This window comes from Oncorhynchus kisutch, linkage group LG28, assembly GCF_002021735.2.
Source record: "Oncorhynchus kisutch isolate 150728-3 linkage group LG28, Okis_V2, whole genome shotgun sequence".
Taxonomy (NCBI): domain Eukaryota; kingdom Metazoa; phylum Chordata; class Actinopteri; order Salmoniformes; family Salmonidae; genus Oncorhynchus; species Oncorhynchus kisutch.
In genome coordinates, this window is record NC_034201.2 from 17,259,710 (window position 1) to 17,391,364 (window position 131,655).

The 131,655-nt window shown below is 43.5% G+C and overlaps 6 protein-coding genes across 22 annotated transcripts; 3 read left to right on the forward strand and 3 right to left on the reverse strand.

Moving 5' to 3' along the window:
* The first annotated feature begins 3,193 nt into the window (after window positions 1–3,193).
* LOC116358118 (FH2 domain-containing protein 1) lies at window positions 3,194–9,637 on the forward strand. Of its 2 annotated transcripts, none has more exons than XM_031807972.1 (12): window positions 3,194–3,425; window positions 4,106–4,572; window positions 4,768–4,829; window positions 4,940–5,042; window positions 5,156–5,241; window positions 5,428–5,528; window positions 5,666–5,736; window positions 5,912–6,019; window positions 6,139–6,209; window positions 6,472–6,589; window positions 6,944–7,108; window positions 7,291–9,637. In XM_031807972.1, the coding sequence occupies exons 1-12, from the start codon at window positions 3,383–3,385 to the stop codon at window positions 8,983–8,985; spliced, it is 3,090 nt and encodes a 1,029-aa protein (XP_031663832.1). In that variant the 5' UTR covers window positions 3,194–3,382; the 3' UTR covers window positions 8,986–9,637. The 2 variants fall into 2 exon arrangements, with proteins under 2 accessions (XP_031663832.1, XP_031663833.1); XM_031807973.1 differs by having other exon boundaries at window positions 3,194–3,287.
* A 20-nt stretch (window positions 9,638–9,657) lies between these two features.
* LOC109875644 (rho-related GTP-binding protein RhoG) lies at window positions 9,658–14,196 on the forward strand. 3 transcript variants are annotated; one of them, XM_020468038.2, is made up of 2 exons: window positions 9,658–9,812; window positions 10,502–14,196. In XM_020468038.2, the coding sequence occupies exons 1-2, from the start codon at window positions 9,713–9,715 to the stop codon at window positions 11,107–11,109; spliced, it is 708 nt and encodes a 235-aa protein (XP_020323627.1). In that variant the 5' UTR covers window positions 9,658–9,712; the 3' UTR covers window positions 11,110–14,196. The 3 variants fall into 3 exon arrangements, with proteins under 3 accessions (XP_020323627.1, XP_020323628.1, XP_020323630.1); XM_020468039.2 differs by having other exon boundaries at window positions 9,661–9,891; XM_020468041.2 differs by lacking the exon at window positions 9,658–9,812 and adding an exon at window positions 9,995–10,141.
* A 2,453-nt stretch (window positions 14,197–16,649) lies between these two features.
* LOC109875657 (transcription initiation factor TFIID subunit 1) lies at window positions 16,650–83,113 on the forward strand. 6 transcript variants are annotated; one of them, XM_031808137.1, is made up of 47 exons: window positions 16,650–16,971; window positions 17,192–17,306; window positions 35,982–36,087; window positions 37,427–37,543; window positions 39,887–40,012; window positions 40,263–40,504; window positions 40,618–40,839; window positions 41,097–41,345; window positions 45,124–45,325; window positions 45,504–45,644; window positions 51,027–51,194; window positions 51,333–51,463; window positions 51,674–51,781; window positions 52,539–52,712; window positions 52,857–53,030; window positions 53,171–53,275; window positions 53,417–53,617; window positions 54,712–54,853; window positions 55,133–55,189; window positions 55,484–55,614; window positions 55,708–55,788; window positions 55,897–56,046; window positions 56,225–56,350; window positions 56,752–56,927; window positions 57,043–57,257; window positions 62,549–62,756; window positions 62,870–63,035; window positions 63,361–63,572; window positions 67,602–67,710; window positions 67,812–67,910; window positions 69,072–69,249; window positions 69,354–69,421; window positions 69,602–69,724; window positions 70,141–70,233; window positions 70,932–71,084; window positions 71,205–71,321; window positions 71,774–71,887; window positions 72,177–72,272; window positions 72,405–72,621; window positions 72,812–72,986; window positions 73,117–74,853; window positions 74,978–75,160; window positions 75,386–75,465; window positions 76,923–76,999; window positions 77,122–77,193; window positions 81,532–81,685; window positions 81,879–83,113. In XM_031808137.1, exons 2-41 carry the CDS (start codon window positions 17,193–17,195, stop codon window positions 73,337–73,339), a joined length of 6,009 nt encoding a protein of 2,002 aa, XP_031663997.1. In that variant the 5' UTR covers window positions 16,650–16,971; window position 17,192; the 3' UTR covers window positions 73,340–74,853; window positions 74,978–75,160; window positions 75,386–75,465; window positions 76,923–76,999; window positions 77,122–77,193; window positions 81,532–81,685; window positions 81,879–83,113. The 6 variants fall into 6 exon arrangements, with proteins under 6 accessions (XP_031663997.1, XP_031663998.1, XP_031664001.1 ...); XM_031808138.1 differs by lacking the exon at window positions 55,133–55,189 and having other exon boundaries at window positions 16,651–16,971; window positions 45,534–45,644; window positions 62,870–63,041; XM_020468062.2 differs by lacking the exon at window positions 55,133–55,189 and having other exon boundaries at window positions 16,676–16,971; window positions 45,534–45,644.
* Window positions 82,718–89,584, reverse strand: LOC109875658 (zinc finger protein 711-like). 5 transcript variants are annotated; one of them, XM_031808144.1, is made up of 8 exons: window positions 89,333–89,584; window positions 86,973–87,565; window positions 86,427–86,861; window positions 86,164–86,310; window positions 85,941–86,078; window positions 85,663–85,797; window positions 85,370–85,513; window positions 82,718–85,242 (listed from the first exon to the last, which is right to left on the reverse strand). In XM_031808144.1, exons 2-8 carry the CDS (start codon window positions 87,049–87,051, stop codon window positions 84,065–84,067), a joined length of 2,256 nt encoding a protein of 751 aa, XP_031664004.1. In that variant the 5' UTR covers window positions 87,052–87,565; window positions 89,333–89,584; the 3' UTR covers window positions 82,718–84,064. The 5 variants fall into 5 exon arrangements, with proteins under 5 accessions (XP_031664004.1, XP_020323654.1, XP_020323658.1 ...); XM_020468065.2 differs by having other exon boundaries at window positions 86,973–87,067; window positions 89,333–89,539; XM_020468069.2 differs by having other exon boundaries at window positions 86,427–86,816; window positions 86,973–87,070; window positions 89,333–89,539.
* A 533-nt stretch (window positions 89,585–90,117) lies between these two features.
* Window positions 90,118–109,549, reverse strand: LOC116358129 (SLAIN motif-containing protein-like). 3 transcript variants are annotated; one of them, XM_031808145.1, is made up of 8 exons: window positions 109,440–109,549; window positions 108,101–108,633; window positions 107,788–107,927; window positions 107,512–107,661; window positions 105,820–105,951; window positions 104,270–104,563; window positions 103,878–104,048; window positions 90,118–90,521 (listed from the first exon to the last, which is right to left on the reverse strand). In XM_031808145.1, the coding sequence occupies exons 1-8, from the start codon at window positions 109,464–109,466 to the stop codon at window positions 90,217–90,219; spliced, it is 1,752 nt and encodes a 583-aa protein (XP_031664005.1). In that variant the 5' UTR covers window positions 109,467–109,549; the 3' UTR covers window positions 90,118–90,216. The 3 variants fall into 3 exon arrangements, with proteins under 3 accessions (XP_031664005.1, XP_031664007.1, XP_031664006.1); XM_031808147.1 differs by having other exon boundaries at window positions 109,447–109,548; XM_031808146.1 differs by lacking the exon at window positions 109,440–109,549 and adding an exon at window positions 108,793–109,430.
* Window positions 109,550–109,647: 98 nt separating this feature from the next.
* LOC109875660 (ribose-phosphate pyrophosphokinase 1) lies at window positions 109,648–120,536 on the reverse strand. 3 transcript variants are annotated; one of them, XM_020468072.2, is made up of 7 exons: window positions 120,216–120,536; window positions 116,893–117,076; window positions 116,545–116,643; window positions 113,719–113,843; window positions 113,203–113,376; window positions 112,924–113,083; window positions 109,648–111,738 (listed from the first exon to the last, which is right to left on the reverse strand). In XM_020468072.2, the coding sequence occupies exons 1-7, from the start codon at window positions 120,335–120,337 to the stop codon at window positions 111,646–111,648; spliced, it is 957 nt and encodes a 318-aa protein (XP_020323661.1). In that variant the 5' UTR covers window positions 120,338–120,536; the 3' UTR covers window positions 109,648–111,645. The 3 variants fall into 3 exon arrangements, with proteins under 3 accessions (XP_020323661.1, XP_020323659.1, XP_031664008.1); XM_020468070.2 differs by having other exon boundaries at window positions 116,887–117,076; window positions 120,216–120,526; XM_031808148.1 differs by lacking the exon at window positions 120,216–120,536 and adding an exon at window positions 118,903–118,931.
* Between the last annotated feature and the right edge of the window lie 11,119 nt (window positions 120,537–131,655).

A 131,655-nucleotide genomic window follows, 5' to 3' on the forward strand; every position in this document is an offset into this window, starting at 1 on the left:
GCACAGAACGCCCTTCTCGCCTTGTCTCTTAGATTGTTCACAGCCTTGTGGAAGTTACCTGTGGTCTCTTTCTCTCTCTCTCTCTCTCTCTCTCTCTCTCTCTCTCTCTCTCTCTCTCTCTCGCTCTCTCTCGCTCTCTCGCTCTCTCTCTCTCTCTCTCTCTCTCTCTCGCTCTCTCTCTCTCTCTCTCTCTCTCTCTCTCTCTGCCAGGAGAAATAGCTTGTCAGACCAAACAGTCTCTGCTTAAGGAATCCTTCCCAATTTGTCCTACTCTTCATCCAGTCAAATAATCTATGCCAGGGCTTTTTCAGCAGTTGGGTCATCCACTGGTATTTCCCTGGCTATGTTACTTTTGGAGAGCAACATTAGGTTTTGAGTTTTAATACTTCATACCACTATTTGGGATTTTGATAGGGTTTCTCTGAATATGTTAATGTTCATAATTATAGTTCAATAGATTTGAACAATGCATCCTAATATCACCTGTATGTAGATCCGCCTTGCCATCGCTTTCAAATCTTTGCTCCTTAGTGGAAAACATCATTATCTACAGCCAATCTTTGCTCCTGTGATTCTATCAAAACCTTCTTGATACAGGAGATGCCACCTCCACCAAACCAAAACAACTGACATTCTTACCACCACAGTTCAATGTGTATCAAGTCTTTAATCTGATTACTGGGCAAGAGGTGTCTTTACCTATCACCTGAAAGGGTTAAGTTCAACTTTTTCTCAAGCATATCAGTATTGTCCTGCGCTCCACAGATACTTGAAGGTCTTATTGTGTTTATAATAAACCAATAGCTGACATTTGCCTCAAATGATTTGGAGATAGACCTGGAAGGATAAGGTACTGCTTTGATTTGGTTGAATCCCGATCCGTCATGTAGTCTGTCCTGAGTTCAACCTCAGTCATGAGTGATGCATTGTCACATGCATAACACATGACTTATCCTACAGAGAATGCTTTGGAGAAGGCAGGGAGCAAAGGCCAGGAGAGACTATCTATTTATCCCAGTCTCCTGTTTGTCTCTTGGTCATTGAGGGGGTATTTGGGAAGAATGTGTTCTATATCTTTTATGGACTTTAAGTACTTTTAGAAACCAGTCTTGTCCCTGTACAAAACAAATGGGGCAATTAGGTCAGAGATCATTCCAGAAATTACATCCTTTAATCAAGATGAAAGTTTCTCTGTACCGAATGTTTATATTATTTAGTGTATTTCATGTTTTCAAAAAAGCTCTCTTTCCTCATTTCTTTCCCTGCCATGATAAGTTACTGGGATGTTCCCAGGAACCTAAATAATAAGGGGTTACAGAGTATTGACTAATCAAAACTGTGCCATGTGGGCACGCCCCATTTGGGCACAATAAAACCCCTCCATCAGTCCCCCTTCACAACACAGCGTAGATCCCAGATCTCAGCAGGCTCTGGGTTATAAAGTCATGTCTCCTGGAGATTGTTTAGCCCTGCCCTTGTTTCTATTATACAGCACAGAGTCATTTCCTTGAATTCTGTGCCAGGAGTGCTAATGCCTAAGTATTTGAATTAAGAGGGTTGCTTCCTGAGCTGGTTTACTCTGGCTATGTGAAAGGAGGGGGTCTGAGGTATGGAAGGAGATTTCAATCATGGAGCTTTCTTATTTTGCTTTTGTAAATATCTGGCTAGAAGGAAGTCAGGGAGTGGGAAGCTGTGTATTATGTCTAGAACACTTTCACAGTGAGAAATCAGTCCAGTACATAGATTTCAAACATGACGTCCACAGAGTCATTTTCTTGTCCAGTCCAGCCCGGCCTTCATTTCAGCGTCCACAGACGTCCGGTCCAGACATGATTCGGTACCGTCCAGACCGGCCTTTTTTTTGCCAAAACATAGACGTCTATGTTTGGTTCAGATTTGGTCCGGACGGGCCTTCATTTGGTCCCCCAAAAAACGGCTATGATTGGTTCAGATTTGGTCGAAGTTTGGACAGCACAGTACAGTAGAGCACAGCATAGTACAGTACAGTTAAGTATAGTAAAGACAAGTAGAGTATAGTTCAATACAGTAGAGTGGGGTACAGTATAATGCTCTGTATTGTACTGTACTGTACCCTACTGTACTCTATAGTACTTTACTTGCCTAGCAAGTGTTCATTTTTAAAATGACATTTTGGTCATTTAGCAGATGCTGTTATCCAGAGCAAATGACAGTCAGTGCTAAACCACATCAAATCAAATCACATTTTATTTGTCACATTACAGTGAAATGCTAACTTACAAGCCCTTAACCAACAATGCAGTTTCAAGAAAAATAAGTGATAGGTAATAAATAGATTAGTAAAAAATAACAAATAACAAATAGTCAAAGAGCAGCAGTAAAATAAAGTAGTGAGGCTATATACAACGGTACAGAGTCAATGTGCACAGGTTAGTCGAGGTAATTGAGGCAATATGTACATGTAGGTAGAGTCACATGTATCACAGTCAAAGCAAGAAAAACGTGTCTGTAATTGTTACTGAGAATGTTATTATAGTTGAAGTGTTCTATTGTTTTTTTCTGTTGAACATGATCACTGCCAGTTTAAAGCTTTTGGAAAAGCTAACATAATGGCATGTGACAGATGGGAGTAATCATAAATGTTACACACTGCAATCTTCAGTTGGCTGCATTTTCCATTTTTGGAAGGTGATATAATGTTTTTTGCAGAAACAAGTGAATTCATGTACTGTTGAAATTCGGCCATAGAAACAATGACCAAAAAATATGTATTTTCAACGCTTTAAAATACTTTATCAGACTCTGGAAAAGATGACAATTGTAATTTTGCTCACTGGGCTGTCATGAAAGCTATCTTAGGTCAGCTCCATTTCAATGGTCTACTACACAGTATCAGGCCACTTGAAGGAATCCACTGCTCATTGCCTCATAACATTTATATAACAGGTGCTTAATATCGGAAATACCATTAATATTATGAGCAATGTATTTGTGTTATAAGATATACTGCCCAGTGCCTATCCATATCCGATTCCTTCTCCTTTGGCGACTGCACAGGCAAGAATATATTTACGTTAAAGTGTTTTACTGCTACTCGGGTGATTGATTTAAACTTTGAGAGGTTCAAGATAGTGCAATTGTCAGAAGTTGATTTGGTTTAGAAGATAAGAAGAACTCCAAGCTCAGCGGTGTGTCATACTCAGTGATGGGAAGGGGTAGCCTCATTTACGTCAGTGCGTCTGGTTCTGGCGCGTGGACAGTCCGAAAATGTTTAAGCTTTCCTGGAGCAACACCGCATATCTGCGCACGTATGTGAATGTAAATATGTTTACGATGGAGATATGTATTATTGGTCTAGAAACGAGCACTTCTAAAAGTAGTACACATCAAAGTATATAGTGGAATGACATCGCTGGAGGCAACACTGAACGGCAGCCCCAAAAAATGTAAATTGAATTGCTATATTACAAATTAGGCTATATATTCAATAATGTCGGTTAATGAAATGGGGGAATGATATCAGGTGCTTAGAGATATAGTGACAATGTATTTGTTATGGTGAGTGTTATGAGAATATATTAGCATGACATGTATTTTTAGCATGATAGGCTATTTTATTCTTGCGATATAATTCGTGACAACCAGTCTGAAAAGTTTCCATTTGCACTGTTATTCAAATAGTAGGCTAATATGTAGCCCAACCGGCCGGCAGATTGCACTATTATTAATTTCAGTCGTTTGTCATCGCTTCATCTGCCGGCCGTTTGGGCTAGCTAATATGCTTTGGCTCATAAACGTGTTATTTGAGAATGCTCTTGTGGCGAGAGTTGCTTGCAAGAGGAAAATGTTGAAAAATGGGACTGTTATGTTTCCTACAATTATATTCATCCTGCAAAGTGTGTCACTGACAAATGTAGTAATTTCAAGGAGATATTTAAGCTTTTATATGTTTATTGTCTCAACATTTTACAGATGATTGAGTAGCTAGTTTGAAAGTTGTAATGTTGTAATTATGGCATAGTATACCATTATTATTCTATGTAACTCCTCTCTCCATTTTATAGACAGTTGGGCTGGCAACAACAACATCTCCACTAACTACATTCTTGTTCTAACTTCCATACAGATCTCTGGCCCTTCAATGAAGCTCCACTGCCTAACTCTTGTGACCCTAGAATAGAAGTGACCTACATGGATCACCTGTCTGAGCTGACATCACTCTCTCCCCCCACATCCATGTCCTCTCCACCTCCTCCAAACATGTCTCACACACCACACCCAACCATGTCTCCCCCACCTCCCCCTGCCATCTCCCCACCACCCCCACCTCCTCCACTGCCCGGTGGCCTCCAGAACAGTCGGGATGTCCTGCAACGGTCCAAGTTACGCAACCTGAACTGGGACCTCATTCCGAAGGAGAAGGTAGAGGGCCGTCAGAGTGTCTGGAACAGTCCAGATGAGTTCCACTTCGACCTGAGCTCGTTGGACGAGCTGTTTGGACAACCGAAGAGGTCTCGGCCCCCCAAGAAGGATGGCAGTTTACGGCATTGCCTCAGACCCATTGGCTCCCCTCTACACAATGCACCGGAAAAGGTCAGTGGACTGGTTTCCATATGTAAATGCACAGTTTTAGGCATAATGTCTATTAGTCTTAATTGTAATGAAAAGTGTATTCCAGGTTGGTGCTATTACCATACTGTGAGTTGTTTCCTTAGAGAATGATTGGGGTGTCGCTGTATGTTGATTGTTGTTCTGACTGGTATTTTCTGTTTCTGTCTAACCCTGTAGGTATCACTTCTGGACGGGAAGCGCAGTATGAATGTGGGAATTTTCCTCCGGCAGTTCAAGAGGTGGGAGAGATATTTTAAGCCCACTTTAATCAGGTTTTCATAATAATGTCACTATCAGATAAATGTTTAATGTCATCCGTGGCAACTCATTATAACTCATGTCTTCACAGTGCAGTCAGGGAGATAGTGGAGGACATCAGGCAGGGTAATGGGCAGCACTATGGGAGTGAGATGCTCAGTGAACTGTGCAAAATGCTGCCTGAGACTGAGGAGGTACTGTGGAGTTCGGTCTGTCTCTCCATATCATCTGGCTCTATTTAGTGGTCTTTATATCTTCATTGTTTTTCCGTCCTACAGTGTACTAACTCATGTGTCCTGTTCTGTAGGAGAGGCGTCTGAGGGCATACCGGGGAGAGCGTAGCCATCTTGAAGACCCTGACCTCTTCATGCTCCTACTAGTGGAGGTGCCCAGGTGATTAAACATATTGTTGGTGTTTAGTCATCACCTTTCTCCTACCAAAAGACAATACTATCGAATCCTCCTTATCTAATTTCTCTTCTTGTCTTTTGCATCCCCTCAACTTGTCGCCATTTTCTCTCATTTAAGCTGTTTAAAATGTGGGTTTTCCGATACTCTCCTGTTATTTTTCTTGGTCAGTTATCGCTTGCGTCTGGATGCCATGATCCTGCAGCAGGAGTTTGACCCAGCCTTATCTTCTCTGTGTGTGTCAGCACGCTGCTTGGTGTCTGCAGCCACAGGTGAGAAAACAGCAGAGTGATTGAAATGTGTTTTTCCCAGATCCCTGAACTTTTTTTGTGAGATTTCTTCGACTTTTATGTTGATTTATCTTAGTGACATACTATAAATTACTATCCCATCTATCTCTATTTCTTAGAGCTTTTGAGCTGCCCAGAGTTGCACTCCATCCTACGGCTGGTCCTGAGGGCAGGAAATTACATGAATGCCGTGAGTCGCAGTCACCTGGCACCTAGACAGCCAGTGCAGCCAGACAGGCTGATTGGTTGATTTATTGACAACCAATATTCAAAAAAAAAATCCAAATGTGTTGAGTGCATGAGTAAGTTATCTGTGTATGAATAAGTTATCTGATCTTGTCACACCTTCTGACCTTCAACAACAGGGAGGTTACGCAGGCAATGCTGCTGGGTTCCGCATCGCCTCTCTGCTCAAGCTAGCTGACACCAAAGCCAACAAACCAGGCATGAACCTGCTGCATTATGTGGCCATGGTAAAAGTCTGATCAATATTTCACAAATGGATGTTAAATACTTTTTCCAACACTCCTACTACTAGTCCTACTTGGGTCTCACAGAAAGAAAATAATACAATATGTCTGTCCTCTCTCAGGAAGCCGTTAGGAAAGACCCAACCCTGCTGTCCTTTCCCCTCAAGTTGAGCCATGTGGGTCTCGCCTCCCGGTCAGTGACACACTTAGGATGTTATGAGTGCTTCATGACAAGTTGCTGACATAGTTCTCACATGCTTGAAAAAGAAAAGAAGCAGCATTATATACAATTTTGTTTTTGCATGTTTTGGGGGTTTACCCAAGTACTCAATGATGTTGATTGATTGATTGAGTCATTCGTCCATTCATTCATTAATTCAGTCCATTGTTAATAACAATGTTAGGTCCCTTTAAATCAGACTAATCTCACCTTACTGTTCTCTCTCACCCATCAGACTGTCTGTGGATGTGGTGCAAGGGGATCTGTCTCAGCTGTGCAGCAGACTAACTGGACTAGAGAGGAGAATTCAGACGGAACCTGTTCTCCAACAGCAAATCAAATACTTCCTCCAGGTAAGTGCTTCCTGTAAAATACGTGTCTGTGGGTTTTTGCTCCTCCCTTGTACTTGATTGATGAATTAAGGTCACTAATTAGTAAATAACTCCCCTCACCTGGTTGTCTAGGTCGTAATTAAAAGGATAAACCAAAAACATGCAGACACTAGGCCCTGCATGGAATGAGTTTGACACTCCTGCTATAAAATAATTAATAATATGTCAAAATAAGACCACAAGACTGCCCCTTAAATGTTTCATAAAGGACCTTACCATTGCAAGTCATTTGAAAGTACTTTTATGGTAATTTGGACTAACAATCATAAGTTGTGAAAGGTGGTTTGCAAGACTTTTGTTGTGGTCTGTTGTCAGAGTGCTGAGGGGAGGCTGGAGGAGGCAGAGGTGGAGGTGGAGGCTCTATTGCAGGCCCAACAGGACCTGTTGGACTTCTTCTGTGAGGATGATGTCACGTTCAAGCTGGAGGAGGCCTGCAGCATCTTTTACTCCTTCAACATTCGCTTTCAGAAAGCTGTAGAGGTCAGCACCTAAGTAGCATCTGTTGGTGTTCAACCATGTTTTCATTTCTCCCATTGATATGAATTAATATTTGTTTGCTACAATAATGTGTGCTGGTTGGCAAGACCTCCATTGATGCACTTTTATTTGCCCTAAATGATTCTGTTCATTTTAATTTGATAACTCTTCTGATTTTGTTTCAGGAGAATGCAAAGAGGGAGCTTCAGGAACAGAAGCGAGCAGAGAGAGAGAGGCTGGAGAGGGACCGGGATGGGACAGTGAGACGTCGCTCCATAGCCACCTGTTCAGCCCTGGAGGTGGGACTCAGGGACACCCAGCAAGAAGACCTGGAGAGCACTCTGGAGAGGAGCCTCTACCACACCTGGCAGAGCCGCCACAACGTGCGAAGCCCAGACAGCCGACTACGTGCCATGAGCCCAACCTTACACAACTTACTGGAGAACATCAATGATGATGATACTACTGAATCATGTGACACACCACCACCAACCCTTGCTCACTCACCACCCCCACCCAAGACAAAGCATCAGCAGACTGTGTCTGCTCCCCCCTCTAACCCCACAAACAGTATGTCAGCCAAGCCTGCCAAGGAGACCACCCCTCCAGTGGACAGCCCACAGTCACCTCTGGAGAGTGCCGATCTGCTGAAGCATGTAGCATCCAAAGTGGTGAACCAGCAGTGCAGTCTACAAGAAATGTCTGACCCAGAGAAACAGCATGACACAGCCTCTGCCCAACCCACCACCAAGGGACAGTCACAGAAGCCTGGGGAATGGGAGCGTCTGTATTCATGCATGGGAGACACAGTAGTGTGTCACACTCTTGTGACTGGCCTATGCTCCTATAAGAACCTGAGCCCAACACAGCCCTGGGAGGAGCCCACGGAAGGATCCCACTGCTTCTTACGGTTGAGGGACAAACAGTTCAGAGCGGCATCACCCCAGGTCCACAAAGCGGAAGCACCCCAGGTCCACAAAGCGGCAGCACCCCAGGTCCACAAAGCGGCAGCAGCCCAGGTCCACAAAGCGGCAGCACCCCAGGTCCAGGGGGACAACGTGCAGAACAAAAAGGTGCGCACACCAGCTTCTGGGCTGCAGAGAACTATACCCAGGAGTAGGGCTTCCACACCCTCCACAAGCCCCACTTCCACCCTTTCCTCTACTGCCTCTGCCATCCCCACTCCCACAGCCTCGGCCATTCCCAAAATGCAAGGCAGGTCAGAGGCAGCCTCCACATGGTCCTCACGTCTCCCTCTCAGGAACTCAGTGCGTTCCCCAACTCCAATCACCTCCAGAGATCATTCTGAGGTCAGACCGGAAGGGATTGTTAGGGAAAAAATGCAATCTCTGAATGAGCAGACCAAAAAAAAGCATCCTCTTCGTCGACTACTAGAAAAAGCCAAACCAAATGAGAAGGAGAGAGAGAAGATAAAGAAGGAAAGAGAGCTGGAGAGTGAAAGAGAGAGGGAGAGGGAGGGAGTGAGAAAGGAGAGGGAAAGTGAGAAGGAGAAGAAAAGAGTGAAAGAGAGGGAGAAGGTCAAGGAGAAAGAGAAGGAGAGGAAGATGGCGAAGGAGAAGGTGCAGATGAAAACTAAGCTAAAGGGGAAAGAGAAGGAAGTCAAAGTGGAGCCAGTGATGGAGTCAGCTCTGTGTGTGTCCAAGCAGCTGCCCCTGCACCCTGACTTTCATACCTCTCTGCCTCGCCGTGCCCTTCAGGCCTCGGTGACCACCAGTGCCAAGGTCATACGCTGTGCCCTCATGGCCGCTGCGGCTGTGAATAAGGACAGGAGCAGCCAGTCTGCAGTCTCAAAGACCACAGTTATAAAGCTGCCTGGCCCCAGGTCAAAGCTCCCAATTCCACTATCCATGTGGAAGTGAGTCTGCCCACACCCACCTAGACATACATAAAAAACCTCAGATCTGATATGGAGAGATGCCAATAGGGAATCAAGAATAGTACCTTTATTTTTGATATCACACCTCATTGGCTTTAGCTAGGTAATCAGGCATCTTTTTAGAAATTACTTTGTACTGAAAGTGTGATAAATGTTATAAGGTAGGTAATAAAATAACTCAATAACGTGGAATAACGAAAGTAGGCAAAGGAAAGGAAAAATAAGGTATGGATATGGTGGTATACAGAAAGTTGTACTTAGGGTTATTCAACAAGATACTTGAATATGGAGTGATAGAGAGGGAATGGGTGAAGAGGGGATCAACAGAGAAGGATCTGGTCAGGAATAAGACCCACTTTGATGAGTATTGAAGTTCTCCATATTTCAAATGAGAGATGGAGTGGTGGGGTGCTTGGAGGTGACTGCATCATTGAAGATGCATTGAGAGTGTATTTACATTTGTGTCCCAACTATACACAAAACAATAAAAACAGTGATCTTAGTTGTGTTTAAATTGTGTGGCTTTTGTTAAATAAGTGTGACCAACTCACTTCTCCACTACTGTAATTGTAGCAGCTAGCGACTACAACAACCAGAATAAAATACTATTTGGGCAAGAATCCCCGGATGAAATACCTGCTACAACGAAAGGAGGGTGCCCCCATTATTGTTTTTTGTGAACAAATGTGCAATGCACTTTCCAAACTGAGATGCAGCAATACCAAGCGTCGAGTCTGCCGGGAAACCACACGAAGAAGAAGAAGAAGGAGGAGGTGGAGGAGGAGGATGAGGGCGCGAGTCAAAGAAGCGGTGGGGCAATATATCAAGATAACCTGACTTTCAGCTCAGTTAGCCAATGGGACATTTCAACATCCCTTTTAAATACACTGTGAGTTATATTCTTCATTGAACCTGGTTAAAGATTATTTCCCAAAAGTTATTTGTGTTCTCGGCCAATTTTACAAAGGAAATTGGCGTTCGCGTGTAGCGGTGGCTAGCGTGCACTAACGTCAGCTAAAGTTCACAGCTAGCTACGGAAACACAAGCGCGTGCTAAGTGGCTAACTAGCTAGCTGGCTCAAGGTTCTATCGACGTTTTTCCTGGCGGATAGCTAACTAAAACCCTGGGCTGTACTGCCTGTACATAACCGTTTTATTTTCATTCAATAATACTAGTATGTTTGTGTACTTAGTTAGCTATGTAACTAACGTTAGTGCAACCTTTGTAGTTAACGAGCAATAGTTCGCTAGCTTGTTTGTTAACAAGCAAAAGAAGCTAACTAATGTTTTGCTACCAGTTTGTGTAATGTATTTAACTGTCTTATTTCTAATGTTCTCGTTTTGACTTTGTATTGGTAAGCCCTGTCTGCCTCTTTCCATTGAGGACCACATAAAAAAATAGGTGTTGCAAAAACATGTGTTCTCCTCAAATCAATGACTACTCATTTATGATCAGCATTTTATGGTCATGTGGCTCTCTCATATTGCCCCTTGTTTCAGGAACCCTAGTGGCCAGTGTGGATGAAGGAAGCATGCAGACCATAAAGTGTGTGGTGGTGGGCGATGGTGCCGTGGGTAAGACTTGCCTTCTAATCTCCTACACAACAAACGCCTTCCCGGAGGAGTACATCCCCACTGTGTTCGACAACTACAGTGCCCAGATAAGTGTGGATGGCCGCGCCATCAGCCTCAACCTGTGGGACACGGCTGGCCAGGAGGAGTACGACCGCCTGCGCACCCTCTCCTACCCCCAGACCAATGTCTTCATCATCTGTTTCTCCATCGGCAGCCCCTCCTCTCATGCCAACGTACGACACAAGTGGCACCCAGAGGTATCCCACCACTGTCCTGGAGTTCCAGTGCTGCTGGTGGGCACCAAGAAGGATCTGCGTGGAGATGTGGAGGCGGTGAAGAAGTTGAAGGAGCACGGCCTGGCCCCCACCAACCAACAGCAGGGTAATGCCTTAGCCAAGCAGATCGGCGCCGTCAAATACCTGGAGTGCTCAGCTCTGATGCAGGACGGTGTGAGGGAGGTGTTTGAAGAGGCCGTGCGAGCTGTGCTCTACCCCGTAACCAAGAAAAATGTCAAGAAGTGTGTTGTGTTATAACTATGTGCCTAGACTGTAGGGGGACTGGGGGAAGAGACTTAACGATTGGCGCTGCCATTTTGGCTCCCAATATGCCTTCCACGTTCTAACCCTCGCCACTTGTTAGCATTGCCTGGCTTCAATATTAATTGGTTGTTTGTCAAGAGGTCCTCTCCACTAAGATGTGGTTTTAATTGATGCCAACAGCCTTCCTATGGATTTTTTTGTATCTCTGAATTCAAAACTACAGCGACGATGCTGAGGGATTTCAATGGTGCCTTCTCAGCAACTTACTGCCTTGTCCTCACTGGCTGTATGTTTAAGAAGATTACAATTGATTTGACACCTTTGCTTTTCTCCTTTATCAGGCCAGTCTTGTAATGTGTTGATCTTTTTCTGTGAACTTTGCCCTTGTTTTCATCTGATGTGATTTACAGGAATGTTGTGTCAATCAGTAGCCACTGTTAAACATTATGTTCATTCCTCTGTGCCATTACAGTAATAGTTGTAGTGTGGATTGTCAATAAGAGAGTTTGCCTTTAACGTGGCTCATAAGCCAGGGTCACAGGATATCTGCCGAACTAGCCTTGCTGGTATGAGACAAGCACGGGTGTATGTATGACACTGTCACCCTGAACACATGCACACTTTGATTAGAACAGTCTGTCTCCTATTGCTCTGTTACTCTCTTACTCTGTAAAACCATGAGCTTGCCATTCTGCTTTGTCAAAACAAAGTCCTGATTGTGTCAGAGTGAATACAGATTTGGGTAGCTGCTAAGTAAACAGATGCCCTAAAGATTGTTATTTTTGTATTGCTGGTGGGAAAAGTCAGGAAGCAATAATTTGAGTGTTTAGTGATTAACACCCCCCACCCCCCAAAGTCTAACTCTGTCAGCTGACCTGCTTATGGGTAGTCTTTATTTTTAATCTGAAGGCAAACAGAAACCACAAGTAAACTACATTCTATGTTCTATTGTAACTCATTGAAATCGGTGCTGAATAATGCTACACATTAGGATGTCATAAAAGTTGTTTAGTGTTACTGGCCTCATTGAGGAACGCGTGTTGAAGGTACCACATATCAGCAGTAATGCTGCTTATTCCTGGCTAACTGTTAACTTATCTAAGTGTAATGGCAAGTATGTATGGCTAATACTGCAACAGGAGCTGCAATCCTAACAGTTACTTGTGCTGCATGAACATGCTTGTTGGAGAGTGGAAGGCATAGGCCTACATTTTTACCCAAACTACTCTAGCAGGATTTTTTTCATTGTCTGGTGGTATTATTGGTATGAATATTTCTGTCGTTTGCCTCGTCCCTTTGATGTCATATGGGATCTGTAATGAGTTGATGTGCAGCTTCTGTAATTAAGAGCCACAGGGTCAGCTGGTTTTTCCCATCAGACCAAATTCAATTTAGTGGTGTGAAGTATTGCATTTTAGGTATAATTCATAGAAATTTGCTGACTGGACAATACATGTGGTGGAAACCTGCAGAGTCTAGCACTTGAGAACTGAAGTTGCGCTTCCTCTGTGTGGAAGTCTTTGCCTTCTCAAACAGATGGAATTAATTCTACCCCAACACTGACTGATAACAGATTGGTTCTGGTGGAATGTAATAGTTTTTTAAAACCAGAAACCTGCTATGAAATGTACATCTAATTGCCAAAATAAAGGAAACACTTGAGTAAATGAGGAATGAAAGTATATTGAAAGCAGGTTCTGCCACACAGGTGTTATTCCTGAGTTTATTAAGCAATAAACATCCCATCATGCTTAAGGCCATATGTAAAAATGCCCAGTTGCCTGTTATTTTGGCAACCATGGCTAGAAGAGATCTGTTACTTTGAAAGAGGGGTCTCAAATGAGCATGGGGGTTTAAAGGATGTGTGTGTGTGTCAGTCACCAGATCTCAACCCAATTGAACACATGGGAGATACTGGAGCGGTGCCTGAGACCGCATTTTCCACCACCATCAACGAAACACCAAATTATGGAATTTCTCATGTAAGAATGGTGTCCAATAGATTTCCAGACACTTGTATAATCTATGCCATGCTGTTCTGGTGGTACATTGTGTCCCAACGCCCTATTTAGACATTTTATGTTGGTGTTTCCTTTATGTTGGCAGAGACCTGTATAACAGGTTATAATGGTTCAATTAAGTATTTTTAAGTAGGCCTACATATTCCCTTATTACTTAGGTGCTCAATTCCATTCTGTACTGCAGACTAAATAGGCTTGGTTGTGGTATTTATGATCCAAGAGAGACATTTTGGTATTCATTTTATATTCCATTTAATTCCAGATACAAGTGTCATGGTCTTTACCTTTATGTGTAAAGACTCAACTTTATATATTTTTGATTCAATCCTTTTTTACAATAAGTCAATGTGTGTACTGTACAATAAATATTTCAGATAAACGATTACCTTACGTTGTGTAGGTACCTTTACAAAGAATCACATGCATTACCTTTACAAATAATTACTTTGATAAGATGTTTACCCATGCTTTATCTTGGCCAGGTCGCAGTTGCAAATGAGAACTTGTTCTCAACTAGCCTACCTGGTTAAATAAAGGTGAAATAAAAAATATTTTTTTAATTTTAATTTTAATTATATAAGCTTACTAATAAAAGGCAATGTAAAAGAATGTGCAACCAATTTCTTCAATCTATTAATGCGGTGTCAGAGCAGTTGCATCAAGGAAACGTCACCTGGTAATAAAACAGAGAAAAAAATTGTCCTCCTATACTTACAAATCACTGACAGGCTCGGTCGGTCCTGTATGGTACAGTGAACCCAAACCATAGATTTGGCATTACCTAGACTTGCCCTTCTGCATACAGCCATCGTTTGAATCGGTTGCTGTTGGTCTATCAGTGTACAGATTTACTTAATGAAAAGGCACATTCTAGCATTAGGTAGTGCCAAAAACTCTACCAAAAACTCTACCTGAAATCTCTACCTGAAAGGAATGACTTGGCATTGAAGTGCCTCAAAGGAGTGTGTGGTTGACTCAAGCACTGTGGAACTTGATTTGTGAGTTGTAATTTGAACTGCAACCAAACCCACTTGCATTACTAAATAAATGCAAAAGTTTACATTTGTGTGTATTTCATCTTTGTTCTGTATATAGTGCCTTCAGAAAGTATTCACACCCCTTGACTTTTTCCACAGTTTGTTTTGTTACAGCCTGATTTTTTTTTTATTGCCACTGGCCTACACACAATACCCCATAATGTCAAAGTGGAATTATGTTTTTTGAAATTTGTAAAAAAAATGAAAAGGTGAAATGTCTTGTGTCAATAAGTATTCTACACCTTTGTTATGGCAAGCCTAAATTAGTTCAGGAGTCAAGATTTACTTAAGTTGCATAATAAGTTGCACAGACTCACTCTGTGTGCAATAGTATTGTTTAACATGATTTTTGAATGACTACCTCATCTCTGTACCCCACACATACAATTTTCTGTACAATCCCTCAGTCGAGCGGTAAATATCAAACACAGATTCAACCACAAAGACCAGGGAGGTTTTCCAATGCCTCGCAAAGAAGGGCACCTATTGGTAGATTTTTTTACATTTTTAAAACAGACATTGAATATCCTTTTAGAGCATGGTGAAGTTATTAAGTACACTTTTGACTGTGTTTCAATACACCCAGTCACAACAAAGATACAGGCGTACTTCCTAACTCAGTTGCCGGAGAGGGAGGAAACCAGTCAGGGATTTCACCATTGGGACAATGGTGACTTTAAAATAGTTACAGAGTTTAATGGCTGTGATAGGAGAAAACTGAGGATGGATAAACAACATTGTAGTTAATCCACAATACCAACCTAAATGACAGAGTGAAAAGAATAAAGCCTGTACGTAATAAAAATATTCCAAAACATGCATCCTGTTTGCAACAAGGCACTAAAGTAATACTGCAAAAAATATGGCAAAGCAATTCACTTTTTGCCGTGAATACAACGTGTTATTTTTGGGACAAATCCAATCCAACACATTACTGAGTACCACTCTCCATATTTCCAAGCATTGTGGTGGCTACATCATGTTATGGGTATGCTTGTAATCATTTTTCAGGATATAAAATACATGGAATGGAGCTAAGCACAGGCCAAATCCTAATCCTTCAGTCTGATTTCCACCAGACACGGAGACAAATTCACCTTTCAGCAGGACAATAGCCTAAAACACAAGGCCAAATCTAGAGTTGTTTACCAAGAAGACAATGAATGTAACTTCGTTACAGTTTTGACTTAAATCTACTTGAAAATCTATGGCAAGACCTGAAAATGTCTATCTAGCAATGATCAACAACCATTTTGACAGCTTGAAGAATTTTGAAAAGGAAAATGGGCAAATGTTGCACAATCCAGGTGTGGAAACCTATTAGAGATTTACTAAGAAAGACTCACAGCTGTAATCACTGCCAAAGGTGCTTCTACAAAGTATTGATTCAGGGGTGTGAATACTTAAGTAAATTTGATATTTCTGTATTAAATTGTCAATACATTTGGAAAAAATCCTACAAAAATGTTTTCAGTTTCTAATTATGGGGTATTGTGTGTAGCTGGGTGAGAAAACAATCTATTTAATCAATTAGGAATTCTGGCTGTAACACAACAGAATGTAGAATAAGTCAAGGGGTATGAATACTTTCTGAAGGCACTGTATTTGAGGCACTACTGAATGATGAAAACCTCACCTCCGCAGATAAAATGATTAAATATGAGAATATACACATTTTCTATGAACAGGAGGAGCATTCAGCACCTCTATTGACAGAGCCAGCAAGGGGAAGTCACCAGATTTTTTTTTTTAAATAGCACTTTCAAGATAGTCTGTGACATTTTCAATATATTCTGTGATTTTGTTTTACAGTTTGCTCAAAGCCCACAACAAAAGACAGAGGGAGTAGATGCAGTGCATTCTCATTGAACAATCTTACATCCTACCTTGCTGTTACACTACTGTAATGCTGGTAGCCTAGTGGTTAAGAGGTTGGGCCAGTTACCAAAAGGTTGCTGGTTTGAATTCCCTAGGTGATAAATATGTCAATGTGCCCTTGAGCAAGGCATTTAACCCTAATTGCCCCTGTAAGTCACTCTGGATAAGAGTGTCTGCTAAATGACAAAAATGTACACAAACATCTCATTGTCACTTTGCTTTGTGAGATGGGCATGGCTGACTGGGCTCTTGCCCTGGTGTTTGTCACAGAAGATTATTAGTGGGAACAATAGAATAAATGTTGCAAGACACTGTCATAAAGGCAGAGACACCTCAAGCCAAGGATGTTTGCTCTCTTTCTCAGACCAGTGAGCTTAGTTACTTCTTAACGGCTAGGAGTCAGGTCAGGTCACATCAGGTAACAACAACACTAATCATGTTGTTTTGATCACGTGTGTCAGTGTGTTACTACACTATCTTCACAGTCAGTGGCTTGCATTGAACGGCCCTGTACAAAAATAATCATATACGCTATCCTGTAGATGGCGACACATCACGCGCCAAAGGAAAACAACTGCCGGGGGGCAATCCTTCATGGGACGGAAATGAATTATGCGCACGCGCATTGAACAATCTCACCAGTGTTGGTTGGTGTTGTCTGCATGGACTACACTTGAAAATAAATTAAACCTTTACATTTTCTTTCCAAATAACGGTCCTGTGAATTACTTTAGACTACGTGCAAGCGTACTCACCATTTTACTCCGTGTGGATAATGGCGTAGTGAAAGGAGATCGCATAGGGTGTTATGGCTAACGTTAGCTTGCTAAGCTAAACTTCGGTTAGGGTCCGAAGATATTATCAAGCTGGCCTCAACCCGAGGCCAACTGGCCTTCCTAACTGAGTAAAAGTAGCGCAAGGTAAGATTAAACCTTCAACAGACCATTTTTTTTTGTTGCATGCAACTCCTGTCTGTCATTCCATCCCATTTGCTGTGATCATGCATGCATGAATGTCATTGACACCCCCTTTAACTGCTTTCCATTTCTCCTGACAAGTAAGGACTAAATAAACAATGTAAGAGAGAATCTACGAATCACACATTGATATGACTAATTGATCAGTAAATGTTTCTCTCAGGATGTCGGACTCAGACAGTGATGAAGACCAAGACCGTCCCTTCTCTCTCACTGGCTTCCTCTTCGGGAACATCAATGAAGATGGTCAGCTGGAAGGAGACAGCGTGCTGGACACTGTGAGTGATTACTTTGTTACAAGAGGAAAACACTCTGCATAGAGTGCAAAAAAACACAACTGTTTTGAATGCATACATTAAAGCAGGAATGGGCAATCCACATGATGAGTTCACAAAAAGTCTGAACTCATCATGAAGGGCCGCATTGGCTGAGGGGTCTGCATAGCTACATCCGTACTCATATATGCAGTCCTAGCCCTAGCAGCCCTAGCCATTTGGGGACCCAGAGTAGGGATGTGATAGAAAAAAATGCTTAACTTTTAAACATACAGTGGGGCAAAAAAGTATTTAGTCAGCCACCAATTGTGCAAGTTCTCCCACTTAAAAAGATGAGAGGCCTGCCTGTAATTCTCATCATAGGTACACTTCAACTATGACAGACAAAATGAGGGAGAAAAAAATCCAGGAAATCACATTGTAGGATTTTTAATGGATTTATTTGCAAATTATGGTGGAGAATTTAGTATTAGAATTAGAGTATTGCCATACAGGACTTCACTGCTGTCGCTTGCCTTTCTCTGCCATTTTTCAGACTGTTAACAATGATGACATTTTATTGATTTATTTTTATTTCACCTTTATTTAACCAGGTAGGCTAGTTGAGAACAAGTTCTCATTTGCAACTGCGACCTGGCCAAGATAAAGCATAGCAGTGTGAACAGACAACAACACAGAGTTACACATGGAGTAAACAATAAACAAGTCAATAACATAGTAGAAAAAAATAATCTATATACATTGTGTGCAAAAGGCATGAGGAGGTAGGCAATAAATAGGCCATAGGAGTGAATAGTTACAATTTAGCAGATTAACACTGGAGTGATAAATGATCAGATGAACATGTGCAGGTAGAGATACTGGTGTGCAAAAGAGCAGAAAAGTAAATACAATAAAAACTATAGGGATGAGGTAGGTAAATTGGGTGGGCTATATACCGATGGACTATGTACAGCTGCAGCGATCGGTTAGCAGCTCAGATGGCAGATGTTTAAAATTGGTGAGGGAGATAAAAGTCTCCAACTTCAGAGATTTTTGCAATTCGTTCCAGTCGCAGGCAGCAGAGAACTGGAAGGAAAGGCGGCCAAATGAGATTTTGGCTTTAGGGATGATCAGTGAGATACACCTGCTGGAGCGCGTGCTACGGGTGGGTGTTGCCATCGTGACCAGTGAACTGAGATAAGGCGGAGCTTTACCTAGCATAGACTTGTAGATGACCTGGAGCCAGTGGGTCTGGCGACGAACATGTAGCGAGGGACAGCCGACTAGAGCATACAGGTCGCAGTGGTGGGTGGTATAGGGTGCTTTAGTAACAAAACGGATGGCACTGTGATAAACTGCATCCAGTTTGCTGAGTAGAGTATTGGAAGCTATTTTGTAGATGACATCGCCGAAGTCGAGGATCGGCAGGATAGTCAGTTTTACTAGGGTAAGTTTTGAGGCGTGAGTGAAGGAGGCTTTGTTGCGAAATAGAAAGCCGACTCTAGATTTGATTTTGGATTGGAGATGTTTGATATGAGTCTGGAAGGAGAGTCTGCAGTCTAGCTAGACACCTAGGTACTTATAGATGTCCACATATTCTAGGTCGGACCCAGCCAGGGTGGTGATGCTAGTCGGACGTGCGGGTGCAGGCAGCGAACGGTTGAAAAGCATGCATTTGGTTTTACTAGTGTTTAAGAGCAGTTGGAGGCCATGGAAGGAGTGTTGTATGGCATTGAATCTCGTCTGGAGGTTAGATAGCACAGTGTCCAAGGAAGGGCAAGAAGTATACAGAATGGTGTCGTCTGCGTAGAGGTGGATCAGGGAATCGGCCGCAGCAGGAGCAACATCATTGATATATACAGAGAAAAGAGTCGGCCCGAGAATTGAACCCTGTGGTACCCCCATAGAGACTGCCAGAGGACCGGACAACATGCCCTCCGATTTGACACACTGAACTCTATCAGAGAAGTAGTGGTGAACCAGGCGAGGCAGTCATTAGAAAAACCGAGGCTACTGAGTCTGCCGATAAGAATATGGTGATTGACAGAGTCGAAAGCCTTGGCCAGGGTGATGAAGACTGCTGTAACAGGTCTGTAACAGTTTGGGTCCAGGGTGTCTCCCTGGAGGGGGGGGGGGGGGGCATAGCTATTGGCCGAGGTTGGAGTAGCCAGGAGGAAGGCATGGCCAGCCGTTGAGAAATGCTTGTTGACGTTTTCAATTATCATGGATTTATCGGTGGTGACTGTGTTACCTAGCCTCAGTGCAGTGGGCAGCTGGGAGGAGGTGCTCTTGTTCTCCATGGACTTTACAGTGTCCCAGAACTTTTTGCAGTTAGAGTTACAGGATGCAAATTTCTGCTTGAAAAAGCTGGCCTTTGCTTTCCTGACTGACTGCGTGTATTGGTTCCTGACTTCCCTGAACAGTTGCATATCGCGGGGACTATTCGATGCTATTGCAGTCCGCCACAGGATGTTTTTGTGCTGGTCGAGGGCAGTCAGGTCTGGAGTGAACCAAGGGCTATATCTGTTCTTAGTTCTGCATTTTTTGAATGGAGCATGCTTGTCTAAGTTGGTGAGGAAGTTACTTTTAAAGAATGACCAGGCATCCTCAACTGACGGGATGAGGTCAATATCCTTCCAGGATACCCGGGCCAGGTCGATTAGAAAGGCCTGCTCGCAGAAGTGTTTTAGGGAGCGTTTGACAGTGATGAGGGGGGTCGTTTGACCGCGGACCCATAGCGGATACAGGCAATGAGGCACTGATCGCTGAGATCCTGATTGAAGACAGCAGAGGTGTATTTGGAGGGCAAGTTGGTCAGGATAATGTCTATTAGGGTGCCCATGTTTACGGATTTAGGGTTGTACCTGGTGGGTTCATTGATGATTTGTGTGAGATTGAGGGCATCTAGCTTAGATTGTAGGACTGCCGGGGTGTTAAGCATATCCCAGTTTAGGTCACCTAACAGAACAAACTCTGAAGCTAGATGGGGGGTGATCAATTCACAGATGGTGTCCAGGGCACCAGCTGGGAGCTGAGGGGGGTCGGTAGCAGGCGGCAAAAGTGAGAGACTTATTTCTGGAGAGATTAATTTTTAATATGTGAAGTTCGAACTGTTTGGGCATAGACCTGGAAAGTATGACCGAACTTTGCAGGCTATCTCTGCACTAGATTGCAACTCCTCCCCCTTTGGCAGTTATATCTTGACGGAAAGTGTTATAGTTGGGTATGGAAATCTCAGAATTTTTGGTGGTCTTCCTAAGCCAGGATTCAGACACGGCAAGGACATCAGGGTTGGCAGAGTAGTGGAGAGTCGATTCCTCGACTCCAGGTGTCAACTCCAATTTCTTAGTGTCAAGATTAAACTCTGCAAGGAATCGACTCCTAAGATTCAATATTTTTGGAACGGAGGAGACCAGTGCGTGACTTGAGCAGTAGCTCACCGGGGGCTGGGTACCGGCACCTCACATTTTCTACTGCTTGAGCTCCCGTTCCTCTTATTTAATTAATCTAGAATATTTGCCCAAAAGTATTGTGGAGCTCCTAAATGTAAACAATAACGGCCCAAAAAATGAGTACGCGCTCGTATTTCAGTCCAGGTCAAGCACTGGAGGAGTCTAATTAGTTGCTGTACTTCCTAGAACACAAAAACTCTCATCTTTCATAGCTAGCGAGGGATGGACAGAGAGGGGAGGAGCACAGTATAGGCAGGTTGGCAGTCAGAACTGTGCACTAGGCCAATCTATTGGTAATCAATAGCTGTATCTCGCAATGAAATGCTGTATCTCACAATTTATTGGCTTGCAATGTCTCGCAACTACAGTGAAGCAGGGCCTATCATTAATGAAGAGGCTAGGATATTAGGATGAGCGAGGTTCAACACTTCACTCTCACACAGTCACACACAGTATCTGCGCATGTGCATGTGTTTGCTTCATACTGTTCACAGTGTGGTAGCCAGGGATATCAAAACAGCAGAGAAGTTGAGCATCATGCTTCAGAGCTCTTGGTTTTTGCGGAAATTGACCCACTATGCGGTTTACTTTCTACATCTACGTGAAACATGAATCAATCAAATTGATTTTATAAAGCCCTTTTTACATCAGCAGATGTCACAAAGAGCTTATACAGAAACCCAGCCTAAAACCCTTTGGAGCAAGCAATGCAGATGTAGAAGCACGGTGTTAAGGAAAAACTCCCTAGAAAGGCTGGAACCTAGGAAGATACCTAGAGGGGAACCAGGCTCTAAGTGGAGGCCTATCCTGGCTGTGCCTGAGTCATAGTCCTAGGGCTCAGGTCCTCTAGGAGGGGAGAGGGGGAAAGATCCCAATTTCATAAATATATATATATATATATACTGCTCAAAAAAGGGAACACTTAAACAACACAATGTAACTCCAAGTCAATCACACTTCTGTGAAATCAAACTGTCCACTTAGGAAGCAACACTGATTGACAATAAATTTCACATACTGTTGTGCAAATGGAATAGACAACAGGTGGAAATTATAGGCAATTAGCAAGACACCCCCAATAAAGGAGTGGTTCTGCAGGTGGTGACCACAGACCACTTCTCAGTTCCTATGCTTCCTGGCTGATGTTTTGGTCACTTTTGAATGCTGGCGGTGCTTTCACTCTAGTGGTAGCATGAGACGGAGTCTACAACCCACACAAGTGGCTCATCCAGGATGGAACATCAATGCGAGCTGTGGCAAGAAGGTTTCCTGGGTCTGTCAGCGTAGTGTCCAGAGCATGGAGGCGCTACCAGGAGACAGGCCAGTACATCAGGAGATGTGGAGGAGGCCGTAGGAGGGCAGCAACCCAGCAGCAGGACCGCTACCTCCGCCTTTGTGCAAGGAGGTGCAGGAGGAGCACTGTCAGAGCCCAGCAAAATGGCCTCCAGCAGGCCACAAATGTGAATGTGTCTGCTCAAACAGTCATAAACAGACTCCATGAGGGTGGTATGAGGGCCCGACGTCCACAGGTGGGGGTTGTGCTTACATTCCAACACCGTGCAGGACGTTTGGCATTTGCCAGAGAACACCAAGATTGGCAAATTCGCCACTGGCGCCCTGTGCTCTTCACAGATGAAAGCAGGTTCACACTGAGCACATGTGACAGAGTCTGGAGACGCCGTGGAGAACGTTCTGCTGCCTGCAACATCCTCCAGCATGACCGGTTTGGCAGTGGGTCAGTCATGGTGTGGGGTGGGATTTCTTTGGGGGGCCGCACAGCCCTCCATGTGCTCGCCAGAGGTAGCCTGACTGCCATTAGGTACCGAGATGAGATCCTCAGACCCCTTGTGAGACCATATGCTGGTGCGGTTGGCCCTGGGTTCCTCCTAATGCAAGACAATGCTAGACATCATGTGGCTGGAGTGTGTCAGCAGTTCCTGCAAGAGGAAGGCAATGATGCTATGGACTGGCCCGCCCGTTCCCCAGACCTGAATCCAATTGAGCACATCTGGGACATCATGTCTCGCTCCATGGATGCTTTAGTCCAGGTCTGGGAGGAGATCCCTCAGGAGACCATCCGCCACCTCATCAGGAGCAAGGCGTTGTAGGGAGGTCATACAGGCACGTGGAGGCCACACACACTACTGAGCCTCATTTTGACTTGTTTTAAGGACATTACATCAAAGTTGGATCAGCCTGTAGTGTGGTTTTCCACTTTAATTTTGAGTGTGACTCCAAATCCAGACCTCCAAGGGTTGATACATTTGATTTCCATTGATAATTTTTGTGTGATTTTGTTGTCAGCACATTCAACTATGTAAAGAAAAAAGTATTTAATAAGAATATTTCATTCATTCAGATCTAGGATGTGTTATTTTAGTGTTCCCTTTATTTTTTGGAGCAGTGTGTGTGTGTGTGTGTATATATATATATATATGTATATATATATATACATACATACATACATACATACATACATACATACATACATACATACATACATACATACATACATACATACATACATACGTACATACATACATACATACATACATACAGTGGGGCAAAAAAGTATTTAGTCAGCCACCAATTGTGCATGTTCTCCCACTTAAAAATATGAGAGAGGCCTGTAATTTTATCATAGGTACACTTCAACTATGAAGGACAAAATAAGATTTTCTTTGTCAGAAAATCACATTGTAGGATTTTTTATGAATTTATTTGCAAATTATGGTGGAAAATAAGTATTTGGTCACCTACAAACAAGCAAGATTTCTGGCTCTCACAGACCCGGAACTTCTTCTTTAAGAGGCTCCTCTGTTCTCCACTCGTTACCTGTATTAATGGCACCTGTTTGAACTTGTTATCAGTATAAAAGACACCTGTCCACAACCTTAAACAGTCACACTCCAAACTCCACTATGGCCAAGACCAAAGAGCTGTCAAAGGACACCAGAAACAAAATTGTAGACCTGCACCAGGCTAGGAAGACTGAATCTGCAATAGGTAAGCAGCTTGGTTTGAAGAAATCAACTGTGGGAGCAATTATTAGGAAATGGAAGACATACAAGACCACTGATAATCTCCCTCGATCTGGGGCTCCACGCAAGATCTCACCCCGTGGGGTCAAAATGATCACAAGAACAGTGAGCAAAAATCCCAGAACCACATGGGGGGACCTAGTGAATGACCTGTAGAGAGCTGGGACCAAAGTAACAAAGCCTACCATCAGTAACACACTACGCCGCCAGGGACTCAAATCCTGCAGTGCCAGACGTGTCCCCCTGCTTAAGCCAGTACATGTCCAGGCCCGTCTGAAGTTTGCTAGAGAGCATTTGGATGATCCAGAAGAAGATTGGGAGAATGTCATATGGTCAGATGAAACCAAAATATAACTTTTTGGTAAAAACTCACCTCGTTGTGTTTGGAGGACAAAGAATGCTGAGTTGCATCCAAAGAACATCATACCTACTGTGAAGCATGGGGGTGGAAACATCATGCTTTGTGGCTGTTTTTCTGCACAGGGACCAGGACGACTGCTCCGTGTAAAGGAAAGAATGAATGGAGCCATGTATCGTGAGATTTTGAGTGAAAACCTCCTTCCGTCAGCAAGGGCATTGAAGATGAAACGTGGCTGGGTCTTTCAGCATGACAATGATCCAAAACACACCGCCCGGGCAACGAAGGAGTGACTTCGTAAGAAGCATTTCAAGGTCCTGGAGTGGCCTAGCCAGTCTCCAGATCTCAACCCCATAGAACATCTTTGGAGGGAGTTGAAAGTCTGTGTTACCCAGCAACAGCCTCAAAACATCACTGATCTAGAGGAGATCTGCATGGAGGAATGGGCAAAAATACCAGCAACAGTGTGTGAAAACCTTGTGAAGACTTACAGAAAACGTTTGACATCTGTCATTGCCAACAAAGGGTATATAACAAAGTATTGAGATACTTATTTTCCACCATAATTTGCAAATAAATTCATTAAAAAACATACAATGTGATTTTCTGGAATTTTTTTCTCATTTTGTCTGTCATAGTTGAAGTGTACCTATGATGAAAATTATAGGCCTCATCTTTTTAAGTGGGAGAACTTGCACAATTGGTGGCTGACTAAATACTTTTTTCCCCCACTGTATATGTGTGTGTGTATATGTGTATATATATATATATATATATATATCACACACACACATGTTCACACCCCTAGCCCTAACTGACATTTGTGAGCAAAACCTTTTAGCTGCCCCCCTCTTGACAGTGGAGTTTTAGCGTTCGCTTTCATGCAATCTGCTAGTGTTGTACGGTATACTGAAACTTAGGTTATTTTTTCGATGCTAGAACAGAAAAAACAGTTCGGTATTCCAATTGTTATTACTTTCTATACTTCTGTCAAAATGTGTCCCACGTATCAACTCTATCAGCGCAGCCGATGTCCCCTTATTGCGCAAGGCCTGCCACGTGCCTGCTCCACCTACCCACTGCTAGCCTGCACTGAGAGTCTGGGCTGCATCATGTTAGCTCCACCTACTCACTGCTAGCCTCCACTGGGAGTCTGGGCTGCATCATGTTAGCTCCACCTACTCACTGCTAGCCTCCACTGGGAGTCTGGGCTGCATCATGTTAGCTCCACCTACTCACTGCTAGCCTCCACTGGGAGTCTGGGCTGCATCATGTTAGCTCCACCTACTCACTGCTAGCCTCCACTGGGAGTCTGGGCTGTATCATGTTAGCTCCACCTACTCACTGCTAGCCTCCACTGGGAGTCTGGGCTGCATCATGTTAGCTCCACCTACTCACTGCTAGCCTCCACTGGGAGTCTGGGCTGCATCATGTTAGCTCCACCTACTCACTGCTAGCCTCCACTGGGAGTCTGGCTGCATCATGTTAGCTCCACCTACTCACTGCTAGCCTGCACTGGGAGTCTGGGCTGCATCATGTTAGCTCCACCTACCCACTGCTAGCCTGCACTGAGAGTCTGGGCTGCATCATGTTAGCTCCACCTACTCACTGCTAGCCTCCACTGGGAGTCTGGGCTGCATCATGTTAGCTCCACCTACTCACTGCTAGCCTCCACTGGGAGTCTGGGCTGCATCATGTTAGCTCCACCTACTCACTGCTAGCCTCCACTGGGAGTCTGGGCTGCATCATGTTAGCTCCACCTACTCACTGCTAGCCTGTACTGAGAGTCTGGGCTGCATCATGTTAGCTCCACCTACTCACTGCTAGCCTGTACTGAGAGTCTGGGCTGCATCATGTTAGCTCCCCACTCATGCTGCACAGAAGTTAACACAGTTGAATAATGTGTCACGGCTTGTAGAAAAATGTAAACAATGTCCATACAGATGAGAACAATGCAACAAGATACCGCCGGTAGTTTCCAGCTTTGTAATCTTTTCTTGCTAGCTTACAGCTTAAGTGAACATCAAATCACTACCCTAGTACTTTGTGATGATATGCAAACCATAACGCAAAATGTGCTGATTTCAAAGCTGATTACCACCGAAAACTTTATTCATTCACTTAATCGGTCTCTCCATTTCGTCGTTCCATCAGCCAAAGGTTATCTATTTTCTCAGTGAACTGTCAGTGTGTGTGAATAGGGCTGTGACAGGCCGCACCCCACTTGCCTCGTGAATTACATAGCTGGTTAAAGAGACTTTTATCATATAAGTTATTTCTATGCTAATGTTGATCAGTACAACAAAATAAGTCCCAAATGAAAGGGAAACAGATTGTTTGTCGTCTGTAGGCCCGTGAAATCTGCCAAAACAGTAATTCAGTAATTCAATACAACCATCTCTGTCAGATGGCGCCGACAGAGATGGTTGCCTCGCTTCAGGTCCTTAGGAAACTGCAGTAATTTGTTTTTTTTATGTGTTATTTCTTACATTGTTAGCCCAGAAAATCTCAAGTGTTAATTACATACAGCCGGGAAGAACTATTGAATATAAAAGCAATGTCAATTTACCAACATTATGACCAGGAATACGACTTTCCCAAAGTGGATCCTTTGTTCGGACCTCCACCCTGGACGTGGGATCTTATCTCAGAGGCCAATCCTAAACAAGGCGGTCTCTGCAGGGAAGGCAGACGGAGCGGCCTACTGGTCAGACTTAGAAGGCGAGCACACCATACACCGCTTCCCAGCATATTACCTCCCAATGTCCAATCTCTAGTCAACCAGCACAGTTACAATACCAGAGCTAGTGTTATGTCTTGTAAAATCGCAAGAGTAAACAGTACTGCGAGGAGCACCTTTTTTCTATACATGCATTTGTCTATGGAATAGGCTCCCCTTGGAGATCAATATTTCGTTTTTATAGAAATAACTTGTAAACGCAGGCAAAGGTTTTCATTTGGACAAGGTTGTCTATGGAAGAGAAACCACTACACTGTCTGCTGGTCAGTTTATTTAATTTATTTATTTAACCTTTATTTAACTAGGCAAGTCAGTTAATAACTCATTCTTATTTACAATGATGGCCTAACCCTGCCAAACCTGGACGACACTGGGCCAATTGTGCGCCGCCCTATTGGACTCGCAATCACAGCCGGATGTGATGCAGCCTGGATTCAAACCAAATCAAATCGAATACAACAGGTGTAGAGTTTACAGTGAAATGTAACTTACTTACAAGCCCTTAACTTCTTGGTGACGGGGGGGCAGTATTGAGTAGCTTGGATGAATAAGGTGCCCAGAGTAAACTGCCTGCTACTCTGTCCCAGATACTAATATATGCATATTATTAGTAGTATTTGATAGAAAACACTCTGAAGTTTGTAAAACTGTTTGAATGATGTCTGTGAGTATAACATAACTCATATGGCAGGCAAAAACCTGAGAAAAATCCAACCAGAAAGTGGGAAATCTGAGGCTTGTAGTTTTTTAACTCAGCCCCTATTGTAGATACAGTGGGATATTGGTTATGTTGCACTTACTAAGGCTTCCACTAGATGTCAACAGTCTTTAGAACTTTGTTTGATGCATGTACTGTGAGGTGGGGCCGAATGAGAGAGGAATGAGCCAGGTGTCTGGCAGAGTGCCACAGGCTCTGAGGCGCGGTCATGAGAGTTAGCTCTCGTTCCAATGCTTTTCTACAGACAATGGAATTCTCCGGTTGGAACATTATTGGAGATTTATGATAAAAACATCCTAAAGATTGATTCTATACTTAGTTTGACAAGTTTCTACGGGCTGTAACGGGACCTTTTGAACTTTTCGTCCGACGTTCGACTGGACCTGAACTCGCTTTTGGATTTGTTTACCAAACGCCCTAACAAAAGAAGTTATTTGGACATAAATGATGGACATTATCGAACAAAACCAACATTTATTGTGGAACTGTGATTCCTGGGAGTGCATTCTGATGAAGATCATTAAAGGTAAGTGAATATTTATAATGCTATTTCTGACTAATGTTGACCACCCAATATGGCAGATATCTTTTTGGCTGCTTTGTTGTCTGAACACTGTACTCAGATTATTGCATGGTTAGCTTTTTCTGTAAAGTTTTTTTGAAATCTGACACAGCGGTTGCATTAAAGGAGAAGTTTATCTCTAATTCCATGTATAACACTTGTATTTGCATCAACATTTATAATGAGTATTTCTGTAAATAGATGTGGCTCTCTGCACAATCACCGCATGTTTCAGAACTACTGAACATAACGCGCCAATGTAAAATGAGATTTTTTTATATAAATATGCACTTTATCGAACAAAACATACATGTATTGTGTAACATGAAGGTTAGTGATTTAATTTTTACCTCTTTGTGCTTTTTGTGACTCCTCTCTTTGGCTGGAAAAATGGCTGTGTTTTTCTGTGAGTTGGTGGTGATCTAACATAATTGTGGTGCTTTTGCTGTAAAGCATTTTTGAAATCAGACACTGTGGCTGGATTAACGAGAATTGTATCTTTAAAATTGTGTAAAATACTTGTATGCTTGAGGAATTTTAATTATGAGATTTTTGTTGTTTTGAATTTGGCGCCCCACTTTAACTGGCTGTTGGCAAGGTGGGACGCTACCGTCGCACATATCTCAGAGAGGTTTTTAACTTCTTCACGCACCCATCCCTTTAGCGGGATCATTTTCAGCAACTCCAACTGAATTTCAGTGCGCCAAATTAAATTACTAAAAATATTAAATTTTCATGAAATCACAAGTGCAATATAGCAAAACACAGCTTAGCTTGTTGTTAATCCACCTGGCGTGTCAGATTTCAATACAGCTTTTCGGCGAAAGCAAAACAAGCGTTTATGTAAGAACATCTCTCTCAGTAAACAAAATATTACAAACACTAGCAGCCAAGTAGATTGGTCACAAAAGTCAGAAAAGCAATAGATTAAATCGCTTACCTTTGATGATCGTCGGATGTTTGCACTCACGAGACTCCCAGTTACACAATAAATGTTCCTTTTGTTCCATAAAGATTATTTTTATATCCAAAATACCTCCATTTGTTTGGCGCATTATGTTCAGAAATCCACAGGCTCGAGCGGTCACGACATCGCAGACGAAAATTCCAAATAGTATCCGTAATGTCCACAGAAACATGTCAAATGTTTTTTATAATCAATCCTCAGGTTGTTTTTTAAAATATATAATCAATAATATATCAACCTGGACTGTCGCTTTTTCAATAGGAGAGGGAGAGACAATGGTTGCCCCACTGTTGCGCAAGCAAAACTCTGCGAACACCCAGCTATCCACTGACGCAATGTTATCTTTCTCGCTCATTTTTCTAAATAAAGGCCTGAAACTGAGTTGAGTTGAGTTTATTTTTATTTTTACAGGGACAGTGCACATTAATCAACATTTCAGTAAAAGTGCCGGTTTTAGCCAACCGGCAAATTTTCAACCGCAGTCCCTGGGCAGGTTATTAAAAACAATTACAATATAGACAATAGCAACATAGAACAAGCAAGACATAGCATACAGACAGAGCAACATAGGACAAGCAAGACGTAGCATACAGACAGAGCAGCATAAAACAAAAAGCAGCAAGACAAAATTCATAAAAGCAACAAAGTGTTTCCACACCTCACAAGCTACAGACAACAGACAACATGGAGTGGCAACACACAGCTAGGGACCATGTTCACAAATCTGATTGACCTTTAGCCATGTCTTCAAGCATTTTGTGAAAGAGTGATATGTGGTGCAGTTATGTGTGTCTGATGGCAGTGTATTCCAGACATGGGAAGCTCTCACAGAGAATGCAGATTTACTAAAGGTGCTTTTCCTTAGGGGAACTATACAGTCACCTCTCATGGCAGACCTTGTGGATCTGCTGCCATATGTCTGGGTTTTCTGTTTAACAAAAATATTGAGTGGAGGGGGAGCCAGGCCATTGAGGATCTTGAATACAAGACATGCGTCGGTGTATTGCACAAGATTTTCCCAACTCAAGAGCTCATGCTTTCTAAGGATGTGACAATGATGATGGCTATTGGGCTTCCTATCAAGCACTTTGAGAGCCTGTTTGTAGACAGACTGAATAGGTTTTAATGTTGTACAGCAAGCTTGGGCCCAACTAGTCAAGCAGTATGTTAAGTGGGGGAGTATCATAGATTTGAAGTACAGTTTTGCTACCTCTGTAGTCAAACAATTTCGTATAAATCGGAAATTAGCTAGGTTGAATTTGGTTATTTGAATTACCTTTTTCACATGCTTTTTAAAAGAGAGGTTGGAATCAAGTATGATGCCAAGGTACTTAAAATCAGATACCACCTGGAGCTTCTCCCCTGACACATAGACATCTGGCTCAGTAGCATCTGTTGCCCTCTTTGTGAAGAACATGCAAACAGTTTTTTTCACATTGAGATGAAAACACGAGTCACTGAGCCACTTTGTAACCTGGACCATTACAGTAGTGAGTTCTTGTGCAGCTTGTTGTTTGCTCTTTGCATGCACATATATCACTGTATCATCTGCATACATTTGAACTTCAGACCCAGTACAGACAGAAGGCAGATCATTAATGTACAGGCTGAACAGGAGGGGCCCCAGTATTGACCCTTGGGGCACGCCCACATCATAGCTACAAGTGGGCGACAGCTCATTGCTCACTCTGACTATGTCAAGACTGTTGACACCTTGAGGAAGCCATAGGAAAAAGAAACTGGTTGATATCCCTTTAAATGGAGGCAAGGCATCCGATGGAACAGAGCGCTTTCAGGAAAAACAGCACTTCCTGGTTTGATTTTCCTCAGGTTTTCGCCTGCAATATCAGTTCTGTTATAAAACTTTAGAGTGTTTTCTATCCTAATCTGACAATTATATGCATATTCTAGTTTCTGGGCCTGAGAAATAGACAATTTCAAATGGGTACGTTTTTTAGCCAAAAATGAAAATCCTGCCCCCTACACTCGAAGTTTTCACCAACAATGCGGTTTTAAGAAGAAAAAAAAGAGAAGAATAACAAATGATTAAAGAGAAGCAGTAAATAACAATAGTGGGACTGTATACAGGGGGTACCGGTGTCGAGGTAATTGAAGTAATACAGTTGAAGTCGGAAGTTTACATACACCTTAGCCAAATACATTTAAACTCAGTTTTTCACAATTCCTGACATTTAATCCTAGTAAAAATTCCCTGTCTTAGGTCAGTTAGGATCACCACATTGTTTTCAGAATGTGAAATGTCAGAATAATAGTAGAGAGAAGGATTTATTTCAGTTTTTATTTCTTTAATCACATTCCCAGTGGGTCAGAAGTTTACATGCATTAGTATTTGGTACCATTGCCTTTAATTGTTTAACATGGATCAAAGGTTTCGGGTAGCCTTCCACAAGCTTCCCACAATAAGTTGGGTGAATTTTGGCCCATTCTTCCTGACAGAGCTGGTGTAACTGAGTCAGGTTTGTAGGCCTCCTTGCTCACACATGCTTTTTCAGTTCTGCCCACAAATGTTCTACAGGATTGAGGTCAGGGCTTTGTGATGGCCACTCCTATACCTTGACTTTGTTGTCCTTAAGCCATTTTCCCACAACTTTGGAAGTATGTTTGGGGTCATTGTCCATTTGGAAGATCCATTTGCGACCAAGCTTTAACTTCCTGACTGATGTCTTGAGATGTTGCTTCAATATATCCACATAATTTTCCTACCTCATGATGCCATCTATTTTGTGAAGTGCACTAGTCCTTCCTGCAGCAAAGCACCCCCACAACATGATGCTGCCACCCCCGTGCTTCACGGTTGGGATGGTGTCCTTCAGCTTGCAAGCCTTCCCTTTCTTTCTCCAAACATAATGATGGTCATTATGGCCAAACAGTTCCATTTTTGTTTCATCAGACCAGAGAACATTTGCCCGAAAAGTACGATCTTTGTCCTCATGTGTCCTTTGTGTCCTTTGTCCCCCCTTGGGTTGTGCCATGGCGGAGATCTTTGTGGGCTATACTCGGCCCTGTCTCAGGATGGTAAGTTGGTGTTTGAAGTTATCCCTCTAGTGGTGTGGGGGCTGTGCTTTGGCAAAGTGGGTGGGGTTATATCCTTCAAAGGACCTTGTGAAGATGCTGAAGGAATTCACAGTAAAATGAGTCCTATATCGACATAACTTGAAAGGCCGCTGAAGGAAATAGCAATTGCCCCAAAACCGCCATAAAAAAAGCCAGACTACGGTTTGCAACTGCACATCAAATCAAATGTATTTATATAGCCCTTCGTACATCAGCTGATATCTCAAAGTGCTGTACAGAAACCCAGCCTAAAACCCCAAACAGCAAGCAATGCAGGTGTAGAAGCATGGTGGCTAGGAAAAACTCCCTAGAAAGGCCAAAAGAAACCTAGAGAGGAACCAGGCTATGTGGGATGGCCAGTCCTCTTCTGGCTGTGCCGGGTGGAGATTATAACAGAACATGGCCAAGATGTTCATAAATGACCAGCATGTTCGAATAATAAGAAGGCAGAACAGTTGAAACTGGAGCAGCAGCACGGCCAGGTGGACTGGGGACAGCAAGGAGTCATCATGTCAGGTAATCCTGGGGCATGGTCCTAGGGCTCAGGTCCTCCGAGAGAGAGAAGGAGAGAATTAGAGAACGCACACTTAGATTCACACAGGACACCGAATAGGACAGGAGAAGTACTCCAGATAAAACAAACTGACCCTAGCCCCCCGGCACATAAACTACTGCAGCATAAATACAGGAGGCTGAGACAGGAGGGGTCAGGAGACACTGTGAACCCATCTGAGGACACCCCCGGACAGGGCCAAACAGGAAGGATATAACCCCACCCACTTTGGCAAAGCACAGCCCCCACACCACTAGAGGGATATCTTCAACCACCAACTTACCATCCTGAGACAGGGCCGAGTATAGCCCACAAAGATCTCCGCCATGGCACAACCCAAGGGGGGGTGCCAACCCAGACAGGATGACCACAGAGTAGCAGCAGCGTTCCAGATTGGGTAGCCATTCAAGCTATTTAGGAGCCTCTTGGACATAGACTTTGCGCTCCGGTACCGCTTGTCGTGCAGTAGCAGAAAGAACAGTCTATGACTAGGGTGGCTGGAATCTTTGACAATTTTTAGGTCCTTCCTCTGACACGGCATGGTATAGAGGACCCTCTGTAGTGCCTTGCGGTCAGAGGCCGAGCAGTTGCCGTGCCAGGCAGTTATGCAAACTGGTTGGATGATCTCTATTTTGCAGCTGTAAAATCATTTGAAGATCTGAGGACCCATGCCAAATATTTTCAGGCTCCTGGGGGGGAATAGGTTTTGTCATGCCCTCTTCATGACTGTCTTGGTGTGCTTGGAACATGTTAGTTTGATGGTGATGTGGACACCAAGGAACTTGAAGCTCTCAACCTGCTCAACTACAGCCCCGTCGATGAGAATGGGGGTGTGCTCGGTCCTCTTTTTCTGTAGTCCACAATCATCTCCTATGTCTTGATCACATTGAGGGAGAGGTTGTTGTCCTTGCACAACACGGTCAGGTCTCTGACCTCCTCCCTCTCATCGTTGTCGGTTATCAGGCCTACCACTGTTGTGTCATCAACCAACTTAATGATGGTGTTGGAGTCATGCCTGGCCATGCAGTCATGAGTGAACAGAGAGTACAGGAGGGGACTGAGCATGCACCCCTGAGGGGCCCCCATGTTGAGGATCAGGGTGGTGGATGTGTTGTTACCTTCCCTTACTACCTGGGGGTGGCCCGTCAGGAAGTCCAGGATCCAGTTGCAGGGAAGTGTTTAGTCCCAGGGTCCTTAGCTTAGTGATGAGCTTTGAGGGCACCATGGTGTTGAACACTGAGCTGTAGTCAATGAATAGCATTCTCACATAGGTGTTCCTTTTGTCCAGGTGTGAAAGGGCAGTGCGGAGTGCAATAGAGATTGCATCATCTGTGGATCTTTTGGTGTGGTATGCAAATTGGAGTGGGTCTAGGTTTTCTGGGAAAATGGTGTTGTGAGCTTTCAAAGCATTTCATGACTACAGACGTGAGTGCTACGCGTCAGTAGTCATTTAAGCAGGTTACCTTAGTGTTCTTGGGCACAGGGACTATGGTGGTCTGCTTGAAACATGTTATTACAAACTCAGACAGGGAGAGGTTGAAAATGTCAGTGAAGATACTTACCAGTTGGTCAGCACATGCTCAGAGTACACATCCTGCTAATCCGTCTGGCCCTGCGGCCTTGTGAATATTGACCTGTTTAAAGGTCTTACTCACATCGACTGCGGAGAGCGTGATCACACAGTCATCCGGAACAGCTGATGCTCTCATGCATATTTCAATGTTACTTGCCTCGAAGCAAGCAAGAAGGTAGTTTAGCTCGTCTGGTAGGCTCGTGTCACTGGGCAGCTCTCGGCTGTGCTTCCCTTTGTAGTCTGTAATGGTTTGCAAGCCCTGCCACATCCGACGAGCATCGGAGCCGGTGTAGTACGATTCGATCTTAGTCCTGTATTGACGCTTTGCCTGTTTGATGGTTCGTCAAAGGGCATAGCGGGATTTCTTATAAGCTTCTGAGTTAGAGTCCCGCCCCTTGAAAGCAGCAGCTCTAGCCTTTAGCTCAGTGTGAATGTTGTCTGGAAGATATTCCAGTCTGTGCTAGCAAAACAGTCCTGTAGTTTAGCATCTGCTTTATCTGACCACGTTTTTATAGACCGAGTCACTGGTTGCTTCCTGCTTTCATTTTTGCTTGTAAGCATGAAATAGGAGGATAGAATTATGGTCAGATTTGCCAAGTGGAGGGAGAGGGAGAGCTTTGTACGCATCTTAGTGTGTGGAGTAAAGGTGGTCTGAACGATTGAACAGAGCAGTAGCTGAATTTATCTGTATGGATCAGGTGCCGTTCTGTGACTGGCTAATATACCTTGTATTTTTTTAGGTGGTATCGAGTATCGTGATACTAACCTGATATCGGTACAAAGTAAAAATTTTGCTTTGGGGCGTAGAGAATTTTTTTGTTCAATTTTAAAGCAAGTTTGCTGCAATTCTACATAATTTTGCCATTTGCCAAAGAGAATATTTAGCAATTTTATAACACAGTTCTACAAAATTTTCCATGGGGTGGAAAAATGTGCAGTTTTACAGTGAATTTGCTGCAATTCTACACATTTTGTCATGCAGTGGATTTTTCTATGACTTATGTCATGTTAATATGATATCTGATTGAGAGTGAAAACAAACAGTGACTGACATAAAAAGATACAATTCTGATGCACAACCAAATTTCTAAATTGCACCTTGTGTATTCTTCTATTCTAACCCTCAACAGTAAGTTGAGAACCCGGCTGAGTTCCCCCATCCCTGCACAACAGTATGCCTAACAACAGGACTGAGATGTCCATTTGCTGATTATGGGTTTCTTGTTACACTATATATACAAAAGTATGTGGACAACCCATCAAAAAATCTGAAGGAAGTTTGTTCTGAATCCAAAAAGAGATACAGTATCAGATACTGAGATACAGTGAGAGATAGATAGATACAGTATGACATACAGAGATACAGTATGAGATAGAGATACAGTATCAGATACTGAGATACAGTGAGAGATAGATAGATACAGTATGACATACTGAGATACAGAGATACAGTATCAGATACTTAGATACAGTATGAGATACAGAGATACAGTATGAGATACAGTATGTTGATCACTTGTCCACTGTCTTTTGTGCAATGGTACTTTTATAAATGGTCTTTCTAGACAGACTTTTTAACACCTGGTATTTTCCAATACACTTTGGCATATCAAATGCTGTGGTTGTTTGACAATGGTATTTCCCTCCACACCCTCAGGAATCCAAAAAGCACCTGGCTGGCCTGGGCTCCCTGGGACTGGGCAACCTCATCACAGAGATCACTGCTAGTGAGGAGGACGATCTGGACGAGGATGGAGACACAGGTAAGAGGGTGAGAGTAAGGCTGTGGGTGGTTGCATTGGTATTCATACCCCTGAGTCAATACCTTGTAGAAGCAACTTTGGCAGCGATTACAACTGTGAGTCTTTCTGTGTCTCTCTTATTAAGAGCTTTCCACACCTGGATCGTGCAACATTTTCCCATTTATTGTTTTCAGAATTCTTCAAGCTCTGCCAAATTGGTTGTTGATCATTGCTAGATAAATATTTTCAAGTACATTTAAGTCAAAACTGTACCTCGCCCATTAACTGTCTTCTTTGTAAGCAACTCCAGTGTAGATTTTGCCTTGTGTTTTAGGTTATTGTCCTGCTGAAAGGTAAATTCATCTCCCAGTGCCTGGTGGAAAGCAGACTAAACCAGGTTTTCCTCTAGGATTCCGTTTCTATTTTATCCTAAAAAACTCCCCAGTCCTAATGATTACAAGCAAACCCATAACATGATGCACTATGATTGGAAATATGGAAGGTGGTACTGTGTTGTATTGGATTTGCCTCAGACATAACACGTTGTATTCAGGACAAAAAGTGAATTGCTTTGCCACATTTCTTGCAGCATTACTTTAGTTCCTTGTTGCAAACAGGAATCAGGTTTTTTAATATGTTTTATTCTGTACAGGCTTCCTTTTCACTCTGTCAATTAGGTTAGCATTGTGGCGTAACTACAATGTTGTAATGTCCATCCTTAGTTTTCTCCTATCACAGCCATTAAACATTGGCCTCGTGGTGAAATCCCCGAGTGGTTTCCTTCCTCTCTGGCAACTGAGGTTAGGAAGGATGCCTGTATCTTTGTAGTGTAATTAATAACTTCACCATGCCCAAAGGGATATTCAATGTCTGCTTTTCTTTTTACCCATCTACCAATAGGTGCCCTTCTTGGCAAGGCATTGGAAATCCTCCCTGGTCTTTGTGGTTGTATCTGTGTTTGAAATTCACTGCTCAACTGAGGGACCTTACAGATAATGTTATGTGTGTGTGGAACAGAGATGAGGTAGTCATTAAAAAAATCATGTTAAACACTATGCAACTTATTATATGACTTGTTAAGCCCATTTTTTACTCATGAACGTGTTTATGCTTGCCTTAACAAAGGGGTTGAATGCTTATTGACTTTTCCAACATAGTGACATTATGGGGTATTGTGTTTAGGCCAGTGACACAACATCTCAATTTAATCCATGTTAAATTTAGGCTGTAACACAACAAAATGTGGAAAAAGTCTAGGAGTCATGAACAGTCAATATGCTCCTTAGTTGTGTTTGTAAGTTGTATGTTTGTAAATGCTGTGATAAATGAGTGACGGTTTCGTGTCCTGTTTCTTATGCAGGCTGGGTGAAGAACGATGCCGATGCAGTTGATTATTCTGACATCAACGAGGTGGCTGAAGATGAGACTAAGAAGTATCGTCAGGCCATGGGCAGCCTGCAGCCTACGAGGAGAACAGGTGCAGTAATACGCATGCAACTAGTCACATATCATGAGTATACAAAACATTAAGAACACCTGTTGTTACATATGTACAGTTGAAGTCGGAGTTTACATGTACTTAGGTTGGAGTCATTAAAACTCGTTTTTCAACCACTCTACAAATTTCTTGTTAATTAACAAACTAGAGTTTTGGCAAGTCTGTTACGACATCTACCTTATGCATGACACAAGTCATTTTTCCAACAATTGTTTACAGACAGATTATTTCACTTATAAATCACTGTATCACAATTCCAGTGGGTCAGAAGTTCACATACACTAAGTTGACTGACTGTGCCTTTAAACAGCTTGGAAAACTCCAGAAAATTATGTCATGGCTTTAGAAGATTTTGATAGGCTAATTGACATCATTTGAGTCAATTGGAGGTGTACCTGTGGATGTATTTCAAGGCCTACCTTCAAATTCAGTGGGAAATGGGAAAATCAAAAGAAATCAGCCAAGACCTCAGAAAAATAATTGTAGACCTCAACAAGTCTGGTTCATCCTTGGGAGCAATTTCCAAATGCCTGAAGGTACCACATTCATCTGTACACACAATAGTACGCAAGTATAAACACCATGGAACCACGCAGCCGTCACACCGCTCAGGAAGGAGACGCGTTCTGTCTCCTAGAGATGAACGTACTTTGGTGCGAAAAGTGCAGATCAGTCCCAGAACAACAGCAAAGGACCTTGTGAAGATGCTGGAGGAAACAGGTACAAAAGTATCTATATCCACAGCAAAACGAGTCCGATATGGACATAACCTGAAAGGCCGCTCTGCAAGGAAGAAGCCACTGCTCCAAAACCGCCATAAAAAAGCCAGACTACGGTTTGCAACTGCACATGGGGACAAAGATCGTACTTTTTGGAGAAATGTCCTCTGGTCTGATGAAACAAAAATGGAACTGTTTGGCCATCATGACCATCATTATGTTTGGAGGAAAAAGGGAGATGCTTGCAAGCTGAAGAACACCATCCCAGCCGTGATTCCCGGGGGTGGCAGCATCATGTTGTGGGGGTGCTTTGCTGCAGGAGGGACTGGTGTACTTCACAAAATAGATGGCATCATGAGGTAGGAAAATTATGTGGATATATTGAAGCAACATCTCAAGACATCAGTCAGGAAGTTAAAGCTTGGTTGCAAACGGGTCTTCCAAATGGACAAAGACCCCAAGTATACTTCCAAAGTTGTGGCAAAATGGCTTAAGGACAACAAAGTCAAGGTATTGGAGTGGCCATCACCAAGCCCTGACCTCAATCTTATAGAAGATTTGTGGGCAGAACTGAAAAAGTGTGTGCGAGCAAGGAGGCCTACAAACCTGACTTACACCAGCTCTGTCAGGAGGAATGGGCCAAAATTCACCTAACTTATTGTGGGAAGCTTGTCGAAGGCTACCTGAAACGTTTGAGCCAAGTTAAACAATTTGAAGGCAATGCTACCAAATACTAATTGAGTGTATGTAAACTTCTGACCCACTTGGAATGTGATGAAAGAAATAGAAGCTGAAATAAATAATTCTCTCTACTGTTTTTCTGAAACAGTAACTGAAACTGGAAACACTTATCTCCCTCACTAGCTTTAAGCACCAACTGTCAGAGCAGCTCACAGATTACTGCACCTGTACATAGCCCACCTATAATTTAGCCCAAACAACTACCTCTTTCCCAACTGTATTTAATTTTAATTTATTTATTTATTTTGCTCCTTTGCACCCCATTATTTTTTATTTCTACTTTGCACATTCTTCCATTGCAAAACTACCATTCCAGTATTTTACTTGCTATATTGTATTTACTTTGCCATCATGGCCTTTTTTGCCTTTACCTCCCTTCTCACCTCACATTGTATATAGACTTGTTTATACTGCATTATTGACTGTATGTTTGTTTTTACTCCATGTGTAACTCTGTGTCGTTTTATCTGTCGAACTGCTTTGCTTTATCTTGGCCAGGTCGCAATTGTAAATGAGAACTTGTTCTCAACTTGCCTACCTGGTTAAATAAAGGTAAAATAAAATAAAAAATAAAATAAATAAAATTTCACTTTCTTAAAATAAAGTGGTGATCCTAACTGACCTAAGTCAGGGAATTTTTACTCGGATTAAATGTCAGGAATTGTGAAAAACTGAGTTTAAATGTATTTGGCTAAGGTGTATGTTAACTTCCGACTTCAACCGTATATACTATACACAGACCTAGGAGTGCTTGTACCCTAGGTTACCAGAACAGATAAATGAAGCTTATTTCATTTCCTCTCTCGTCATCAGAGACTTTGCACAGCCGGTAACTGGATACTTTTTTTCTCTCCTGTCTCAGATGATGAGGATGACTATGATGCCGATTGTGAGGATATTGATGCCAAGCTTATGCCCCCTCCACCTCCTCCATGTCTCCCCACGCCTGGTGGCAAGAAAGACGACTCCTCTCCCACGGCTGCAAGTGGTAAGGATCAGATAAGGAAGGGCCAAAGGGTGGCGGTCAACTGTAATGAATTTTGTCTTTGATCAATCTTGTGCCGGTGAAAATATACTTTGTTCTGTACAAGCATAATTACTGCACAAGCATAGTTCTTCATAATCTGTTATAAAGTAAACATGGATATTGATGTATTTAATGTCAAGAATACATGCTAGTAAGTTAGCACTCATCAGAGGGGCTCTAACCCTAGTGTATGCTATTGTGTTGTCCACAGTTGGGGATGAAGGAGACGGGATCATCCTGCCCTCCATCATTGCTCCTTCCTCTCTGGTAGACAAAGTGGACTTCAGCAGTTCCTCAGATTCTGAATCGGAGACAGACAGGCCATCTGCAGGCCCTGGGTCAGGGGGTTCTCCAGCCTGCCTCAGCTTGCCCCTGGCTGGCATCATGCAGAAGGATGCTGCCAAAGCCCTGCCTGGCGTCACACAGCTTTTCCCAGAGTTCAGGCCTGGAAGGGTGAGCTGTCCTTTTTGGAAACACTATATAGTACACCACATAACAGAGAGTTGTGATTGGATGATTACAATCTTTCAAAATGAATACCTATCCACTCCTCTGAATCCCTCCAGGTGCTGCGGTTCCTTCGACTGTTTGGCCCTGGGAAGAACATGCCGTCGGTGTGGCGGAGCGCACGGAGAAAGAGGAAGAGGAAGCACCGCGACCCCCAGCCAGGGACACCCCCACCAGAGGGTGCTGAGCCCATGGAGCAGCAGGGACCAGAGAAGAAGTCTGGCTGGGACTATGAATACGCTCCACCTCCACCCCCAGAACAGTGCCTGTCTGACGACGAGGTCAGTGTGCAACAACAATGGTCTTAGTCAAAGATATGCAGGACTGTGAAAACTTGTTTGAAATCCCTTTGAAACTGTGTGGTTATTTACCAGTATAGTTTGTCACAGCTAATTCATGAGAGTTTACTAGGTTTAGTAATGTGATTCAGTCTCAGTGTAATTATGTATGTGATCTGTCTCCTTACAAAAGGAAATGGACAAAGGTGATTGCTATAAGATATTCTTCAGTAGTTCATTCCTTGTGACTCTGCCCCCAGATCACCATGATGGCCCCAATAGAGTCCAAGTTCTCCCAGACCTCTGGAGACGGGGACAAGGTGACAGAGTCCAGGCCCAAGGTGGCAGAGTGGCGCTACGGTCCGGCCCAGCTCTGGTACGACATGATGGGGGTCCCTGACGATGGCAGTGGCTTCCACTATGGCTTCAAACTGAAGGAGGAGGAGGATGATGAGCAGGAGAAACGGGAGAGGCCAGAACCACCGCCACCTTTACAACATCCCAAAGAGGTTAACACCCATACACTACACTGACGCTTTAGGATTAGATATCATGGAGTTCCTTAAAGTGGCATTCAGCAGTTGAAACAATAACAAAGCGCTCTCCCACCACTATTTTGGTAAAAAGCTGAGGGATGGGGCTTGAGAAATCTAACCAGTCTTGATAGCTTTAACCATGTAGTGAGGCTATACAGTGTTTGTTTATAAACATATTACTTTGTTTACAAACATTGGAGTTAAACAATTGTATATTTTGGGTTCTGGGGGAGTATCACTGTTTAACTAAGCTAATGAGGCATTCATAAGTTATATTCTTCAAGAATCAATGGGTACATTGATTAATTTCTAAGTCCACAAATGGATGTAGCAACTGCAGATTGCCCCTTTTTTAAGAATCAATCACCCATTTCTAGCAGATTTTTCTGCGAAGAGACTTTCATTAGATCATTTGTTTTGTACTGTCCATATGCAGCATGTTTTAGGTCGCAGGTTCAGGAATGGCTGAAGAATTGCAACAATTACCTGGAGCTAACTTTGCAAATAGCTGTAATGTAATTATACTCTTAGCAAAAATCTTTATCTTAAATTTACAATCTGTAGAAACTATGAGACTGGAAAGGTTCAGAACTTTTGTGAAACAACACAGTTGAAAAATATATGGCAAATATAAATCCAAACTGGATGGTGTTCAGAGGTAGATGGGAGGGGTTGAGGGTAGCTGAAGGATGGGACTAAAAACAAACAAAAGATGACTATTGTAAAATATACTGTGTCTGTAAAATGTACAGTGTATAGTATGTATAAGCTGGAAGTAGAAGCCTAAGGGTTGTTGTCCTTAAGTTTACTCCAATTAGGAGACTGGTGGTAGGGTTAGGAAAATGTATTTTAAAATATATACAGTACCAGTCAAAAGTTTGGACACATCTACTCATTTGCTAGTTAAGTGTGCCTTGAATTCAAAATAGATATCTGACAGTGTCACCAGCAAAGCACCCCCACACCATCACACCACCTCCTCCATGCTTCACGGTGGGAACCACACATGCGGAGATCATCCGTTCACCTTCTCTGCGTCTCACAAAGACATGGCGGTTGGAACCAAAAATCTAATTTGGACACATTTCCACCAGTCTAATGTCCATTGCTCGTGTGTCTTGGCCCAAGCAAGTCTCTTCTTCTTATTGGTGTCCTTTAGTAATGGTTTCTTTGCAGCAGTTCGACCATGAAGGCTCGATTCACCCAGTCTCCTCTGAACACTTGATGTTGAGATGTGTCTTTTACTTGAACTCTATGGAGCATTTATTTGGGCTGCAATTTCTGAGGGGCAGTTAACTCTGATGAACTTATCTTCTGCAGCAGAGGTAACTCTGGGTCTTCCTGTGGCGGTCCTCATGAGAGACAGTTTCATCATAGCGCTTGATGGTTTTTGCGACTGCACTTGAAGAAACTGTCAAAGTTCTTGAAATTTACCGGATTGACTGACTTTCATGTCTTAAAGTAATGATGGACTGTCGTTTCTCTTTGCTTATTTGACCTGTTCTTGCCATAATATGGACTTGGTCTTTTACCAAATAGGGCTATCTTCTGTATACCACCCCTACCTCGTCACAACACAACTGATTGACTGAAGCGCATTAAGAAGGAAAGAAATTCCACAAATAAACTTTTAACAAGGCACACCTGTTAATTGAAATGCATTCCAGGTGACTACCTCATGAAGCTGATTGAGAGAAGGCCAAGAGTGTGCAAAGCTGTCATCGAGGCAAAGGGTGGCTACTTTGAAGAATCTTAAATATAAAATATATTTTGATTTGTTTAACACTTTTTTGCTGACTACATGATTCTGTATTTTGAAGGTTTTATTGAACCTTTATTTAACTAGGCAAGTCATGTGCTATTTCATAGTTTTGATGTCTTCATTATTATTCTACAATCTAGAAAATAGTAAAAAATAAAGAAAAACCGTGGAAAGAGTAGGTGTATCCCACATTTTGACTGGTACTATATACAGTTGAAGTCGGAAGTCTACATACACCTTAGCCAAATACATTTAAACTCAGTTTTTCACAATTACTGACATTTAATCCTAGTAAAAATTCCCTGTCTTAGGTCAGTTAGGATCACCACCTTATTTTAAGAATGTGAAATGTCAGAATAATAGTAGAGAGAATGATTTATTTCAGCTTTGATGTATTTCATCACATTCCCAGTGGGTCGGGAGTTTACGTACACTCAATTAGTATTTGGTAGCATTGCCTTCAAATTGTTTAACTTGGGTCAAATGTTTCAGGTAGCCTTCTACAAGCTTCCTACAATAAGTTGGGTGAATTTTGGCCCATTCCACATGACAGAGCTGGTGTAACAGAGTAAGGTTTGTAGGCCTCCTTGCTCACACACGCTTTTTCAGTTCTGCCCACAAATGATCTATAGGATTGAGGTCAAGGCTTTGTGATGGCACTCCAATACCTTGACTTTGTTGTCCTTAAGCCATTTTTCCACAACTTTGGAAGTATTCTTGGGGTCATTGTCCATTTGGAAGATCCATTTGCGACCAAGCTTTAACTTCCTGACTGAATTTTTGAGATGTTGTTTCAATATATCCAAATAATTTTCCTACCTCATGAAGCCATCTATTTTGTGAAGTGCACCAGTCCCTCCTGCAGCAAAGCACCCCCACAACATGATGCTGCCACCCCCCTGGCTTCACGGTTGGGATGGTGTTCTTTGGCTTGCAAGCCTCCCTCTTTTTCCTCCAAACTTAACAATGGTCATTATGGCCAAACAGTTCTATTTTTTTTTCATCAGACCAGATGACATTTCTCCAAAAAGTATGATCTTTGTCCCCATGTGCAGTTGCAAACCGTAGTCTGGCTTTTTTATGGCGGTTTTGGAGCAGTGGCTTCTTCCTTGCTGAGCGGCCTTTCAGGTTATGTCGATATAGGACTCGTTTTACAGTGGATATAGATACTTTTGTACCTGTTTCCTCCAGCATCTTCACAAGGTCCTTTGCTGTTGTTCTGGGATTGATTTGCACTTTTCGCACCAAAGTACGTTCATCTCTAGGAGACAGAACGCGTCTCCTTCCTGAGCGGTGTGACGGCTGCGTGGTTCCATGGTGTTTATACTTGCGTACTATTGTGTGTACAGATGAATGTGGTACCTTCAGGTGTTTGGAAATTGCTCCCAAGGATGAGCCAGATAAAGCAATTTTTCTTCTTGGCTGATTTCTTTAGATTTTCCCATCATGTCAATCAAAGAGGCACTGAGTTTGAAGGTAGTACCTTGAAATACATCCACAGGTACACCTCCAATTGACTCAAATTATGTCAATTAGCCTATCAGAAGCTTCTAAATGACATAATTTTCTGGAATTTCCCAAGCTGTTTAAAGGCACAGCCAACTTAGTGTATGTAAACTTCTGACCCACTGGAATTGTGATACAGTAAATTATAAGCGAAATAATCCGTCTGTAAACAATTGTTGGAAAGATGACTTGTGTAATGCACAAAGTAGATGTCGTAACCGACTTGACAAAACTATAGTTTGTTAACAAGACATTTTTGGAGTGGCTGAAAACGAGTTTTAATGACTCCATCCTAAGTGTATGTAAACTTCTGACTTCCAACTGTATATGCAATTACATTAATAGAATCTGCAATATTAAAGCTGAACTACCCCTAAAATGTTTTGTAAATAATAATTTAGAAGAGAACAGACAACATGATTTAAAAACGTTATGTTATTTGTAAAATGTTATTTGTGTGTATTTCTGTCTTTTTCTGTCTAGGAGGGCAGTGGTGACGAAAAGGACAAACAGGCCCTGGAGAATGAGCTCTTCCTGATGGTCACCCAGCTTCAGTGGGAGGACGACATCATTTGGAACGGAGAGGACGTGAAACACAAGGGCACTAAGACCCAGCGAGCCAGTCTGGCAGGGTGGCTGCCTTCCAGCATGACCCGCAACGCCAATGCCTACAACGCACAGCAGGGTGAGAGACCCACTCACTCCAGTACCAATTAACAGACTGACCTGCGTAATGGAGATTCCTACCTCATTGATATCCTATCACCAAAGCATAAAGCCCAATTTTCCAGGGGACTTAGGACAAAAGTGGCAAATATAAACTGTTATAACTGTTGTGTATTTGTCTGCTTTGGGTTATCTAGGTATTCATGATGTCTATCTACACTCTACAGGTCTGAGTAGGAGTAACTCTCAGCTGGTGCCTCCCACTCCTCCACCTATGCCCAAAGCCCCTTCCATTGGCTCTGGCTCCAAGAGGGACAAACACCACCACGACCATCATGGTACTATGAGTCTATTTTACCCGCCATCTGTTGTAGAGTGTCATTTACTTTTAGAATGATGAATAATGTGATATTACAACATATCCTACATATCTCCGTTAATTGATGTGTTAAAAAGTACCACTAAAGCAGGGGTCTCCAACAGGTCGACCGCAAGCTACTAGTAGCTCGCAGCCCACCTATGAGTAGCTCGCCAAACAATTCTGAAAGTACAATGCAATTTTCACATGTTTCACAGCACACTGTCATAAACAAATCTCACAAGTATCAGACACATCAAGCTCCCAGCTACTATGTAATCAATGCAACATTGATATTATCCCAAGGCCTGAACTCGAGGTTAGCCTTTATTGGCTAAGAAAGCCCAACCTAAAACAATATCTGCCAATTAATTTCCAACAATATTGTCCCTGTCTGTCTGTGTGGGCTCACGTTTGTCTATCACTCCCGTGTGTAGCCAGTTGATGTGATAACCATCTTGTGAGTTTTCAGAAATACTTTCCCCAAAACCTTCTCAATTAAATGTTAACTACAAAGTAAGCTTACCTGGAAGAAGTATATCATGAGTAAGTATATACAGTGTATTCGGAAAGTATTCAGACCCCTTGACTTTTTCCACATTTTGTTACGTTACGGCCTTATTCTAAAATTGACTGAATTCATTTTTCCCTCATCAATCTACATACAATCCCCCATAATGACAAAGTCAAAACAGATATTTAGAAATGTATGCAAATGTTTTAAAAATAAAAAACAGAAATACCTTAGATACATATGTTTTCAGACCCTGCTATGAGACTCGAAATTGAGTGCAGATGCATCCTGTTTCCATTGATTATCCTCAAGATGTTACTACAACTTGATTGGAGTCACCTGTGGTAAAATAAATTGATTGGACATGATTTGAAAAGGCACACACCTGTTTAGATAACGTCCCACAGTTGACATTGCATGTCAGAGCAAAAACCAAGCCATGAGGTGGAAGGAATTGTCCGTAGAGCTCCGAGACAGAATTGTGTCGAGGCACAGATCTAGGGAGTGGTACCAAAATATGGCCATTCTTAAATGGAAGAAGTTTGGAACCACCAAGACTCTTCCTAGAGCAATCGGGGGAGAAGGGCCTTGGTCAGGGAGGTGACCAAGAACCCGATGGTCAATCTGAGAGAGTTCCAGAGTTTCTCTGTGGAGATGGGAGAACCTTCCAGATTGACAACCATCTCGGCAGCACTCCACCAATCAGGCCTTTATGGTAGAGTGGCCAGACAGAAGCGACTCCTTAGTAAAAGGCACATGACAACCCACTTGGAGTTTGCCAAAAGGAACATAAAGACTCTCAGACCATGAGAAACAAGATTCTCTGATCTGATGAAACCAAGTTGGAAATCTTTGGCCTGAATGCCAAGCGTCACTTCTGGAGGAGACCTGGCATCAGCCCTTACAGTGAAGCATGGTGGTGGCAGCATTATGATGTGTGGATGTTTTTCAGCGGCAGGGACTGCGAGTCTAGTCAGGACCGAGGGAAAGATGAACGGAGTGAAGTATAAAGAGATCCTTGATGAAAACCTGCTCCAGAGTGCTCAGGACCTCAGCCTGGGATAAAGGTTCACCTTACAACAGGACAACGACCCTAAGCACACAGCCAAGACAACACAGGAGTGGCTTCAGGACAAGCCTCTGAATGTCCTTGAGTGGCCCAGCCGGAGCCCAGACTTCAACCCAATCAAACATCTCTGGAGAGACCAGAAAATAGCTGTGCAGCGACGCTCCCCGTCCAACATGACAGATCTTGAGAGGATCTGCAGAGAAGAATGGGAGAAACCCCCCAAATACAGGTGTGCCAAGCTTGTAGCGTCATACCCAAGACGACTCAAGGCTGTAATCGCTGCCAAAGGTGCTTCAACAAAGTACAGAGTAAACGGTCGGAAGTTTACATACACCTTAGCCAAATGCGTTTAAACTCAGTTTTTCACAATTCCTGATATTTAATCCTAGTAAAAATTCCCTTTTTTAGGTCAGTTAGGATCACCACCTTATTTTAAGAATGTGAAATGTCAGAATAATATTAGAGAGAATGATTTATGTCAGCTTTTATTTTTTTCATCACATTCCCATTGGGTCAGGAGTTTACATATACTCAATTAGTATTTGGGAGCATTGCCTTTAAATTGTTTAACTTGGGTCAAACGTTTCGAGTAGCCTTCCACAAGCTTCCCACAATAATTTGGTGAATTTTGGCCCATTCCTCCTGACAGAGGTGGTGTAAGTGAGTCAAGTTTTGTAGGCCTCCTTGCTCACACATGCTTTTTCAGTTCTGCCCACAAATGTTCTATCGGATTGAGGTCAGGGCTTTGTCATGACCACTCCAATACCTTGACTTTGTTGTCCTTAAGCCATTTTCCACAACTTTGGAAGTATGCTTGGGGTCATTGTCCATTTGGAAGATCAATTTGCATCCAAGCTTTAACTTCCTGACTGATGTTGTTTCAATATATCCAAATAATTTTCCTACCTCATGATGCTGTCTACTCTGTGAAGTGAACCAGTCCCTCCTGCAGCAAAGCATCCCCACAACATGATGCTGCCACCCAAGTGCTTCATGGTTGGGATGGTGTTCTTTGGCTTGCAATCATCCCCCTTTTTCCTCCAAACATAACAATGGTCATTATGGCCAAACAGTTCTATTTTTGTTTCATCAGACATTTCTCCAAAAAGTACGATCTTTGTCCCCATGTGCAGTTGCAAACTGTCGTCTGGCTTTTTTTTTATGGCGGTTTTTGGAGCTGTGGCTTCTTCCATGCTGAGCTGCCTTTCAGGTTATGTCAATATAGGACTCGTTTTACTGTGGATATAGATACTTATGTACCTGTTTCCTCCAGCATCTTCACATGGTCCTTTGCTGTTGTTCTGGGATTGATTTGCTCTTTTTGCACCAAAGTACTTTCATCTCTAGGAGTCAGAATGCGTCTCCTTCCTGAGCGGTATGATGGCTGCATGGTCCCATGGTGTTTATACTTGTGTACTATTGTTTGTACAGATCAACGTGGTACCTTCAGGCGTTTGGAATTTGCTCCCAAGGATGAGCCAGACTTGTGGAGGTCTTGGCTGATTTCTTTTGATTTTCCCATGATGTCACAGGTACACCTCCAATTGACTCAAATGATGTCAATTAGCCTATCAGAAGCTTCTAAAGCCATGACGACATTTTCTGGAATTATCCAAGCTGTTTAAAGGCACAGTCAACTTAGTGTATGTAAACTTCTGACCCACTGGAATTGCGATACAGTGAATTATAAGTGAAATAATCTGTCTGTAAACAATTGTTTGAAAAATAACTTGTCATGCACAAAGTAGATGTCCTAACCACCTGGCCAAAACTATAGTTTGTTAACAAGAGATTTGTGGAGTGGTTGAAAAACAACTTTTAATGACTCCAACATAAGTGTATGTAAACCTCTGACTTCAACTTTATGTAAATGTCATATTTCAGTTGTTGTTTTTCAAAAAATCTGTATTTGCTTTGTTATAGGTTATTGTGTGTAGATTAGTGAAGGAAAAAAACATTTAATCCATTTTAAAATAAGGCTATAACAAAATGTGAAACAATTCAAGTGGTCTGAATTCTTTCCGAATGCACTGTAATTTGTATGTATACTGAACAAAAATATAAATGCTCTATGTGAAGTGTTGGATTAAAAGTTCCCAGAAATGTTACATATGCACAAAAAGCTTATTTCTCTCAATTTTGTGATCAAATTTCTTTACGTCCCTGTGAGTGATGTATTATTTGTCAAGATAATCCACCTATAGTGGCATATCAAGAAGCTGATTAAACAGCATGATCATTGCAAAGGTACACAGGTGCACCTTGTGCTAGGGACAATAAAAGGCCACTCTAAAATGTGCAGTTTTGTTACACAACACAATGCCACAGATGTCTAAATGTTTGAGGGAGCGTGCAATTGTCAGCTGACTGCAGGTATGTCCACCAGAGCTGTTTCCAGAGAATTGAATGTTAATTTCTCTACCATAAGCCGCCTCCAGCGTCGTTTTTGGCAGTCCAACCAGCCTCACAACCGCAGACCACATGTATGGCATCATTTGGTCGTGTGGCTTGCTGATGTCAACGTTGTGAACAGAGTACCCCATGGTGCCGGTGGAGATATGGTATGGGCAGGCATAAGCTACGGACAATGAACACAATTGCATTTTATCGATGGCAATTTGAAAGCACATGACATCCTGAGGCCCATTGTCGTACCATTCATCCGCCTCCATCACCTCATGTTTCAGCATGATAATGCACAGCTCCATGTCGCAAGGATCTGTACACAATTCCTGGAAGCTGAGAATGTCCCAGTTCTTCCATGACCTGCATACTCACCAGACATGTATCCATTGAGCATGTTTGGGATGCTCTGGACTGACGTGTACAACAGGGTGTTCCAGTTCCCACCAATATCCATCAATTTCGCACAGTCATTGAAGAAGAGTGGGACAACCTTCCACAGTCAACAGCCTGATCAACTCTATGCGAAGACGATGTGTCGCACTGCATGAGGCTAATGGTGGTCACACCAGATACTGACTGGTTTTCTGATCCACACCACTACCTTTTAAGGTATTCTATCTGTGTCCAACAGATGCATATCTGTATTCCCAGTTATGTGAAATCTGTAGATTAGGGCCTAATTAATTTATTTCAATTGACTGATTTCCTTATATGAATTAACATCTTTTAAATTGTTGCATGTTGCGTTGTATATTTTTGTTCAGTATATTATTCCTTAGTTGCGAACTTTGCAATAAAATGAGCAGCAGCAATAGGCTCCAGAACCCTCGCTAGACCACCACCTTACATGGCACATTCCTCACTCGCTAGATGTGGACGCAAAGGGCCAGATTACACACACAATTATTATTATTTTCTTCTCCAAGGCCTAAAAAAAAAAAAAGGTATTTTGATGTGATTTAAACATTGATATGGACTCAGAACATCCAATTCAATTGTTTATCTTTGAACAATTGTAATTGAGAGTGAAAAACAACAATTCTAAAACCACGAAAAATCTAACTGAGAACAGAATTTGAGAAAATATAGAACAGAATTTGGGGGGGGGAAATCACAGATTTTGTAGGGTCCCCCTTAGTTGTTTATTAACCATTATTTGACCAGGTATATTAACAGAAAAAGCAGTGCACTACTTTCTCTTGTACACCAAGGACCAGGGGAAGAGTTGCAGGGCAGAGGAGCTAGAAAACAATGAGTAGCTTATGACATGTAATTTTTTTTAAAGTAGCTCTCATGCTAGAAAAGGTTGGCGACCCCTGCTCTAAAGAGAGAGTAAATCTATCACAACTGTTTTCCTATTGGTCTTTCCACAGCCACTCATGAAGAGGATGCCCCCTGGTTCTCCATCTTCCCCATTGACAATGAGGAGCTGGTGTACGGGCGCTGGGAGGACAACATCATCTGGGATGACCAGGCCATGGACCGCATGCTCTCACCCCCTGTCCTCACCCTAGACCCCAACGATGAGAACATCATTTTAGGTATTGCCCCTTTCTCAGTGAACTGTGTGTACACTGTTTTTCAGTCAGTTTAAACAAGTTATGAAATATGTTGATGGTCTCTGTAACCTATTGAATGTGTTGATCTATCCACTAATCTCTCAATTTGGCCTCTTGCAGAAATCCCAGATGAGAAGGAGTCTGAGCGTATGTCCCACTCTCCGTCCAAGGAGAACAAGAAGGAGTCATCACTAAAGAAGAGTCGCATCCTGTTGGGGAAGACTGGGGTCATAAAAGATGAGCCTCAACAGGTACTACAGGACTGGACCATGAAACATAACATAGATCTGTCATTCAACAGGTACTACAGGACTGGACCATGGACATAACATAGATCTGCCATTCAACAGGGACCACAGGACTGGACCATGGAACATAACATAGATCTGCCATTCAACAGGGACTATAGTCCCTGAACTAACCTGCTCTAATTCCTTTTCTGTTTTGTCTGCTGCCTACAGAACATGTCCCAGCCTGAGGTGAAGGACCCATGGAACCTGTCCAATGATGAGTTCTATTATCCTAAGCAGCAAGGCCTGAGGGGCACCTTCGGTGGCAACATCATTCAGGTGGGCACTAGATTCTCTCCTGTGAGCTCTGTTCCTATACAGGTTGATTAGCAGTTAAAGAGTATAATCTTAAAGATGCACTATGCACTATTAGCATAATAATAATAAATCCCCATCAAATCTGTCAGTTTAATATAGAGATCTGTTTTTTTTGCATTGGATGCATCTCAATCCACCACATCCATCAGTGCCACACTTCCGCATCTGTGGTGAAAGGTGACAGAGCTAGAGAGGTGTTTGTCAGACCATGGGACATCCCGAAAATCAGAACAGTTTGGCCTACACGACTCAAATAAAGAGATATACAGTATCTCTCAGATGTAGAACAGACATTTCAGAACAAACTTCCTTTAGATTTTTTGGCTGGACTATCTGTTGTTCCATGTAGTAAATCTGTTATTCAATGCATTCGTATGGGCTAATAGCAGTAAGGCTGAATTTTGTTTTTCATGAAAGAAATTTGTTCTATTTTGAAATTGTATTTAATGTTTTACTTCAGGGGGTCTTAAAATTCCAAGTCAAATAGCAAAATGATCCTTGGTATGACCTTAAAACAATTCCATATAGCTTAGACTGGTTATTGCCAAAAATAAGGGGTTAAATACATGTATTAAAAATAGCTTAGTAGAACCCCCCCCCCCCCCGTCTCAGACAGGGCTTAGACTCTTATGGGTTAACTATGGTGTAGGATAATCTTAACAACACTGTAGTTAGCCTATGCTATATGAAACATTTCCTTGTCTATCTTTCTCTCCAGCACTCCATCCCTGCAGTGGAGCTGAGGCAGCCGTTCTTCCCTACTCACATGGGACCCATGAAGCTGCGTGGGTTCCACCGGCCCTCTCTGAAGAAGTACTCATTCGGGACGTTGTCCCAGCCAGGTCCCCACGCAGCCCAGCCCCTACTCAAACAGATCAAGAAGAAGGCCAAGGTGAGGCCCCAGCACTCACCTCATTCACCTCCATCTTTCTCTCCCCGTCTTGACACAGGTCGTCAAGAATGCTTCTGCTTCTCTGTCTGTGTTGATAACCTTGTTTGTGTGATTTGTGTTAAATGTCCCTTTTTGTGCCTGTAGATGCGAGAGCAGGAACGCCAGGCTTCCGGTGGAGGTGACATGTTCTTCATGCGGACAGCTCAGGACCTGACAGGGAAAGACGGAGACCTGATTCTGGCAGAGTACAGCGAGGAATACCCTCCGCTCATCATGCAAGTCGGCATGGCAACCAAGATCAAGAACTACTACAAGAGAGTAAGTCACTGCAGTCGTCTTTCAATTACCATTCCCCTTGTATCAACATTGTTTAGCTAAAAGCTGAACCACCTAAGTGGTTCTTTTCCTTCCTCTATCGATATGAGTTGTGTTTATGAAACATGGCTGTTGTCCTACAGAAACCAGGGAAGGACCCTGGAGCTCCAGACTGTAAGTACGGAGAGACCGTGTACTGCCACACCTCACCTTTCCTGGGCTCCCTGCACCCCGGACAGCTGCTGCCGGTCAGTACCACAGTCATTACAGTCAGTCGCATGACAATTCATTGATGTTTGAAAAAGACATTCACTGTGAATGTGAATAACCTTATACCTAGAAAGAGAACATTTTATAGACCTAATTGCAAATCTTTGTCTTTCTTTTAGGCTTTTGAGAACAACCTTTTCCGTGCCCCCATCTACCTCCACAAGATGCCAGAGACAGATTTCCTGGTGCTGCGTACACGGCAGGGCTACTTCATTAGAGAGCTGGTAGACATCTTTGTGGTCGGCCAGCAGTGTCCCCTCTATGAGGTCCCTGGACCCAACTCCAAACGAGCCAACACCCATATCAGAGACTTCTTGCAGGTATACCTTACGATACACACACACACACACACACACACACACACACACACACACACACACACACACACACTGTCAAATGAGTTGTTCTACAAAATAAGTCCCTTTTAGGTAAACAAACAAACAATAGGTTTATTTCAGAAAATTGTCAAATATCATGACGAGTACATGTTCCACTTAATGAAAAACATGTTTTCCCATCTCAAGAGGTTAAATAAAAATAATACATAGTATGTGTCTATTAAGTGCCAAATAAACAGGGTTGACCGTGACAGGGTTGCCCGTGACAGGGTTGCCCGTGACAGGGTTGCCCGTGACAGGGTTGCCCGTGACAGGGTTGCCCGTGACAGGGTTGCCCGTGACAGGGTTGCCCGTGACAGGGTTGACCGTACCAGGGTTGACCGTACCAGGGTTGCCCGTGACAGGGTTGCCCGTGACAGGGTTGCCCGTGACAGGGTTGCCCGTGACAGGGTTGCCCGTGACAGGGTTGCCCGTGACAGGGTTGCCCGTGACAGGGTTGCCCGTGACAGGGTTGACCGTGACAGGGTTGACCGTACCAGGGTTGACCGTGACAGGGTTGCCCGTGACAGGGTTGACCGTGACAGGGTTGCCCGTGACAGGGTTGCCCGTGACAGGGTTGCCCGTGACAGGGTTGCCCGTGACAGGGTTGCCCGTGACAGGGTTGCCCGTGACAGGGTTGACCGTGACAGGGTTGCCCGTGACAGGGTTGCCCGTGACAGGGTTGCCCGTGACAGGGTTGCCCGTGACAGGGTTGACCGTGACAGGGTTGCCCGTGACAGGGTTGCCCGTGACAGGGTTGCCCGTGACAGGGTTGCCCGTGACAGGGTTGCCCGTGACAGGGTTGTCCGTGAGGGACTTCAAAATGCTGCATTTAGAATTTCCCATGCTGTTTATATTAAAGGGCACTTCATTTAATATAACAGGCTTTTATAATCAAATTGATGCACAGTTTCTACTTCAAATATCAAAGGGATGCAAAAGGGACTCATTTCATGGAATGACCCACATACAGGAGAAAGCACACTTACAGAATACATGCTTGCCTACACTCATGTCTTCTCTGCTCTTCTGTGCAGGTGTTTATCTATCGGTTGTTCTGGAAGAGTAAAGATCGTCCCAGGAGAATCCGCATGGAGGACATAAAGAAGGCTTTCCCCTCACATTCAGAAAGCAGCATCCGCAAACGCCTAAAACTCTGTGCTGACTTTAAGCGTACAGGTAGAAACGGCTAACCCTGCCATAACCCATACAACCGTAAAGCCTCATGTTTGTCAATAGTACGGTATGACACACTGTCCTTCATTGTTTGTCCTCACAAAGATGAATAAGTAATGCAGAACTGTGAATATGCCTCGTGAACGTTGTCACTCACAACTGTCCAACAATCCTGATTTCCACTTAACGTTTCTACTCCCGTGTGATCTCAGGGAAGTGCTGAGGTGTAAGAGAGAGTGTTTAGCTGTGTGAGCTCAGAGATGGTGTGCCTTACTTTGACAGATAGGCGCCAGGAAAGAGAGAGGTCAGCATATTATGGATATGGAGTTTACTGTGGAGGTAAGGTGTGGTCTAAGGAAAGCATCAATAAGGACCTATAGGTTTGCAGGGTCCTTCGTTAATATCTGCTGTTCTGCTCCTGCAACACCTCCGCTATAAGCCTACAAGACACTTCAGTTAAATGGAATGATGGTAAATTTGATGCATCAGGGAAGCTTTCTAATCAAAAGTCTTTGGAGGGGGGGAATTGGCCATGCAAAATGCATCCATGAATCTTAAGTAAAGGTGGACTAAAGAGAACTTAGTAATACTTGTTATATGATTGAAGCTCATTTGCCCTGCCTCTGTCCCCAGGGATGGACTCTAACTGGTGGGTGCTGAAGCCTGACTTCAGGCTGCCTACTGAGGAGGAGATCAGGGCCATGGTGTCTCCAGAGCAGTGCTGTGCCTACTACAGCATGCTGGTGGCAGAGCAGAGACTGAAGGTAAGACTGACAGGCTCCTCGTGTACCGGCTGTGATACCGATTCTCTTTATGGCACTGTGTGAACTATACCAGAACTTTTCTTTCTCCTCCAGGATGCTGGATATGGTGAAAAGTCCTTCTTTGCCCCAGAGGAAGAGAATGAGGAAGACTTCCAGATGAAGATTGATGATGAGGTACAGCTCTACTGCTTCCTTTTCATGAAACATTGATTTTGATGCTCCATTGATGTTGAAAAAACGATGATCCATGATTTCACCAATATTCTCTGTGGTTCACCTTAGGTCCGCACAGCCCCTTGGAACACGACGCGTGCCTTCATCGCTGCCATGAAGGGGAAGTGTCTGCTGGAGGTCATGGGGGTGGCCGACCCCACAGGCTGTGGAGAGGGATTCTCTTACGTCAAAGTACCCAACAAGCCCACTCAACAAAAGGTACTTCTCTCTCTTACCCCCAGTGCTCTGAAACACTTCTGCCAGATCAGGGGGCCCTAATTTCATTCATGTGTTCATAGCCTCCAGAAAAACAATACCTATTTTCCTGTTCTAACCATTCAACGGTGGTTTGGTGATTATTACTAAAGCTTAAGGTTATTTTATTTGTCGTGTTCAGGCCCAAGACGACAGGGAACCACAACCCGCTAAGAAGACTGTGACAGGGACAGATGCTGATCTGAGAAGACTGTCACTCAAAAACGCCAAGCAGCTGCTGCGCAAGTTCGGTGTCCCAGAGGAGGAGGTAATAACACAGTAATAACATAATAATAATAATCATCATTTGGGAGGTGATTATATTGGTCCTGTTACACATAAGTGTGTAATGAAAATGATTTTTTTTGCGTATCCCGACTCCACCTGAGACACCCACAGGGAGTGGGGTCACGGCCAGGGTCATAATTGTACAGTGACCCTGGAGCATTTAGAGTTAAGTGCCTTGATCAAGGGCACAGCAACAGATTATTTTACCTTGTTGGCTCCGGTATTCGAACTAGAAACCTTTCAGTTACTGGCCCAACACTCTAACTTTGAAGCTACCTGCCGTCATATAACTTAAATGTCTTCATTCCCTCATTTCATCCACCAACCTACGTATGAAGGCAATATCAATCTTTCAAACCAGTGTTTCTGTGTGTGTTTCAGATAAAGAAGCTGTCTCGTTGGGAGGTGATTGACGTGGTGAGGACCATGTCCACAGAGCAGGCCCGCTCTGGTGAGGGGCCCATGAGCAAGTTTGCCCGTGGGTCCCGCTTCTCTGTAGCCGAACACCAGGAGCGCTACAAGGAGGAGTGCCAGAGGATCTTTGACCTGCAGAACAAGTGAGGCCCTCCCATCCTCCCCTTTTCCAATTAACCATAATTCACTACCCGTTTCTTATAGGGATGCTGTAGTTGTACACTATATGATGTTCCAGCCTGTCTGCCTTCCCCCCAGAGTATTGGATTCCACAGAGGTCCTGTCCACAGACACAGGCAGCAGCTCAGCAGAGGACAGTGACTTTGAGGAGATGGGGAAGAACATTGAGAACATGCTGCAGAACAAGAAGACCAGCTCCCAGCTGTCCAGAGAGAAGGAGGAGCAGGAGAGGAAGGAGCTGCAGAGGATGCTGATGGGAGAGGAGAGCGACCACAAGGGACGCAAGGGCTTCTGTAAGTGTTGTGTTTGTGCGTTTCAGGCTTTTTAAAATGTGTTTACAGGAGTATGTGTTTACAGGAGTGTGTATGTGTCAGGGTTTATGCTCGGAAAATGTGGCGTGACCAGGAAGATTCAAATTTACCTGACCCATATGCAATGGGTGCATAACACATTATGGCGTCCACCCACGGTGCTCAGCATGACAGAAATCACATATATATTATGGTAATGCTCTTAACAGAACATTGCAACTCATTTAATGAAGCAGCCAATAAAACTGACTTTTCAAACACTTGGCAAAATGCAATTTGTGGGAAAACAGCACACCTGGGAAAACACCATTCTGAACAGCACACCTGGGAAAACACCATTCTGAACAGCACACCTGGGAAAACACCATTCTGAACAGCACACCTGATAACGGTTGCATAAGTGAACGAGATGAAATCTCAGTTAGAATAAGAGGGTTAATCTAAAGAGGCAACAACTAGGATGGGTTGCTATTATGACTGGTACAGTATGGTGCCTTTGGCTTCTGGACATCAATAGAAAGTTGAGATGAAAACCAATAGAAAAGGAGAGAAATGGCATAGCGGTGGATCCAATACTAAAGTAAATGGAAATGACTCCTATCTATACAGAAAACAAATCCAAATACTTCACAAGAAAGCATGACTTAGCCACAAAGGAATCAATGATCATTAGCTTCTTCTTTTTTTAAATCCTGTGGATTGTTTCAAATCGCAAGCTTAGTGGCAACGCACATGGCAATAGTCCAAGCTGATTATTGAGTTGCGGCTGTCAGTTAAAAACATCTAAAATGTGTGTGAAGATAATGTGTCTTGAGTATAATTTCAAATGTTGAGAGAAGAAGAAGGGGAGGGGTGTGTGGTGAAGATATAGGTGAGTCTCTCTCCAGAATGTCAGCTGTCTCCTGCCAATTGCTGCACATTGTTTCATTGTGTGAATTGTTTGCCCTTTAAAAAAAATAACAATTTTTAAAAATCAATTCCTCATTATATACAGTACCAGTAGTAAAAATACTGTTAATCCCCGTCATTTGGTTACAGAGTTCACCCCTGCTACACTTGAGTAACAGGTTTTGGTTTATTTCATGGAGTGCTCCTTGTGAGCAATGAACATGTCTGGTTTATCTGTTCTGATAATGTTGAGGGAGAGTGTGCCTGAGTACGCGTAGAAGTACCTGGCCTGCTGCGCAGAAATGTAGGAAAGTGTTTTTTTAACATCCATTGCGAATGATAATACACAGAGTGTACAAAACATTACGAACACCTTCCTAATATTGAGTTGCACCCACTTTTGCCCTCAGAACAGCCTCAATTCATCAGGACATGGACTCTACAAGGTGTCAAAAGCGTTCCACATTGTTACTGGTCCATGTTGACGGCAATGCTTCCCACCGTTGTCACGTTGGCTGGATGTCCTTTGGGTGGTGGACCATTCCTGATACACACATGAAACTGTTGAGCGGGAAAAACCCAGCAGCGTTGCAGTCCTTGACACACTCAAACCGGTGTGCCTGGCATCTACTACCATACCAATGGAGGCTCCCCAGAGGAGGAAGGGGAGGACCATCCTCATTTGAATTTCATAAAAATAGTGAAACATTAAAAAAGTTATCCTTTTTAGATTAAACTATACTAATTATATTCACATCATCAAATCATTTATTTAATCACGCTGTTTTGCAATGAAGTTCTTCAGTAGCCTCAACAGAACTCTGTAGGGTAGCACCGTGGTGTAGCCGGAGGACAGCTAGTTTCTGTCCTCTGGGCCCTCTCCTCTTCTCTCTATACACCAAGTCACTCGGCTCCATCATATCCTCACATGGTCTCTCCTATCATTGCTATATGGATGACACTCAACTCCTCCCCCCTTCTGACACCCAGGAGGTGACACGCATCTCTGTATGCCTGGCAGATATATCAACTTGTTTGTCGGCCCACCACCTCAATCTCAACCTCGACAAGGCGAAACTGCTCTTCCTCCCAGGGAAGGCCTGCCCGCACGAAGACCTCTTCATCACGGTTGACAACTCCACAGTGTCGCCTTCCCAGAGTGCAAATAACCTTTGCGTGACCCAGGACCACACCCTATCGTTCTCTGTAAACATCAAAGCAACGACTCGCTCCTGCAGGTTCATGCTCTACAACATCCGTAAAGTACGACCCTACCTCACACAGGAAGTGGCGCAGGTCCTAATACAGGCAGTTGTCATCTCCCATCTGTATTCCTGCAACTTGCTGTTGGCTGGGCTCCCCGCTTGTGCCATCAAACCCCTGCAACTTATCCAGAACGCTGCAGCCTGGTTTTCAACTTTCCCAAGTTCTCTCATGTAAACCCACTGCTCCGCACACTCCCAGTCAAAACTCGCACTCCAAGACCATGGTGCTTACCTACGGAACAGCAAGAGGAACTGCCCCTCCCAAACTTCAGGCGATGCTCAAACCAAACACCCCAACACGAGCACTCCGTTCTGCCACCTTAGGTCTCTTGGGCCTCCCACCCCTACGGGAAGGAAGCTCCCGCTCAGCCCAGTCCAAGCTCTTCTCTGTCCTGGCATCCCAATGGTGGAACCAGCTTCCCCCTGAAGCTAGGAAAGCAGAGTCCCTGCTTGCGGCCCAACACCGTATGAGGGCCCGACGTCCACAGGTGGGGGTTGTGCTTACAGCCCAACACCGTGCAGGACGTTTGGCATTTGCCAGAGAACACCAAGATTGGCAAATTCGCCACTGGCGCCCTGTGCTCTTCACTGATGAAAGCAGGTTCACACTGAGCACATGTGACAGACGTCTGGAGTCTGGAGACGCCGTGGAGAACGTTCTGCTGCCTGCAGCATCCTCTAGCATGACCGGTTTGGCGGTGGGTCAGTCATGGTGTGGGGTGGGATTTCTTTGGGGGGCCGCACAGCCCTCCATGTGCTCGCCAGAGGTAGCCTGACTGCCATTAGGTACCGAGATGAGATCCTCATGCCCCTTGTGAGACCATATGCTGGTGTGGTTGGCCCTGGGTTCCTCCTAATGCAAGACAATGCTAGACCTCATGTGGCTGGAGTGTGTCAGCAGTTCCTGCAAGAGGAAGGCATTGATGCTATGGACTGGCCCGCCCGTTCCCCAGACCTGAATCCAATTGAGCACATCTGGGACATCATGTCTCGCTCCATCCACCAACTGACTGTCCAGGAGTTGGCGGATGCTTTAGTCCAGGTCTGGGAGGAGATCCCTCAGGAGACCATCCGCCACCTCATCAGGAGCATGCCCAGGCGTTGTAGGGAGGTCATACAGGCACGTAGAGGCCACACACACTACTGAGCCTAATTTTGACTTGTTTTAAGGACATTACATCAAAGTTGGGTCAGCCTGTAGTGTGGTTTTCCACTTTAATTTTGAGTGTGACTCCAAATCCAGACCTCCATGGGTTGATAAATTTGATTTCCATTGTTAATTTTTGTGTGATTTTGTTATCAGGACATTCAACTATGTAAAGAAAAAAGTATTTAATAAGAATATTTCATTCATTCAGATCTAGGATGTGTTATTTTAGTGTTCCCTTTATTTTTTGGAGCAGTGTAGTTTAGCCTACTCAAACACCCGGCTCAAACTGAGAGGGATGCGGGATCTTACCTAGCTGGCTATGGCTATCTAACACTAGAACTCTTCCAAGTCAAGGTAAGCTTTTGGTTTTATGAATTTATTCCCACCGGTATAACTGCTCAACTGCTTGCTAACTGAACACTGTACTGCGTGATTGTAGCGGGTTTACTAATGTGTTAATCCTAGTTGCTATGTTTACTTGACATTAGCTAATATGGTGACAATGATGTAGGCTGTGTATAGTGGTTAGCAGTTATGATATGAAGGATTGGCTTGGAAAGTTTTTTTTCACCTGGTCACAGACAGCTGATGTGTTGTACACTGAAGTCCACAAGCGAAGGGAAAAGGTGAGAGGAGGAGAGTGTGTAGATGCGAGAAGGAATTATCCAATGATCAAAGGGATCGTGCTGTTTGTATGTGGCTGCTAATAAAGTGAACGGACGATTCTGTTGAAAAACGTTTTGTTAAGGAAGCAAACGCAACAAAACGGATAATCATACCTGAATTTGTCCAATAGAAACTCTCGTTTGCAACTTTTGGTGTAATGATTACACCCAGCTAGGGTGTAAGGCGGTATGGATTGTGCAAGGCAGTATGGATTGTGTCAGTGTCTGTCACCTAGATTACTCAAATTTCTCTCACCTACCTTTGTAAACTGTCATTCATAGGCTAGGTTGTAGCAACCTCATGATGGGTATAGGGAAGATTTGAGTATCATGTAGTAGCATATCGATTTTACATCGAGCTGGGTGAATGGAATACGAATGAGAGTCATCCAATATACTGTAATAGAAATAAGGCCATGCTCATAAAAATATATCATCCTCCCTCATCTTCAACGGCACCAACCGCTGCTGTACCATACCCCATTCAAAGGAACTGAAATATTTTGTCTTGCCCGTTCACCCTCTAAATGGTGTACATACACAATCAAGGCTTTCACCTGGGTTCCTGGTCAGCTTGTCATGGAAAGAGCAAATGTCCTTAATGTTTTGTACACTCAGTGTATATTAAAAGTATTAGTTCCTCACAGTAAGCTATTTGAAAAATCTTTCCAACAATCTCCCCCTCGATAATCACCAATCCCCAATGTGAAAGAGCTATAGAAGTTATAGGCCTACTGCTGCGTTGGCCTGTAGGCTATGAGTTCCATGCACAAATGTCTTGTATCATTGTAGATGGATCACAGTGTATGATCACGCGCTGCCTAGGAAGTCCTTATAAAATAATAGCCTCCACGTTTCTGTGGTCGGATTTTGCCTTTGGGCTACTTTGTAGAAAGGTAAGATATGCCTCATAATATGAAATATAACATTCCAGTTTCAAACAATTAAGTATGCTTTCAAAATGCATCCTGCCTCCAGCTCATATTGTAAAGTGGTGGGTGACGGGCTGATAGCCTGTTGCCTGCACTTGAATGGCGAATGAGAGGCGAGCTTCAAATACCAGTTGAGAAATAAAAATAGCTCTCTTTATTTTTTAACACACAATTGCATTTAGAATTGTTGCATAATGAATGGGCTGATAAAATAAGGTTTTAGTCCATCAGCAACCAGCTGAGGAGCTGCAGGTGAAATCCAGCTTAAAATGTGCACGTGTGATAGTTGTGTTAGATAAATAAGATACATGATGACCGGCTAACGGAAACTCTGGTGTGTGTGACTTATATCTCTCTCTGTGTGTCCCTGCAGCCAGTGCCTTGTCCACAGGCTCTCATAAAGATGACGACACGTCCTCGGTCACCAGCCTGAACTCGTCCGCTACGGGACGGCGCCTCAAAATCTACCGCACCTTCAGAGACGAAGACGGCAAGGAGTATGTCCGCTGTGAGACGGTCCGCAAACCCTCCGTCATAGACGCCTACACCAGAATCAGAACCACCAAGGATGATGAGTTCATGTGAGTCCGTCCGTCTGTGTGGTGTGTGTGTGCGCATGAGGTCTGTTGTGTCTGTGCATGCGGTCTGTGTGTGTGTGTCCAACCTGTCACTAAGTCTCTGTCTGCCTCTACAGAAGAAAGTTTGCTGTGTTTGACGAGCAACACAGAGAGGAGATGAGGAAGGAGCGGAGGAGGATCCAGGAACAGCTGAGGAGGCTGAAGAGGAACCAGGAGAAGGACAGGTTCAAGGGCCCCCCGGAGAAGAAGGCCAAGAAGATCAAGGAGAGGCCAGACCTCAAGGTAAAAGTAAGCTTGCCAGCCCATAATGATTCAACTCCAAGACTATCCTCCCCTGCTTTTCCATAACCTACTGTCTGTTTTCCTGCTGACCTGCTCTGTTTCTAAAATAGGATCATTCATTTCAAGATGAACCTTCCTCACTGTTTTCATACTTTCCTTTAGTACCAATATATTATATTACTTATAATAAGCATGATAATGTAGTGTTTGCATGTGATGTGGCAGTTATTGTGCCATGTGATGCCGTGAGTTGCAGTTTCTATTCCTGTATAGCGTGTTTGTCTGATTGTTAACTACATCTCCTTTTCTTCCTCCCCTGCCCTAGCTGAAGTGCGGAGCTTGCGGTGCCATCGGGCACATGCGAACCAACAAGTTCTGCCCGCTATACTACCAGACCAACGCCCCGCCCTCCAACCCGGTTGCCATGACAGAGGAACAGGAGGAGGAGCTGGAGAAGACTGTCATTCACAACGACAACGAGGAACTCATCAAGGTGGAGGGAACCAAGATCGTCCTCGGCAAGCAGCTTATCGAGAGGTACAAACACACACAGGCTAGACATTCAGGAGAAAAGGAAACTTAAACTGAAATATTTCCATGTCACTATAGTGACCGAAGTGTTTTTTACTATATTTACTCTTTTACTGAGTCGGTAATGCCAGCTTCGAAGCACCAAAAGGTATTGCACAGCTAATTGAGCTTCTGTAGATCTGTCCATTATGCTCTGTACGTCTGTCTAAGTAACCACGTTTCCATCCAACCATGTCATGCGGATTAATTACCTGTCACATTAAAAAAAGTCACAACCGGGCTGATGGAACATGAAATGCCGGTACAATTTTATAAATGCTGACAGACAATTTGTTTGTTCAACATGGTGGAATCTTTTTTTGTCTATAAAATGTTAAATTAAAATTATATGAGAAATGGTGGCAGAAACGCTTTGATGCGCATGTATTTATATAACAACCATCATACCATCATGACTAGTTAAATAAAGGTTCAATAAAATTAAAATACAGAAGTAAACTTTGAGTCAGGCGGTGGAGGATATGTTGTGTGGTCCTCCCACTACGACTCGGGAAAGCATGCAGTTTATCAGGCTACAGATGAAATAAATGATGATGAAAGTGCACGGTGATGAGATTGATGCTCCTTTCCAATGAGAGAGTCTTATTCTGGTGAGATGATGATCGATACTTGGCTGCTGTTTGACAAATACAAATAATATGGCTCTTATCCATAATAATCTCATAGTGTAGGTAGCCTACCCGCACTGTATCTGTGAGCTGTTGGCTAGAGACCATGTGCCATGACCAGGGGAGGCACATTTTCTATAGAACGCAACAGTTTTTGTGACAAACCAGTAGAGTTGAAAATGTGATGGAAACCCATTTAACTTGTATTTTTTATTCAGTACATGGGAATTTAATGGCAGTTACTTGTATGTGCACTCAGAGCCGGTCCTGACCTCCCTGGGGCCCTAAGCAAAATGCTGCTAAGGGGCCCTCTTACCTGACCTGTGAGCCAATGTAAACCATTTACCACTGCCACACAGTCACACCTGACAAACCAGTGTTCCCACTACAATCATCCCTCCTTTAAAACAGTTTGCTCCATCTGTCAATATCTATTGAATGGAGTATTTTCTATAGAATCTTAAGATAAGTGAATATTAAAATTAACATAAGAAATTGTAGAAAATATAACATTTGGAAAATAATAAAATATAACACTGAGCTTTTGCTCTGCTGCTTGGTAATTAGTCCAGTCCTCACAATATTATACAATTAGCTTTGTCTAGACAATGTAAATATAAGCCTATAGGCTATGGCTACTGCTATATGTCTCAAAATAGCACAATAAAGCCTATACAGTGTGATTAACTTTGGTTCCCACTGCAGCCTGGGAATTTTCAGCATCAGCATGGCCACCAGTCTGTCTGGGTACCAGTCTATCTGGACTGTCTGGAAGAAATGGAGAAAGTATGTCACATAGTTAGTTAAGCAGTCATTTACACAAATGCACTTCTGCCATGCAATCTTAAATGTTACTAAGTGTGTAACATTTGAATGTTTGAATTCAAATATTACCATTAAAAAATATTCTTCTTCTGCACATTCTTGAGGAACAATCATCAATGATGTCATCACAGGACATGTTTCCCCACGTCATGATTTATGCTCATGATGGCCAGACAACTCAAACGTTCCTGTGACATGGAAGACCTCAGGTAGCTTTCGATGAGCTTTCATTTTGAAAAGCTCCTTTCTGCCGATGCTACTGTTACTGGTAGGGTGCCTGCAATTCTTAGGGCCAACCAAAGGTTAGGATAAAGTTCCTCCAGGGTTTTCTCACAGAGAAAGGAAAGCAGCTCAAAGGCAGTCAGTCATCTTGTCTGATGGCAGATCAGGTCAATTCTGAATGTCGTGTGCCAGATCCATTCCACTGATGTCACAGTCATCTCTGAAGGTTAGAGTGTTTTCAGCTTCCATGCAGTGAGCCTTTAAAGATTCACTGGACATCTGAGAGGCAGTGCTGAAGGTCAGCAGCGCGCCATATTTGGTTTTCACCTGGTTGAGTGTTTCAAACCTCTCATCCATGGATGTCACAGCAGAGTCGACCACAATGTTGACTTCAAGGTTTTTCAGTGGGTCAGTCACTGGTTCATCCGGAGCCTCATAGCTGAAATGCCTCTTGCTGTTTCTCAGTCTCTTCTCTTTCAGAACAGCCTCCACATTAATTTCTTCACAAATGCTTTTGGCTGTTGTCTGGGCCTCAGAGAATCTAGTTTCCCGGTATGTAGTGAGTGAGGCCTTTGCATTTGAGATTAAATTCACTGCGATATCCAACTGCATTGAGGCGGATTGGAGGAGCTTGTTCGCCTTGTTTGTCATTGTATGTATCTCACACCATACGGCACAGCAAATCAGAATCCTGATACCTGAGTGCATGAACACCTTGGAGCCTACTCTCCCATCTTGTGTCCCTCCATGACTTCACAGTTATGTTCACGTGTTTCTTTAAAACACTCCATCTTTGTGTGCCAGCTGAAAAGAAGGTGAAGAGCTTTTGCACATGCCCAAAAAAAACAACTGCATCTTTTGAAGATTTGGCAGCATCTGCAATGACAAGGTTTAGAGTATGTGCTCCACATGGGACGTACCACGACGCGGGGATGTTTTTTGAACAGTCTGGCTTTGCTCCTTGGTACTTGCCCTTCATGTTGGCCCCATTATCATAAGCTTGCCCTTTACAATCTTCAAATGGAATCTTCAGCTCATCTAAGATGACAGTGGACAGATTCAAGCCTGTTGTAAACTCAACATTCACAAAGTAGAGGAAGTGCTCCTTGATCTCTGGCTTTCCCTTTAAAGCCACGCTTCTCAGAATAATGGACATTTGCTCCTGGTGACTAATCTCCTCTACTGACAAACTTAAGCAAAGCACCTGTCAATTATAGATAACAATACTATTATTAATTTTATCAGCTGCATCAGGCTCATTTAAACTGGCTCCCCCAGATTTCCATTTATACATTTTCAAATATAAAATACTTTTTATACTCTGGCTTGGCTGAATACTTGATGGTTATTATTTACCCACGATCCATTTTGTCCAGTATGCCCAGCTAATCACCATTTTAAATTCAATATATAAATCAATATAACCATTGCTTTCTTCTTGCATTAGTCCAGAGTTGTAACTAAACCTTGACTGAGAGACTAGATAATCATTGTCTTGTTTTAAAATGATGTCCGCCTATGAGGAGTGCAATCACGCCCATATAGTGTCTGGACTGGTCCCCACAGAGGTTGCTGCATGGAAAGCGCGAGTTTAATTTCATGCACGCACATATGAACACATGTTCACACGCGACGCGGTTATCTTTTCCCGAGCTGCAATTTATAAACAACATTGCCCGTTGGCGTTTATCAAATGTAATAAATAGTTGTATTTCACTGTCACTTTTGTCAGGCATAAAGTCACAGAACACAGCCCTGGAAGTGGCTGGCAAGCAAGACACTGACAGACCAAGAGATGCACTGCCCAGCTAGGTTAGCAAGACAGACAGACGAGAGGGAGATACACTGCAAGCTAGCAGATCAACTTAACGTTACTGTTATTTGCTGACATCAAACTTGGAGAGGAAAGAACACAAGTTTACCTGATCGCTGTTCCCACAATTCACTCTCATTGTGTTTTTGTTTCTCTCTCTTCGTGACCAGAAGGGTAGTTCCGCTTCATCCTCTCATCCAAGTTGTAAACATTGACACCCGCTTTGACACGAGGGGGAGGCGGGCCCTTGCATGATTTGCAGGGCCCTACTCAACTTGCGTAGTGAGTGTATAGGGCCGCCTGGCTCTTTGTGTACTATGTCATCACACACAGACTTTTATCCGCAAAAAGTCAGTTTGATGGAAACGCATCTCTGGTGGATTTCTTTTTGAATATTTCTAAATATTCACATGGAAATCTGTCAGAAATTGGATGGAAATCTAGCTAAAGTTTGTGATCTATCATGTTGTGCTGCTGTGTAAAGGACCATGTTGTCTCCTCTTCCAGTGCTGATGAGGTGCGCAGGAAGTCTCTGGTGCTGAAGTTCCCCAAACAGCATCTTCCCCCCAAGAAGAAGAGACGTGTGGGGACCACTGTACACTGTGACTACCTCAATGTGAGCCTAGTTGTCACTATATTGACTGTTGTTGTATATTCAGTTCAAGCATGGTCAACACTGTGATTGTTGTTTTGTTGTTACTTGTCGTCCTCTCACAGAGGCCCCACAAATCCATCCACCGCCGACGCACTGACCCCATGGTCACCCTGTCCTCAGTCCTGGAGAGCGTCATCAACGACATGCGGGATCACCCTAATGTAAGCTACACACACATTCACACAATTCACTGCTTACACAGACAGACAGACTGCCTATATTCCTCTGACCATTTTATAGTGTCTCTCTCTCTCTCTCTCTCTCTCTCACTCACTCACTCACTCACTCACAAACTCTCCTTCCAGACCCACATCAAACATCTCCAATCCAAAGTTAAATCTAGAATCGGCTTCCTATTTCGCAACAAAGCATCCTTCACTCATGCTGCCAAACATACCCTTGTAAAACTGACCATCCTACCAATCCTCGACTTCGGCGATGTCATTTACAAAATAGCCTCCAACACTCTACTCAACAAATTGGATGCAGTCTATCACAGTGCAATCCGTTTTGTCACCAATGCCCCGTATACTACCCACCATTGCGACCTGTACGCTCTCGTTGGCTGGCCCTCGCTTCATACTCGTCGCCAAACCCACTGGCTCCATGTCATCTACAAGACCCTGCTAGGTAAAGTCCCTGCTTATCTCAGCTCGCTGGTCACCATAGCATCTCCCACCTGTAGCACACGCTCCAGCAGGTATATTTCTCTGGTCACCCCCAAAACCAATTAATTCTTTGGCCGCCTCTCCTTCCAGTTCTCTGCTGCCAATGACTGGAACGAACTACAATTATCTCTGAAACTGGAAACACTTATCTCCCTCACTAGCTTTAAGCACCAACTGTCAGAGCAGCTCACACATTACTGCACCTGTACATAGCCCACCTATAATTTAGCCCAAACAACTACCTCTTTCCCTACTATATTTATTTTATTTTATTTATTTATTTTGCTCCTTTGCACCCCATTATTTTTATTTCTACTTTGCACATTCTTCCACTGCAAATCTACCATTCCAGTGTTTTACTTGCTATATTGTATTTACTTTGCCACCATGGCCTTTTTTTGCCTTTACCTCCCTTATCTCACCTCATTTGCTCACATCGTATATAGACTTGTTTATACTGTATTATTGACTGTATGTTTGTTTTACTCCATGTGTAACTCTGTGTTGTTATATGTGTCGAACTGCTTTGCTTTATCTTGGCCAGGTCGCAATTGTAAATGAGAACTTGTTCTCAACTTGCCTACCTGGTTAAATAAAGGTGAAATATAAATAAATAAATAAACACACAATTGTGTTGTCTTTACCTCGTCACAGACATACCCCTTCCACACGCCGGTCAATGCCAAGGTGGTGAAGGACTACTATAAGGTCATCCCTCGTCCCATGGATCTGCAGACGCTACGGGAGAATGTGCGCAAGCGTGTGTACCCCTCCCGGGAGGAGTTCAGAGAGAACGTGGAGCTCATCATCAAGAACAGCGCCACATACAATGGTACAACTTTAAACCACTTGAAGCCTTAGAGAATGACTGTAATATTGGACTCTGTGCGACCGTTATGTAACTTATTGACACTGTAATTGTTTTTGTGTATTCAGGTGCCAAACATCCAATAACCCAGGTGGCGCAGACAATGCTGGACCTTTGTGATGTGAAACTGAAAGAGGTACGTGTGAATGCTGAGGAATTCCTGGATTGGTGCCATTTTGGACACAGCCCAAAGTCTGCTGCTCTGTTTGCAGAAGGACGAGGCAAATGTTCAGCAACTCTTGGAAGACAATGGAAGTGGCCTTCAATAGTAGTACTTGCTTATTATTAAAGGGGTCATTTCCTTTGTCCTGTGCAGAAGGAAGACAGGCTGGTGAGACTGGAGAAAGCTATCAACCCCCTGCTGGACGATGACGACCAGGTAGCCTTCTCCTTCATCCTGGACAACATCGTCACTCAGAAGATGATGGCCGTGCCTGATGTGAGTGGAGCCACCCGTCATCAGGGTTTCTACTTTCTTTCGGACGCTTCAGATGTCACTGAGAGAATATCTGCTATTCGTATTTTCTCTGTGTCTAAGTCATTTTAGTGAGCCTAGCAGTTAGAGCGTTGGGCCAGAAACCAAAAGGTCGCTGGTTCGAATACCCGAGCCAACAAGTTCACAAATATGTAGATGTGCCCTTGAGCAAGGCACTTAACGCTAATTTGCTTTAGGGGTGCCGTACTTCTATGGCTGACCCTGCAGAAACACATTTCACTGCACCTATGCGGTGTATGTGACAATAAAGTATATATTTTGAATGTATTCAAATATAAACAGTTGTGGCAAAACCTCAATCAAGCACTCAGTTGGAGGATGTTATAACGGTCCTTTCTCTGTCTCTATCCCCTCTTCAGTCTTGGCCGTTCCACCATCCAGTCAACAAGAAGTTTGTTCCAGATTACTACAAAGTGATAGTCCAACCCATGGACCTGGAGAATGTCCGCAAGGTGAGTTAGTTAGGGGAAGTGGAGCTTTGAGGAAAACCACAACAAAGACACCTTTAGGATCCTTCCATGCCAAGATGGATCAAACCTATATGTCGTAGATGATTATACACTGAGTGTACAAAACATTAAGAACACCTGCTCTGTCCATGACACTCACCAGGTGAATCCAGATGAAAGCTATGATCCCTTAGTGATGTCACTTGTTAAATCCACATCAATCAGTGTAGATGAAGGGGAGTAGACCGGTTAAATAATTATTTTTAAGCCTTGAGACAATTGAGACAGGATTGTGTGTGTGTTCCATTCAGAGGGTGAATGGGCAAGACAGAAGATTGAAGTGCCTTTGAACCCGGGTATGGTAGTAGGTGCCAGGTTTGACACTGGTTTGTGTCAAGAACTGCAACGCTGCTGGGTTTTTCACGCTCAACAGTTCCCTGTGTGTGTCAAGAATGGTCCACCACCCAAAGGACATCCAGCCAACTTGACAGAACTTTGGGAAGAATCAACATGGGCCCAGCATCCCTGTTCTGAAGCAGTTCTGAGGTCAAAGGGGGGGTGCAAATCAATATTAGGAAGGTGTTCTTAATGTTTTGTACACTCAGTGTATATGTAATATACAGAATATATTACAGAATGTGGTAGATTGTAATATAATAATTTATGTTATTTAAAAGTCTCTGTGTGCTGTGGTCCAACAGAACATATCCAAACACAAGTACCAGAATCGAGATGTGTTCCTGTTTGACGTCAGCCTGGTCCACACCAACAGTGTCAAGTACAACGGTCCAGACAGTCCTTACACCAAGACGGCCCTGGAGATAGTCAACGTGTGCAAGCAGACTCTGGCAGAGGTGTGTGTATGAAACAGCGAGAGAGGGACATAATGAAACTCTTTATACTTTGTCAAATGACGAATCATGTTTATGATCCTCCAATAAGGATCATTTTATTGTTGCTTGATATCTCCCCAGTATGATGAGCACCTGACCCAGCTGGAGAAGGACATCTCCACAGCTAAAGAGGCAGCTCTGGATGCAGCAGACCTGGATTGCCTGGACCCCATGACTCCTGGAACCTACACATCACAGGTAGCAATGTTCCTGTCCCATAAGTATGGGCCAGAAACCAGAGAGATACAACCAATGGGCCCTTACATCCCTATCACCCCCAGTCACCAAATAAAGTACCTCAACTCAACCCTCACATGCTCCAGAGTTGGGGAATGCAACTCCTCTCCAAGGACCTACTTTTTAACCTCTGTCTGCTGTAGTCTCTCTATTACATAGCCTCTTCACATTCTAGTCTATCTCTGCCTCGTAGTTCCTCTTTAGCACTGTTGTCTGCAATTCAGTAGCTGTTTCTATAGCCTCTGTATATCTTAATTTCTATGCTATCCTTCCTACCCTGTGGGTTATCTTTTCTCCTCCCTCTTTCCTGTGTGTGTGTGTGTGTGTGTGTGTGTGTGTGTGTGTGTGTGTGTGTGTGTGTGTGTGTGTGTGTGTGTGTGTGTGTGTGTGTGTGTGTGTGTGTGTGTGGGCAGCCTGCCGATGTGTTTGACAGCAGTGCCTCTGTGAGCCTGCACAGAGAGCCCAGACTCTTCTCTGAGGTTAAGGCATCTCTTATGGCTGTTCCAGAGAAGAGGGGGTTAGGGAAGGTACGGAGAGATCCCCCAGGAGTATAACGGCGTCTGACCTCTCCTTTAACCGCCCTCTCGCCTCCCATCCCTCCGTTCCTCCCCATAACTCATTTGGTTCATGTGTCTGCCTGTTTTTTCTTGTGTGTTACTTTTGCTCCTAATTGTGACTGCTTGTCGTACTAGTGTTCTGTTTGCCCTGACAATTATCCATTTTCAGCCATCTCTATTGCTTCACAAGTCATCACTCTGTCTTTCCCCAGAAATATCCCTCCTGTCAGTGTTGCTTAACTTCTCTGTGTGTTTCCAGGGTCGTCATAGAAGACTAGGAGAGGAGGAGTCAGACGTGGACATCGAGGGCTTCGAGGAGGAGGAGTATGACTGCAAGCCCAAGACACCAGCTCCTGTAAGACTCTGATCGTGGAGAAACAATATGGGGTTTAGAGTGGATGGATTTTGAAAGGGAGGGATTATGTATTTGGAGACAGACTGATCTACAAACAAACTAGTCCTTTTGATGATGATGACTGTTCCCCAGGCTGAGGATGGTGAGGGAGACCTGGAGGATGAGGATGATGAAGAGGAGATGCTGTTGCCGCCGCCCCGCAGACGACTGCAAGGCCACAATGATGATGATTATGACGAGGATGAAGGCTCCAGTCGGCCAGCCCAGGCCAGCGTGCTGTACCAGGACCTGCTCATGTCAGACGGAGAGGATGACGCCAGCGAAGAGGAGGGAGACAACCCGTTCTCCTGTGAGTCACACTAGGGTGGAGATTGTCATAGGATGGAGTGAGATTATAAATAAATAATTAATTGACATTAAGAAGTATATCAAGGTTAATTAAAACCTACATCCTATGATTTGGGGATATCTGTAGGACACTACAGACTGTATGTGAGATATGAGTTTCTAATGGTGTATCCGGCCCTGTCCCACCCTAGCGATCCACCTGTCAGAGAGTGGCAGTGACTCAGACAGAGAGGTGGAAGTGCATCCCCTGCCCCCTCCCAGACCCCACCAAGAGACAGCCCGCATGGGCCTGGAGCAGGACGACAGCATGATGTCATACGGGGAAGATGTGCCGGATGAGACCCACCTGGAGGACAGTAATGTCAGGTACAACATGGAGCCGTCAACCATCATGGCCGACATTATGTACATGGTGGATTTGCACCGTTGGTTGGCTCTTGGGCCCTATTAACCCACACTTTACCCATCCCTCTCTTCCTCTCCCCCTTCACCATAGTTATGGGAGCTATGAGGAGCCGGAGGGTCAGACCCAGACCCAGACCTCCAGCATGGGCAATGGAGAGGGCTACGGCATGAGTGAGGAAGAGGAGGAAGATAAAGAGGCAGCTCGGAGGAGGGGTCCCAGTGTACTTTCCCAGGTGCAGCTGAGTGAGGATGAGGAGGACAGTGAAGAGTTCCGGTCCATCGGGGGTGACAGTGACATAGACTCAGACAACTAGAGAAGTGTTCCACCACACACACACACACACACTTAAAGATGCAAATGTGCTCTACAATCATTATAACAGACAGATCCACATCCATACACATGAGTTCAGGCTCACTAAATGAATACACCTTAAACTTGCAGGCTGAATTACATGCACGTACTGTCATCATAACTTTATCTCATGTCAGTCAATCCCCCAATGATAGTTAAGACTGTTTTCTGTCCGGTCATTACCACACCTATGAAGTCTCTATGATAAACTCCTGTGAGATCAATATTGTACAAAATGTTCAATCAAACTGAAGTGAGCTTGTTTATCTATAATGGCAGGATTAAATTGGAGTTGATGCTTTAAGTCAATGTTTTCTACTGGTTATGCTCTTTTCAGTGTACCGACACATGTATATATTTTTTTTTACAATTGAATAACGTTTTATTTTATGGTTGTGTAGAACTTTGGCCAAAATGAAGATATTTGAATAGTCAGTTTTGACAATTGTTTGTTTTCAGTGCCACGTCTCATCTCAACCTTTTGTCTTGAGACACTGGGTTGAGTGATCGAAAAATACTGTTATTCCCCATTAACTATTATGATTGCAGCCTGGATTTTCAGGCATTTGAGATGTTTCCAGCACTGTTACTAGGAAACTCAAACTTCCAAGGAGATCCTAAATAAAAACCAGAGATAAGACCATCATCTTTTCATTGTTTGTTTTTGGGGATAAATGTTAGCTGTATCTGATGTAACCACGTTGAAGTTGTCCTTTCGTGTTATGCTGTGTTGCTTATCGAAAGTAAGGCACTGTTGAATACCAATCTGCACTAACGCATTAACAATAATATTAAATGTTATTACAGAACTCTGTTGTGTGTTATATGACCAAGGTGCTTCCTGTTTCCCTGCTTTTTCCTATTCTGCCATAACTTACAGGCTTTCCCTCGCTCATATCTTAGAACAGTGGTCATACAAACTGAACATGAACTCTGCTCCACCGTAAACTCATTCTGATTGTATGGAGTCACGTAGATAGTGTGTTAAGTATAAAATAGTACAGTGCGTGTGTGAAGATGAAGGGCTATAGTTTGCTGTGTTTAATATTTCTGCCCCCTGTCACAGTTATTGGACAAACGACACCAGATCGTGAGTAGCAATTTTTTTCTGTTGAAATCTGTAAAGAAAGCCTGTCTTTTAGTATGAGTAGGATATGTATTACTGTAGCATTGAATCAGATGACAACTCTAAAATGAACATGTAAATATACTGTAGGTTGTCCTGCTGCTTTTTGAGGTTTTGGGGGGGGGTTAGGCCCTCTGTTTGAAGATTGTGCTTTTTATCAAATTGTGTCTTCATTTTCTCATGATGTTGCTGGGCCAAGTAACTGAAACGTGATAGTGATATGTTTTCTTTTTACATCCAGCAAGTTGTTTAACAGTAGATGACTTTGAAGTGTGCACAGGAACTGCATATCCATGCAATGTTGAGAAAAGCAAATGCTACTGTAAGGACAAGAAACCTTTCTGTAGGTACGTTTCAACGCTTCTCACACTTCTACAGCTTTATCCTCAATATTTGTTTATTTTTGGAATTCAGATATTTTAAATTCTTATATAAATATGACAGTTACCTCTGTTATGCTGTTCTTTTCAGGTGTAACAACTACATAGACAAGTGGTACATAGGGGAGAAGTGTGACATTGAGTGGACCATATTGAACTTTGCCCTGGTATCATCTCTACCAGGACTCGCTCTGGCTGTTATTGTTGGTGTGATGGTCCAGTGTGTCCATTACTTAAGGAAACCAGCAAAGAAACAAAAGGATCGGACAACGGGGTGAGAGGGTTTGGACAAGATAGAATTCAGAGGCTCAATATTTCCATGTGTTTTGCACAGTGCATGGCACCTAGTATCAGGAAGTTGGCTTGTTAAAAAATAAGAAGAAAAGAAAAATAAGATGTTGGGCATTAACTAAATAGATGAATATTTGTCCTCAGTCTTGTTTCAGGTTTGATATGACTACTCATCATGTCTTTCTAATTTAATTTTCACTTTTTTCAGTTACACAAACTATGCAATGTCACTGACAACATATTATGAAAATAACCAAGATGACATGTTCTCCAACACAGTGTTTGCCGGTGAGTAGCTTGAGTTCCTTTACTCTCCAAGGTATTAGATCAACCTAAGACCAAATGGTATTTCCAATGGTGATGTCACATCCAGAGATCCTGCTAAGTTAGGGTTTACTTATCTCCCAGTAGTGATACCGCCAATTCTGTCGAATCAAAAGAATTTGCTAAAAACAATCCGATTTTGACAGAATTATGGCTGAGATGCAAAGAAAATTCAAGGAGAGGGGGTACAAAAATGGCCAGATTAATACTGCCATTGAGAAAATTCAAAACAAGACATTACCTTTTTTCCAAGGTCAGTCTTGCAAAAAGAAGCATTCTAAATATCCGCTATTCAAAATGCTCTGAACAAATTAAGGGAATCGTTCACAAACATTGGCACATTCTAAGATCCGATGATAGTATCGGTAATGTGTTTTCGGAACTTCCCTTGGTAGTAATTCTCACTGGGCAGATATCAATTGGTAAACTCTGATTTACCACCCCATGATATCCCTGCACAACGTGTATTTGCGCCCCTACTGGATGGGAATACAAGTATAATGGCTGTGCTCAATGCAATGGCACTTATACATGTAGACCCTTTACCCCCAAACAGGGAAACAGATCCCAATCAAAAGTGTTATAATGTGCTCCACTAAGGCAGTTATTTATCTTATAACTTTTCCTTGAGGTACAAATGATGTGTGTAAAACAAAGCGTGAATTAAAAGTACGAATTTCAGAGCGTCGTAGCACTATTAGGTGCAAAAACTCGACTTACCCAGTTGCGGCCCACTTTTTGGAAGCAAACCACTCGACTTCGTCTCTATGTTATATTGGCATCGAACATGTCACCCTCCCTAGGAGAGGGTTGACCTCAATAATTTGTTGTTAAAACGAGAGGCTGCCTGGATCTTTAATTTAAAGACCCTTGCTCCCTTCGGTCTCATCGTAGACTTTGATCTGAAGCCATTCTTGTGATTCTTGTGATTTTGCTGTTGTAAATGTTTGTGGGTTTATGCAGCCAAATTGTATCTATGATCGTACGCCATCCATTTATGTTTTTTGTATGCTATGTTAATATATGTGAATTAACCAATGACATCAGGCCACACCCGGCCATGATTACAGACACCTGTGTGTGTCTTCTCACACTATATAAATGAGTCATCCTGCAATGTTTGTCATTATACCCTGATGAAGACAGCTTGTCTGGCAATACATGGACATTATCATTTTTGCATCTGAGATCCTAGGGTGTGCGGCTCTCCTTTATTTTTCAAGATGTCTTCCACACCATCTCTTAAAGAGCCATTTGAATCTACTGTCTCTCCTGGAAGTGGTTTGTGTCGTCCAAGTAGTGTAGTGTAAAGATGCCATAAGTGCAGATGCAGAGCAGACACATTCAGTAATAGACATGACAGTAAATGTTGCATAGTAAACATGGCCCTGAGAAACTGTCTATTTTTCTTATTTCTTCAGAATCGGCCAAAGCCTCCCAGTGTCCAGCCCACCCAGGAGAGGTTTCCCATATCCAACTTACCCAACCGCCCTTACAGGTTAGCTGTCTGAACACAATTCAACATGCCATTGGTTTTCACTTTCATTATAGGGGCCCTTATTATAGTGTGCAATGTTATAATGTGCTTTCATTGAAATGTTGATCTCTCTACTCTCTTAGCCTTCAACCAAACGGCATGCGGCCCACTTTAGACAGATTGTCTTTGACCAACCCTACAAGCCAGCCATACAAGTAAGAACCTTGGTGGTGTTTGCTTTTGGTCTGATACTTTGTTCAATGGCAGTGATGTCATACCCATTCTGTGCGTATAACCATGTTCTGGGTGGTGGACTAAAAATGGAAACAACATTAGAGACGACAACAGGGCAACGCCCCCTCGACAGAGAATGAGTAGTCACCCAGTGATTTGAGGAGCATGAGTCATGATGACACGGACATTATCCTTATCAAATCTTATTAGTCACATGCGCCGAATACAACAGGACACCTTAGTGAAATGCTTACTTATACAAGCCCCTAACCAGCAATGCAGTTTTTTTTTTAAAGTATGAATAAGAATTGAAAGTAACAAGTAATTAAAGAGCAGCAGTAAAATAACAGTAGCGAGTCTATATATATAGGGGGTACCAGTACAGAGTCAATGGGCGGGGGCACCGGTTAGTTGAGGTAATATGGCTTGGGGATAGAAGCTGTTCAGAAGCCTCTTGGACCTAGACTTGGCACTCCAGTACCGCTTGCCATGCGGTAGCAGAGAGAACATTCTATGACTAGGGTGGCTGAAGTCGTTGACAATTTATAGGGCCTTCCTCTAACACCGCCTGGTATAGAGGTCCTGGATGGCAGGAAGCTTGGCCACAGTGATTTACTGGGCCGTTCGCACTACCCTCTGTAGTGCCTTGCGGTCGGAGGCCGGGCAGTTGCCATACCAGGCAGTGATGTAACCAGCTCTAACATGCTCTGGATGGTGCAGCTGCAGAACCTTTTGAGGATCTGAGGACCCATGCCAAATCTTTTCAGTCTCCTGAGGGGAATAGGTTTTGTCGTCCCCTCTTCACGACTGTCTTGGTGTGCTTGGACCATGTTAGAGGTGTTTAGTCCCAGGGTCCTTAGCTTATTGATGGTGAAGCAGTAAGACATGCTTGTTTTTGTCCCATGAAAATCTTGTATTTTTCGGGGGGTTTTGTATACATTTCATTATCTTCATCTCTTTTTTTTTCCTTTTTCAAATTAAATATACCTTCCTGCAACCCGCCTCACCCAATGTGGTACGGATCTGCTATTATTTTTTCTTTTTAAGACCTTGTAACTAGAACCGCCATCAGCAGCTAGCCAGATAATTAGCTACTAGCTTTTTAGTAATTATTAGCCACTGCTAGCAGTCTTTACCTTTTGTTTGGACTCCAGCCGCTTTAGCCCGGATAATACCTGCCGCGGCCCCCCCCCACTACATCACCAGATTCCTGCCGCAAGCTCTGGACCATCACACTGGATCTTCGCTGCTAACTAGTTACTACCGAGTGGGTAGTAACTAGAAGCATGCACCAGCTAGCCTCGAGCTAGACCCATTTCCCGGCAAGTAAACAAAGTACACCAACTACAATACCTCTCTTGCCAATTGGCCTGGACCCTTTGTCGACACGGAGCCCCGCCAATCCATCACGACTGGTCTGCTGACGTAATTCGGCCAATGTGCGTTGTGGATGTTGGTGTTGATCCATCTGCTAGCCCCGGCCTGCTAGCTTCCTGAACGCTGTGTCTCCCGCTCTCCTTACGTAGTAATCGACTACCTGAACCTGCTCCCTGTTTCATCTTTGCTGCGCATTGGACCCTATGATCACTCGGCTACACAGCTGATGCCTGCTGGACTGTTCATTAACACGGTACTTCATTTTGTTTATCTGTCGGCCCCAGCCTTGAACTCAGGGCCTGTGTGTAGCTATCTGATCCTCTCTGCCCATTCATCGCCATTTACCCATTGTTGTTGTCCTAGCTGTTTACCCGTTGTTGTCTTAGCTCTCCCAATCAACATCTGTGATTGCTTTATCAAGTCAAATTGATTTATATAGCACTTCGTACATCAGCTGATATCTCAAAGTGCTGTACCGAAACCCAGCCTAAAACCCCAAACAGCAAGCACGTTGGCTAGGAAAAACTCCCTAGAAAGGCCAAAACCTAGGAAGAAACCTAGAGAGGAACCAGGCTATGTGGGGTGGCCAGTCCTCTTCTGGCTGTGCCAGATGGAGATTATAACAGAACATGGCCAAGATGTTCAAATGTTCATAAATGACCAGCATGGTCAAATAATAGGTCTGGGACAGGTAGCACGTCCGGTGAACAGGTCAGGATTCCATTGAACAGTTGAAACTGGAGTAGCAGCACGGCCAGGTGGACTGGGGACATCATGCCAGGTAGTGCAAGGAGTCATCATGCCAGGTAGTCTTGAGGCATGGTCCTAGGGCTCAGGTCCTCCGAGAGAGAAAAAGAAAGAGAGAATTAGAGAGAGCATACTTAAATTCACACAGGACACCGGATAAGACAGGAGAAGTACTCCAGACATAACAAACTGACCCTAGCTCCCCGACACAAAAACTACTGCAGCATAAATACTGGAAGCTGAGACAGGAGGGGTCAGGAGACACTGTGGCCCCATCTGATGATACCCCCGGACAGGGCCAAAGAGGAAGTATATAACCCCACCCACTTTGCCAAAGCACAGCCCCCACACCACTAGAGGGATATCTTCAACCACCAATTTACCATCCTGAGACAAGGCCAAGTATAGCACACAAAAATCTCCGCCACGGCACAACCCAAGGGGGAACACCAACCCAGACAGGAAGATCACATCAGTGACTCAACCCACTCATGTGACGCACCCCTCCAAGGGACGGCATGAAAGAGCACCAGTAAGCCAGTGACTCAGCCCCTGTAATAGGGTTAGAGGCAGAGAAAATTGGAGTGGGTTTAGAGTTTCTGAGATAATGGTGTTGTGAACCATGATCAGCCTTTCAAAGCACCGCATGGCTACAGATGTGAGTGCTACGGGTCGGAAGTCATTTAGGCAGGTTACCTTAGTTCCTGGGTACAGGGACTATGGTGGTCTGCTTAAAACATGTTGGTATTACAGACTCAGACAGGGAGAGGTTGAAAATGTCGGTGAAGAGCACTTGTCAGTTGGTCAGCGCATGCTCGCAGTGCACTTCCTGGTAATACGTCTGGCCCTGCGGCCTTGTGAATGTTGAGCTGTTGAAAGGTCTTACATCGACTTGATGTGATCACAGTCTTCCGGAACAGCTGGTGCTCTCATGCATGTTTCAGTGTTATTAGCCTCGAAGCGAGCACAGAAGTAGTTTAGCCCATCTGGTAGGCTCGTGCCACTGGGCAGCTCTCGGCTGTGCTTCCCTTTGTAGTCTGTAATGGTTTGCAAGCCTTGCCACATCCGACAAGCGTCACAGCCGGTGTAGTACGATTCGATCTTAGTCTTGTATTGACGCTTTGCCTGTTTGATGGTTCATCGGAGGGCATAGCAGGATTTCTTATAAGCTTCCGGGTTAGAGTCCCGCTCCTTGAAAGGGGCAGCTCTAGCCTTTAGTGCAGTGTGGATGTCGCCTGTAATCCATGGCTTCTGGTTGGGGTATGTATGTACGATGACGTCATCGATGCACTTATTAATGAAGCCAGTGACTGATGTGGTGTACTCCTCAATGCCATCGGAGGAATTCCGGAACATATTCCAGTCTGTGCTAGAAAAACAGGCATGTAGTTTAGCATCTGCTTAATCTGACCATTAATCTGACCAGTCACTGGTGCTTCCTGCTTTAATTTTTGCTTGTAAGTATGAATCAGAAGGATAAAATTATGGTCAGATTTGCCAAATGGAGGGCGAGGGAGAGCTTTGTATTATTCTCCGTGTGTGGAGTAATGGTGCTCCAGAGCTTTTTTTCCCTCTGGTTGCACATTTAACATGCTGATAGAAATTTGGTAAGACTGATTTGAGTTTCCCTGCATTAAAGTCCACTGCTACTAGGAGTGCCGCCTCTGGGTGAACGTTTTCCTGTTTGCTTATGGCGGAATAGAGCTCATTCAGTGCGGTTTTAGTGCCAGCATCAGTCTGTGGTGGTATGTAGACAGCTACAAAAAATACAGATGAAAACTCTCTAGGTAGATAGTGTGGTCTACAGCTTATCATGAGATACTCTACCACAGGCGAGCAAAACCTCGAGACTTCCTTAGATATCGTGCACCAGCTGTTATTTACAAAAATACATAGTCCGCCACCCCTTGTCTTACCTGACGCCACTGTTCTATCCTGCCGATACAGCGTATATCCATATCCATCATGGTCATTTCTCTGTTGTCATTGAAAAAAGGGAAAAGTCCACGACCCAATTTAGATAGATCATCTTTATCCAACCCTGAAAGCCAGCCATACAAGGAAGCCTCTGTCTTTTGATTTGTGTGTTTTCAAACTGATATAGTTCTTGATTGGGTGACCTTTGAACTACATTATTAGGATTGTTTTTATATGGTTTGTCTGCTTCTGAAAGTTGAATAGTTTTCTGGATTCAGCTACGCTACAGGTATGACGCAGCCCTTGGGTAACCCCCATCCCAAGTCTCCATCGCCAAGGAACCCATATGAAGACAGAGCGCCACCTACAGACTGTTATGAAGACCAGCACATGAGACCAACACAGCCCCCACCAGGACACAAAGGCATGATAGTGAGTGATTGATTCCCCCTAGTGAACAGTAGGATGAATTCAACTGATCAACTGGACAAGTAAACTGCAGGGTGAAACTCTGGCTAAAACATTTGGTTTTGATCTTAGCCTAAAGGTCCATTTTAGTTAGACCCTAGGTGACCAGGCTGATATAGAAAAGCAGTTTGACATGAGATCTGTTTCTATCTTCCAGAGAGAATGCATGTCTGGGTATCCTGCGCCCAGTTCACCTGCTCCCCTCTATTCGGCACCGGAGTACAACCCGTTTCCCAGAGCCCAGATAGGGAGACACTACTGAGGACAAACAGGGGTGACCATGGCCTGAATTAGAACGCCACCAATTTCACTATCACAATTCAAAAAAGTTCAACTCGTATATAATTTAAAGTGAGTGGAAAATGTAAACTTTCAAGGACTTTGTAAACTTTAATTTAATGTACTAAAAAAATGTATTGTGGCTGGCTGCTAAGTTTTATGAGTAATCCACATTGACTGATTATGAAATTGGCTCATGTTTTTGCTGTTTTAAGGTTTATTGTTTGACAATTTTGTTACAATTAAAGGCTATTATTCCTAGATTCAATCCGTAGCGTGGATCCACACACGCGATTGAAATGTAAAGGCAATGTTCCGATGTTTCAATTTCCGGTCGCTTTAACTCTGATCTCTACACTACAGATTGAATCTAGGCCTAAGTAACAGGGTTTGGGTCAATTCCAATTTCATTTGAAATTCAAATTCAATTCTTGAATTCACTCATGAAGTGGAGAATTTAAGTTGAATTCAATTCAACAATCTTCAAGTTTTGGAATTGGAATTAGACTGTTTGAATTGTAAAACAAAAATGTAGTCTTTGGAATTTAATTTAATTGGAATTCAATATTTGTACATTTCCGAGTTAGATTTGGTTTAAATCATTTCAACGTACATTTCTATATTTACAGTATAGCTACACAAAAAAAACATATATGGAAAACCGCTTTGTGTAAACTTAAACGACTAAAACCAAATCGAAGGTATGTAGAAAAGATAATACCCTATAATCTGAGAATTTTACAATCAGCAAAATAAAAGCTAGATAATCAGGCACCCTTTAATTTTATGTTTGAGGATAAGAACACGTCAAAATGTGTAGAATTGACTGAAATTAGCTTAAGTGAAAATTCTCAGCTCCTTGGAAAAATGTATAGAATTGCAATCTTTTATTTCAGCGCCATGGCAAAATGTGTAGAATGTGTAGAATGTGTAGAATTGCTGGAAATTAGCTTCTCTCTGCTGTCAAGATGATGTTCTATGTATATTTTTTTCACCGCTCAACCCTTATGGTGGGTCGCAACTCAAGACACCTCAATTGGTTGGTCATGAAACAAAAAAGTTGTATACAATGGTAAGTCAAGCAACATCAATTAAAGATACTTTCAAAAAGAACATTTATTTTCTACAAATCAGATGTTAATAATTTTAAATCAATAAACAAAATACAATCTTAATTTCACCTCTAGGTCAATCGTGTCAGTAGGCGCCCTTATTGTAAGATGCAAAAGACTGTCATCTTAACACAAATCCACTTGTTGGTACATTCTTTGTTACTGAATGATGGCAAAAAGAGTGAATGAAAGTAATAGGTTGAGGTGAACAATTATTCAGGAGATGTCTTTATTTACTAAAGAAGCTCCTAATATTTCAGTTGACAGACATAGATAACACTGATTTGGATCTGATACATGAGACATTCCTGATAGTAAACATGTTATTGGCTTTGAGCAACATGATTTTACAAGTGCACACATGGGAAAAATTAAAACCCCTGATTGTTTGACAAGCGATTATTTCAAAGGACAAATACAAGTAAAAAGCTGGGTTGTCCACATCCCCTTTTCATGCTTTTGAATACAGAGAAAACTGATACAGATGACTGTTTACGTTTGAAATTAGAACTGGGTCTTTAAATGCATGTTTTTCACAATTTGCTAGCAGTAGCATTACTAAAAATCATACAATGACTTGTCAGATAATGGTTACCCCAAGGTCAACAGTGAGAATACAGTCAACAGATAAATTACAGCGTTATCTTACCACTGATACGGCATATGACAAGTGGTGTGCTATTCAAACAACCCAGACAAGCATACTACTGAGAAAATGTGTGCTTTCAAGCAGTGTTCTGATTCAGGATTTATCTGACTTGAGGTTTGTTTGAATAGCACCCCAGGTTTGAGTACTAATGGTGATGTGAGGACAAGTTAATAAATTACTAATGCAGTTTGAGGAAAATGTGACAATTGTCATCCTTTATTTATCACATTGAAATAATTGTATTTCCCTGCTCTATAGTGAGTGAGTATTCTGAATATGGGAAAGGGTGTGTGAAGAAGCACTTTACATTAAAACATCCTTGTGATGCCGCGCAATGTGCTGGCTCTTTTCAGAGGGCCTACGGAAGCCTTTAGTGCAGTAGTCACAGCGGTGGGGATAGTCCTTGGTGTGGATGGATATGACGTGCCGTTTGAAACCTGAAGCGTCCGAGGAGCTGTACTCACAGTACTGGCACTGGTACACTTTCCGCCCACTGTGGGTCTTCATGTGCTTCTTCAGTTCCAGCTGATGCCTGAAGCCCCGTCGGCAGCGCTTGCACTTGAAGGGCAAGTCTTTGGTGTGGACGGACAGGATGTGGCGACTGAGTATGAAGGGGTCTGGGGTCTTAAAGTCACAGTGGCGGCATTGGTGCAGCCTGGCACCTTTGTGAGTCTCTGTGTGTTTTTTCAGCTCCGAGGGCCGGTGGAAGCCCTTCTCACACACGTCACACTTGTGAGGGAAGTCCTTGGTGTGCACGGAGATGATGTGGCGCTTCAGGTCGCTGGAGTTGGTGCTCTTATGCTCGCAGTGCGGACATTGGTGCGTCTTGTGGCCCTGGAATATCTCCATGTGCTTCTGCAGCTCCCGCTCGTCAGAGAAGGCCTGGGGACAGTGGCCACACTTGAAGGGCAGCTCCGCTCCGTGCTTGCTCTTTATATGGGTCTTCAGGTTAGACTGATCGGCACAGCAGAACTCACAGTGCTGGCAGTGGTAGGGCTTCTCACCCGTGTGGGTCCTCATGTGCTTTTTGAGCTCAGAGGGGTGGCGGAAACCTTTAGCACACTCCACACACACATGGGCAAAGCTCTTGCTGTGGACAGCCAGCAAGTGGCGGTTGAGAAGGCCCTGCTCGGCTGTCTCATAGTCACAGTACTTACAGTGGTGCAGCTTGGGCTCCTGGTCACGTAGGATGAGCTTATTGGAGCTGAGTGGGCTCTCCACACAGTAACGCCTCGTGACCTCCGTGAACTCTGGGACCCGGTCACTCTTCACTATGAGCTTATGGCCCTCCAGGTGGTTGTGGAAGTTGACCTTCTTGTTGGTGGTGAAATCGCAGTCTGTGCACTGGTACTTCTTCTTGAAGATGTGGTCGGGGTGGTTCTTCATGTGGATCTTCAGGAAGCCTCGCGATCTGAACTTCTTCCCGCAGATGTGGCAGGGGTACACAGTCAGAGGCTGGCCATCTGGACCAATGATCACAGCTGAGGAAAAGTGTGGAGGCAAAAAAAGAACAGGAATTGTTAGGCCTACATCTAAAAAATAAAAGTATAATCTTACAAAATGATGCAAGCTTTTAGAAAATGTTTTAATGAACATAGAACCCCATACCTGTCTGACACTGACGTGTCTCTCCCTTTTTCTTTTTCTTGATCTTCTGTTTGAGAGCTCTACTTGTACTCAGGCTGTCGCTGATCTTCAGGTAATGTGTCCCTGTGTTGGTCTTGTTCTCCAGCCTGGAGTCCAGACTGTTACCTACGGAAAATTATACACCAATTCAACACACTTAAAAATCGGGACATGAACAGATCTAAATGTTAGGCTAAATGTAGAATTATCTTACGCCATATTGAATGTATGTCTCTGAGTAACTTGTGTCTATGGAGAAAAGGAGTAGGCTTTACCATAAGCTGCAGCCCAGGCTACAGTGCCGAAGGTCTTATTGTGGCTGGAGTCATCCAGTGAGTCCTGGATGGCAGGGGCATCCTCCTCTCCCACTATCACCTCCATGTACACCTCATCTGCCATCTCAGTGCAGTCTGCTCACAGACAAGGAAAACTCAGTCACTTAATTTAACACTACAACCATCTATTGGGACAAAAATAATAAGGCAGCCATATCGTTTAATATGTTGTGCTGTATAAGGGATTGGGGGAAAGGCTGCTAATTCAGGGGACTCACTGATCTCTGAAACCTCCTGCGATGGGTCTTTCACTGCCATGTAGACCATCTTCTCTCGAGACAGCTTGCCAATGCCCCCAGTCTCCAGCACTGCGTGACCGTTGTGGAAGTCGCTCTCAGCTACAATCTCTGTGCCACCTGCACTCACAGTAAATGTCTGAATTCAGAGAAACTGAACAGAGGTGTATCTTTCAAATTGATCGGAACTTGTAAGAGTCCTTACCTATATCATCATCCGCCTCTGCCTTGAAGATGTAGACTTTGATGCACTCAGAGTCATAGTCACCCTCTTTGGAGCCATCCTCCATCACCTCAGAACCCATCTTCAGGGGCGTGTCCTCCATGTCCAACTTCTCCCCAACATCGTCCACTGCACAAACAATAGCACACTCATCATTATACACTATCAGATTCATCCTATTATTAGAGTCAAAATTTGTGTTGGAGCAGTCTAGTAGTACCAAGAAAATAAGACATGTGTCTTACAGGAGATCATCAGGTAGTCCTCGGAGACGCTCTCTCCAGCATCGTCGTCCGGCTCCTGGATGGTGACTGCAGAGTCTTCAATCTCCTCCTGCTCCTCCACATACGTCTCTGAGTTGCAGTTGGAGACCATGACCTCCTCAGTGACAATTTCAAACACCTGGTCAGGAACCCTATCAGATTCCTCTATGAGATCTGTTGTCAGCACATGGTGGTGGTCAGAATCCAGCACGTCCTCAATGGCAACCTCAGCCCCCAGAACCGACTCAGTCATGATTATGCTGTCAGGATCGTCGCTGCAGCAGATGTCTGGCCCCTCTACAACCTCTGACCCCAGGTCATGCTCAAACATGATTCCCTCCTCGTCAGTCACATCTGACACCAGCACCGCCTCTGGCACAGAAACCACAATGTGATCACCGTCAATGTGGGCCATACCTGCCACCGGGGAAATCAGGAGGAACTGTTAACAGTTCGAGCACGCAGACACAATCAAATAAACAAAAGGCCATGGACTATTAGTTCTCTGCATTGATGGAATGGACTTACCAAAATCCTGCATTATCATTGTGTGTGGCATCTTTGAGTCTTGCATCTGAAAGTTCAAGACCCCTCCACCGTGGTCCATTCTCTTTTTATCCTGTCTGCTACCAACACAAATGAGGAGGATTCTTTTATTTTTCTTACTAGCTCTGACTTTGCTGGTTGCTACTTTATTGAGGACTTACTATGACTGTGATATATGGTTGTCCAACCTAGCTATGAATGCACTAACTGTAATTCGCTCTGGATAACAGCGTCTGCTAAATGACGTAAATGTAATGTAAATGATTAAGTTGATTAATTTTATCAGATCAATTAGGACCTCTGTCAATGCATAACTCATTACAAATGTCTCAACACTGATTCAATGCTGAATAAACATTAACATTGAATAATGCATTGTTGGGTTTGGAGCTTGCAAGAAAAGACATTTCACTGTACTCGTTCATGTGACATTAAAGCTTTAACAAAATGTTAATACTGAAAGATTAAAAACACATTGCTAATGACAGTATTTCACCACTCCATATTTGATTTTGAGCTCTCAAACCATCAGGGAAGTGTTATGTTTTTTTTTATCAGCTAGGGAGGAGAAACACCTGAAATAGAGAAAAGAAAAACACATAACAGATACATCAGCTTCAATGATTTTATCTATCCTGAAATATAATTGTGGTAATGGAAATAAAGAAGACTGCTATTATCCTTTATTACTTATGAGAATGTGACTTTATAATGTCTTAGTATCAGGATACATTATGGTTTTGGGGCGGAAGGTAACCTAGAGTTTAGGCCAGTAACTGAAAGGTCGCTGGTTAGAATCCCTGAGACAACTAGGTGAAAAATCTGTCAATATGCCCTTGAGCAAGGCACCTTAGCCTAATTGCTTCTGTAAGTCGCTCTGGATAAGAGTGTCTGCTAAATTACTCAAATGTAAAAATTAGAGAGGGTAAACTATTTGATAAATGCAGAAGTATATTATTACGTTGTTGTCTTTGGTCTCTCTTTATGTAGTGTTCTCTCTCTTGTCATGTGTGTTTTGTCATTTTTTAGTCCCCACTGGAGGCCTTTTGGTAGGCAATCATTGCAAATAAGAATTTGTTCTTAACGGACTTGCCTAGTTAAATAAAGGTTCAACTAAAAAAACAAGTAAGGTGGTTGATGATGCAATGATAAATCTAATGGGAAGCAAAAAGCTACAATGTGTTTATATTCACACACTCACAGGTGATACTCCTTGGTTTGGATAAATTGAGTAGACTGGTGTTACAAGTAAAGGGAGACTTCTGGCACCAACAAATACATGCCTCCAGGGCTAATTTGTCAATATAACATTATTTGCACTGTGGGTGATAGTAATGGGGCGGCAGGTTGCCTAGTGGTTGGGGCGTTGGACTAGTAACCGAAAGGTTGCTAGATCGAATCCCCGAGCTGACCAGGTAAAAATCTGTCGTTCTACCCCAGAGTTCCCCGGGCGTCGAAGACGTGAAAGTCGATTAAGGCAGCACCTCTGATTCAGATTCCCTACTGAATCAATACCACTTTATTACTTATAAGAATGTGCCTTTATAATGTCCTAGTATCAGGAGACATTGTGGTTTGGGGGCGGAAGGTAACCTAGCGTTTAGGCCAGTAACCGAAAGGTCGCTGGTTAGAATCCCCGAGCCACGCTATCATAGATATTGCTCCTTGTTCTATCTGTGTCTGTAGTTACAGTGACAGATACGGGAAAGTAGCTGGCAAGTGATTCACACGCACTGTTTTCGCCCAATGCAGTAGTTGACTGACCGTAGAGAGCGCGCGCAGACGCATTAAATATGGCGGCTTCTGTTTACATTGTGGACACAGAATCCCGACAACAAAGGCGCTTGAGTGCACACGGTGAATTTAGCTAAATTAATGGCTATGCATGAATGATAAGCATAAATCGAATCTATGCTAAATATTTAATGAAATCCAAGCTATGCGCTTGTTTCAAGACTCCAACAACAAGCGTGCAAGACTGACGCTCTGCGACATCCTGACCGTAATGCATATTTTCTGCCCAGTCTGGGCCATTGTTGGGCTAAATTAGCAAGCTAACTAGCTAGCAATAGCATTCCCAGCCATTGCAATCGATATCATTAGTAAAATAAACGCAGTAAACCTACCATACTTTCGAACGTGTGCACTGGAAGATGGCACAAATGACTATCGTCTTACAAAAGTCACATATTTCCGAGCGAGCTAGCTATGTCGTTAGTTAGCATAGCTATCGACGGCTAGCTAGCAGTCATTGTTGTTGTTTTTTCGGCTTGGGTAGAGGCCCATAAGCCTTCGTGACAAGGCCCCATCGTCATATCGCATTAAATGTAATATATACTTACCAAATCAAGTCACTACTGTCTTGTTTTAATTCCACTTTTCCGGTTTGAACAGTATTTCCGCAGTCTTATTATTAAATTAGGTTATATTTCTCATGGTGCGAATGCAAGGCCTGTACAACATTCTAGATCCTGAAGGCTGTTTTTCAGGCCTGGACCAATCACGTAGCTCGCTGTTAGCTCGGAAGGGTGGGGGCGGTGGGGAAGTAGGTGACAAACTGCACTCGGTCTTCAACAGTTTATTCTAAAACTGCTGGCCCGTTTTTTACAACTTCACATACGTAATAATATAATTGTAAGGACTAGAAACATTAAATGAATGTGTCTGGATGCACTAACTAAAAGGTGGCACAGTAGTGTATACCAGAACTGATCAATTTGCAACAAAAACTAAATAGGGCTCAATACTGTAACTGTCCTCAGTGTTAAATTATGATAGTTTCAACTGAAACATGTTGTAGTATAACTTTTAGTATGCAGAATTAGATGGTGTTTACAACCAAGCCCTGTGAGATACTCTACAGTGACAATGTAATAATGATATACTGTATCAGTTCTAAGTATGTGAATTTGTGTGTCAATTCCCAAATTTGAATCAAATTAAGATTAATTTCATTGGTGATCATTTGGATTTTAGCATTGAGCAGCACCTTGCATTTAAGATGAGAAATTATGGATAAGGTGTCCAATTGCAGTGGAAGGGATTGTGAAGCCACACAAAATAAGCCAGCACTGCATGATTGGCGGAAGAAAACAATAATTAAATTCAAATTCACAGAAACCAAACCTACTGTTTAATGTGCTTTAATAAATTAAGTGGAGTTATTTTGAGTGAGAGTATGTTACAGATTACTGAGGAATCACTGAGAAACATTGAGTATACCTTTTTACCTATGGGTATTGGCAGGCTGCCCCAGTCTGCCCCAAGCCATGGTAGTCGACCTCTCAGGGGAGACATAGACATGACTTGATAGGTACCCTCCAACTGAAAAGTCCTTACTGGGACAGGGGATCCTCAAACCAGAGGGGATGAGGGACTGGGCTCTCGGCAGCCCTCTAATAGACAAGGCCTGAAATGATTCTCTCAGGGACTGCCGTGCTGCTCCAGTTGCAGGGGGGTCACTGGAGTTCAAGGTTTTGGCAGAAATGGATGAAGATCGGCCACCACTCCTAAGCCTGACTGAAGACTCACCTAGGAGGCAATCACAAGTTTGGAAATGTTATGGACTAAACATGTCTTGTCTGAAATAAGCCAAGTTAAAAAAAGGCAGCTCCAGAATCTTCTATAAAAGTGTTTGATTGGGTTGAGATCTGAACCCGTATCCACAAAGCATCGCAGAATAGTTCCTAGGAATCCTGTTAAAACCTGTTTTAAGACAAAAAAAACTCCCAGGTCAGTTAGTTTAAGGATGATGGTAGCCCTATCCTGCGGTCAATTTTTTATTTATTTTTTATTATTATTATTATGTTTTCTTCTTGGGCCTCTATAACTATATCTATTGTTTTTATTTTTGTTGTTGTTGTGTGATTTGGATTGATCCCCTCTACCACACGGAACCCCACTAATCTACTGACGGAGCGCAGGAGGTGGCTAACAACAGACCTCCATCCTATGCTAGCTTGCTACCGATGCCCTGGCTAGCTGTCTAAATCACCAACCAACCTCTCCACTCACCGGACCCTTTTGATCACTCGACTAAGCATGCCTCTCCTTAATGTCAATATGTCTTGTCCATTTCTGTTCTGGTTAGTGTTTATTGGCTTATTTCACTGTAGAGCCTCTAGTCCTGCTCACTATACCTTATCCAACCTATTAGTTCCACCACCCACACATGCAATGACATCTCCTGGTTTCAACAATGTTTCCAGAGACAATATCTCTCTCTTCATCACTCAATACCTAGGTTTACCTCCACTGTATTCACATCCTACCATACATTTGTCTGTACATTATACCTTGATGCTATTTTATCGCCCCCAGAAACCTCCTTTTACTCTATGTTCCAGACGTTCTAGACGACCAATTCTCATAGCTTTTAGCCGTACCCTTATTCTACTCCTCCTATGTTCCTCTGGCGATGTAGAGGTGAATCCAGGCCCTGCAGTGCCTAGCTCCACTCCTATTCCCCAGGCGCTCTCTTTTGACGACTTCTGTAACCGTAATAGCCTGGGTTTCATGCATGTTAACATTAGAAGCCTCCTCCCTAAGTTTGTTCTATTCACTGCTTTAGCACACTCTGCCAACCCGGATGTTCTAGCTGTGTCTGAATCCTGGCTTAGGAAGACCACCAAAAACTCAGACATTTTAATTCCAAACTACAACATTTTCAGACAAGATAGAACTGCCAAAGGGGGCGGTGTTGCAATCTACTGCAAAGATAGCCTGCAGAGTTCTGTCCTACTATCCAGGTCTGTACCCAAACAATTTGAACTTCTACTTTTAAAAATCCACCTCTCTAAAAACAAGTCTCTCACCGTTGCCGCCTGCTATAGACCACCCTCTGCCCCCAGCTGTGCTCTGGACACCATATGTGAACTGATTGCCCCCCATCTATCTTCAGAGTTCGTGCTGCTAGGCGACCTAAACTGGAACATGCTTAACACCCCAGCCATCCTACAATCTAAACTTGATGCCCTCAATCTCACACAAATAATCAATGAACCTACCAGGTACCTCCCCAAAACCTTAAACACGGGCACCCTCATAGATATCATCCTAACCAACTTCCCCTCTAAATACACCTCTGCTGTCTTCAACCAAGATCTCAGCGATCACTGCCTCATTGCCTGCATCCGTAACGGGTCAGCGGTCAAACGACCTCCACTCATCACTGTAAAACGCTCCCTGAAACACTTCTGCGAGCAGGCCTTTCTAATCGACCTGGCCGGGGTATCCTGGAAGGATATTGATCTCATCCCGTCAGTAGAGGATGCCTGGATATTTTTTTTAAATGCCTTCCTAACCATCTTAAATAAACATGCCCCATTTAAGAAATTTAGAACCAGGAACAGATATAGCCCTTGGTTCTCCCCAGACCTGACTGCCCTTAACCAACACAAAAACATCCTATGGCGTTCTGCATTAGCATCGAACAGCCCCCGTGATATGCAGCTGTTCAGGGAAGCTAGAAATCATTATACACAGGCAGTTAGAAAAGCCAAGGCTAGCTTTTTCAAGCAGAAATTTGCTTCCTGCAACACTAACTCAAAAAAGTTCTGGGACACTGTAAAGTCCATGGAGAATAAGAACACCTCCTCCCAGCTGCCCACTGCACTGAAGATAGGAAACACTGTCACCACTGATAAATCCACCATAATTGAGAATTTCAATAAGCATTTTTCTACGGCTGGCCATGCTTTCCACCTGGCTACTCCTACCCCGGACAACAGCACTGCACCCCCAACAGCAACTCGCCCAAGCCTTCCCCATTTCTCCTTCTCCCAAATCCATTCAGCTGATGTTCTGAAAGAGCTGCAAAATCTGGACCCCTACAAATCAGCCGGGCTAGACAATCTGGACCCTTTCTTCCTAAAATTATCTGCCGAAATTGTTGCCACCCCTATTACTAGCCTGTTCAACCTCTCTTTCGTGTCATCTGAGATTCCCAAAGATTGGAAAGCAGCTGCGGTCATCCCCCTCTTCAAAGGGGGGGACACTCTTGACCCAAACTGCTACAGACCTATATCTATCCTACCGTGCCTTTCTAAGGTCTTCGAAAGCCAAGTCAACAAACAGATTACCGACCATTTCGAATCTCACCATACCTTCTCTGCTATGCAATCCGGTTTCAGAGCTGGTCATGGGTGCACCTCAGCCACGCTCAAGGTCCTAAACGATATCTTAACCGCCATCGATAAGAAACATTACTGTGCAGCCGTATTCATTGATCTGGCCAAGGCTTTCGACTCTGTCAGCAACTCACTGCCTTCCTGAAGACAAACAATGTATACGAAATGCTTCAGTCTGGTTTTAGACCCCATCATAGCACTGAGACGGCACTTGTGAAGGTGGTAAATGACATTTTAATGGCATCGGACCGAGGCTCTGCATCTGTCCTCGTGCTCCTAGACCTTAGTGCTGCTTTTGATACCATCGATCACCACATTCTTTTGGAGAGATTGGAAACCCAAATTGGTCTACACGGACATGTTCTGGCCTGGTTTAGATCTTATCTGTCGGAAAGATATCAGTTTGTCTCTGTGAATGGTTTGTCCTCTGACAAATCAACTGTAAATTTCGGTGTTCCTCAAGGTTCCGTTTTAGGACCACTATTGTTTTCACTATATATTTTACCTCTTGGGGATGTTATTCGAAAACATAATGTAAACTTTCACTGCTATGCGGATGACACACAGCTGTACATTTCAATGAAACATGGTGAAGCCCCAAAATTGCCCTCGCTAGAAGCATGTGTTTCAGACATAAGGAAGTGGATGGCTGCAAACTTTCTACTATTAAACTCGGACAAAACAGAGATGCTTGTTCTAGGTCCCAAGAAACAAAGAGATCTTCTGTTGAATCTGACAATTAATCTTAATGGTTGTACAGTCGTCTCAAATAAAACTGTGAAGGACCTCGGCGTTACTCTGGACCCTGATCTCTCTTTTGAAGAACATATCAAGACCATTTCGAGGACAGCTTTTTTCCATCTACGTAACATTGCAAAAATCAGAAACTTTCTGTCCAAAAATGATGCAGAAAAATTAATCCATGCTTTTGTCACTTCTAGGTTAGACTACTGCAATGCTCTATTTTCCGGCTACCCGGATAAAGCACTAAATAAACTTCAGTTAGTGCTAAATACGGCTGCTAGAATCCTGACTAGAACCAAAAAATTTGATCATATTACTCCAGTGCTAGCCTCTCTACACTGGCTTCCTGTCAAAGCAAGGGCTGATTTCAAGGTTTTACTGCTAACCTACAAAGCATTACATGGGCTTGCTCCTACCTATCTCTCTGATTTGGTCCTGCCGTACATACCTATACGTACGCTACGGTCACAAGACGCAGGCCTCCTAATTGTCCCTAGAATTTCTAAGCAAACAGCTGGAGGCAGGGCTTTCTCCTATAGAGCTCCATTTTTATGGAACGGTCTGCCTACCCATGTCAGAGACGCAAACTCGGTCTCAACCTTTAAGTCTTTACTGAAGACTCATCTCTTCAGTGGGTCATATGATTGAGTGTAGTCTGGCCCAGGAGTGGGAAGGTGAACGGAAAGGCTCTGGAGCAACGAACCGCCCTTGCTGTCTCTGCCTGGCCGGTTCCCCTCTTTCCACTGGGATTCTCTGCCTCTAACCCTATTACAGGGGCTGAGTCACTGGCTTGCTGGGGCTCTCTCATGCTGTCCCTGGAGGGGGTGCGTCACCTGAGTGGGTTGATTCACTGTTGTGGTCATCCTGTCTGGGTTGGCGCCCCCCCCCCCCCTTGGGTTGTGCCGTGGCGGAGATCTTTGTGGGCTATACTCAGCCTTGTCTCAGGATGGTAAGTTGGTGGTTGAAGATATCCCTCTAGTGGTGTGGGGGCTGTGCTTTGGCAAAGTGGGTGGGGTTATATCCTTCCTGTTTGGCCCTGTCCGGGGATGTCCTCGGATGGGGCCACAGTGTCTCCTGACCCCTCCTGTCTCAGCCTCCAGTATTTATGCTGCAGTAGTTTATGTGTCGGGGGGCTGGGGTCAGTTTGTTATATCTGGAGTACTTCTCCTGTCCTATTCGGTGTCCTGTGTGAATCTAAGTGTGCGTTCTCTAATTCTCTCCTTCTCTCTTTCTTTCTCTCTCTCGGAGGACCTGAGCCCTAGGACCATGCCCCAGGACTACCTGACATGATGACTCCTTGCTGTCCCCAGTCCACCTGGCCATGCTGCTGTTCCAGTTTCAACTGACCTGAGCCCTAGGACCATGCCCCAGGACTACCTGACATGATGACTCCTTGCTGTCCCCAGTCTACCTGGCCATGCTGCTGCTCCAGTTTCAACTTCCACCTGACTGTGCTGCTGCTCTAGTTTCAACTGTTCTGCCTTATTATTATTCGACCATGCTGGTCATTTATGAACATTGAACATCTTGACCATGTTCTGTTATAATCTCCACCCGGCACAGCCAGAAGAGGACTGGCCACCCCACATAGCCTGGTTCCTCTCTAGGTTTCTTCCTAGGTATTGGCCTTTCTAGGGAGTTTTTCCTAGCCACCGTGCTTCTCCACCTGCATTGCTTGCTGTTTGGGGTTTTAGGCTGGGTTTCTGTACAGCACTTTGAGATATCAGCTGATGTACGAAGGGCTATATAAATAAATTTGATTTGATTTGATTTGTCAATCACCATATCCTCATCGGCAGACTCGACAGCCTTGGTTTCTCAAATGATTGCCTCGCCTGGTTCACCAACTACTTCTCTGATAGAGTTCAGTGTGTCAAATCGGAGGGTCTGCTGTCCGGACCTCTGGCAGTCTCTATGGGGGTGCCACAGGGTTCAATTCTTGGACCGACTCTCTTCTCTGTATACATCAATGAGGTCGCTCTTGCTGCTGGTGAGTCCCTGATCCACCTCTACGCAGACGACACCATTCTGTATACTTCCGGCCCTTCTTTGGACACTGTGTTAACAACCCTCCAGGCAAGCTTCAATGCCATACAACTCTCCTTCCGTGGCCTCCAATTGCTCTTAAATACAAGTAAAACTAAATGCATGCTCTTCAACCGATCGCTACCTGCACCTACCCGCCTGTCCAACATCACTACTCTGGACGGCTCTGACTTAGAATACGTGGACAACTACAAATACGTAGGTGTCTGGTTAGACTGTAAACTCTCCTTCCAGACCCATATCAAACATCTCCAATCCAAAGTTAAATCTAGAATTGGCTTCCTATTTCGCAAAACAAAGCATCCTTCACTCATGCTGCCAAACATACCCTTGTAAAACTGACCATCCTACCAATCCTCGACTTTGGCGATGTCATTTACAAAATAGCCTCCAATACCCTACTCAACAAATTGGATGCAGTCTATCACAGTGCAATCCGTTTTATCACCAAAGCCCCATATACTACCCACCATTGCGACCTGTACGCTCTCGTTGGCTGGCCCTCGCTTCATACTCGTCGCCAAACCCACTGGCTCCATGTCATCTACAAGACCCTGCTAGGTAAAGTCCCCCCTTATCTCAGCTCGCTGGTCACCATAGCATCTCCCACCTGTAGCACACGCTCCAGCAGGTATATCTCTCTAGTCACCCCCAAAACCAATTCTTTCTTTGGCCGCCTCTCCTTCCAGTTCTCTGCTGCCAATGACTGGAACGAACTACAAAAATCTCTGAAACTGGAAACACTTATCTCCCTCACTAGCTTTAAGCACCAACTGTCAGAGCAGCTCACAGATTACTGCACCTGTACATAGCCCACCTATAATTTAGCCCAAACAACTACCTCTTTCCCAACTGTATTTAATTTTAATTTATTTATTTATTTTGCTCCTTTGCACCCCATTATTTTTTATTTCTACTTTGCACATTCTTCCATTGCAAAACTACCATTCCAGTATTTTACTTGCTATATTGTATTTACTTTGCCATCATGGCCTTTTTTGCCTTTACCTCCCTTCTCACCTCACATTGTATATAGACTTGTTTATACTGCATTATTGACTGTATGTTTGTTTTTACTCCATGTGTAACTCTGTGTCGTTTTATCTGTCGAACTGCTTTGCTTTATCTTGGCCAGGTCGCAATTGTAAATGAGAACTTGTTCTCAACTTGCCTACCTGGTTAAATAAAGGTAAAATAAATAAATAAAAAATGACCAAAAGTGCCTTGTTTGGCCTCATGGATGGAATGTTCATATTTTTCATAATTTCATTGTTAAAAGTTTTTTTTTTAACTGACGAAAATCCGGTGTTTCTATGTCAAACAGTTTTGTTATATTTCAGTCTTCTGTGATGTATATAAAGTGAAATATTGGGATGCAAACTCCACATTGAATACACAAGCATTTCGCTACACCCACAATAACATCTGCTAAACACGTGTATGTGACCAATACATTTTTTATTTGAATTAAACTATAAATGACATGGTACAGGTGTCTTCTTTTTTTAAGACCGTAACCATGTGTGTGAGTTGTAATACTTTTGTTTCAAAATAGATCTGTTTAAGACTACCAAGAATCACTCTGTGACCCCGATTAAGCCCACTGCAGTAAAAGGCTAGACACTGCTCAGACAAACTCTGAGCCAGGAGTAAAACTGACTCCTCTGTGGAGATGGGAGAACCATCCAGAAGGACAACCATCTCTGCAGCACTCCACCAATCAGACCTTTATCGTAGAGTGGCCAGATGGAAGCCACTCCTCAGGATTGGGGTTGCAAAGTGTCGGAAACTTTTCGGGAAATTTCCAGAAATTTTCCATGGCAAGTTAAGACCGGGAATTTTGGGAATTTTTCTTAAATTCATCAAAAAAGTTTGCTTATTACAGTGAACACACAAAAGGCAATTCTAGGTCTTGTGGCATATTTTGGTTAAACTATCCCCAATTCAATGGAATTGCAACCCTCTGCATGCATAGTGCATTCTTCCATCACATGTACAGCTGATCTTCAAGATCTTGCTCACTAATGAGATGCTATTGAGTCCACACTACTACACTGTCTGAGCCAAGGACTACATGCTTTTGATTACAATACTGGGTGGGGTGAATATATTTTATATGACATACATGATTTTTTTGTTAACTAGTAAATAGTAGCCTACAGCAAAGTGTGTTTAAATCATTTCTAACTAGTTAGTTTTTGCTACCATGTGGGTTTTAGCTTGCTTGAGCCTGCTAACTGAGGAGTGTTAATTCACCTGTTTCCATACATGTTTTATTTTAAAACATGTATCTTACAAAGGAGTTGTTTAATCTAACTGCTTAACTATCTACAGTGCCTTGCGAAAGTATTCGGCCCCCTTGAACTTTGCGACCTTTTCCCACATTTCAGGCTTCAAACATAAAGATATAAAACTGTATTTTTTTTGTGAAGAATCAACAACAAGTGGGACACAATCATGAAGTGGAACGACATTTATTGAATATTTCAATTTCTTTTAACAAATCAAAAACTGAAAAATTGGGCGTGCAAAATTATTCGGCCCCCTTAAGTTAATACTTTGTAGCGCCACCTTTTGCTGCGATTACAGCTGTAAGTCGCTTGGGGTATGTCTCTATCAGTTTTGCACATCGAGAGACTGAAATTTTTTCCCATTCCTCCTTGCAAAACAGCTCGAGCTCAGTGAGGTTGGATGGAGAGCATTTGTGAACAGCAGTTTTCAGTTCTTTCCACAGATTCTCGATTGGATTCAGGTCTGGACTTTGACTTGGCCATTCTAACACCTGGATATGTTTATTTTTGAACCAATCCATTGTAGATTTTTGCTTTATGTTTTGGATCATTGTCTTGTTGGAAGACAAATCTCTGTCCCAGTCTCAGGTCTTTTGCAGACTGCATCAGGTTTTCTTCCAGAATGGTCCTGTATTTGGCTCCATCCATCTTCCCATCAATTTTAACCATCTTCCCTGTCCCTGCTGAAGAAAAGCAGGCCCAAACCATGATGCTGCCACCACCATGTTTGACAGTGGGGATAGGGTGTTCAGGGTGATGAGCTGTGTTGCTTTTACGCCAAACATAACGTTTTGCATTGTTGCCAAAAAAGTTCACCTTCTTCCACATGTTTGGTGTGTCTCCCAGGTGGCTTGTGGCAAACTTTAAACGACACTTTTTATGGATATCCATAAAGGCCAGATTTGTGCAATATACGACTGATTGTTGTCCTATGGACAGAGTCTCCCACCTCAGCTGTAGATCTCTGCAGTTCATCCAGAGTGATCATGGGCCTCTTGGCTGCATCTCTGATCAGTCTTCTCCTTTTATGAGCTGAAAGTTTAGAGGACGGCCAGGTCTTGGTAGATTTGCAGTGGTCTGATACTCCTTCCATTTCAATATTATCGCTTGCACAGTGCTCCTTGGGATGTTTAAAGCTTGGAAAATATTTTTGTATCCAAATCCGGCTTTAAACTTCTTCACAACAGTATCTCGGACCTGCCTGGTGTGTTCCTTGTTCTTCATGATGCTCTCTGCGCTTTTAACGGACCTCTGAGACTATCACAGTGCAGGTGCATTTATACGGAGACTTGATTACACACAGGTGGATTGTATTTATCATCATTAGTCATTTAGGTCAACATTGGATCATTCAGAGATCCTCACTGAACTTCTGGAGAGAGGTTGCTGCACTGAAAGTAAAGGGGCTGAATAATTTTGCACACCCAATTTTTCAGTTTTTGATTTGTTAAAAAAGTTTGAAATATACAATAAATGTCGTTCCACTTCATGATTGTGTCCCACTTGTTGTTGATTCTTCACAAAAAAATATAGTTTTATATCTTTATGTTTGAAGCCTGAAATGTGGCAAAAGGTCGCAAAGTTCAAGGGGGCCGAATACTTTCGCAAGGCACTGTATCTGTACATGGAATTGTATTTGTTATTTTTTTTACATCTTTACAGGAAAATGCCACGGGCACTATCTTATGTGTGGTGACATTTCACTGCAGCTAATGTAGAAGGGAAAGCTGTGTACATTTGCAAATACTGTGCCAAATCATATGTGAAGAATGCAACAAAGATGCATAACCATCTGGCCAAGTGCATAAAGTTCCCTCAGTGCTCACAACAAGCACCCTCTGACAAAAGTCCCCCTACTTCTATTTGAGGTGAAAATGATGAATCAGACACCTTATCGATAGCAACAGCTCATGGTCCTCCTGGAATCAGAGTTTTTTTGACTCAATGGAGGAACGTAGTCAGAGAAATGCTGATGAATGTCTTGCTCGAGCTGTGTATGCAACTGGTTCACCTCTGATGCTCACAGGCAATGTGTATTGGAAGAGATTTCTGAATGTTCTTCGCCCAGCATACACCCCTCACACCAGACATGCGTTATCTACTAATTTGCTGGATACAGAGTTCAGCAGAGTTCAAGTGAAGGTCAAGCAAATCATAGAGAAAGCAGACTGTATTGCAATCATCTCTGATGGGTGGTCGAATGTTCGTGGCAAAGTAATAATTAACTACATCATCTCCACCCCTCAACCAGTATTCTACAAGAGCACAGACACAAGGGACTACAGACACACCGGTCTCTACATTGCAGATGAGCTGAAGGCAGTCATCAATGACCTTGGACCACAGAAGTTATTTTCACTGGTGACAGACAATGTGTGAACATGAAGGCTGCTTGGTCTAAAGCGGAGGAGTCCTACCCTCACATCACACCCATTGGCTGTGCTGCTCATGCATTGAATATGTTCCTCAAGGACATCATGGCACTGAAAACAATGGATACACTCTACAAGAGAACCAAGGAAATGGTTAGCTATTATCAGCAATCTACCTCACCAAGGAAAGTGAGAAGAATAAGAGCACCACATTGAAGCTGCCCTGCAACACCTGTTGGGGTGGTTCATCATGTTTGACAGTCTCCTGGAGGGGAAGGAGTCTCTCCAAGAAATGGCCATATCACAGTCTGCCGATATGGACAGCCCCATCAAGAGGATCCTCCTTGATGATGTATTTTGGGAGAGAGTGAGTGGTAAGCAGCCTGAAACTCCTAGAACCTATAGCAGTAGCCATTGCACGGATTGTGGGAGACAATGCCACCCTGTCTGATGTTCAGACTCTGCTTGCAGATGTAAGAGAAGACATCTGTACAGCCCTGCCCACTTCAGTGGTGCTCCAAGCAGAGGAAACTGCAATTCTGAAATACATCAAAAAGCTTAAAGACTTCTGCCCGAAGTCTGTTACATCTCATCAGCCACCTGGTGGAAGGGACTTTGTGGATCTGAGGCTCTTTCCCCTGTTGCCTCCATCATCCTCCAAATCCCACCAACACCAGCCGCCTCAGAACGCAACTTGTCCTTGTTAAGGAACACACACACCAAAACACGCAACAGGCTGACCAATACAAGGGTTGAAAAACTGGTGGCCATCCGGGCAAATTTGAGGCATTTTGAGCCTGACAACGAGCCATCCTCAACAAGGTTGGAAAGTGACAGTGAAGATGAGGCCTCATTTTACAGATGTATGTTGAAAACGTTTTTGGGAGATGCGATGGATCAATGAGGATCATTCAATATTCCCTTTCTTTTGTTGTTCAGTGAAATCATCCCATGTGAAGAGTCAACTCATTTAATTAAAGTTACATTTGTAACTAAATTGTTTTAAAAAAATTATATTGCAAGGATTTTATCATTTGCAATTATGTCTACTTATGATAAGGTAAAATGTTTATGTTTCTGTCTCCATATAGTAAATAGAGTTGAAGTCGGGAGTTTACATACACTTAGGTTGGAGTCATTAAAACTGTTTTTTCAACCACTCCACAAATGTCTTGTTAACAAACAATAGTTTTGGGAAGTCGGTTAGGACATCTACTTTGTGCATGACACAAGTAATTTTTCCAACAATTGTCTACAGACAGATTATTTCACGTATAATTCACTGTATCACAAGTCCAGTGGGTCAGAAGTTTACATACACTAAGTTGACTGTGCCTTTAAACAGCTTGGAAAATTCCAGAAAATTATGTCATGGCTTTAGAAGCTTCTGATAGGCAAATTGACATCATTTGACTCAATTGGAGGTGTACCTGTGGATGTACAGTGGGGCAAAAAAGTATTTATTCAGCCACCAATTGTGCAAGTTCTCCCACTTAAAAAGATGAGAGAGGCCTGTAATTTTCATCATAGGTACACTTCAACTATGACAGACAAAATTAGGGGAAAAAAATCCAGAATATCACATTGTATGATTTTTTATGAATTTATTTGCAAATTATGGTGGAAAATAAGTATTTGGTCACCTACAAACAAGCAAGATTTCTGGCTCTCACAGACCTGTAACTTCTTCTTTAAGAGGCTTCTCTGTCCTCCACTCGTTACCTGTATTAATGGCACCTGTTTGAACTTGTTATCAGTATAAAAGACACCTGTCCACAACCTCAAACAGTCACAATGTGAAATGTCAGAATAATAGTAGAGAGAATGATCTATATTTCAGCTTTTATTTCTTTCATCACATTCCCAGTGGGTCAGAAGTTTACATACACTCAATTAGTATTTGGTAGCATTGCCTTTAAATTGTTTAACTTGGGTCAAACGTTTCGGGTAGCCTTCCACAAGCTTCCCACAATAATTTGTGTGAATTTTGGCCCATTCCTCCTGACAGAGTTGGTGTAACTGAGTTAGGTTTGTAGGCCTCATTGTAGGCCTCCAAATGTTCTATAGGATTGAGGTCAGGGCTTTGTGATGGCCACTCCAATACATTGACTTTGATGCCGTTAAGCCATTTAGACACAACTTTGGAAGTATTCTTGGGGTCATTGTCCATTTGGAAGATCTTTTTGCGACCAAGCTTTAACTTCCTGACTGATGTCTTGAGATGTTGCTTCAATATATCCACATAATTTTCCTACCTCGTGATGCCATCTATTTTGTGAAGTGCATCAGACCCTCCTGCAGCAAAGCATCCTCACAACATGATGCTGCCACTCCCATGCTTCACGGTTGGGATGGTGTTCTTTGGCTTGCAAGCCTCCCCCTTTTTCCTCCAAACATAACGATGGCAAACAGTTCTATTTTTGTTTCATCAGACCAGAGGACATATCTCCAAAAAGTGTGATCTTTGCCCCCATGTGCAGTTGCAAACCATAGTCTGTCTTTTTATGGCAGTTTTGGAGCAGTGGCTTCTTCCTTGCTGAGCGGCCTTTCAGGTTGTGTTGATATAGGACTCATTTTACTGTGGATATAGATACTTTTGTACCTGTTTCCTCCAGCATCTTCACAAGGTCCTTTGCTGTTGTTCTGGGATTGATTTGCACTTTTCGCACCAAAGTACGTTAATCTCTGGGATACAGAAAGCGTCTCCTTCCTGAGCGGTATGACGGCTACGTGGTCCCATGGTGTTTATACTTGCGTACTATTGTTTGTACAGATGAACGTGGTACCTTCAGGCGTTTGGAAATTGCTCCCAAGGATGAACCAGACTTGTGGAGGTCTATAATGTTTTTTCTGAGGTCTTGGCTGATTTTTTAAAATTTTTCCCATGATGTCAAGCAAAGAGGCACTGAGTTTGAAGGTAGGCCTTGAAATATATCCACAGGTACACCTCCAATTGACTCAAATTATGTTAATTAGCCTATCAGAAGCTTCTAAAGCCATGACATTGTTTTCTGGAATTTTCCAAGCTGTTTAAAGGCACAGTCAACTTAGTGTATGTAAACTTCTGACCCACTGGAATTGTGATACAGTGTTTCCAATTGTTGGAAAAATGACTTGTGTCATGCACAAAGTAGATGTCCTAACCGACATGCCAAAACTATAGTTTGTTAACAAGAAATTTGTGGAGTGGTTGAAAAACACGTTTTAATGACTCCAACCTAAGTGTTTGTAAACTTCTGACTTCAACTGTACATGGTGGCGGGCAAGGTTTAGTCATATCTTATCCCTACTAAAATGCCAACCCACCTGGTGGAGATCTGGTTGACCCTGCTACAGGGTAGGTGAGGCGGGAGGTGGGGTGGTCTGTGAGGAGCTGGCCGTTGGCCTCCAGGTTGCGGCTGTTCCTGACTGCCTGGAGAGAGCGAAGGCTGGTGCGAGGAGGTGAATCCTGGTTGAACATGCTGCTTCTCAGACCCTCTACAACAACATTCTGGGTTATCTCCCATTTCACATACAATCGGGTGAAACACACATAGCAGATTATGATAAACTGATAGGAGTAAAGAATGTTCTATGTGACATCACACCACTTTAAAGAGTGCTGCCGATATGTAAAAAATAATAATGTAAAAGTCAATGTGTATATTTGTGTATCAAAAGGAATTTTCCATGTTGCCTGTTATAGGTGCTCTTTTTACCTCTGCTCTTTGCAATCTTAAACAGCTTAGATTGAGTGGTCGCTTGACTGGGAGGCCTTGGCAGCTGGCTGCTGTAACCAGGCTGGGATATGGCTCTGAATGACTGGCCCAATGGGGAACGGCGGTAGTGGGGCAGCTGGCTGGGAGGCGGTGTGTATGCGACTGTGTCCTCCAGGCTATACTTGTCGAACTCCAGATCACTGTAGCTATAATTAGAAGGTGACAGCATGGATGCACCAGGACCCCTGAACGGTGTGGGGGCAGTAGGGATGGAGGCATAGTCCTGTCGTAAACCTTGGGACAAGGAAAACACTGTCAAACACACTGTCCACAAGTAAAGTAGATATGCATAGTATTTACACTGAACAAAAATATAAACGCAACATGTAAAGTGAGCTGAAATAAAATTTCACAGAAATGTTCCATAAGCACAAAACTATTATTTCTCTCAAATGTTATGCACAAATGTGTTTTCTCCTTTGCCAAGATAATCCACCCACCTGAAAGGTGTGGCATATCAAGAAGCTGATTAAACAGCATGATCACTACACAGGTGCACCTTGTGCTGGGGACAGAAGGCCACTCTAAAATGTGCAGTTTTGTCACTCAACACAATGCCACAGATGCCTCAAGTTGAGGGAGCGTGCAATTGGCTTGCTGACTGCAAAAATGTCCACCAGAGCTGTTGCCAGATAACTTAGTGTTAATTTCTTTACCATAAACCGCCTCCAACATTGTTTTAGAGATTTTGGCAGTACTTCCAACCAGCCTCACAACAGCAGACCATGTGTGTGACCATCAGTTTACTGATGTCATTGTTGTGGACAGAGTGACCCATGGTGGCGGTGGGGTTATGGTACGGGCAGGCATAAGCTACGGACAACGAACAAAATTGCATTTTATTGTTGCAAATTTGAATGCACAGAGATACTGTGGCGAGATCCTGAGGCCCATTGTTGTGCCATTCATCCCCCGCCATCACCTCTTGTTTCAGCATGATAATGCTCAGCCCCATAACGCAAGGATCTGTACACAATTCCTGGAAACTGACAATGTCCCAGTTCTTCCATGGCCTGCATACTCACCATACATGTCACCCATTGAGCATGTTTGGGATGCTCTGGATCAACGTGTACGACAGCATGTTCCAGTTCCTGCCAATCTCCAGCAACTTCACACAGCAATTGAAGAGGAGTGGGACAACATTCCGCAGTCCACAATCAAAAGCCTGATCAACTCTATGCCACAATCAACAGCGTGATCAACTCTATGCGAAGGAGATGTGTTGCACTGCACGAAGCAAATGGTGGTCACACCAGATACTGACTGGTATTCTGATCCACGCCACTACTTTTTTTTTTTAAGGTATCTGTGACCAACAGATGCATACCTCTATATCCAGTCATGTTAAATCCATATATGGGGCTAATGAATTTATTTCAATTGACTGATTTCCTCATATGAACTGTAACTCAGTAAAATCGTTGAAAGTTTTGCATGTTGCGTTTATATTTTTGTTCAGTATATGAATCAAAACTTTCCATACTCACTCTCTTCCTGCATGCGAGCCATGATCTGGACATCAGTGAGGTCCTGCAGCCTGTAGCCCATGGTGATGGAGTCATCTGAGAAACTCGGCTCATTCTCGTCCATTGATGGTGGTAAAATGGCATCATTGCCATCTGAAATACCAAGGCAATAGAGACACTGAGTAAATACAACCAGGACAATCTGGAACTTTAGTTGGTTGGAGTTACAGAGCATTTGGAAAGATTGATTTTCCTCATCAATCTACACACAATACCCTATAATATCAAAGCGAAAACAGGTTTTTAGACATTTTAGCAAAGTTATGAAAAATGTAAATAACTTATTTTCATAAGTATTCAGATCCTTTGCTATGAGATTCGAAATTGAGCTCAGGTGCATCCTGTTTCCATTGATCATCCTTGAGATGTTTATACAACTTGATTGGAGTCCACCTGTGGTTAAATTCAATTGATTGGACATGATTTGGAAAGCCACACACCTGTCTATATAAGGTCCTACTGTTGACAGTGCGCGTCAGAGCAAAAACCAAGCCACGAGGTCAAATGAATTGTCTGTAGAGCTCAGAGACAGGATTGTGTCAAGGCACAGATCTGGGGAAGGGTACCAAAACATTTCTGAAACATTGAAGGTCCCCAGGAACACAGTGGCCTCCATCATTCTTAAATGGAAGAAGTTTGGAACCACCAAGACTCTTCCTAGAGCTGGCCGCCCAGCCAAACTGAGCGATCAGGGGAGAAGGGCCTTGGTCACTCTGACAGAGCTCCAGAGTTCCTCTGTGGAGATGGGAGAACCTTCCAGAAGGACAATCATCTCTGCAGCACTCTACCAATCAGGCCTTTATGGTAGTGGCCAGACAGAATCCACTCCTCAGTAAAAGGCACATGACAGCCCGCTTGGAGTTTGCCAAAAGGAACCTAAAGGACTCTCAGACCATGAGAAACAAGATTCTCTGGTCTGATGAAACCAAGATTGAACTATTTGGCCTGAATGCCAAGCATCCTGTCTGTAGGAAACCTGGCACCATCCCTACGATGAAGCATGGTGGTGGCAGCATCATGCTGTGGGGATGTTTTCCAGCAGCAGCGACTAGAAGACTAGTCAGGATCGAGGGAAAGATGAACGGAGCAAAGTACAGAGATATCCTTGATGAAAACCTGCTCCAGAGCGCTCAGGACCTCAGACTGGGGTGAAGGTTCACCTTCCAACAGGACAATGACCCTAAGCACACAGCCAAGACAACACAGGACTGGCTTCGGGACAAGTCTCTGAATGTCCTTGAGTGGCCCAGCCAGAGCCCGGACTTGAACCCGATCGAACATCTCTGGAGAGACCTGAACATAGCTGTGCAGCGATGCTCCCCATCCAACCTGACTGAGCTTGAGAGAATCTGCAGAGAAGAATGGGAGAAACTCCCCAGATACAGGTGTGCAAAGCTTATAGCATCATTCCCAAGTAAAGGGTCTGAATACTTATGTATATGTTGCAAAAATTCCTAAAAAGCTGTTTTTGCTTTGTCATTATGGAGTATTATGTGTAGATTGATGAGGGGGATTTTTTTTAAATATATTTTAGAATAAGGCTGTAACGTACAAAATCAAGGGGTCTGAATACATTCTGAATGCATGTACAGTCACCCATGGGAGAGAACAGTTTTACGAATTGGGAATTGTTTTCTCCAGATTGCACCCTACCTGAGCTGTTAGGTTTGTTGGTTTGTTGACTTCTGTCAGTTGATCTCTGGTACCGAGGGGAAGGTGAGCCCATGCAGCGATGGCCAGTGTCAGGGAAGGCTACAGGACGTCTGTGGTAGCGACTGCTAAAGATACTACTCCATCTCGTCTCTAATGGAAAGAATAAGGAAATTAAATGAATAGGAGTTACATGTTCAAGATGATAAAGAATTATGGCCACTTTTAATCTGTGTCCATTTGTGTGAGAGAGATTGTAATATACTGTGCAGTACTTGCTTTGGTCCAGGATATTAATTAATGTGCGACATGCCACCTCTGTTTCAGGGCTGGGGTTGTCCAGGACCTGTCTGCACCACTTTATAGGGGACTCATCACTTCTCTCAGCAGATGCCCCTTTCTTGGGTGACTCATATAACCTAATGATTAATGAGAGATTCTACTTAAACACTGAATTATAATTAAGCAACTGAGGTATTAAAAAAGGTGGTTTGCAAAGGCATGGACAAAAATGTTGCCTAAAATAGTGAAGTTGCAAATTCTTGACACTATACAGTTTAGAGTTTTATCAACAAATTGTGCAGGTACCTACCAGCTCACTTCATTCTCCACCTCACAACACTCTTCTAGGTCCAGGAGGTCCACTAGCTCCAGAGAAGAGTGCTCTGCTCTCTTCTCTGTGTCCCTGACCACCAGCTCCTCTGACCCCATGCATCCCTGCCTGTGTGTCTCCTCCAACATGTCACTGTGGGGCAAGTGTGTATAACAGCCATCATATACGTGTCCATCCTGCCTACCTAGTGTATCTCTGGGGCTTTCAAGAGGAGGTGGAGATATACCATCCCCACCGTTGACCTCTGCTGGTTCAGGGTCTGGCAAATCACAGCAATTTAGATTTTCCTCCAGTGAAGAGGGACAGCTGATAAGCACACCAGAGAAAGCCTGGTTTTTGGTGTTGATATTTCTTCGCCTCTCCGTTAGAGATTCATTTAGAATTTCTAGTCTCCGCACTAATTCATGTAACTTTCGAACTTCTACCAGCTCCAGTGCAGCAATGTCCTGCTCCATCCCGATATCCGGCCTAAACTGCTCTCCAATTCTCCAGTGTTCTTCACTTTTCACTGACTGAAAAACAAAAAGCAGCTGAATTGTACACTAAATTCAGAACACAAATCAAACTTTTCTTTCAGTGACATCAAGTAAAAGCGATATATCAATGTCCAAAGTAGCTCTCAAAATGTAGAGCCACTGAATAATGTTACCTCCACTACACTCAGTACTGACCCAGATTTACAGCAGGAGACTCAACCGCTTGGATGGCTTTAAAGCAGTGTCAGGGTCTTATGTGGATTAAAGAGTCGACAAGCTGCCTCTGAGAAAGGATCAGACTTGGTAACAACAGCAGTCATAAGTGATGAGTAACGTTAATGACTTGCTAGCAATCACACAGGAGAAGTCAGATCACACACCAGTCACTCATCAATCTTGTCCTCGGCCATAATATACCCCTAACGTTACTTGGCCAGCCTGTACTGTAGCAGATCCGATAGTGTTGACCTCTAATAAAACCGCCCACTGGGACTACTTGTCAAGACATTTTGAAATGACGAAGTCAATGACATAAGAAGGGGTTAACCGTCTTGATTTAGTCATATAGCTTGCTTATCTACAACATCTCAACATACCCTACAAGACTGAAAATACTAGCTAGAGCACACATTTAGCTAGTACAGTACCTAGCTACAGTAACGTCAAAGTAAAAAAAAATTAAAAGTTAGCTAGGGATAAAAACTTCTGGTTTAATTAATAATTAATCTCTAGCTAGCTAATGCTCGTATTCCAACATGCTACACGTTATATACCGACACTTGGATACATGGCTCCATTAGCACAAAAAAAGGTGCTTTTGTTTGATAGGGATTATTTCATACCACCCACAAGACAAGGACCACCATCATGTTGTTGCCTGGCTTGCTGTTGTTGATAACGGTAACCAACGGCGGAAACTCCCCCGACGTTCCATTGAGATGTATTTATTCTGTTAGCAGCGCCCGGTAGGCTTCATAACTACTGCTGTGGACACCATGCTTGACTCATTATTTGGTAGAAGGCATGCAGTGTTTTTGTGTGATGCATCTATCCCAAAGGAAATGGTTTTATTATACATCAAGGGAATACAATGCATACATATGAACATAACAGGGACTTTAGACTAAGCCCTCTGACTGCCAAGTTCCCCACTCCCAGGTCGTTAATTTGAATTGCATAGATAAAAAGTTTATCTATTCAAAATTCCAGATATAATTTTATTGTTCCCAGTTCATAACCCAATACATTCAATTCTAGTCTCGATGTTGTGGAGAAGGCAGGAAATCTTATAGAAACAATATTAAATCTGGCACATTTTCACTTTAAGGCAACAGGGATCCTCAAACCAATCAAGATGTGTCAGAGTAGGTTTAAAGAACTACAATCTCAGCTAAAAATCAGACACATTTACACACATTGGCTTAAACAGTAAAATCAGATTCGATTCTGGGGTATAATGGGCTTGGTGTGGATTGCCTTTACCGAGAATTGAAGCAGCAACAGCCGTGTTTGAGAGTTATAGGACGGACTGACAATACTTAATACTCGAAAGAAAAATATGTAAGCAGGCCTTACACATGGGCAGGCGTTGAGCTACACAAGCCATTGTTTTCGAAATATAAGACTGAACCGAAGTTTTGAAAGGGTGCATGCTACCCCAAGTGGCGAGCGCCCTTAGGATTCCCGAGTCTTAGCGTGGAAATTAATATAATTTAAATTTCCAATACCGCTACGCAAAACCACTTGGATTCGTAAAGCTCAAATAATGTGACAGTTACATTAGGCTCCATGCACTACATGCCTTATTGCTTGAATAAAATATGGCAGATGTGCATGATATTGAATCACATTCATTAGGTAGAGGTAAATACCAAAATAAAAAGAAACACTTGAATGAGGGATTCAAAGTATGTTGAAAGCAGTTGCAACCACACAGATGGGGTTTCTGAGTTAATTACGCAATTAAAACATCCCATCATGCTTAGGGTCACGTATAAAAATGCCCAGTTTCCCATTATTTTGGCTACCATGTCTAAAAGAGATGTCAGTGACTTTGAAAGAGAGGTCTCAAAGGAGCATAGGGGGTCAACCCGATTCAACGCTTATGGGAGATTCTGGAGCAGTGCCTGAGAGTTTTCCACCAACATCAAGAAAACACCAAATGGACTTTCTCATGGAAGAATGGTGTTGCATTCTCCTATAGAGTTCCAGAGACTTGTAGAATCTATGCCAAGGCACATTGATGCTGTTCTCGTGGCTCGTGGTGCCCAACGCCCTATTAAGACACTTTACAGTGTATGCTGGTGTTTCCTTTATTTTGGCAGTTACCTGTATGTGTGCACTGCAAGTCATGCTTTGATTACAACTACATAAAAATCATGCAACTAAATATTAAAATCATGGTATCAACACACCAAGGCATAGAACTAAGGACACTTGGAATTGGAACTGCAAACACGTCCTAGAATATAGCTTGAAATACAAAGGCATGAAAACAACTAAAGTCTAACTAAAGCGTGGATGTAAACAGTACACAATGCTTTGTTGTTGAACTGTGTAAATGCAGAGTTCTATCAGTACAAGCATCTCAAAATTAGAACATTATCTAGGAAATGCAAGTAGATAGACCGCCTTGTAGCGGAAAACAGATCAGTAACAAAATAAGAAGCTCCTTAAACATAATGCCATATTGGCGTGAACATTTCTCTCAAAATGGCTTTCAGCAGCAACTAGAGCTTTTCAATCTTGTAATAAACAATGCCTATGTGAAACATGGTAGACAATGCCAATATGAAACAGCCTGGCATATTAATACACCAATTAACTAAAATCTTCATTTGGTAAGTCAAAAGGTCAAACCAGTTGATAGCCTGTGCACTGTAACAGAATATTGGCATGGAGCTTTTTTTAAATTGACCCCACAGTATGTCCTTCCTTCCTTCCTTCGATGGGGAATAAATGGATGGGCTGAGATGATGGTGGTGCTCCAGACATCCGTCCTTTGGTACAGGTTTCCGGTGAAAGCAGGGTGGGGTTGTTCATGGGATGTTACAAGGGAACATGGCTGAAGAGATACGACACTGACTCGCCGTTGTGTGTCCGGCGAATAGCCTCAGCTAGAATCATGGAGATGTCAATAACCTGAAGGGTGGGGGGAGAAAAAAAAATTATAAACCAAATTATCACCCAAACTTATTTCCCCCACAGATAACCAATTGCTTTCTTTCTGGTTTGAAATGTTTAACGAAACACCACCACCAGTAGGTCAGTGGCATTGCGCCAAGGCAAAATCATTGCACTCAAAAAAATATTGAACAAAATGTTTTGCCAAGGCACACTTTGAAGATCCAGGATCAGTCCACATTTACTTCCTCTGCAAACAAAATGAGTAATGAATAGAAAATTCAGACTACCCCATACTAGAATAGTTTATACATTTTTTGTCATCGTGTTTGTGTGTTCTACACGAGATAAATATTCAGAGGCCCATTCAAGTTACAGGTGCCATAGGGCGTGAAACATGCATTCTGACAAGCATTCAATGCACAACAATTCTTCATATCACGGGGAAAACAGGGGAATCTTAGCTTTCGATTCCTACTTTATTTATTTCTCCTAAATATGCACGAACTGCACCATTTTAAACCCTGAGTTTTTAGCAGTGGCATGGTTAAGCGTGTTACCACTCCACAATTTGCTGTTAGTGCATAGGGGAGAGTGGGGCGAAATGTAACACGGGTCAATTGTAGGGTAACTTGGGTAAAAATGTCATCATAACTCAAAATTATTTGGGGGGAGTGACTTCCAATTTTGATGAGAGATTTTTTGTTGAGTAGTGGCAACCCGGGGGTGGTGGGGTCCTTTTAAAAAAAAGTCACCAGAATTGAGTTTACGTCCTTCATAAATATTATAGAATCCCTATTACAAATTCTTCCAGAGGAAACACTGCAGTAACTAAACTCAAAGATTTGGAAACGTTCAGAACAGTAAGGAGTTAGACACAGTAAGAATCAATCAAGCAGAAATGTAAGTAGTCCAGGCAACATGCTGAGCCATTGAAATTAAGATTGTTGACAGCCTGCTGCTTAGGTAATCATTGAACATTGTTTGGACAAAGTTTGAATGGTTTTCAAGAGGTGGAGGGGGGTTGGTATGTGTGCTTGTACTGGTGTCAGGTGATCTGTTATTTGTGAAAGAAAAACATTGTCAAAACAACTTATAATTTTTGAAAATAATGGAATGTTTATATGTTTCAATTCCCCAAGTGATCTAAACTACAAGGAAACATCAGGTGCTGAGCTACTGTGATGAGCTTGCGATTCTAACCTGTATTTTTGAACAGTGTTTCATCTTATCCTCCTGAGGGATGGTATTTGTGACAACCACAGCCTCAAAACAGGCGTTGTTGATGCGGGTGATAGCAGGGCCTGAAAAGATCCCATGGGTCAAGATGGCATAGACCTTTGTGGCTCCAGCAGACACTAGCCTGGATATTCAGAAACAAAACATTTGGTTGAATCTCCACATTCTGGTTGTAAAAAATAAATTTTAAAAACGTATTCAGTCTCTGTAAATGTATGCAGCTTAAACACAGTAACGACTCACTTATCTGCAGCGTGGCAGATGGTGCCGCATGTGTCTGCCATGTCATCAACCAAGATGGCCACTCGGTCCTTCACGTCCCCCACCAGGACCATGCGGTCCACCTCGTTAGCCTTCTTCCTCTCTTTGTGGATTAGGGCGAAGTCCACATTCAGCCTGTCTGCTATAGAGGTGACCCTGCAAAGGGAATCCACAGATTGGAATGGTTGACATCACTTGCAGTACCATAACCATACCACAAAGTCACATCTATAGGAGGAAGGGAATATATAGTAAGACACAGTTGTATGATTCTATGATTAATCCAAGCACTGTAAGGACGGTATCAAAAATACTTTCCTATTACAACAAAATTGTTGTAATAGGCTGAATGAGGTGAACTTGACAAATCCCTTAAATAATGAATTGAGCAAGAACAATCCTTTCAACAATGCTAATATTTCTAACAACTCAAATCTGTCATTTTGACCCATTGTAATGATGAAGCATCTACAGGCCCATTGGCCTCCTCCAATCTACCTTTTGGCTCCTCCAGCATCAGGAGACACAATGGTGCAATTCTTCCACTCATTGATGTTCTCTTTGATCCATTTCAGCACAGCTGGCTCCGCGTATAGATTGTCCACAGGGATATCAAAGAACCCCTACAGAGGCATACAGTGAGCAAACCCGTGATAAGATAAAGGATCACTAGTCAGCGTCTTCAAACGGCCTTACTTGCAACAGATTTTTGGAGAAACTTTCGTGGCTCACTATTGACAGCATGTTGTTTAGAAACAAAACCGATCCACGCACCTCTTCGGGGCAATACAGACGGGGTTGACAACATGTAAACTATATTTTGATCCAAATGTTTATTAAAAACAAATACATTTGCAAAATAAGCACTTATACAGGTTACATGTTTACAAAATAAGTCTCAAATACATCGTAACAGTTGTTAGTTAGCAAAATGGTCATATCATAGACGTGGCATAAGTCAAAATAAGACATGGTATCATGAACAAGATACTAGTGCGGCGGAAATAACTTAATTTGAGGGGGTTTTCGGTTATTAAACAACTGATTAACATCGGTTCAATTGCACTGAACAAAAATGATAAAAACATGTTAAGTATTGATCCCATGTTTCATGAGCTGAAATAAAAGATAACAAATGTTCAATTAAAAAAAAAAATGTTTACATCCCTGTAGTGAGCATTTCTCCTTTGCCAAGATAATCCATCCACCTAACAGGTGTGGCATATCAAGCGTATTTAACAGCATGATCAATACACAGGTGCACCTTGTGCTGGGGACAATAAAAGGCCACTAAAATGTGCATTTGTGTCACTCAACACAATGCTACAGATGTCTCAAGTTGAGGGGGCGTGCAAAGCAACAGAATTTGGCAGTGCGTCCAACTAGTTTCACAACCGCAGACCATGTTTAACCACGGCAGCCCAGGACCTCCACATCCAAATTCTTCACTTGCGGACCATCGGAGACCATCCACCCAGACAGCTGATTAAACTGAGGGTTTGCACAACCAAATAATTTCTGTGCAAACTGTCAGAAGCAATCTCAGGGAAGCTCATCTGTGTGCTTGTAGTCCAGGGTCTTGACCTTAGTGCAGTTCAGCATCGTAACCGACTTCAGTGGGCAAATGCTAACCGTCGATGGCCACTGGCACGCTGGAGAAGTGTGCTCTTTGCAAATGAATGACTGTTTCAACTGTACCGGGCAGATGCAGACAGCATGTGTGGAATCAGAATGCTGATGTCAACATTGTGATTTCCCTATGGTAGCGGTGGAGTGATGGTATGGGCATGCATAAGCTGCGGACAACGAACAATTGCATTTTATCGATGGTAATTTTAATGCACAGCGATACCGTCACGAGATCCTGAGGCCCATTGTCGTACCATTCACCCACCTCCGTCACCTCGTGTTTCAGCATGATAATGCACGGCTCCATGTCGCAAGGATCTGTACACAATTCCTGGAAGCTGAGAATGTCCCAGTTCTTCCATGACTTGCATACTCACCAGACATGTCACCATTGAGCATGTATGGGATGCTCTGGATCAAGGTGTAAGACAGCATTTCAGTTCTTGCCAATATCCAGCAACTCCGTACAGCCATTGACGAGGAGTCGGACAAAATTCCACTGGCCAATCAACAGCCTGATCAACTCTAAGCGAAGGAGATGTGTTGCGCTGCATGAGGAAAATATGGTGGTCACACCAGATACTGACTGCTTTTCTGATCCAAACCCCTACCTTTTAAGGTACAGTATATGGTGACCAACAGATCCATATCTGTATTCTCAGTCATGTGAAATACTTAGATTAGGGCCTAATGCATTCATTTAAATTGACCGATTTCCTCATATCACTGTAACTAAGTAAAATCTTTGAAATTGTTGCATGTTAGGTTTCTCAGTCATGAGAGAAATGAAGTCAAGAACTATATGGGATGCTGGGCTGAAGGGAGTTGTACTTTTCACTAAGAAAATATTCAACCTAGTTCAGCACAGAACCGTAGTAGTTAACTACAATGACCATAATCCATTGCACCGGTTCTTTTCCGGCTCAGACATAGATTCACTGATGCCTGCTACGTTAGGTTAGATACACCCAAGACCACACGGGAGGAATGTAGACAAAACGACAAGAGGGATAGAGAGTTCATGAAAGTTCTGCCTCATCTACTTTGAAGAACTAGGAAAATGATTATCAGACCGCTCTGCAGCATATTTAGGCCAGCTGGCCTAGCTAAATAGGATGACTAAAGACAGTAAAGTATGGGGAGAACAGAGATAACGTTAGATGTTTTTCTGGCTGGCTGCTACTGCCTGAGAAGTGATGAGATGACTTTTAGGAATGAAAAAATATACATTCCTATGTGGACCTGACAGACAAGGGAATATTTTCAATGTTTTGGCAATTGAATGTTCACCATTTTTGACTGGCATTAAAAAGCTCAAAATAATTTTATAATGCATTTAATGTAAAATACAAAAACAAATATAGAAACTGAAAACCATGATTATTTTGTAATAATCTAACTAAAACCAAACAGAGCTCTTATTTCTCAGCACTAAAAAAATAAATTTCTGAAACCAGCCACCTAGGATTCCCCACAAGGCAGCTTCTTGTCAAGCAACAATAACACCTGATCGCTCAGAATCCTAACCCAGCCTTCTACACTTGCGATGTGCGTGCATCATTTGTGACGTCGTCAGGCAACCCGCTCATAGTACTTAACTATCTCATAGCCTAATCAATCATTTGTACTTAGTTGTCACACTAGTGACTGCAAAATATAGATGGAACAAACCAAATAATGTGCCAGAAGGCTCACCTGTATCTGCGAGGCGTGCAGGTCCATGGTGATTATGTGATCGGCTCCTGACACTGACAACATGTTGGCCACCAGCTTTGCAGAGATGGGAGCCCGACTCTGTTTAGAAAAACATTGCTAATCTCTATTCTCATACAATGCATGCAGAAGGTCCATTGAGAAAATGCAATTAAAACAATTTGCTAAGAGGGAGATCAATTTCCTTTCCGAATTAGCTTTAGCAGTTATATGGCATTTCTGTGAAGCAGTCAAATATATGAAATCAAAGCAAATAGACTGATTTATATGGATGTGAAGTGTGTTGATGCTGTGAACAGAACAAACTATTTAAGTTTCCCTCACCCCCACCTTGTCCTTCTTGTCTTGTCTTGCATATGGGAAACAGGGGATGACAGCCGTGACTCGTGAGGCAGAGGCAATCTTACAGGCATTGATCATGATGAGGAGCTCCATTAAGTTATCATTAATCTCACCACAACCACTCTGGACAATGTAGACATCCTCTCCTCTGACACTCTCCCCGATCTCCACGCTGCAGGATCAAATCATAGACTGTGTCAGACAGTAGGCTATACATGGTGACAGGTAGAGAACATGAAGACCAATCTGTTAATGTACATCAATCAAGTATTGCCATCAATGTAAAATAATAAAAAACAAACAATAAAAACATTGCAGCCAGCAGTAATAAATATCCTGATAAAAAATAAATCACATGGTTATGCATGGCCTGTCTGCAAGAAACTTGAAACATTGTATCAACTAGGTCCAGCCACAAGCTTGCACAAATAAACTTAAGACATTGTATAAAATATTCTGGACCCTCAGAGTTTTACCAGTGAGCTTCAGACAGACACAGATGTGGGCTATTTGCGCAGGAGATAAGAAGCAATCAGGTAAAACAACTTTATGGTGTTTCCACCGGATCAGAGCCCCCCCCCCCCCCCCCTCCTGATTTCCATATATGAACTGTAACTCAGTAAAATTGTTGAAATGTTGCATTTATATTTTTGTTCAGTATAAAATTACTTGCTGTTTGAGGTGAAGAAAAACGTACTTTAGGAAGTTCCTCAGCTCATTAGTGGTGGTGAGTGAAGACAGACATACTATCAGATCTCCAAGTGGGCACATTTATAAGCCTACATTTGTGCATAGCCCAGGTAGCCTAGGCCTACTTCTATGCGTATTCAGGTGTGCATCCTTAATCAACATTGACAGGAGCAATCCAAACAAAACAATTAATAAATTGACAAATCGTAAATGGAACAAAAATAAACCCAAACTTTTTTCCCCACAAGTGTAGCCTAGGTTGTGTGCTCTGCAAACAACGTGTCAACTCTGAAAATGGGAACTGTAAAAGACAAATCTTAATAATAAAGAATGTATTAACAGAAATGAAGTTAACCAAACAAACATTGTAGGTTACAAATTCTGGGAATTAACAGTAAATGTACTACTGGTGGTATTGGTGTGCCAGCCCCGCGACCTCCGCAATGGATTAGTCCACTGAAACAGGCGTCAATCAAGACATGCCATTTTTTGCAACTGCTCAACAAAACAATCTCAGGTTGACCAACAGCCCATCAACCAGTCAACTAAATGGGCTCAGGCCTAATTCAGTCATACATTCCTGTCCTAACATCTATTCTGTTGTTTAAAGCTGCAATATGTAATTGTTTGGGCGACCCAACCAAATTCACATAGAAATCTGAGTTATAGATCAGTCACTCATTTAATGCAAGACTAAGGAGCAGTAAATACCCCTTGTAGACATTTTCTATGCTTCCCATTCTTACATTTTCTGCATCTTTTACTTTTCTGTTTTGTTCACCAGCTTCAAACAGCTGAAAAATACAATATTTATTTTAGCAAAAATATATTTTGCAGCGGTTTAGATGGTACAGTGACTATTTTATACATTGCTTGTTTCTTCACAAACTGAAATTAGGCAAACTATTATAATTTTAGCAACCAGGAAATGGCAGAGTGATTCCTGCATATTATACCACCACCATTTAACTTGAAGAAACTGTGGAGTTTGAACAACCCTATGGATGTCAACGCTCAGGATCAGCACCATCATTACAAACCTCCAGGTAAACCAACTCCTCAGGCGTTTACATCTCAAAAGGCACTTGTTGCTTATACCCGGCCACAGGTAAGCAAGTCAAAGACTACTGGATCATGGGATTTTATATCACTAATAGGAACAGTACAACAACTCACGAGTAGCAAGTAATATGGCAATATGAAAAGACACTAGATAAACTAGTAATATCATCAACCATGTGTAGTTAACTAGTGATTATGATTGATTGTTTTTTTATAAGGTAATTTTAATGCTAGCTAGCAACTTACCTTGGCTTCTTACTGCATTCGCGTAACAAGCAGGCTCCTCGTGGAGTGCAATGAGAGGCAGGTGGTTAGAGCGTTGGACTAGTTAATTGTAAGGTTGCAAAATTGAAGGTAAAAATCTGTCATTCTGCCCCTGAACAAAGCAGTTAACCCACCGTTCCTAGGGCGTCATTGAAAATAAGAATGTGTTCTTAACTGACTTGCCTAGTTAAAGGTGTAAAAAAAATAATAATAAAAAAATTGGCCAAGTCGATTTCCGATTGTTATTTAAACTTGAAAATCGACCCTAATTAATCAGCCATTCCGATCAATCGGTCAACCTCTAGTGTGTATATGTCGATTTCTTCATTTAAATAATGAGAATCTCCACTGTCTAATTATGTAAGTCTGGGCAGCGAGTACATAGTACCGGTAGATAGTGTCCTTTACCCCTGAAAAAAAGATGCAGGAATGGCCATATGCAGGAACTCCCAGGGCCACAATCACACACTATTGGGCCTTTGTGATAGTTCTCGAGTCATAATTATGCCTAAACCACTACGATTTCTGCAAACAATTATTAAAAACTGATTTGAAACCTAACCTTAACCACACTGCTAACATTGCGCCTAACCCTAACCTTAAATTATGACCCCAATTTGTGTTTTAGGCTGTGGTAACCAGTGACAACCTGCGAATTGTTACTTTCCTCTTCTATCCTTGTTTTGGTCTAACATGCTGAGTGCACATTGGCTAATGGCAGTAGTCCTTGACCAATCGCGTCGTAGCACTGCTCATACTAAAAACATTATCAGACCATCACACGACAAGGGTCTGGAAAACAGAACAGCCACCATCCGCATGCCCTTCACCCGCTCAAACTACGTGAGTCCAGAGGTACTGATCCTAGTCCAAGTTCATACATAGGATTTCACCCCGATCATGAAAATTCGTCTGGGCCGGCAAAAAACGTGTTGTGTATGCCCGGCATTACAATAGTCCACATGGATTTTAGGCTGTTGCAGTTCCAACGTTAGGCCTCCTGCCCTTACCGTCTACTTTTTTAACAAAGCTAAGTAATGCTAGTTAGCTAGCTAGATTAGTTGTGGAAAACGTTGGCCGTAAGCTAATTTAGTTAGCTAACTAGCAACAATAACTACCACACTCCCTCGCGCTTTCAATCGGCCATGTGGGCTAACTGGCTAACGTTACTGTAGACTAGCTAACAACCAAAGCAACATTCCCAGGCAGAACATTCACCCACTGGTAAAATAACTAACCGTAGCTAGCTGGTACTCGGTCAAATATATTAATTGTTTAAAACACTTTTAACCTACCATGTCTCCTGGTTGCTGAATTTTTTGGTCACAACCTTCCCCAGCTCAAGTCCCAGGCGGTCGGAAATTTTTTGGCCAAGGTCCGGATGAGAGGTACCGCTGAATATCTTTATGTTAGGCATTTGAGGAATCCGGATTAAGTAACCAAACAACACCCTCACATAAATACACGGCTAAACAAGTTCGCTAGCTTCTCTGTATCTAGTATCTAACCCACCAACAGGAGCCTAGAACTTGCGACGGCGACTCTTTTCCGCTGTGGTTTAGTTTCAGCTGCCGAATGAGTTGGCTCGTTGTCTCATGCCTTTTTCGGATTATTTCTTCTTATTAAAATGTGTATTGTCGGATCGCAACCAGTTGAACGCTGCATACACCGCCACCTACTGTACTGGAGTGTGAGGCCGACACTGAAGGGGCTTGTGCACAAAAGCTCTTACAGGGTACCTTAGGAATCCTAACTTATATGAGAAGGGAGAGACTCTTGTATCAAAGAACAGTAGCATGGATGAAGTGAATTTCTTTTCTCTGTCTACCAACCGGCCAGTCGACGTGCACCAACCACTCCATTTACACTACCAGTCAAAAGTTTGGACATTTACTCATTCAAGGGTTTTTCTTTCTTTTTTCTTTTTTTCTACAATGTAGAATAATAGTGAAGACATCAAAACTACGAAATAACTCATATGGAATCATGTAGTCACCAAAAAAGTGTTAAACAAATCAAAATATATTTTATATTTGAGATTCTTCAAAGTAGCCACGGCATTCTCTCAACCAGCTTCATGAGGTAGTCACCTTGAATGCATTTCAATTCAGTTTAGGTGCACCTTGTTTTTTTGTGGAATTTCTTTCCTACTTAATGCGTTTGAGCCAATCAGAAGATAGCCCTATTTGGTAAAAGACCAAGTCCATATTATGGCAAGAACAGCTCAAATAAGCAAAGAGAAATGACAGCCCATCATTAATTTAAGACATGAAGGTCAGTCAATCCGGAAAATTACAAGGACTTTGAAAGTTTCTTCAAGTGCAGTCGCAAAAAAACATCAAGAGCTATGATGAAACTGGCTCTCATGAGGACCGCCACAGGAAAGGCAGACTCAAGAGTTACCTCTGGTGCAGAGGATAAGTTCATTAGAGTTACCAGCCTCAGAAATTGCTGCCCAAATAAATGCTTCACCAATAGGCCGCCCTATTAATCTATTTATCTCATCTAGCCCTGTGTTTCCTCCTACTGTTCTGGAGTGTGAATTCATTACAGTCTGTGACACAAAAAGGGAAGGGGAAAAAGGACAAAGAAATGTGCCTTACCAGCTAACCCTACACCCATTAAAACCTCACCACTATTCCACTACTTGGCCCTATCGTGTTCAACGCACTGTGGTATCCCGGAGGGTCTACCCCGGGGGTTGGTGATAGAGGGGAGGTACATGCTGCGACGTTGGCTCCCTCTGCTGGGAGTACCCAGGCTGGGCACCCCGACGCTAATGGCACCAATTAGGGGTAATTAGGGGAGAGTGCCAACCAGCCGTGCAAGCCACATAAATGGAGCACCGTAGAGCAACACAAGAGAGAAAAAGAGAGAGGCAAAGGGTGACCCTATAGGGGGAAATAAAACTCCCAGAGACAAGGAGCTGAATATGAGAAGGACCGAGCCAACCCTAAGTTATTATGTTGTTACATCATTTTTTTGTTGCCCAGTAAAGTTGTGTTTTCTGACTAGAACCTCCCTGTCCCTGTCTCTGTGTCCATCTCTGTGCGCTCAACCCAACACTCCACAGTTTACCACATACGGTAGAGAACACAAGCATCTCAGTAGCTTTGGGTGCCGTGGGGTTGAGCATACGCAGATTACCATGGAGGAACTGGTGGCTCAGTTTATCATCAGCCAGCAGAAGCAACAAGGTTCTCCAGGTTAGGTAATCCAGCTGAAAGGTGGTACGGCCCAGGAGTCTAGCCCGAATCAGTTCCTGGTCAAGCTAACGGAGAAGGATGTATTTGTGCACCTTCGAGAGGACGGCACAGCGGGAAAGGTGGCCCAGCCTTTTGGCACCCTACCTCTCCGGGAAGGCCCAGAAGTCCTACCTCGACTTGAATGCCAACTTGAACTTGAATCCACGTTATGGATTCAGCATCGCACGCCGTGTACAACTGGTCCACGACTGAGTGCGGCAAGCCGGGACACCTCGCATGAAGCTGCCCCGGCCGGGAGGAGCCATGCCTGCCGCATCCCCCAGTTCCAGGGTAACCCGGATGGCGAGTTACATCACCTCCTGTTAGGCACACACCGAGACAGCCCCTCCGATGGTTCCAGTACGAATTGATGGTGTCGACACCAGTTCTCTGCTGGACTCCGGCAGCATGGTGACCCTGGCCCAACCGCAGGGGCTCACACAAGAGGGGAAAGACAAACTGTGGGATGAAGAGATGACGGTTTCTTGTGTACATGGGCACAGGAAGAGGTACCCAACCGTGCTGGTATGGATAACCACCCCGAGGGGGGAGGACAGATGCGTTTGGGTTCCTAACCGGCCCATCTCCTCAGTAGAAATTGCCCGATCTTTCAGGCAGTGGGGAGGAGGGACCTGGGGAGGCGCGTGAGTAAAAAGGACTGTCGCCTGCGCAACCCACGTCCCGCCGTATGAGGTGTCCACTGTCGGACCAGGAGGAGGTAGATGACCCTGTGCATGGAAACGAGCCATCGTCAGAGGAGGACCTCAGGCTCCCCTTTATGGAGGTGGAGGCACCCAATGGGCCGCCCGACAAGGGAATCCTCACGGGCCAGTTCGGGACGGCCCAGTAAAGGCGCGCTGTTACCCACACTTTGCCATCAAGCCTAATTTATTATATCAGATAGTAAAGCGCAATGGGGAAACAAAATAATTGTTCCTCATACCCAACCAGTATGTTAGTACAGTCTTGCAGCTCGCCCACACCCACCTGCTCGGGGCACACCTGGGGAAGGAGAAAACCAGTGAGCAGATTGGGAATCAATCCCACTGGCCCGGAGTCAAGCGCGCCATTGAGGACTACTGCCGTACCTGCCCAGAAGTGCCAGTTGACAGCCCTGAGGGCATATTATAGAAACCCTTTGGTTCCCCTGCCCATTATAGAGGTGCCGTTTGAGCGGGTGGCGATGGATCTGGTGGGTCCGTTGGTGAAGAGCACGAGGGGACACAAATACATCCTGGTAATTGTGGATTATACCACCCGGTATCCAGAGGCGATCCCGTTTTTATTTGTTTATTTATTTTGCCTTTATTTAACTAGGTAGGCTAGTTGAGAACAAGTTCTCATTTGCAACTGTGACCTGGCCAAGATAAAGCATAGCAATTCGACACATACAACAACACAGAGTTACACATGGAATAAACATAACATAGTCAATAATACAGCGGAACAAAAGAAAACAAAATGTCTATGTACATTGAGTGCAAATGAGGTAAAATAAGGGAGTTAAGACAATAAATAGGCCACGGTGGCGGAGTAATTACAATATAGCAATTGAAACACTGGAATGGTAGATGTGCAGAAGATGAATGTGCAAGTAGAGATACTGGGGTGCAAAGGAGCAAGATAAATAAATAAATACTGTATGGGGACGAGGTAGGTAGATAGACGGGCTGTTTACAGATGGGCTATGTACAGGTGCAGTGATCTGTGAGCTGCTCTGACAGCTGGTGCTTAAAGCTAGTGAGGGAGATATGAGTCTCCAACATCAGAGATTTTTGCAGTTCGTTCCAGTCATTGGCAGCAGAGAACTGGAAGGAAAGACGACCAAAGGAGGAATTGGCTTTGGGGGTGACCAGTGAGATATACCTGCTGGAGCGCGTGCTACGAGTGGGTACTGCTATGGTGACCAGTGAGCTGAGATAAGGCGGGGCTTTACCTAGCAGAGACTTGTAGATAACCTGTAGCCAGTGGGATTGGCGAGGAGTATGAAGCGAGGGCCAACCACCGAGAGCGTACAGGTCACAATGGTGGCTAGTGCATGGGGCTTTGGTAGCAAAATGGATGGCACTGTGATAGACTGCATCCAGTTTGTTGAGTAGAGTGTTGGAGGCTATTTTATACTCCCGTTACGCACAATGACAGCGAAAGGTATTGCACGGGAGCTCTTCCATCTATTCAGTCGGGTGGATATTCCACGGGAAATCCTGACGGACCAGTGCACCACATTCATGTCTCGTGTAATGAAAGATGTCTGAATCAAACAGGTGAGGACCAGTGTGTACCATCCACAAAAGGATGGGCTAGTCAAACGATTCCATAAGACCCTAAATCAGATGCTGAAGAAGGTCATCGAGAGAGACGGGAGGAACTGGGACCAGCTGTTGCCCCACCTGATGTTCTCGGTGAGCGAGGTACCACAAGCGTCCACGGAGTTCTCCCCCTTTGAGCTCTTGTATGGCCGTCGGCCCTGCGGACTGGGAGGACCAACCAAAGCCCCTTTACAGCGTGGTGGAACACGTGGAGGAGATGACGGAGAGGATTAAGGTGATTTGGTAAAGTTTCAGCCCTGTAAACTTTCACTGCTATGCGGATGACACACAGCTGTACATTTCAATGAAACATGGTGAAGCCCCAAAATTGCCCTCGCTAGAAGCATGTGTTTCAGACATAAGGAAGTGGATGGCTGCAAACTTTCTACTATTAAACTCGGACAAAACAGAGATGCTTGTTCAAGGTCCCAAGAAACAAAGAGATCTTCTGTTGAATCTGACAATTAATCTTAATGGTTGTACAGTCGTCTCAAATAAAACTGTGAAGGACCTCGGCGTTACTCTGGACCCTGATCTCTCTTTTGAAGAACATATCAAGACCATTTCGAGGACAGCTTTTTTCCATCTACGTAACATTGCAAAAATCAGAAACTTTCTGTCCAAAAATGATGCAGAAAAATTAATCCATGCTTTTGTCACTTCTAGGTTAGACTACTGCAATGCTCTATTTTCCGGCTACCCGGATAAAGCACTAAATAAACTTCAGTTATTACTAAATACGGCTGCTAGAATCCTGACTAGAACCAAAAAATTGGATCATATTACTCCAGTGCTAGCCTCTCTACACTGGCTTCCTGTCAAAGCAAGGGCTGATTTCAAGGTTTTACTGCTAACCTGCAAAGCATTACAAGGGCTTGCTCCTACCTATCTCTCTGATTTGGTCCTGCCGTACATACCTACACGTACGCTACGGTCACAAGACGCAGGCCTCCTAATTGTCCCTAGAATTTCTAAGCAAACAGCTGGAGGCAGGGCTTTCTCCTATAGAGCTCCATTTTTATGGAATGGTCTGCCTACCCATGTCAGAGACGCAAACTCGGTCTCAACCTTTAAGTCTTTACTGAAGACTCATCTCTTCAGTGGGTCATATGATTGAGTGTAGTCTGGCCCAGGAGTGGGAAGGTGAACGGAAAGGCTCTGGAGCAACGAACCGCCCTTGCTGTCTCTGCCTGGCCGGTTCCCCTCTTTCCACTGGGATTCTCTGCCTCTAACCCTATTACAGGGGCTGAGTCACTGGCTTGCTGGGGCTCTCTCATGCCGTCCCTGGAGGGGGTGCGTCACCTGAGTGGGTTGATTCACTGTTGTGGTCATCCTGTCTGGGTTGGCGCCCCCCCCCTTGGGTTGTGCCGTGGCGGAGATCTTTGTGGGCTATACTCAGCCTTGTCTCAGGATGGTAGGTTGGTGGTTGAAGATATCCCTCTAGTGGTGTGGGGGCTGTGCTTTGGCAAAGTGGGTGGGGTTATATCCTTCCTGTTTGGCCCTCTCCGGGGGTGTCCTCGGATGGGGCCACAGTGTCTCCTGACCCCTCCTGTCTCATCCTCCAGTATTTATGCTGCAGTAGTTTATGTGTCGGGGGGCTGGGGTCAGTTTGTTATATCTGGAGTACTTCTCCTGTCCTATTCGGTGTCCTGTGTGAATCTAAGTGTGCGTTCTCTAATTATCTCCTTCTCTCTTTCTTTCTCTCTCTCGGAGGACCTGAGCCCTAGGACCATGCCCCAGGACTACCTGACATGATGACTCCTTGCTGTCCCCAGTCCACCTGGCCATGCTGCTGCTCCAGTTTCAACTTCCACCTGACTGTGCTGCTGCTCCAGTTTCAACTGTTCTGCCTTATTATTATTCGACCATGCTGGTCATTTATGAACATTTGAACATCTTGGCCATGTTCTGTTATAATCTCCACCCGGCACAGCCAGAAGAGGACTGGCCACCCCACATAGCCTGGTTCCTCTCTAGGTTTCTTCCTAGGTTTTGGCCTTTCTAGGGAGTTTTTCCTAGCCACCGTGCTTCTACACCTGCATTGCTTGCTGTTTGGGGTTTTAGGCTGGGTTTCTGTACAGCACTTTGAGATATCAGCTGATGTACGAAGGGCTATATAAATACATTTGATTTGATTTGATTTGGTCAGTGGTGAGGGAGCACATGGCCCTGGCGCAACACGCCCAGGAGCGTGTATACAACAGAGAGCAAATTCCTGGCTGCGTGGCCCTACAACATCGTTGAGCGGGTAGGCGACGTCCATTATAAGGTCCGCCAACCGTCTAAGTTTCCATGGGGGAAGACCACAGCCCGACCCAACGACAAGCTCTCTGAGAGTTGGTCCAGTGGAATACGACCGTGTTCTCCAAGGCGCCGGGGCACACGGATCTTGTGGAACATCATATACACACACGTCCGGGACAAAAAGTGTGTAAATGGCCATACTGGATACCAGAAGCCCGGAGGGCAGCAGTTCTAGAGGGAAATGACGCCAATACTAGCGATGGGGGTACTGGAGGAGTCCCAGAGTGAGTGGTCTAGCCCTATAGTGCTGGTACCAAAACCGGACGGAACTGTCTAATTCTGAAATGACTTCCGGGGCCTGAACGAGGTCATTAAATTTGACGCCTACCCCATGCCCCAGGTGGACGAACTGATCGACCACTAGAGGGGAAGGCGATATACAGTTGAAACCGGAAGTTTACATACACTTAGGTTGTAGTCATTAAAACTTGTTTTTCAACCACTCCATACATTTATTTTTAACAGACTATAGTTTTGGCAAGTCGGTTAGGATATCTACTTTGTGCATGACACAAGTAATTTTTCCAGCAATTGTTTACAGACAGATTATTTCACTTATAATTCACTGTATCACAATTCCAGTGGGTCAGAAGTTTACATACACTAAGTTGACTGTGCCTTTAAACAGCTTGGAGAATTCCAGAAAATATGTCATGGCTTTAGAAGCTTCTGATAGGCTAATTGACATAATTCAAGTCAATTGGGGGTGTACCTGTGGATGTATTTCAAGGCCTACCTTCAAACTCAGTGCCTCTTTGCTTGGCATCATGGGAAAATCAAAATAAATTGTAGGCCCCCACAAGTCTGGTTCATCCGTGGGAGCATTTTCCAAACGCCTGAAGGTACCACGTTCATCTGTACAAACAATAGTATGCAAGTATAAACACCATGGGACCATGCAGCCGTCATACCGCTCAGGAAGGAGACGTGTTCTGTCTCCTAGAGATGAACGTACATTGGTGCGAAAAGTGCAAATCAATCCCAGAACAACAGCAAAGGACCTTGCGAAGATGCTGGAGGAAACAGGTACAAATGATCTATATCCACAGTAAAACGAGTCCTACATTGACATAACCTGAAAGGTCACTCAGCAAGGAAGAAGCCACTGCTCCAAACCGCCATAAAAAAGCCAGACTACGGTTTGCAACTGCACAATGGGACAAAGATCGTACTTTTTGGAGAAATGTAATTTGGTCTGATGAAACAACAATCGAACTGTTGGCCATAATGACCATCGTTATGTTTGGAGGAAAAAGGGGGAGGCTTGAACACCATCCCAACCGTGCAGCACGGGGGTGGCAGCATCATGTTGTGGGGGCGCTTTGCTGCAGGAGGGTCTGATGCACTTCACAAAATAGATGGCATCACGAGGATGGGAAATTATGTGTATATATTGAAGCAACATCTCAAGACATCAGTCAGGAAGTTAAAGCTTGGTCGCAAATGGGTCTTCCAAATGGACAATGACCCCAAGCATACTTCAAAGTTGTGTCAAAATGGCTTAAGGACAACAAAGTCAATGTTTTGGAGTGGCCATCACAAAGCCCTGAGCTCAGTCCCATAGAAAATGTGTGGGCAGAACTGAAAAAGCATGTGCGAGCAAGGAGGCCTATAAACCTGACTCAGTTACACCAGCTCTGTCAGGAGTAATGGGCCAAAATTCACCCAACTTGTTGTGGGATGCTTGTGGAAGGCTACCCGAAACATTTGACCCAAGTTTTAAACAATTTAAAGGCAACGCTACCAAATACTAATTGAGTTTACGTAAACTTCTGACACACTGGGAATGTGATGAAAGAAATAAAAGCTGAAATAAATCATTCTCTCTATCATTATTCTGACATTTCACATTCTTAAAATAAAGGGGTGATCCTAACTGACCTAAGACAGGGAATTTTTACTAGGATTAAATGTCAGGAATTGTGAAAACTGAGTTTAAATGTACTTGGCTAAGGTGGATGTTAACTTCAGACTTCAACTGTACGTCAGTGTCCTGGACCTGACGAAGGGGTACTGGCAGGTGCTGCTGGCAGCAGCCTCCCAGGAGAGGATGGCCTTCTCCACCCCAGGGGGGCTCTACCACTACCGGGTTCTTCTTTTTGGGCTTCACAGGTCCCCAGCAACCTTCCAGTGACTCATGGACAGTGTCCTGCGCCCACACTCTGAGTACACTGCGGCTAATTTGTATGATATAATCGTGCACAGTGACAGTTGGGAGTCCCATCGCTGTAGGCTACAGGTGGTGGTGGATGTGCTAAGGGATGCGGGGCTGACCGCGAATCCCCATAAGTGCAAGATGGGCTACGCCAAGGTGGAGTACGTGGGCTATCTGGAAATGTGAAGCCCCAAGAAAAAAAATGCTGCCATTGGTGAATGGCCGGTCCCCCGAACCAATAGGCAGGGTGTAGGCAAGTTGTTCCTGGGGTTAGCAGGCTATTACAGTCTATTTGTACCTAACTTTGCCGCAATAGCTTCTCCCCACACAGACCTAGCGAAGGCACGCCTACCCCAGATGGTGCGATGGACGGAGGACATCGAAGCGGCATTCCAGGCCCTGTTTTCTTCCGATACTCGCCACCCCAGACTTCTCAAAAAATCTCCTGGTCCACACCAACGCGTCTGACACGGGTGGAGGCCGTCTTGTCCCTAGAGCAGGAAGGCGAGGAGCACTCCATGTATGTTCTCCAGAGGGAGAAGTACTCGATTGCCGAGAAGGTGAAGTGGGTGCTGGACTGCTTCACCCGCTGGTTCCTGTCCTTATAGCGATTCTCTTTCTCTGTTATCCACAGGTCGGGGGCCTGGCACGGCAATGCGGATGCCCTCTCCAGGAGGGACGCAAACCTAGTCCTAAGCACGCGCAATCCTAGTCCTGAGCACGCCTCCCAACTGGTCGGGGGTGGGTTGGTATCCCGGGAGGTCTACCCCGGGGGTGGGTGATAGAGGGGAGGAACGTGCTGTGAGTACCCGGCTGGACACCCCGACGCTGATGGCACCAATTAGGGGTAATCATGGCTATAAAACCAACCTTACTGAAGCACATTGATAGTTATTCCTATCACTGTCTATTGGCCTCGGCCTACTCACAGGGGTCCTCTTAGGATCCCTCACCCTGGACCCATCTTCCTCTACTACTCTCTTCACTGCCTCAGCATATGACACCTGTACTACTCTGATCCTGGCAACCTCCACTGCCTTTCTCTCACAGGACACTTCTGATCTCCAGCACCATGGGTACCCCTACAGTTAACACACACAATGTTTTGCACCAATACTCCACATTCCTTTGACTCATGCCCACCTGCACACTTACCACATCTAGGCATATCCCTCCTACACACTGCTGCAACATGACCATAAGCTTGGCACCTAAAACACTAAAATGGGTTTGAAACAAAATCTCTCACAGGATAACTGACACATCCTAGTTTGACTTTGTCGGGTAAAGACTGCATCAAAACTCAGCAGGACAGACAGTGTTGTCTCTGTTTCACCACACTCTCTACCAGGTCTGTCACTCACTTGTGTGTCAAATATTTTGGCAAAACACATGCGCATACAACCTGACTGGATAGGAATGTTAGGGGCTCGTTCTCCGCTCTGGTTCAGTGGTGGGCGGGGATGGACAGTACAGTGTAGGCTAATGTCTACGGTAGTACATTGCAGGAAGAAATATAGATAGAAGCATTGTATTGGAGGCCAAGCATTTGTTTCACCTGTCCTGATCAGTGTTGATGAAGACAAGGAGATAGACAACCACTCTCAATGTGAAGCCCTTGGCATAGTAGTGCATTGATCTGCATAGGCCAAAATATTGTCAGAAGCTGTCTACTAACTATATTGGCAAGAAATAAAAATGGTTTGCACCTTCATATATACTACAGTCATTGGTTTGCACATATATCCTCCATCCATGCATCCTAGTGGAAACTCCTATGTGTAAGTCTGTTTTTTCCCTTGTAATTTTCCCACCCCTCCTTACCTTGAGGAAAAAGGGAGCCAACAACTAGTTGTACAATGCACCCTGAAACTCCCCTCCCCCTACAAGTTACATGAATAAACATTATGTTGTGTTCCTCTCATTAGTAGACAACTAGACATTCTTACTCCTCTCACTCGATTACTGAGCATTCTGACCTTGGGTTTGCCTGTTACCATAAATAATAGATAAACAACAGAATATTTGACATTTGGTTAGATTTTTTTGTTGTTGCAGTCAACATTCACACACAATCCTATTTAGCTGTTATTCAATTCAAATGTATGCAGCAGTGGATGAGCAAAGTATATGAACATAGCTATTGTGCAATGTATAATCCATGCTAACCATATGTTACAGGGCCTAGCAATGTACCCGGATAGTCTGAACTATTCCTCATAAAGAAAAAAGATTGAATGCTGCCATCTGCTGAGGGGAACTAAAACTTCATGATAACTAGTCAACAAATTTGACCAGGTTATCCAAGGCTTCTATAATCTAAATAAATATATTGTAGACTCTCTAAACAAGTGCCTATTCATCAAAGCAATGTCTGAAAAAATATATATACTGCATCAGTCAAATGTTTGGACACAGCTACTCATTCAAGGGTTTTTCTTTATAAAAAAAAACATTTCTACAATGTAGAATAATAGTGACGACGTCAAAACTATTAAATAACACATATAGAATCATGTAGTAAGCAAAAAAGTGTTAAACAAACCAAAATAGATGTTATATTTTATATTATTCAAAGTAGCCACCCTTTACCTTGATGACAGCTTTGCACACTCTTGGCATTCTCTCAACCAGCTTCATGAGGTAGTCACCTTGAATGCATTTCAATTAAGTTTAGGTGCACCTTGTTTTTTTGTGGAATTTATTTCCTTCTTAATGCGTT

Coding starts and splice junctions, on each gene's coding strand:
- LOC116358118 (XM_031807972.1), top strand. CDS start 3,383: ATGACATCGCTGGAGGCAACACTGAACGGCAGCCCCAAAAAAT. Junction 5,737..5,911: donor CAGGAAATTACATGAATGCC/GTGAGTCGCAGT, acceptor CTTCAACAACAG/GGAGGTTACGCAGGCAATGC. Junction 7,109..7,290: donor GCTTTCAGAAAGCTGTAGAG/GTCAGCACCTAA, acceptor ATTTTGTTTCAG/GAGAATGCAAAGAGGGAGCT.
- LOC109875644 (XM_020468038.2), top strand. CDS start 9,713: ATGCAGCAATACCAAGCGTCGAGTCTGCCGGGAAACCACACGAAGAAG. Junction 9,813..10,501: donor GGGCGCGAGTCAAAGAAGCG/GTGGGGCAATAT, acceptor CCCTTGTTTCAG/GAACCCTAGTGGCCAGTGTG.
- LOC109875657 (XM_031808137.1), top strand. CDS start 17,193: ATGTCGGACTCAGACAGTGATGAAGACCAAGACCGTCCCTTCTCTCTC. Junction 51,464..51,673: donor TAAAAGATGAGCCTCAACAG/GTACTACAGGAC, acceptor TGCTGCCTACAG/AACATGTCCCAGCCTGAGGT. Junction 55,615..55,707: donor TGGCAGAGCAGAGACTGAAG/GTAAGACTGACA, acceptor TTTCTCCTCCAG/GATGCTGGATATGGTGAAAA.
- LOC109875658 (XM_031808144.1), bottom strand. CDS start 87,051: ATGGACCACGGTGGAGGGGTCTTGAACTTTCAGATGCAAGACTCAAAG. Junction 86,862..86,972: donor AATGATAATGCAGGATTTTG/GTAAGTCCATTC, acceptor CCCCGGTGGCAG/GTATGGCCCACATTGACGGT. Junction 85,243..85,369: donor GACACGTCAGTGTCAGACAG/GTATGGGGTTCT, acceptor ACTTTTCCTCAG/CTGTGATCATTGGTCCAGAT.
- LOC116358129 (XM_031808145.1), bottom strand. CDS start 109,466: ATGATGGTGGTCCTTGTCTTGTGGGTG. Junction 107,662..107,787: donor AATTAATATCCTGGACCAAA/GCAAGTACTGCA, acceptor TCTTTCCATTAG/AGACGAGATGGAGTAGTATC. Junction 104,564..105,819: donor GGCTCGCATGCAGGAAGAGA/GTGAGTATGGAA, acceptor CCTTGTCCCAAG/GTTTACGACAGGACTATGCC.
- LOC109875660 (XM_020468070.2), bottom strand. CDS start 120,337: ATGCCTAACATAAAGATATTCAGCGGTACCTCTCATCCGGACCTTGGC. Junction 117,077..120,215: donor TTCAGCAACCAGGAGACATG/GTAGGTTAAAAG, acceptor TTGATCCTGCAG/CGTGGAGATCGGGGAGAGTG. Junction 113,844..116,544: donor TGCACGCCTCGCAGATACAG/GTGAGCCTTCTG, acceptor ATGCCTCTGTAG/GGGTTCTTTGATATCCCTGT.